This window comes from Oncorhynchus keta, chromosome 24 (genome assembly GCF_023373465.1).
Source record: "Oncorhynchus keta strain PuntledgeMale-10-30-2019 chromosome 24, Oket_V2, whole genome shotgun sequence".
NCBI lineage: Eukaryota > Metazoa > Chordata > Actinopteri > Salmoniformes > Salmonidae > Oncorhynchus > Oncorhynchus keta.
In genome coordinates, this window is record NC_068444.1 from 43,754,570 (window position 1) to 43,898,748 (window position 144,179).

At 42.6% G+C, this 144,179-nt stretch overlaps 4 protein-coding genes across 9 annotated transcripts; 1 reads left to right on the forward strand and 3 right to left on the reverse strand.

Annotated features, from left to right (window-relative positions):
• The first annotated feature begins 3,567 nt into the window (after positions 1-3,567).
• tbx6 (T-box transcription factor 6) lies at positions 3,568-8,567 on the forward strand. Its single transcript, XM_035800843.1, has 8 exons — positions 3,568-3,637; positions 4,310-4,523; positions 5,025-5,292; positions 5,543-5,686; positions 5,876-5,946; positions 6,043-6,092; positions 6,324-6,645; positions 7,232-8,567. Exons 1-8 carry the CDS (start codon positions 3,568-3,570, stop codon positions 8,565-8,567), a joined length of 2,475 nt encoding a protein of 824 aa, XP_035656736.1.
• A 17,623-nt stretch (positions 8,568-26,190) lies between these two features.
• Positions 26,191-51,308, reverse strand: prodh2 (proline dehydrogenase 2). Of its 5 annotated transcripts, none has more exons than XM_052478381.1 (11): positions 51,224-51,308; positions 44,972-45,416; positions 44,164-44,354; positions 41,681-41,807; positions 40,901-40,972; positions 38,096-38,176; positions 35,792-35,935; positions 32,273-32,439; positions 27,333-27,443; positions 27,094-27,182; positions 26,191-26,415 (listed from the first exon to the last, which is right to left on the reverse strand). In XM_052478381.1, exons 2-11 carry the CDS (start codon positions 45,200-45,202, stop codon positions 26,234-26,236), a joined length of 1,395 nt encoding a protein of 464 aa, XP_052334341.1. In that variant the 5' UTR covers positions 45,203-45,416; positions 51,224-51,308; the 3' UTR covers positions 26,191-26,233. The 5 variants fall into 5 exon arrangements, with proteins under 5 accessions (XP_052334341.1, XP_052334342.1, XP_052334343.1 ...); XM_052478382.1 differs by having other exon boundaries at positions 44,972-45,413; positions 51,224-51,284; XM_052478383.1 differs by lacking the exon at positions 40,901-40,972.
• A 1,750-nt stretch (positions 51,309-53,058) lies between these two features.
• eif3c (eukaryotic translation initiation factor 3, subunit C) lies at positions 53,059-89,965 on the reverse strand. 2 transcript variants are annotated; one of them, XM_035734865.2, is made up of 27 exons: positions 89,802-89,965; positions 85,781-85,901; positions 85,629-85,694; positions 81,737-81,926; positions 79,965-80,090; positions 75,075-75,135; positions 74,212-74,330; positions 73,837-73,964; positions 73,363-73,525; positions 72,872-72,963; positions 72,394-72,535; positions 69,149-69,277; positions 68,731-68,824; positions 68,243-68,430; positions 65,684-65,908; positions 64,656-64,847; positions 63,971-64,142; positions 60,473-60,632; positions 60,114-60,179; positions 59,212-59,299; positions 58,895-59,060; positions 57,469-57,513; positions 55,382-55,426; positions 55,133-55,180; positions 54,500-54,538; positions 53,957-53,995; positions 53,059-53,625 (listed from the first exon to the last, which is right to left on the reverse strand). In XM_035734865.2, the coding sequence occupies exons 2-27, from the start codon at positions 85,879-85,881 to the stop codon at positions 53,420-53,422; spliced, it is 3,090 nt and encodes a 1,029-aa protein (XP_035590758.1). In that variant the 5' UTR covers positions 85,882-85,901; positions 89,802-89,965; the 3' UTR covers positions 53,059-53,419. The 2 variants fall into 2 exon arrangements, with proteins under 2 accessions (XP_035590758.1, XP_035590759.1); XM_035734866.2 differs by lacking the exon at positions 55,382-55,426.
• Positions 89,966-104,432: 14,467 nt separating this feature from the next.
• Positions 104,433-112,261, reverse strand: LOC118357595 (fructose-bisphosphate aldolase A). The gene is made up of 7 exons (XM_035734867.2): positions 112,100-112,261; positions 109,149-109,265; positions 108,695-108,961; positions 108,292-108,452; positions 105,704-105,962; positions 105,207-105,406; positions 104,433-104,901 (listed from the first exon to the last, which is right to left on the reverse strand). Exons 2-7 carry the CDS (start codon positions 109,258-109,260, stop codon positions 104,809-104,811), a joined length of 1,092 nt encoding a protein of 363 aa, XP_035590760.1. The 5' UTR covers positions 109,261-109,265; positions 112,100-112,261; the 3' UTR covers positions 104,433-104,808.
• Between the last annotated feature and the right edge of the window lie 31,918 nt (positions 112,262-144,179).

Here is a 144,179-nt window from a genome sequence, read left to right on the forward strand (position 1 = left end):
AGCTCAGTGACTTTCAATGTGGCACCGTCATAGAATGCCACCTTTCCAACAAGTCAGTTTGTCAAATTTCTGTTCTGCTAGAGCTGCCACTGTCAACTGTAAGTGCTCTTATTGGGAAGTGGAAACGTCTACAATGTGGTAAGCCACACAAGCTTACATTACGGGACCACCGAGTGCTAAAGTGTGCATACGTGTAAAAATCGTCTGTCCTCGGTTGTAAACACTCACTACCAAGTTCCAAACTACCTCTGGAAGCCCAATAACTGTTCATCGGCTGTAGTATTGTTATGCTCGCCGCCATTGGACTCTGGAGCAGTGGAAATGCGTTCTCTGGAGTGAGGAATCACGCTTCCCCATCTGGCAGTCCAACGGATGAAACTGGCTTTGACGGATGCCAGGAGAACGCTACCTGCCCCAATGCATAGTGCCAACTGGTAAGATTGGTGGAGGAGGAAAAATGGTCTGGTGATGTTTTTCATGGTTTGTGCTAGGCCCCTTTGTTTCAGTGAGGGGAAATCTTAACATGACAGCATGCAATGACTTTCTAGACGATTCTGTGCTTCTAACTTTGTGGCAACAGTTTGGGGAACACCCTTTCCTGTTTCAGAATGACAATGCCCCCGTGCAGAAAGCCAGAGTAATGGTTTGTGGAGATAATTGAATCGCCCAACCTTACTAATGCTCTTGTGGCTGAATGGAAGCAAATCTACAAAGCAATGTTCTAAACAACTAGTGGAAAGCCTTCCCAGAAGAGTAGAGTCTGTTATAGCAGCAAAGGGGGGGGACCAACTCCATATTATTGCCCATGATTTTGGAATGAGACGTTTGACAAGCAGGTGTCCACATACTTTGGTCATGTAGTGTATATATACAGTGCCTTCTGAAAGTATTCAGACCCCTTGACTATTCCACATGTTGTTAGGTTACAGACTTTTTCCCCCAATCAAACTACACACAATACCCCATAATGACAGGTTTTTAGAACAAAAATATGACATTTACACAAGTATTCAGACCCTTTACTCAGTACTTTGTTGAAGCACCTTTGGCAGCAATTACAGCATTGAGTCTTCTTGGGTATGATGCTAAAAGCTTGGCACACCTGTATTTGGGGAGTTTCTCCCATTCAGAAAGTTGTACCAAAGCTACTCCTGCGTTTTCTTGGCTGTGTGCTTAGGGTAGTTGTCCTATTGGAAGGTGAACCTTCACCCCAGTCTGAGGTCCTGAAGGCTGTTGAGCAGGTTTTCATCAAGGATCTCTCTGTACTTTGCTCCATTCATCTTTGCCTTGATACTGACTAGTCTCCCAGTCCCTTCCCCTGAAAAACACATCCACAGCATGATGCTGCCACCACCATGCTTCACCATAGGGATGGTGCCAGGTTTCCTCCAGACGTGACGCTTGGCATTCAGGCCAAAGAGTTCAATCTTGGTTTCATCAGACCAGATAATCTTGTTTCTCATGGTCTGAGAGTCTTTAGATTCCTTTTGACAAACTCCAAGCAGGCTGTCACGTGCCTTTTATTGAGGGGTGGCTTCCATCTGACCACCCTACCATAAAGGTCTGATTGGTGGAGTGCTACAGAGATGGTTCTCCATCTGAAAGGTTCTCCCATCTCCACAGAGGAAGTCTAGAGCTCTGTCAGAGTGACCATCGTGTTCTTGGTCACCTCCCTGACCAAGGCACTTCTCCCCCGATTGCTCAGTTTGGCCGTGGCTTCCAGCTCTAGGAAGAGTCTTGGTGGTTCCAAACTTTTTCCATTTAAGAATGACGGAGGTCATGCTGTTCTTGGGGACTTTTAATGCTGCAGAAATGTTTTGGTACCCTTCCCCAGATCTGTGCCTTGACACAATCCTGTCTCGGAGCTCTACGGACAATTCATGGTTTGGTTTTTGCTCTGACACGCAGTCAACTATGTGACCTTATATAGACAGGTCTGTACCTTTCAGAGTCATTTCCAATCCATTGAATTTACCACAGGTTGACTCCAATCTAGTTGAAGAAACATCTCAAGGATGATCAATGGAAACAGGATGCACCTGAACTCAATTTCAAGTCTCAAAGCAAAGGGTCTGAATACTTATGTAAATAAGGTATTTCTGTTTTACTAAATTTGCAAAAATATCTGACTTTAATTCACTGACAGTGTCACTAGCAAAGCATCTCCACACCATCATACCTCCTCCTCCATGCTTCACGATGGGAACCACACGTGCAGAGATCATCCGTCTCACAAAGACACAGCGTTTGGAACCAAAAATCTCAAATTTGGACTCATCAGGACAGATTTCCACCGGTCTAATGTCCATTGCTCGTGTTTCTTGTCCCTAGAAAGTCTATTCTTATTGGTGTCCTTTAGTAGTGGTTTCTTTGCAATAATTAGACCATGAAGGCCTGATTCACACAGTCTCCTCTGAACAGTTGATGTTGATGTGTCTGTTACTTGAACTCTTTGAAGCATCTATTTGGGCTGCAATATCTGAGTCTGGTAACTCTAATGAACTTATGCTCTGCAGCAGAGGTAACTCTGGGTCTTCCTTTCCTGTGATGGTCCTCATGAGAGCCAGTTTCATCATAGAGCTTGATAGTTTTTGTGACTGCACATGAAGAAACCTTAAATGTTCTTTACATTTTCCGGATTGACTGACATTCATGTTGTTTCTCTTTACTTATTTCAGCTGTTCTTGTCATAATATGGACTTGGTCTTTTACCAAATAGGGCTATTTCTACTTTGTCACAACACAACTGATCGGCTCAAACGCATTAAGAAGGAAATCAATTCCACAAATTAACAAGGCACACCTGTCAATTGAAATGCATTCCAGGTGGCCTCATGAAGCTGGTTGAGAGAATGCCAAGAGTGTGCAAAGCTGTCATCAAGGCAAAGGGTGGCTTCTTGGAAGAATCTCAAATATAAATTATATTTTGATTTGTTGAACACTTTTTTTCTTACTACTTGTTGTTTCATAGTTTTGATGTCTTCACTATTATTCTACAATTAATTTTTTCTAAAAATAAAGAAAAACCCTTGAATGAGTAGGTGTCTAAACTTTTGACTGGTACTGTGTGTATATATTGTGTGTGTGTGTGTGTGTGTGTGTCTATAACTGCCCTTATTTCTTGATGTAAACACGCTTCTCTGTGCTGTTTTTGTGTTGGTCAGCTGTCTGTTTAGAGAATGAGAACAGAGAGGGGGCCTGCAGCCTGCAGGTTGGTCCTAGGGAGAGTTAAAAAGAAGGAAGTGTGAAAACCATTTGGCCCGACGTGTGAAGCCTCACTCACCTATATAACACATAGGCCCTGAGCGAGAGGGACACTTAAAGAAGAGAAAGAGAGAGGTACAAGACAGACAAGAGTGAAGGAGAAAAAAAGAACTAATACCATAGCTAAAAAGAAAACTCTGAGAATTACTACAAGGACAAGATCAAAACATCAAGGACAAATCGCACTGGAGAACAAACACACTGATTGGCAGTAAATGGACAGAGAGAAAGAGAGAAATAGAGTGAGTTACTGAGCAAGGGAGAGGAAAAGGAGAGAAAGAGAGGTATAGCGAGAACGAAGAGATGCTGAGTGTGGAGATGTACCCCAGTTTGGCCCTTGGGCACCAACGAGTGGGAGACTGCTACTATAGAGGCGAGTGTGTGCGTCTGTCTGTCTGTGTCAATGTGTATTTGAGAGAAAGCATCAGTGTGTGTTGTGCATGTCATGTGGTGCTTTACATACAATTCATGGTTAATCCTTTGAAATACTGTCATAATTACCCAGTCCAATTCAGATCATGGTTAAAGTTGACCTTGTCATAATGTGTCAATCGTTACCATTGTTTTATGATAAGATCTGATCAAATGTATTAGTATGAATGTCAGAGTGTTAATATTATGTGGTAATGCTTATCTCAATGCCAAAATGGTCATTGATCAACACCAAACTCAGGATTGGAATGACTTATTTACTTATTGTGGTGTCATTTGTTATGACTATGCCACCAATGCTACAAATTGAAATGGGGATACCCTGGCCCCTTATTAAAGGAACATTTCACCCAAAAATGATATTTTGGTATTTGTTTCATTAGTCCAATGTTGATATAGTCCCAAAATATTTTGCATGTCAGCAATCAAGTTTTCATGACATAAAACGTTCAAAATACAGAAATAGAGCCAATAAGATTTAGCATCATACCGGTGGCATTCCTGTTTTGGGTGGAAATTTCCTTTAATTTAGATGTTAGGTTGCACAGCACTCCCATGCTTACTTGAACCCTAACTGAAGCTAATTAATTATAATTATACGCCCCCCTACCAGATAGGGAACCTCCTGCCCACATGCCCCTCTACCCCTCCTCCTATGACATGGCTGCCGGGGCCATGCCCTCTCACCCTCTGGCCCCACCCCCCGCCCCCAGCGAGCCAACCTGTAAAGGCCAGCAGGACAGCGTCAAGATGGAGCTGGAGAACGGTTCACTGTGGAAACATTTCTGCTCCGTGGGCACAGAGATGATCATCACCAAGAAGGGCAGGTGAGTGCTGTCCATCTGTGACCCATGTTGCGATTTTATTTCAATAAAGTTTGATTTAAATGTATCTCCACTGCTAAAAGGTCAAAGATTAATTAAAGGAAATTCATTTACTGGGAAATGCCTTCTCAAAATGATTATATTTATCAATCTCTCTCTCTCTCCCACTTCTTATTTCTTGCTCTCTCTCTCACCCTTCTGTTTCTTTCTCTCTATCTCACTCCATTCCTTATATCTATTTCTTTCTTCCCCCTTTGTCTCCTTCTAATATCCTGCGCAACCTCTCTCTTTCTTTCCCTTTTCTTCTTTCTCTCTCCATCTTTTCTTGTCTTCTAATGTAATGTGTACATTTAATCAAATAATTCAGCCTAGCTGCCATTGATACTTTGTAATGCTTCCAAAATTGTGTAATAAATTTGTGTAATAAAACCTTTATCTTTCCCTCTTATTCTCCCCCACCTGATTTCTGTCTCCCTTCGTCCACTCTTTCCTCCCTCCTCCAAGGCGGATGTTCCCCCAGCTGAGGGTAAAGCTGTCAGGCCTGAACCCGGCGCTGCGCTACATCCTGCTGCTGGATATGGTGGCCATGGACACCTCTCGCTACCGCTTCCAGGGCGACACCTGGCAGGTTGTGGGTGGCGCTGAGACCCGCTTACCCGACCGGGTGTTTATCCACCCAGACTCGCCAGCCACGGGTGCCCACTGGCAGAGCAGGAGCATCTCCTTCCACCGCGCCAAGCTCACCAACAACACGCTGGACACACAGGGATATGTGAGTATAGTGGGAGAAAGAAAGTATGACAGTGAGTGTGTGTGTGTGTGTGGGGGGGGTTGATGTGTGTGTGTGTTGTGTTTGTGTGTGGGAGGGGTAGTTGATGTGTGTGTGTTGTGTGTGTGTTTTATAGGTGCTAATCTTGGCGTATCTATTTCTTAAAAACAAAAATGATCATGTCATACCCAGCTTTCTATAATGACAATAATAATGACTTTCTTCCTTCCTCGCTCTCTCTTCTTTCTCGTAGATCATCCTCCACTCCCTCCACCGTTACCAGCCACGGGTACACGTGATTGAGGCCAGGGATGTGCTGAGGTGGGGGGGAGGGCAACACTCCTTCATCTTCCCAGAGACCCAGTTCCTCACCGTCACTGCCTACCAGAACAATAAAGTAAGGGAAGGGAGGGTGAAGGGTGTGTGAGAGAGAGAGAGAGAGAGAATGAGTGACAGTATATATGCATAAAATATCAAATGGGTAAAAGATATTATAGTTTCTCAGAGAATGTTTTTATACACTTCTAATATACAATACTTTCAATTCTTCTCATTAATGGTTACTGACTGTGTGACTGATTGGCAGATCACTGAACTGAAGATCCAATCCAATCCCTTCGCTAAGGGCTTTAGAGAGGATGGCATGAATAGCAAAAGGTATAGCACACACAGACACACACACATGCACGCACATCCACACACACTAATATTTCACACATACACTCACCTATCTATATTTTAATTTTCTTCCAGACAGAGGGACGTGAGGCAAAAGCGGAAGCTAAATGAACCTCTAGATATTGGTGAGTTTAATAATATGACTCAAATTTCATTCAACTTGTTCATTCCTTTTCCATCCTACAATCATTAATTGCAATGATGATGCCTTTCTGACAATTTTATGTGTCCTCCTCTATGATTTGATTTATGCATATGCTTTGTTTATTGTTTTTAAAATGATCAACTAAAATCCTATTTTACTCTGTTTTTCTGTCCCCCTATTTTCTATCTACTTCCTCTATCCTCTCTCTCAGTGAGCTGTGACCCATGTGACTCCACTGAGCTCCTGTCTCAGTACTCCTCTTCCTCCTCCTCCTCCTCCTCCGACCTCCAGAGCCTGGCCCTGGCATCTCTTCCATCCCTTCCCCCTCTCCCTGAGTCTGTGTGTGGGTATGGCTCCAACGTAACACCTTTCCAGGAGAGCCCTGTTCCAGAGCAGCAGCAGGCTCTAGACCTGGTGGGCCAAACCTTCATTGCCTCCCAGATGACTGACATCACAGCTAACATCACCGCCGATATGACCAAGGGGCCACAAGATGCATCGGGCAACAAAGTCTCCGATGGAATGATGGACAGGTGAGTTTTGGGTTTATAGACATTTAAGTTCACAATGGGTGCATGTTGATTGTCTAAAGTAAGGATCTGCGGCCAAGGTTAGCTCTTTGGGGCGGCAGGTAGCCTCGTGGTTAGAGCGTTGGGCCAGTAACCAAAAGGTTGCTGGAACAAATCCCCGAGCTGACAAGGTGCAAATCTGTCATTCTGCTCCTGAAAAAGGCAGTTTAACCCACTGTTCCCCGGTAGGCCATCAATGTAAATAATAATTTATTCTAAACTGACTTGCCTAGGTTAAATAAAGGTTACATTTAAAAATATATATGCTTCATCTGCACTGATATGAAAATCCTGGCTATATAAAAGCAATGCGGAGATCGAGGATGCCTACCGGGACTTTGCTGGATTTCACCTGCAACCTCCTTTAATGTCAGTGAGTGCAGATGGAGACGAGGAGACAAAGACACTTTAGAGTATTGAGATGTACCCCATCCATATCTTTAAATAATTAACAAGTCATTGGTACAACACCTTTGGTCAGCTGTTATGTGTCAGTTACATTCACAGCAGGTTGCAATAATGAGATTTGTATTTTATTTTTACCTTGCAGGTCTGTTACTATGAGTCTTTCCACTTACAATGGGACATATCCAGCCACTCCTCTTGGTTCTTCCTCTTTTGACCCTGCTCCTCATCCTCAGTCTTCGTCCTCCTACCGCTCAGATCCCTCCATCTCCCAACCCTCCCCCACTTCTACTTTTAATTATCCATCCATGGCCACCACTGACTATCCCTCTATTCTCTCCTCTTCTCCTACCCTCCCTTCCTCCCCCACATCTCCCTCGCTTCAGCAAACTAGTTTCACCTACCCCACCGTGCCTATTTCCACTTCGTCCTCCCCCAAGCCTCTCCTGTCCTCCACCTCCTGTCAATCCATCCTTCCATCCATCCCACAGCAAGGCCTGCTCAGTCCTCATACACCCACAAATACCTCTTTTCCATCACTCCCTCCTCCCTCCTGTCAACCCATCCAGCAGAATGGGGTGACCACCCATTCCATGCTCACTCCCCCGAACCAGGCTCTACAAGCTGTCCCCATCTCCAACCAGACTCCCCCTCTGTTGGTCTTTAACCCCACAGCATACCCCTACCCAAACCTACCTCTCTCCAACGTCATCCAAACCACCCCTCCGTCTCTCTTCAACCTCTCAAGTCCCTCAACTTCTCAATCACACCCCGTTCCCTCTCTCCCTTACTCTCTTTCTTCCCATTCCGCACCTCTATCTTATCCCTTTCCCTCTCTCCCTTCATCCCTCTCTTCTTGCTCTTCAGTTCAAAATTGGACTCTTCCGAATGTTTCCTCCGGCTCCGTCCACTCCGCAGTGTCTATTCCCATCCCGACTCAGATCCAAGCTCCCTCTATTGGGTCGTCCTTTCTTCCTTCCTCCTTCACTCACCCCCCATCCTCCCTTCCCAATCCAGTTTACCAACCCTCTTCCTGTTCCACCATTCCCTCTGTGTCCGTCGCCTCTTTCCAGCCTTCTGCTACTTCTCACATCCCACCCTTCTCCCTGACCAACCACTCCCTCCCTCCAACGGCATGTCCCCAGAACCAGACCGCCACGCCCTCCTCCTACCCCCCGATAGCGCCCACCGAGATTGGCTCCTTCTCCCAGTTCAACTCTGGCGCACCCTATCTTCCAGAAATGGTACTTCACCATCCCTCACTCCTGCCTCCACTGGATCCCTCTCTTTCATCCTGTGTCTCCTCCTCCTCCACACCCCCTGCCCTCTATCCCCCCTTCTCTTCCTATCCTCTGCGCCTCTGTCAGGACCCCCGCTCGTCCTTCCCCATACCTCTCAGGCACATGTACAGGCAGCACCAGCATGGCCACACCCACGCTCAGGGGTCCTACCTGGATATGAGTGGGAGGGCTGTATTCTGAGGTAGAGGAGATAGAAGGTAATGGTCGAGTTCCAGCCCAACATGATGTGCAGGCGTTCCATTGCATCAACCAATGGTTGTGTGGCAAGTCATCGACTGTGCAGTTGGCCCGTCAGATTGCTATATCATATGATGTGGTTAGCTGATATGTTAAATACCTATCCATGCATTGTACAGTAAGATCTGGAATGCATCTGCGATGTTGTCAACAGGAAATCAACCTTTAAAGTCGGCTGCAACGTCGAATGCCCCCAGTGTTGTAATTTATGAAGATGACATGCATCAGATAATGGTGTGCTGTGTATGGAGAGAAAGAGAGTGAATCAACAGAGAAGAGCTACAGTGGTCAAAACAGTTCATTGGAAATGTGGCCTTTTGCTGAACTGTTTTGTGATAGCAAGTGTGTTCATTATAAATAAATACAAATGTATAGATTGTATAGCGCTTTTAAGGATCCTATGTGTAGTATTAGTTGAAGTTGTTGGAAAATAATTAGATTTCTTTTTTTACTTTCTCCGTGTGAAAGTTTGTTGACCTACTGTGCATCAAACTATGGTGACATTTTCAAGTTCCATGTTTTGTTTTGTTTTTTCTAACTAAAAAAATGTTGAATTGGACTTAAACTTGTAAATTGTTTTTTTAATCTGTTCTTTTTCAAATCCATTCCAGTATTAAAACAATGAAGTGTGTTCTTGACTTTGTTTTTGTGAATCGATTACAGTGAAATTATTAGTCATTTTGTATTTATTTAACCTTTATTTTCACAGGAAAGACATATTGAGACCTTGGTCTCTTTTACAAATGCACTCTGTATATACACCATAAATATACACATTATACCAAAACTATACAGTACCAGTCAAAAGTATGGACACGCCTACTCATTCAAGGGTTTTTTCTTTATTTGACTATTTTCTACGTTGTAGAATAATAGTGAAGACATCAAAACTATGAAATAACACATATGGAATCATGTTGTAACAAAACGTGTTGAAAAAAATCAAAATATATTTTTGAATTTAGATTCTTCAAAGTAGCCACCCATTCTCTCAACCAGCTTCACCTGGAATGCTTCAACAGTGAAGAAGCGACTCCGGGATGCTGGCCTTCTAGGCAGAGTTCCTCTGTCCAGTGTCTGTGTTCTTTTGCACATCTTAATCTTTCATTTTTATTGGCTAGTCTGAGATATGTATTTTTCTTTGCAACTCTGCCTAGAAGGATAGCATCCCGGAGTCGCCTCTTCACTGTTAACGTGGTGGATTGCAGGTACTATTTAATGAAGCTGCCAGTTGAGGACTTTTGAGGCGTCTGTTTCTCAAACTAGATGTTGTGTTAAATGCTCTACAACAAAGCTTTCTTAGTCTCCAACAAGCTTTCTTTACACTTAACCTTGTTCTGAACACCTCCAAAACAAAGGTCATGTGGTTTGGTAAGAAGAATGCCCCTCTCCTCACAGGTGTGATTACTACCTTTGAGGGTTTAGAGCTTGAGGTAGTCACCTCATACAAGTACTTGGGAGTATGGCTCCTCAGCTCCTACTTCTCTCAGCACATATCAAAGCTGCAGGCTAAAGTTAAATCTAGACTTGGTTTCCTCTATCCTAATCGCTCCTCTTTCACCCCAGCTGCCAAACTAACCCTGATTCAGATGACCATCCTACCCATGCTAGATTATGGAGACATCATTTATAGATCGGCAGGTAAGGGTGCTAAATGTTCTTTACCATTGGGCCATCAGATTTGCCACCAATGCTCCTTATAGGACACATCACTGCACTCTATACTCTTCTGTAAACTGGTTCTCTCTGTATATCTGTCGCAAGACCCACTGGTTGATGCTTACTTATAAAACCCTCTTAGGCCTCACTCCCCCTTATCTGAGATATCTACTGCAGCCATCATCCTCCACAAACAACACCTGTTCTGCCAGTCACGTTCTGTTAAAGGTCCCCAAAGCACACACATTCATGGGTCTCTCGTCTTTTCAGTTCGCTGCAGCTAGCGACTGGAACGAGCTGCAACAAACACTCAAACTGGACAATTGTATCTCAATCCCTTCATTTAAAGACTCAATCATGGACACGTACTGACAGTTGTGGCTGCTTTGCGTGATTAATTGTTGTCTCTACCTTCTTGCCCTTTGTGCTGTTGTCTGTGCCCAATAATGTTTGTACCATGTTTTGTGCTATAGCGATATTTGGGAGATTATTTCCTTTTCAAGTAACTGAAAGTGAGAGGTTGTAATCTGAATAAAGGGGAAAAGGCCTTTCTGGAACATAGGGTTAGACATTCTTAATAATTTGCTTGAGAACCAGTTCAGATTTAAGTATAACTTTTGTATGACTGAAGCCTTTAGTGAGAAGTCTAATGCTTTAATATTTAATCATTTCTGCCCTCCAAATTCATATTCATTATATAAATAGGCCCGTTTCATTTAGTCTGGCTTGTCGTTCCAAATAAAATGGAATCTTTTTTTCTTATCATTTAAAAAACAGTTAGCTAGGTGTAAGCAAGACCATAAGCAAATAGGTCATCTGGGATATGACTAAAGAGTTTGCCTTTCCATGGTAGCAAGATCTTATCTATTTTTGCTAACTTTCTATTAAAATGTATTATAGTGAGATCATTTATTTATTTCGGGATATGTATACCGAGTATATCACATCACCATCAGACCATTTTATTGGTAACTACATGGTAAATAAAATCTGTATTTTCTTTTGTAAACCAATACGTAATATAGTACATTTATCATAACTTGTTTGTAATCCACAGAGGTTCGAAAATTATCTAGATCATCTAAGATGTTGTGGAGGGATCCAAGAAAAATGAATCATCAGCGTACAATGACACCTTTGTTTTCAAGCCCTGTATTTCTAATCCCTTGGTATTATTGTTGGATCTGATTTTAATAGCTAACATTTCGATGGCCATAATTAATAGATATGCCGATAGTGGACAACCTTGTTTTTTAAATATTATTTAACCAAGCAAGTCAGTAAAGAACAAATTCTTATTTACAATGACGGCCTACCCCGGATGGTGCTGGGCCAATTGTGCGCCGCCCTATGGGACTCCCAACCAGATGTGATGCAGCCTGGATTCCAACCAGGTACTACAGTGGCATCTCTTGCACTGAGATGCAGTGTCTTAGACCACTGCGCCACTCGGGAGCCCGTTTTACTCCTTTTGACAGTTTCAAACTTTCTGATAAGTAGCCATTATTTACTATTTTACACCTAGGGTTACTACACATGATTTTAACCTATTTTATAAGAGATTCTCCAAAACTGAAATGTTCCAGGCATTTATATATAAACTAGAGTCGTACTTTAGCAAAAGCCATTTCAAAGTCCGCTATGAATAGCAGACCTGGTTTCGCAGATTTTTCATAGTGTTGTATTGTTTCCAGTACTTGCCTTACATTATCTCCAATGTGCCGTCCATGTAAAAACCCTGTCTGATTGGAATTAACAATGTCCGACAAAACCTTTCTAATTCTATGCGCTAAACATTTTGCTAGAATGTTTGCATCACAACACTGAAGTGTAATTTTTTAAATGGACTGGACCTTTACATTTCCCGCATATCCTGTCTCAGTCATAATTAACTCAGACCTTCTTGTTGAGTGTCTGAAAATCTACCATTTACACAGGAGTGGTTAAAACATGCTACTAATGGTCCTCTGAGAATATCAAAAAAGGTTTGGTATTCCATTCAGCCCTGGAGTTTTCCCTGACTTAAAATGCTTTAATTGCATCAAGAAGTTCCTCCTCTGTAATTTCACCTTCACATGAGTCTTTCTGTACAGATGTTAATTTGACATTATTAATAGATATAATTAGCTTCGCTTAGAGGAGATGGAGGACACTGAAACTAAAACATATACCTAAAGTACTTTGCTTCCTCTTTCAAAATATCACTTGGTGAATCAAGAGGTGACTGTCATTTTTAACAAGTTTCAGTCAATTCTATGTTGAAGATAAAACATTAATTTGGTGCATTTTTCCCCATATTCCATCCAGTTTGCTTTATTATTATAATATATTACACTTGATCACTGTTGAATAAGTTCCTCAATTTATTTTTGTTTTTCCTCTAACTTATTCTCCGTCTCTATGGTACCATTTTTATTTCCATCTATCTCTTCTGTTAGACCTATTTCCTTTGTTAGTATGGATTCGTTGACCTAAATTGCTTTTGTTTTAGAGATAAGTACTGAATAGCATGGCCTCTAAAGGCACATTTAAAAGTATCCCATAAGTGGATTTACTGTACCTATGTTATGTCGGAAACATTCAGTCATAAATTCCTCTGTCCTAGTTAAAAACAAGTTATCATCCAAAAGCCTTTGATTAAATTTCCAATATCCTCACCCACGTGGAAATTCAGGAAGAGTAATGTACATGCCAATTATCTGATGGTCCGACCGCATTCTGTCCCTATCAACACTTTTTTCACTGTTGGTGCCAATGAGAATGACTTATGAAAGAAGTCAAGACAACTAGCTTGATTGAGCTTCCGCCATCAAATCAAACTTTATTTGTCACATGTGCCAAATGCAACAAGTGTAGACCTTACCATGAAATGCTTACTTTACAAGCCCTTTGCCAACAGTGCAGTTCAAGAAAGAGTTAAGAAATATTTACCAAATAAACTCAAGTAAAAAACATTTTCTGGCCCATGGCATGTGAATGTTTATTCTTTTAAGCTTGGAAAAGTGACCTTTAAACCCAGACTTGGACCACACAACCACTCCACTGAATAGCAGGCTGGATATTGCTTTCCAATGCTTGCAGTTAGCCACTGATTCCTGTCCAATAAGCACCGATACGTTTTATCTGTAATTTCTCTTCATATCCTTCATATGAAGGCTTGAAAAGGATTTTCCAGTAGATTGTCAACATGATTCATGATGATGAATGCTTGTCTAGCTTGCTAGCCAAGATTTTGAAAGTATGATATTGACATGTTCAGTACAATCAAAGTGTCACGTTCTGACCATAGTTATTGTGTGTTTTCCTGGTTTTAGTGTTGGTCAGGACGTGAGCTGGGTGGGCATTCTATGTTGTGTGTCTAATTTGTCTATTTCTATGTTTTGCCTGATATGAGAATGGTTCTCAATCAGAGGCAGGTGTTAGTCATTGTATTTATGGTAGCCAGTTTTGTGTTGGGTTTTGTGGGTGGTTGTTTCCTGTCTTTACGTTTTCTGCACCAGTTAGGACTGTTTTGGTTTTGCCACGTTTATTGTTTTGTATTCTGTTCATGTTTAGTTTTTTTTAAATAAAAAACATGAACTCTAACCACGCTGCGTTTTGGTCCGCCTCTCCTTCGACGGAAGAATCCCGTTACACAAAGCTAGATATAACGTGATTGTAGATCATTTTATCTGTGGCCAATTACCATGAGCATTCTTGGATGGGTACTTCTAATGGAATTCTATGGTAGCACCCATGGGGCCTGAATTTTCGAGCTCTGCCCGTAGATTTTGCGGTGATGTCGTATCCCCATGAGTGAAAGAATACTGAGCAAATCACAGTGCAACTAGAGAACATGACCAACCTCTACGCTTCGCAGAAAGCACTGAGCTAGGCTGAAAATTGGTTCCAGGTTGCACCAGTGGCGACATGGCCTCATTAACTAATTATTTTTAATTTATTTTTTACATTGTTTGCAAACATGATTTATTTCATTGCACTTTTACTTAACCAGGTAGGCTAGTTGAGAACAAGTTCTCATTTACAACTGCAACCTGGCCAAGATAAAGCCAATCAGTTCGACACATACAACAACACAGAGTTACACATGGAATAAACAAACATACAGTCAATAATACAGTAGGAAAAAAAGTCTGTATACATTGTGTGCAAGTGAGGTAAGATAAGGGAGGTAAGGCAATAAATAGGCCATGTTGGTGAAGTAATTACAATATAGCAATTAAACACTGGAATGGTAGATGTGCAGAAGATGAATGTGCAAATAGAGATACTGGGGTGCAAAGGAGCAAGATAAATAAACAAATACAGTATGGGGATGAGGTAGGTAGATAGATGGGCTGTTTACAGATGGTCTATGTACAGGTGCAGTGATCTGTGAGCTGCTATGACAGCTGGTGCTTAAAGCTAGTGAGGGAGATGTCTCTCCAGCTTCAGTTGTTTTTGCAGTTCGTTCCAGTCATTGGCAGCAGAGAACTGGAAGGCGGCCAAATGAAGAATTGGCTTCAGAGGTAACCAGTGAGATATACCTGCTGGAGCGCGTGCTACGGGTGGGTGCTGCTATGGTGACCAATGAGCTGAGATAAGGTGGGGCTTTACCTAGCAAAGACTTGTAGATGACCTGGAGCCAGTGGGTTTGGCGATGAGTATGAAGCGAGGGCCAACCAACGAGAGTGTACAGGTCACAGTGGTGGGTAGTATATTGGGCTTTGGTGACAAAACGGATGGCACTGCGATAGACTGCATCCAATTTGTTGAGTAGAGTGTTGGAGGTTATTTTGTAAATGACATCGCCAAAGTCGAGGATCGGTAGGATGGTCAGTTTTAAGAGGTTATGTTTGGCAGCATGAATGAAGGATGCTTTGTTGCGAAATAGGAAGCCAATTCTAGATTTAATTTTGGATTGGAGATGTTTAATGTGAGTCTGGAAGGAGAGTTTACAGTCTAACCAGACACCTAGGTATTTGTAGTTGTCCACATATTCTAAGTCAGAACCATCCAGATTAGTGATGCTGGACAGGCGGGCAGGTGCGGGCAGCGATCGGTTGAAGAGCATGCATTTAGTTTTACTTGCATTTAAGAGCAGTTGGAGGCCACGGAAGGAGAGTTTTATGGCATTGAAGCTCATCTGGAGGTTAGTTAACACAGTGTATAACGAGGGGCCAGAAGTATACAGAATGGTGTCGTCTGCGTAGAGGTGGATCAGAGAATCACCAGCAGCAAGAGCGACATCATTGATGTATACAGAGAAGAGAGTCTGCCCGAGAATTGAACCCTGTAGCACCCCCATAGAGACTGCCGGAGGTCCGGACAACAGGCCCTCCGATTTGAAACATTGAACTCTATCAGAGAAGTAGTTGGTGAACCAGGCGAGGCAATCATTTGAGAAACCAAGGCTGTTGAGTCTGCCGATAAGAATGTGGTGATTGAGTCAAAAGCCTTGGCCAGGTCGATGAATACGGCTGCACAGTATTGTCTCTTATCGATGGTGGTTATGATATCGTTTAGGACCTTGAGCGTGGCTGAGGTGCACCCATGACCAGCTCTGAAACCAGATTGCATAGCAGAGAAGGTACGGTGGGATTCAAAATGTTCAGAAATCTGTTTGTTTGCGTCTCACCTACCTTAGAGAGGTTAATATCCCACCATACCAACATCCGGTGAAACTGCAGAGAGCTAACATTGTAAATACACCATTTGTCATAGTAAACATTCTTGTAAATACATGTATCTTACATCATTTAAAAGATGAAGGCCTTATTAATCCAGCCCCTGTGTCAGATTTCAAAAAGGATTTACTGCGAAAGTAAACCATGCAATTTTCTGAGGACAGCTCCCCGCAAGTATTACTAGCATTTTCCAACCAAGCATTAGCGTCACGAAAGTCAGAAATAAAAATAAAATAAATCGCTTACCTTTGAAGATCTTCCTCTGGTGGCAATGCCAAGTGTTCTAACTACACAGTGAATGTTTGTTTTGTTTGATAAAATCCATTTTTATAGCCTAACACTAAACATTTGTAAACTGCTTGCGTCGTGATTTCCGTCTCATTCAACTTTGCGTTCGTGGTAATTACACACACTAAACAAACGCTTATCCAGTCATGGTTGGTTTCATTGCAATCCTCTGGTTGTTACTAACACAACTATACTTGATGGTTCTTTTCCCGGAACGTATTGACCGGAACAAACCAATTTGAAGACACCAATCAATGACCTCATTATGCACCAATGGTAGGACCGGTCTATCGTTGATTGACTGTATTTTGGCCCAATGACCACTGATCATCTTGAAATTTAGCTTGGAAGATAGCCAATGAGCTGAGGTAAACGGCAATATGTAATGGTTATACGTTCGAAGACCATCCTTTGTCGTAAACTCTGGTGTAAAAGAGGTTAATTCGCTAGTGCAAATCCTACTTGACGGAGCCACAAGTGTTACGCATAGCAGTACATAGTCAAGAGCATTTTCAGCAAGTTTACAGTGCCTTGCGAAAGTATTCGGCCCCCTTGAACTTTGCGACCTTTTGCCACATTTCAGGCTTCAAACATAAAGATATAAAACTGTATTTTTTTGTGAAGAATCAACAACAAGTGGGACACAATCATGAAGTGGAATGACATTTATTGGATATTCCAAACTTTTTTGACAAATCAAAAACTGAAAAATTTGGGCGTGCAAAATTATTCAGCCCCTTTACTTTCAAGTGCAGCAAACTCGGCTGTTGACTGGGGTAGGGGTAGCCAGGTGGAAAGCATAGCCAGCCGTAGAAAAATGCTTATTGAAATTCTCAATTATAGTGAATTTATTGGTGGTGACAGTGTTTCCTAGCCTCAGTGCAGTGGGCATCTGGGAGGAGGTGCTCTTATTCTCCATGGACGTTACAGTGTCCCAGAACCTTTTGAGTTTGTGCTACAGGGTACAAATATCTGTTTGAAAAAGCTAACCTTAGCTTTCCTAGCTCCCTGTGTATATTGGTTCCTAAGTTCCCTGAAAAGTTGCATATCACGGCTTATAGGAGTAGTGGGTGGAGAAGTCAGGCGCAGAGAGCAGAGGTAGTTCAATCGTGATCTTTTAATCCAGAACAACAAGTAACGGTAACGCCAAACACTAAGGCGCATCACTTAAACCAGCCCAAAAGCAGGACCAAACAGTCCGGAGAAAATAGTCCATGAGAATACACACCACATGAACAGAAAAACAAGCCCGCACAAAAGCAGGCGGGCATACCTGGTTTAAATAGCCCAAATCAAAACCCAAACAAGAAACAAGTGTAACAAATCAGAAAAACTAACTGAAACAGAAAAGGGGATCGATGGCAGCTAGTAGACCGGCGACGACGACCGCCGAGTGCCGCCCGAACAGGAAGAGGAACCACCTTCGGCGGGATTCATGACAAGGGGGCTATTTGATGCTAATGCAGAACGCCACAGGATGTTTTTGTGCTGGTCAACGGCAGACAGGTCTGGAGAGAACCAAGGGCTATATCTGTTCCTGGTTCTACATTTGTTGAATGGGGCATGCTTATTTAAGATGATGAGGAAGGCACTTTTAAAGAATAACCAGGAATCCTCTACTGACGGGATGAGGTCAATATCCTTCCAGGAAATACCCAGGCCAGGTCGATTAAAAAGGCCTGCTCGCTGAAGTGTTTTAGGGAGCGTTTGACAGTGATGAGGGGTGGTCGTTTGACCGCAGACCCATTACATATGCAGGCAATGAGGCAGTGATTGCTGAGATCTTGGTTGAAAACAGCAGAGGTGTATTTGGAGGGCAAGTTGGTTAGGATGATAACTATGAGGGTGCCCGTGTTTACAGCTTTGGGGTTGTACCTGGTAGGTTCATTGTGAGATTGAGGGCATCAAGCTTAGATTGTAGGATGGCTGGGGTGTTTAGGTCACTTAGCAGGACGAACTCAGAAGATAGATGGGGGGCAATCAGTTCACATATGGAGTTCAAAGCACAGCTGGGGGCAGAGGGTGGTCTACAGCAAGCGGCAACGGTGAGAGACTTGTTTCTGGAAAGGTGGATTTTAAACCTCTCTGGGATATGTGGGACGGTAGCGTCCCACCTGGCCAAAAGCCAGTGAAAATGCAGAGTGCCAAATTCAAATAAATTACTATAAAAATCTAACTTTCATGAAATCACACATGCAAGATAACAAATTAAAGCTACACTTATTGTGAATCCAGCCAACATGTCAGATTTCAAAAAGGCTTTTTGGCGAAAGCAAACAATGCTATTATCTGAGGATTGCACCACAGTAAATAAAGAGAGAGAAGCATATTTCAACCCTGCAGGCGCGACACAAAAACGCAGAAATAGAAAATATAATTGATGCCTTACATTTGACAAGCTTCTTTTGTTGGCACTCCAATATCTCCCATAAACATCACAAATAGTCCTTTTGTTCGATTAATTCCGTCGATATATATCCAAAATGTCCATTTATTTGGCGCATTTGATCCAGAAAAAAACTGGTTCCAAATTGCGCAACGTGACTACAGAATATCTCAAAAGTTACCTGTAAACTTTCCTAAAACATTTCAAGCTACTTTTGTGATACAACCTTAGGTATTTTTTTACGTAAATAATCAATAAAATTGAAGATGGGATGATCTGTGTTCAATACAGGAGGAAAACAAACTGTAGCTAGCTTTCTGGTCACGCGCCTCTTTCTAACAGTACACTTCAAGTTACCCTCGTTCAAGATGGCCGTACTTCTTCATTACACAAAGGAAAAACCTCAACTAATTTCTAAAGACTGTTGACATCCAGTGGAAGCGATAGGAACTGCAAGAGGGTCGCTTAGAAATCTGCATTCCCAATGAAATATCTTTGAAAAGAGAGTGACCTCAAAAAGAAATCTGAATGGTTTGTCCTCGGGGTTTCGCCTGCTAAACAAGTTCTGTTATACTCATAGACATGATTCAAACAGTTTTAGAAACTTCAGAGTGTTTTCCATCCAAATACTAATAATATGCATATCTTATCTTCTGGGGATGAGTAGCAAGCAGTTGAATTTGGGCATGCATTTCATCCGGACGTGAAAATACTGCCCCCTGTCACCAAGAAGTTAAAAGTAGAAGCTCAAATTGTTTTTGTACAGACCTGCATAGTAATACAGAACTCTGCAGACTATCTCTGCAGTAGATTGCAACACCGCCCCCTTTGGCAGTTCTATCTTGTCAGAAAATGTTATAGTTAGGGATGGAAATTTCAGGGTTTTTGGTGGTCTTCCTAAGCCCGGATTCCGACACGGCTAGGGCATCAGGGTTGGCAGAGTGTGCTAAAGCAGTGAATAAAACAAACTTAAGGAGGAGGCTTCTAATGTTAACATGCATGAAACCAAGGCTTTTATGGTTATAGAAGTCAACAAATGAGAGCACCTGGGGAATAGGAGTGGAGCTAGGTGCTGCAGGACCTGGATTTATCTCTACCTCACCAGAGGAACGGAGGAGGAGTAGGATATGGGTACGGCTAAAAGCTATGAGAACTGGTTGTCTAGTACGCCCGGAACAGAGAGTAAAAGGATCAGGTTTCTGGGTGCGATAGAATAGATTCAAGGCATAATGTACAGACAAAGGTATGGTAAGATGGGGATACAGTGGAGGTAAACCTAGGCATTGAGTGATGATAAGAGAGATATTGTCTCTAGAAACATGATTTAAACCAGGTGATGTCATTGCATGTATGGGAGGTGGAACTAAAGGGTTGGATAAGGTATATTGAGCAGGGCTAGAGGTTCTACAGTGAAATAAGACAATAATCACTAACCAGAACAGCAATGGACAATGGCATATTAAGGAGAGGCATGCATAGCCGAGTGATCATAACGGTCCAGTGAGTAGTGAAGCTGGTTGGAGACACGGCAATTTCTACCAAGTAACCTTCCAATTGTTCTCCACTACTCCACCTGCCAAAGCCCCTCCCAAGTTGGATTGTCATCCCAGTGACCGGCAGACCACCCACGTTCCCCCGGATCCCTAGGCCCCCCGACAGGCCAGGACCCATCCTTCGAAAAGAGCACACAGTGCCACCCACAGAACAGAAGCAGATCAACCGATGCTCAACGGTTGTTACATTCCAGAGCCCAACTCAAGAAAGGACCTGATGTATGAATAGATATCGAGTTACAGCTGTTTGAGAGAAAGCATGCAAGATTGAGATTGAGGTGATGGAGATCAGATCCACCCGTTCCCCTGAAACACACTCACGCCTGTCCCCCGTTGTGATCATTTTGCCAAGCATCTCTGTGCAGTCAGACCTAATTATTTTGTGCCACCAGGGCCACAATAGTATGCCCACTCTCTTATTGTCCGAGTGTGACCCCCTCCCATGGGTTACTGCAGCTAGTGTTGCCAGTACTGCCACTGCCAGAATCCCCACCGGCTAGGTAAAAGTTCATCAAGGTTCTCATTAGCAGCTTTGAGAATTGCCTTGTATATTATTTATCTTTCTGTTTTGATATATATTCTCTTTTCTCTTTAGTGTATGGGTCATTCAGGTGGGTGTCTAGGGTATAGGGTTGTGGACCATTCCATTATGATAGGACAATAAATAAATAAATAAATTAGATGTATAATTCATTTTTTTATGTAGTTCCATCATGATAGAACAATACAGAAATAAATGAGATGTAGAATTCATATAAAATGTATATCCCTCATCTGCACAAAACTGAAAGCGCTCTCTCACAAGACCTGCTCACAGACACACATTCACTCACTTAACGCCACCCTTTACCAAACACGAAAAACACACACCATCACAATACACCTTTCATCACAATACATCCACACATACCCACATACTGTGCCTTCTGTTTACTGTGTGTTTATCCCCACCATGTTAAATGTGTTCCTTTGTGTTCCAATGACTTGTGTTGTTTTGTGTTCCAATGACTTATATTTGAAGATGTGTTGTTTTGTGTTCCAATGACTTATATTTGAAGATGTGTTGTTTTGTGTTCCAATGACTTATATTTGAAGATGTGTTGTTTTGTGTTCCAATGACTTATATTTGAAGATGTGTTGTTTTGTGTTCCAATGACTTATATTTGAAGATGTGTTGTTTTGTGTTCCAATGACTTATATTTGAAGATGTGTTGTTTTGTGTTCCAATGACTTATATTTGAAGATGTGTTGTTTTGCTAGTTATCCTTTCTTCTAATGCTGTCTAATCCGTTTATAAAGAACTACAAATGGAAAATTGAATACTAATTATTTTACAACATTCCTTATCTTGTTTGGTACAGCGTAGTTGTACTTTAGTTATTTAATAAATATTGCATTTCTATCATTTTTTTTGTATTATTACAATCCCTACCATGGCTAGTATAGGGTGTTCCCTTATTCGCCTTCTCTATGAAAACGTTGTAATTTTTAGAATAGCCATAGTAGTCTTTGTGTCTCAGAACATTTGGTTGTCAATATACAGTTCATCGACTACGAGAGCTACACGCTTCCTTTTCAATCTATTTTCCTTGAAGATTGGATACAGAACTCTGCTCCGTTCTGCATGCTCCCTCGGGAACTGATCATTCATGCTTATTTTCGTGCCAGTGAGTCTTTTACCAAGGCTTTTAACCTTTACTTTATACGTAAAGACAGCAAATTTGGCAACAATTCGACGTTCACATCTCTGTCCTCTGTCTGAAATTGTGTACACTTTTGAGTTGGATTTTATTGAAGCACTCACTATAAGAAAGAATACCTTCAATACGTTTTTGGGAACTTCTCCTTCTCAGGTACCTAAGTACTAGATGTTCTCTCATAGATCTAGTCTGTATGTCTAGTAAGGCTTCTCTCAGAAAGATGTTCTCCTTTTTAAGTTCAGCTCTTTCGTCACTCATTTCAGGGCTCGCCTTCAACTCCTTTATATACTTACTGGCTAAATAATCTATCCTGTGTGTGTGTTTATGTAATTCTGTGTGATTATTTAGTTAGTTAGTAAATAAAAATGTAAGCCAATTTGTGCAGATTTATAGGATATTACGATGTTCAGAATGAGTTATGAGGTAATAATGATTAATGAATGACTAAGATGATAATATGGTTAATTCGGGAAACGGTAAGTCATTATTAAAGAAACTTTTTCCGTGGTGCCCCAATTGTTAAATGATTAATTTAATCATCGTATTAATTAAACATAGTTAATTTATTTGATAAAATAATCGCCATCGCATTAATGGTAGCAATGTCACAACATTTCTCATGGTCTGAGAGTCCTTTAGGTGCCTTTTGGCAAACTCCAAGTGGGCTGTTATGTGCCTTTTACTTAGTGGCTTCTGTCTGGCCCCTCTATCATAAAGGCCTGATTGGTGGAGTCCTGCAGAGATGGTTGTCCATCTGGAAGGTTCTCCCATCTCCACAGGGGACCTCTGGAACTCTGTCAGAATGACGATCGGGTTCTTGGTCACCTCCTTGACCAAGGCCCTTCACCCCTGATTACTCAGTTTGGCCAGGCGGCCAGCTCTAGGAAGAGTCAAAACTTCTTCCATTTAAGAACGAGGGAGGCCACTGTGTTCTTGGGGACCTTCAATGCTGCGGAAATGTTTTGGAACTCTTCCCCATATCTGTGCCTCGACACAAAACTGTCTCGGAGCTCTATGGACAATTCCTTTGACCTCATGGCTTGGTTTTTGCTCTGGTTTGTGCCTTTCCAAATCATGTCCAATCAATTGAATTTTCCACAGGTGGACTCCAGTCAAGTTGTAGAAACATCTCAGCATCTCAGGATCTCTCTGTACTTTTCTCCATTCATCTTTCCCTCGCTCCTGACTAGTCTCCCAGTCCCTGCCGCTGAAAAAAATCCCCACAGCGTGATGCTGCCTCCACCATAGTTCACCGTAGGGATGGTATTGGCCAGGTGATGAGCGGTGCCTGGTTTCCTCCAGAGTTGATGGTTGACATTCTGGCCAAATAGTTCGATTTTGGTTTCATCAGACCAGAGAATCTTGTTTCTCATGGTCTGAGAATCCTTTAGGTGCATTTTGGCAAACTCCAAGTGGGCTGTCATGTGCTTTTTACTGAGGAGTGGCTTCTGTCTGGCCACTTTACCAATCAGGCCTGATTGGTGGAGTGCTTCAAAGATGGTTGTCCTTCTGGAAGGTTCTTCAATCTCCACAGAGGAACTCTGGAGCTTTGCCAGAGTGACCATCGGGTTCTTGGTCACCTCCCCAACCAAGGCCCTTCTCCCCGATTGCTCAGTTTGGTCGTAAGTCCAGCTCTAGGGAGAGTCTGGTGGTTACAAAGCTTCTTCCATTTAAGAATGATGGAGGCCACTGTGTTCTTGGGGACCTTCAATGCTGCAGAAATGTTTTGATACCCTTCCCTAGATCTGTGCCTCGACATAATCCTGTCTTGGAGCTCTACCGACTTGTTTTTTCCTTGCTGAGCAGCCTTTCAAGTTATGTCAATATTGGACTTGTTTTACTGTGTTTATAGATACTTTTGTACCCGTTTTCTCCAGAATCTTCACAAGGTCCTTTGCTGTTGTTCTGGGATTGATTTAACACCAAGGTACATTCATCTCTAGGAGACAAAACACATCTCCTCCCTGAGTGGTATGACGGCTGCGTAGTCACATGGTGTTTATACTTGCGTACTATTGTTTGTACAGATTAACGTGGTATTTTCAGGCGTTTGGAAATTGCTCCCAAGGATGAACCAGACTTGTGGAGGTCTACTATTTATTTTCGGAGGTCTTGGCTGATTTATTTTGATATTCCCATGATGTCAAGCAAAGATGCACTGAGTTTGAAGGTAGGTCTTGAAATACATCCACAGGTACACCTCCAATTGTCTCAAATGATGTCAATTAGCCTATCAGAAGCTTCTAAAGCCATGACATAATTTTTTGGAATTTCCCAAGCTGTTTAAAGGCACAGTCAACTTAGTGTATGTAAACTTCTGACCCACTGGAATTATAAGTGAAATAATCTGTCTTTAAACAATTGTTGAAAAACGGACTTGTGTCATGCACAAAGTAGATGTCCTAACCGACTTGCCAAAACTATAGTTTGTTAACAAGAAATATGTGGAGTGGTTGAAAAACGAGTTTTAATGACTCCAACCTAAGTGTATGTAAACTTCCTACATCAACTGTATGTAAATCTGATATTTAAGTTTTTATTTTTCATAAATTTGCAAAAATGTATATAAACCTGTTTTTACTTTGTAATTGTGGGGTATTGTGTGTAGATTGATGAGAGGAAAACGTTTTTAGGATGAGGCTGTACTTTTCGAATGCACTGTATAGGACCCACCCCCCATCCTGGGATATGGATGCCTGATGAAGACCTAAAGGTCAAACCATAGTAACATTAAAATCACCTGGGAGCATGAAGAATCCAGCCACGCAGCCATTTTGTTATTTTTATACACGCGTGAACAATCGTACTTATGCTGGAAATAGAATGCATGGAAGTGAATGAGAGAAAACAGTCGGGGTCACAAGCATCAATGGTGTCACAAGCCTATAGCACGTCACGTTAGGCAGCAAGTTTATTTTTTCTCGCATCTTCGCGGAGCAGTGCTCTAAATGATCTGTCAGAAATAGACTGTATATGCATTGTTACCTCTGGAATTGTAAAATCTATAGTTAAAAAGTGTCTATTTGGTGATGATAAATTAAACTGCAAGCCTACGTGATGTTGTGTAGGCTAATCTCAGAAACCCAGAACTAAAGTCTTGCATAACTGACTCAGATGGTTGATTAAGTTGTGGGGGGAGTTTAGAAAAGTGTTAGAAAAGACACTAGAGCGAGGAGCAGAAGCAGCGTGGTAGCTCCACCCCCATCTCTCTGCAAACTTCAGGCTATGGGCCAAATGTCCCCCTCCTCTTCAATCTGCACACAAGTGTTATGATAATGATAGTTTGTCGACACGTATGGTTTGTCTGGATTTGTGGCTAGATGGCATAGGCCTTCACACCTCTATCCAGTTGTCACGTCAGGGACTACAGTAGTTGAGAACTGTACCATTTTAGCGAAGCCTAACCCTTTTCCTAACCCTAACCTCATTCTCCTAACCTGCTTTGCGTTAGTTCTCCTGATCTGCCATGTAAACAAACCATCAGTATCACCACACTGGATACTGTTCCACAACTTCCTCATTAGTCGTCGCATCCCACAGTCAGATGCTATGGTACCATTTATGTTACGTACGTCTGTCCACGATAGAGTATGTATGGGCTGGTAGTGGTTATGAAAAACAGGGTAGAAATGCATGAACGCAACAACATTCTACATGTATCAACTGGATTGGGGTTTGGGAATTATGTATCACGTTGTCAATGTAAGTTGTTGACCTTGTCGTTGTTGTTGATTACAGCCAACTGCCAGTTCAAACAAAGTGCATGGTTGTATGGTTTGAATGAATCCAATCTGGTCTAGAGATTGATTGGGTCATAGCGAATGTGTATAGTTAAAACCTATATTGGGCTGCAGCTTGCAGGTTCTGGTTTATCTGACAAAATAAGCTACCTATTTGAAAACAATGCAACAGCCTACCTGTGTTGATTTCAATCATGTGTGTATAGACTAGGCAACGGCTGGAAATCTTGAGAAATGAGGTAAAGTCAATAAATTTTGGTGTTTTAAATTTTAAAAATTAAACAATTGAAACACTTTTGACATAATTTGCTTAATTAACCTTTATTGAGAAATCAGTAAAAAGTAGATGGCCTTTTTTAAATGATTGAATACGTGTTTCAGTTTACTTCCTGAATTGACTGTCTTTAATGCAAATTTAGCCCACACCATCCATGCTTCCCCGTCGTTCATCCATCTGTCATGCTTCCCTGTCATACCCCTAGCTTCCCGTTCCTACCCCTAGTCCATACCCCTAGCTTCCCTGTCATCCCTACCCCTACCCCTAGCTTCCCCGTCATCCCTACCCCTTCCCTGCTTCCCTGTCATCCCTACCCCTAGCTTCCCCGTCATCCCTACCCCTAGCTTCCCTGTCTGAGCCCCTGCCGCAGCCTCCTGTGGAGCTCCAGTCTCAGGAGGTCTCTCTCCTTGCGGATGCCCTGCAGCACGGTACGGTTCTCCTGGGCACGGCGCACCAGGTAGGGCAGGGTGTTGTCCACCGAGCCATACGGCACTGACTTGTACACCAAGTAACCCTGCTGGGCTAGGGGGAGGAGATAGGATCAAAAAGGGGGAGAGGTGGAGAAAAAGAGACAGCAAAGGACAGAGAAAGACAGAGAGAACGGACAAGGAGATAAAGAGAGGGGGTTGAGGGGACAGTGGGAGGACAGGAGAAAGAGAGAGACAGAGGCAGGAGAGAGGGACAGAGAAAGGACAAGGAAGTGAAGAGGGAGAGGTTAGAGAGGATGGGTGGGGGAGAGGAGACAGAGAGGAGAGGAAGAGGGAGAGGTTAGAGAGGATGGGTGGGGGAGAGGAGACAGAGAGGAGAGGAAGAGGGAGAGGTTAGAGAGGATGGGTGGGGGAGAGGAGACAGAGAGGAGAGGAAGAGGGAGAGGTTAGAGAGGATGGGTGGGGGAGAGGAGACAGAGAGGAGAGGAAGAGGGAGAGGTTAGAGAGGATGGGTGGGGGAGAGGAGACAGAGAGGAGTGGAAGAGGGAGAGGTTAGAGAGGATGGGTGGGGGAGAGGAGACAGAGAGGAGAGGAAAGGATAAAGAGAGGCAGAGAAACAAGGAAAGATGGATATGGGAAGAAAAAAGTAAATATTATGCACAACACTACCTTCATCTGTGTAGCTAAGCAAGGAAATGCAGAATAGGGACTTGAGTTTCCTTGACGATACACTTGAATACAAGTTGCATTTGAAGGGAGAAAGGAACCTTACCGAGAGTGAGAGACACATGGTCACACATCCCCAACAGTTGACCAAAACACACAGATCCACCATCTTTGTCCATTCCCAGCTCTCCCATCCTTAGGACAGATGTCACAATACCAATTCAATGTCATGTAATGCATGTGCTGCATTAGAGGCTTTACATAACTTTTACCTCTGGGGGTGCTCTTGAGCCAAAATGGACAGGAATATCTCTAAATTTGAGGTAAAACATTTGTGAATCTTACCGTTGAACTGCACGCCTGACGGACTCCTCGTTGTGCGTGGCGACGATGATCCGATAGCGCTGAGGGTCCCGGGAGATGAGCTCCAGCAGGATGTCCAACGAGCCGTTGTAACTGCAGGAGCACAGCAACATTATGGAGAGACACAATGGCATGTTGTGACATGGCATTATCATATCAATGATATTTCTCAATGAACACATCATAACAAAAACATTCATGGTTAAAAACATTCCCAAAAATCAATCTTTTTTTCGAGAAATGTTCACTCCTGTGTCATGGATTTCCAAAGAAAAAAATGTTATAAAATGGTGGAAACTCCCTCTAGTCCAGGCCAATCCAGTGCTTAATTCCTGCCGGAACAGGATCCGGCACCACTCAGATTTGACTTGGTTTGTTCCGGCACCAATTTGCCTTGATCCGGTAGCATGGTGGTGGCAGCGTCATGCTCTGTGTGTAAGGGCCGGCGCTGGAGATTCGAAGCAGGTACGGGGCGCTGACATTTAATACGGAACAGACAGGTAGCAAAACAGGAACAGTGCCAGCACACGGGTAAACAAGGACATATGACAACTAATGCTGCAGCCGGGAACAGAGCGGGGAACCGGACAGATGTAAGGGAAGGTAATGACACAGATGATTGAGTCCAGGTGAGTCCAATGAGCGCAGATGCTCGTGACTGGGAAAGGCAGGAATGCGTAATGCTGGGGAGCCTGCGCCAAGGAGGGAGAGCGGGAGCAGGCATGACAGTACCCCACCCTCTAGAGGCGCCACCCGGCGTCCCACCTGGGCGAGCCTGACGGCAGAGACACGGGAGCAGAGCAAGCCGGCTGGGCATAAACTGTAATTGCTGCCAAAAGTGCTTCAACAAAGTATTGAGTAAAGGGTCTGAATATTTATGGAAATGATGTAAATTGAAAACAACAAATAGTCCAGGCTTACACCAATCCAGTTCTTAATTTGAGACGGATACTGCCAGGAACAGGATCCAGCACCTCTCTGATCTGACTTTGTTTGTTCCGGCACCTATTTGATATGATCCGGAAGCTCTCGAGGATTTATTTATTGTGTCGCTTTTCGCACTGTAGACATTCTAATAAAATTCGAATCAAGATACCTCCTCGTTATTTCTCCCACCCCCCAGAAAGACCATTATGTAAAAGCTTCTGTGTCATCATCCCATCATCCTATCCTGCCACACTGATCTCAGACATGCTCTCTTATTTGTACATAGAGGTTATTGGGAGGGCCGGTGGGGTTAGTAACTGATCTTGACACAGGTCTTGGTAGTGGTGGTCAGCTAGTGAAGAGATTCCTACGTGATCACATTACGTAGCCTAGGCTAGTCATCTCCCTACTGAATTTGAATTGTAGGAAAGCCAAACCGAAAATGGATAAGACAAGGCAATCGAGTTTGATGACATTTTTCAAGTCCAGAAATTCAGAGAAAGATGTTGAATCGAACCCAGAGAACTGTCAGTGGCGATGCCTTAGCTTAGCCACTTTATGGCGATGCCTTAGCTTAGCCACCTAATGGCGATGCCTTAGCTAGCAGCGCTGCTAATCCCGGCAGTTCAGCATCACCACCGGCACCTCCACTAGCTCGTAGGCCTACTAGCGAGTCAGACTCAGTGGGCGAGGGAGGCGGAGAGTTGGGGGCAGTGCATCCACCGACAAAGTGCTCGGAGGAGGTGCAATTTGCAGTTCAAGAACAAGCAAACGTACAGTACCAGTCAAAAGTTTGGACACACCTACTCATTCAAGGGCTTTTCTGTATTTTTACTATTTTCTACTTTGTAGAAAAATAGTGATGAAATCAAAACTATGAAATAACACATATGGAATCATGTAGTAACCAAAAAAGTGTTAAACAAATCAAATATATTTCATATTTGAGATACTTCAAAGTAGCTACCCTTTGCCTTGATGACAGTTTTGCGCACACTCTTGGCATTCTCTCAACCAGCTTCATTCAGTAGTCATCTGGAAAGCATTTCAATTAACAGGTGTGCCTTGTTAAAAGTTCATTTGTGGTATTTCTTTCCTTCTTAATGCATTTGAGCCATTCAGTTTTGTTGTGACAAGGTAGGGGTGGTATACAGAAGATAGCCCTATTTGTTAAAAGACCAAGTCCATATTATGGAGAGAACATCTCAACATCAACTGTTCAGAGGAGACTACGTGAATCAGGCCTTCATGGTCGAATTGCTGCAAAGAAACCACTACTAAGGTACACCAATAATAAGAAGAGACTTGCTTGGGACAAGAAACACGAGCAACGGACATTAGACCGGTGGAAATCTGTCCAAATTTGAGATTTTTGGTATCAACCGCCATGTCTTTGTGAGACATAGAGTGGGGCAAAAAAAGTATTTAGTCAGCCACCAATTGTGCAAGTTCTCCCACTTAAAAAGATGAGGGAGGCCTGTAATTTTCATCATAGGTACACTTCAACTATGACGATCAAAATGAGAGTAAAAAATCCAGAAAATCACATTGTAGGATTTTTTAAGAATTTATTTGCAGATTATGGTGGAAAATAAGTATTTGGTCAATAACAAAAGTTTATCTCAATACTTTGTTATATAACCTTTGTTGGCAATGACAATGAGGTGAAACGTTTTCTGGAAGTCTTCACAAGGTTCTCACACACTGTCGCTGGTATTTTGGCCCATTCCTCCAAGCAGTGATGTTTTGGGGCTGTTGCTGGGCAACACGGACTTTCAGCACGTGTCCGTTTCACCACAATAGACAGTAGGCTACTTGGATGTGTTCTCTATCTGCTACGCTGCCATGTTGTGTTTGACACTTTTTTCCTCAAAGTGGTCCCGGAACCTCAGAGCCCTCCAGATACCCCCCACCCCTCTCGCGCTCACTATGTGGTCCCGGAACCTCAGAGCCCTCCAGATACCCCCCACCCCTCTCGCGCTCACTATGTGGTCCCGGAACCTCAGAGCCCTCCAGATACCCCCCACCCCTCTCGCGCTCACTATGTGTTCCCGGAACATCAGAGCCCTCCAGATACCCCCACCCCTCTCGCGCTCACTATGTGTTCCCGGAACCTCAGAGCCCTCCAGATACCCCCCACCCCTCTCGCGCTCACTATGTGGTCCCGGAACCTCAGAGCCCTCCAGATACCCCCACCCCTCTCGCGCTCACTATGTGGTCCCGGAACCTCAGAGCCCTCCAGATACCCCCCACCCCTCTCGCGCTCACTATGTGGTCCCGGAACCTCAGAGCCCTCCAGATACCCCCCACCCCTCTCGCGCTCACTATGTGGTCCCGGAACCTCAGAGCCCTCCAGATACCCCCCACCCCTCTCGCGCTCACTATGTGGTCCCGGAACCTCAGAGCCCTCCAGATACCCCCCACCCCTCTCGCGCTCACTATGTGTTCCCGGAACCTCAGAGCCCTCCAGATACCCCCCACCCCTCTCGCGCTCACTATGTGTTCCCGGAACCTCAGAGCCCTCCAGATACCCCCCACCCCTCTCGCGCTCACTATGTGGTCCCGGAACCTCAGAGCCCTCCAGATACCCCCCCCACCCCTCTCGCGCTCACTATGTGGTCCCGGAACCTCAGAGCCCTCCAGATACCCCCACCCCTCTCGCGCTCACTATGTGGTCCCGGAACCTCAGAGCCCTCCAGATACCCCCCACCCTCTCGCGCTCACTATGTGGTCCCGGAACCTCAGAGCCCTCCAGATACCCCCACCCCTCTCGCGCTCACTATGTGTTCCCGGAACCTCAGAGCCCTCCAGATACCCCCACCCCTCTCGCGCTCACTATGTGTTCCCGGAACCTCAGAGCCCTCCAGATACCCCCCCCCCTCTCGCTCACTATGTGGTCCCGGAACCTCAGAGCCCTCCAGATACCCCCCACCCCTCTCGCGCTCACTATGTGGTCCCGGAACCTCAGAGCCCTCCAGATACCCCCACCCCTCTCGCGCTCACTATGTGGTCCCGGAACCTCAGAGCCCTCCAGATACCCCCCACCCCTCTCGCGCTCACTATGTGGTCCCGGAACCTCAGAGCCCTCCAGATACCCCCACCCCTCTCGCGCTCACTATGTGGTCCCGGAACCTCAGAGCCCTCCAGATACCCCCACCCCTCTCGCGCTCACTATGTGGTCCCGGAACCTCAGAGCCCTCCAGATACCCCCCACCCCTCTCGCGCTCACTATGTGTCCCGGAACCTCAGAGCCCTCCAGATACCCCCACCCCTCTCGCGCTCACTATGTGGTCCCGGAACCTCAGAGCCCTCCAGATACCCCCCACCCCTCTCGCGCTCACTATGTGTTCCCGGAACCTCAGAGCCCTCCAGATACCCCCACCCCTCTCGCTCACTATGTGTTCCCGGAACCTCAGAGCCCTCCAGATACCCCCCACCCCTCTCGCGCTCACTATGTGTTCCCGGAACCTCAGAGCCCTCCAGATACCCCCACCCCTCTCGCGCTCACTATGTGGTCCCGGAACCTCAGAGCCCTCCAGATACCCCCACCCCTCTCGCGCTCACTATGTGGTCCCGGAACCTCAGAGCCCTCCAGATACCCCCCACCCCTCTCGCGCTCACTATGTGGTCCCGGAACCTCAGAGCCCTCCAGATACCCCCCACCCCACTCGCGCTCACTATGTGGTCCCGGAACCTCAGAGCCCTCCAGATACCCCCCACCCCTCTCGCGCTCACTATGTGGTCCCGGAACCTCAGAGCCCTCCAGATACCCCCCACCCCTCTCGCGCTCACTATGTGTTCCCGGGACCTCCCCATTTACAAATTAAGCACCGCACCGCACCAATGGTTTAATGCATGGGGAGGAGTGTACACAGGTGCAGACTTGAGGAGAAATAATTGATAATTTGGACATTGGTTATTTGAACGTCGGGAGCACCACTCCGTAATATAACATCTTTCGTCACCCCAAAAACCGACATGCACAAGAGAGTTACCTGTCATTGGTGTGCTCCCAGGATTCGTGAACAGGTTCTGAACACCCCTCACTATTGGCCAGTTTCCTTTCTTTGTCCATGTACGCCCCTCTCACAAGCTTCACGCCCAGACAGAAGGACTCGCTGATGGACAGGCGGACGTCCTCGAGCAGGAGAGACCGCGATTCCTGAAGGGAAAGGAAGATAGAGGGGGGAGAATCAGAGTAAAGTAATGAAGGGCGAAACAGAGAGAGAGAGACACAGAGAGAGAGAGGGGGGGAGAAAGAGAGAGGACAAATTTGCAGGTATTGTATTAACCACAAGCACAATTACATTTTATAGGAAAAACACATGGTGAAACGTGAGTAAAAGGTCATTAAAAGGTTGGAGTCATTAAAACTCGTTTTTAAACCACACCACAAATTTCTTGTTAACAAGCTATAGTTCTGGCAAGTTGGTTAGGACATCTACTTTGTGCATGACACAAGTCATTTTTCAACAATTGTTTACAGACAGATTATTTCACTTATAATTCACTGTATCACAATTGCAGTGGGTCAGAAGTTTACATACACTAAGTTGACTGTGCCTTTAAACAGCTTGGGAAATGAAAAATGTTGTCATGGCTTTACAAGCTTCTGATAATAATAATAATTAATAAGAATAATTGACATAATTTGATTCAATTGGAGGTGTACCTGTGGATGTATTTCAAGGCCTACCATCAAACTCAGTGCCTCTTTGCTTGACATCATGGGAAAATCTAAATAAATCAGCCAAGATCTCAGAAAATAAATGGTAGACCTCCACAAGTCTGGTTGATCCTTGGGAGCAATTTCCAAACGGCTGAAGGTACCACGTTCATCTGTACAAACATTAGTATGCAAGTATAAACACCATGGGTCCACGCAGCCGTCATACCACTCAGGAAGGAGACGTGTTCTGTCTCCTAGAGATGAACGTACTTTGGTGAAAAAAGTGCAAATCAATCCCAGAACAACAGCAAAGGACCTTATGAGGATGCTGGAGGAAACAGGTACAAAAATATCTATATACACAGTAAAACAAGTCCTATATCGACATAACCTGAAAGGCCGCTCAGCAAGGAAGAAGCCACTGCTCCAAAACCGCAATAAAAAAGCCAGACTACGGTTTGCAACTGCACATGGGGACAAAGATAGTACTTTTTGGAGAAATGCCCTCTGGTCTGATGGTACAAAAATAGAACTGTTTGGTCATAATGCCCATCGTTATGTTTGGAGGAAAAGGGGAGAGGCTTGCAAGCTGAAGAACACCATCCCAACTGTGAAGCACGGGAGTGGCAGCATCGTGTTGTGGGGTGCTTTGCTACAGGAGGGACTGGTGCACTTCACAAAATAGATGGCATCATGAGGATGGAAAATTATGTGGATATATTGAAGCAACATCTCAAGACATCAGTCAGGAAGTTCAAGCTTGGTCGCAAATGGCTTAAGGACAACAATGTCAAGGTATTGGAGTGGCCATCACAAAGCCCTGACCTCAATCCCATAGAACATTTGTGGGCAGAACTGAAAAAGAGTGTGCGAGCAAGGAGGCCTACAAATCTGACTCAGTTACACCAGCTCTGTCAGAAGGAATGGGCCAAACTTGTTGTGGGAAGCTTGTGGAAGGCTACCCGAAACGTTTGACCCAAGTTAAACAATTTAAAGGCAATGCTACCAAATACTAATTGAGTGTATGTAAACTTCTGACCCACTGGGAATGTGATGAAATAAATAAAAGCTGAAATAAATCATTCTCTCTACTAATTATTCTGACTTTTCACATTCTTAAAATAAAGTGGTGAGCATAACAGACCTAAAACAGGGAATTTTTCCTAGGACTACATGTCAGGAATTGTGAAAGACTGAGTTTAAAGTATTTGGCTAAGGTGTATGTAAACTTCAGACTTCAACTGTAAACAGAGCATTGGGAAAGTATTCAGACCCCTCGACTTTTCCATGTTTTGTTACGTTACAGTTTTATTCTAAAATTGTTTTGTTTTTAATCCTCATCAATCTACACGCAGTACACCATAATGAAGAAACAAAAGCGGTTTTAAGATAACCCCGCCCCCCCAAAAAAATCACATGTGGATAAGTATTCAGACACTTTACTCAGTACTTTGTTGAAGAACCTTTAGCAGTGATTACAGTCTCAAGTCTTTTTGGGTATGATGCTAAAAGCTTGGCACACCTGTATTTGGGGAGTTTCTCCCATTCTCTTCTGCAGATCCTCTCAAGCTCTGTCAGGTTGGAGGGGAGTGTCGCTGCACAGCTATTTTCAGGTCTCTCCAGAGATGTTCAATCGGGTTCAAGTCCGGGCTCTGGCTGGGCCCCTCAAGGACATTCAGAGACTTGTCCCAAAGCCACTACTGCGTTCTCTTGGCTGTGTGCTTTGGGCCCAGCCCCTGTTGGAATGTGAACCTTCGGCCCAGTCCGACCTCCTGAGCACTCTGGAGCAGGTTTTCATCAAGGATCTCTCTGTACTTTGCTCCATTCATCTTTCCCTCCACACTGACTAGTCTCCCAGTCCCTGCCGCTGAAATAAATCCCCACAGCGTGATGCTGCCACCACCATGGTTCACCGTAGGGATGGTATTGGCCAGGTGATGAGCGGTGCCTGGTTTCCTCCAGAGTTGATGCTTGACATTCAGGCCAAAGAGTTCAATCTTGGTTTCATCAGACCAGAGAATCTTGTTTCTCATGGTCTGAGAATCCTTTAGGTGCATTTTTGGCAAAGTCCAAGTGGGCTGTCATGTGCCTTTTACTGAGGAGTGGCTTCCGTCAATCCACTTTACCATAAAAGCCTGATTGGTGGAGTGCTTCAAAGATGGTTGTCCTTCTGGAAGGTTCTTCAATCTCCACAGAGGAACTCTGGAGCTTTGTCAGAGTGATCAGGTTCTTGGTCACCTCCCCAACCAAGGCCCTTCTCCCTGATCGCTCAGTTTGGTCGTACGGCCAGCTCTAGGGAGAGTCTGGTGGTTACAAAGCTTCTTCCATTTAAGAATGATGGAGGCCACTGTGTTCTTGGGGACCTTCAATGCTGCAGAAATGTTTTGGTACACTTCCCCAGATCTGTGCCTCGACATAATCCTGTCTTGCTGCTCTATGGACAATTCCTTTGACCTCATGACTTGGTTTTTGTTCTGACATGCACTGCCAACTGTTGGACCTTATATAGACAGGTGTGTGCCTTTCCAAATCATATCCAGTCAATTGAATTTACCACAGGTGGACTCCAATTAAGTTGTAGAAACATCTGTACTGTACTCAATTTTGAGTCTCAGAGCAAAGGGTCTGAATACTTATGTAAATAAGGTATTTATGTATTTTATTTTTAATACATTTGCAAAAATGTCAAAAAACCTGTTTGCTTTGTCATTACGGGGTATTATGTGTAGGTTCAAATTCTACTTCTTCCACTTCTTCCAATAAGGCTGTAATCGAACGAAATCTGGAAAATGTGAAGGGGTCTGAATCCTTTCCAAATGCACTGTAAGTCTGAAAACTAGACTACCTTAAGGTAACACTGGTAGGTGTTCCAGATCCAGGCGCCATCTTGGTTGAACTTCTTCATCATGGCCATGGTGACGAGTGAGAGGGCGGGGTTCATGTATGTATACTCTGCGTCGACCAGAACTCGCACTTTGTTGGCACTGGCCTGAGAATGAAACACATACAGCAATGGAACTTTGGTAACACTTCACCTAAAGTGATTCTTACGTCTATAATGTGTAGGCCAGGGCTCCCCAACCCTGTTCCTGGAGAGCTACCGTCCTGTAGGTTTTCAATCCAACCCCAGTTGTAATTAACCTGATTCAGTTGATCAACCAGCTAATTATTAGAATCAGGTATGCTAGATTAGGGTTGGCGTGAAAACCTACAGGACGGTAAACTCTCCAGGAACAGGGTTGGAGACCATGACCATGTAATTACAAAGCAGATAGTATGTTAGTACATGTGAATACAATGTTGTAACTACAGCTATTAATGAGTAGTTACATACATGTAACTGCCCAAATAAAGGAAACACCAACATAAAGTGTCTTAATAGGGTGTTGTGCCACCATTAGCCAGAGCAGCTGCGATGCACCTTGTATTAGATTCTACTAGTGTCTGGAACTCGATTGGAGGGATGCGACACCATTCTTCCATGAGAAATTCTTTCATTTGGTGTTTTGTTGATGGTGGTAAAAAAAATACAGTCTCAGACTCCGCTCCAGAATAAGTGTTCAATTTGGGTTGAGATCTGATAACTGAGACAACCATGGCATATGATTTACATTATTTTAATGCTTATCAAACCATTCAGTGACCCCTTGTACTCAAGTGTTTCCATTATTTTGGCAGTTACAGTTGAAATTGGAAGTTTACATACAGCTTAGCCAAATACATTCAATCTGTTTTTCACAAATCCCGACATTTAATCTAAGTAAACATTCCTTGTCTTAGGTCAGTTAGGATCACCACTTTATTTTAAGAATGTGAAATGTCAGAATAATAGTAGAGAGAATGATTTATTTCAGCTTTTATTTATTTCATCACATTCCCAGTGGGTCAGAAGTTTACATACACTCAATTAGTATTTGGTAGCATTGCCTTTAAATTGTTTAACTTGGGTCAAACATTTTGGGTAGCCTTCCACAAGCTTCCCACAACAAGTTGGGTGTTTGTAGGCCTCCTTGCTCGCACACGCTTTTTCAGTTCTGCCCACAAATTTTCTATGGAATTGAGGTCAGGGCTTTGTGATGGCCACTCCAATACCTTGACTTTGTTGTCCTTAAGCCATTTTGACACAACTTTATGCTTGGGGTCATTCTCCATTTGGAAGATCCATTTGGGACCCAGCTTTAACTTCCTGACTGATGTCTTGAGATGTTGCTTCAATATCTCCAAATAATTTTCCTCCCTCATGAAGCCATCTATTTTGTGCACCAGTCCCTCCTGCAGCAAAGCACCCCCACAACATGATGCTGCCACCCCGTGCTTCACGGTTGGGATGGTGTTATTCGGCTTGCAAGCATCTCCCTTTTTCCTCCAAACATGACAATGGTCACTATGGCTAAACAGTTCTATTTTTGTTTCATCAGACCAGAGGACATTTCTCCAAAAAGAATGATCTTTGTCCCCGTGTGCAGTTGCAAACCGTAGGTAGACTGGCTTTTTTATGTCGGTTTTGGAGCAGTGGCTTCTTCCTTGCTGAACGGCCTTTCAGGTTATGTCGATATAAGACTCGTTTTACTGTGGATATAGATACGTTTGTACCTGTTTCCTCCAGCATCTTCACAAGGTCCTTTGCTGTTGTTCTGGGATTGATTTGCACTTTTTGCACCAAAGTATGTTAATCTCTAAGAGACAGAACGTGTCTCCTTCCTGAGTGGTATGACGGCTGCGTGGTCCCATGGTGTTTATACTTGAGTACTATTGTTTGTACAGATTAACGTGGTATTTTCAGGCGTTTGGAAATTGCTCCCAAGGATGAACCAGACTTGTGGAGGTCTACAATTTTTTTCTGAGGTCTTGGCTGATTTCTTTTGATTTTCCCATGATGTCAAGCTAAGAGGCACTGAGTTTGAAGGTAGGTCTTGAAATACATCCACAGGTACACCTCCAATTGACTCAAATGATGTCAATTAGCCTATCAGAAGCTTGTAAAGCCATGACATCATTTTCTGGAATTTCCCAAGCTATTTAAAGGCACAGTCAACTTACTGTATGTAAACTTCTGACCCACTGGAATTGTGATACAGTGAATTAAAAGTGAAATAATCTGTCTGTAAATTGTAAATTTATGAAAATGCATATTTTTTTCTCTCCATACCTCTCCCACTTTGTTGAGCCTCTGAAGGCCGCACAGGAAATGTGTGTTCTCGCTCTCCTGTAAACCGGGGAAGCTGATTGGCTGTGAGAAACAGAACCAGACAGTGGATCAGTCATCACTCTAGACCAGGTATTCCCAAACTAGGGGGGGTGGGGTGCACAATGCAGTCGGGTGTACGCCAAATAAAAAGTGATACTATGTGATACACATAATAAAAAGAAAAATTTTAAAAATCTACTTTTTTTTCACATTTTCAAACTGTCCATTTAGTAAGGCCCGTGTCCATAGAGACACATAACAGCTCTACTGGTAGTACTGCTACTACCAGCAGTACCACACCTGCACCTGTCGACGACAGAAGTTGTTCTGCTTCCACAAGCACATCCAATGCTAGCATCAGTAATTCTACATTCGGTGTTAGTCCAGCTAGCATGGACACTGACAGTTGTGAATCTGATGCATCCGAAGAGCTACTGCCCCCTTACCCAGGAAAGCACCGAACAACAGACAGGGACGTTGGACCATCGAAGACGCAAATATGATGAGAACTACATTGATTGGGGTTCACTTGTATTGGGAGTAGTGCCTTTCCTCAACCACAGTGTGTTATATGTCCAAAAGTACTATCTTAGAACTCGATGAAACCTTCACTCTTAAGCAGACATTTAGAAACAAAACAGACCAATTTGAAAAATAAGCCACAGGAGTTTTTTGAGTGAGAATTAAGACAACGTTTGAGTAGTAAGACATGTATAAAAGCAACAGATACCATTGATAAGAAGGGGCTAGAAGCGTCTTATATGGTGAGTTACCAAGTGGCTAAGACAGGCAAGACCCATGCTATTGTGGAGGACTTCATTCTTCCTGCTGCCACATATATGGCTGGGATAATGCTGGGGAAAAAAGGCCCATAAAACTATACAGACAATGACTTCATCAAACAACACAGTTTCACCAGTGACATGGCAGGAGATGTTCTGAAACAATTACTGCGTCGTATACAAGCCAGTGAATTCTATGCGCTACAGCTGGATAAGTCAACAGACGAGGTGGGCCTGGCACAGCTCCTGGTACATGTCCGTTACATTCATGGGGGGTCAATTAAGGAAGACATCCTCTTCTGCAAACCACTGGAAACCAGGACAACAGGAGAGGATATTTTTAAAGCACTGGACAGTTTTGCAATGGACTTTGGTGGTCAAGATGTGTATCAACATACAGAAGTGCACTAGTTATCAAGGTGCAAAGCATTGACACGTTTTTTTTAAATTGTGAGACAAGCTCAAAGTTTTCTTTACTGACCATAATTTTCACTTGTCTAACCGTTTGCATGATGATGAGTTTCTCACATGACTGGCCTATCTGGGTGATGTTTTTTCTCGCCTGAATGATCTGAATCTAGGATTTACAGGGACTCTCCGCAACTATATTCAATGTGCGGGACAAAATTGAGGCTCTGATTAAGAAGTTGGAGCTCTTTTCTGTCTGCATTAACAAGGACAACACACAGGTCTTTCCATCTTTGTACGATTTTTTGTGTGCAAATTACCTCAAGTTTACGGACAATGTCAAATGGGATATAGCAAAGCACCTGAGTGAGATGGGTGCGCAATTACGCAGGTACTTTCCCGAAACGGATGACACAAACAACTGGATTCATTATCCCTTTCATGCCCTGCCTCCAGTCCACTGAACAAGAGAGCCTCATCGAAATTGCAACAAGCGGTTCTGTGAAAATCAGAAACCACTGCCAGATTTCTGGATTGGGCTGCGCTCAGAGTATCCTACCTTGAGAATCTGTGGTATGACTTAAAGATTGCTGTACACCAGCGGAACCCATCCATTTTGAAGGAGCTGGAGCAGTTTTGCCTTGAAGAATGGGCAAAAATCCCAGTGACTAGATGTGCCAAGCTGATAGAGACATACCCCAAGAGACTTCCAGCTGTAATTGCTGCAAAAGATGGCTCTACAAAGTATTGACTTTGGGGGGGGTGAATAGTTATAAACGCTCAAGTTTTCTGTTTTTGTGTCTTATTTCTTGTTTGTGTCACAAGAAAAGTGGTAGGCATGTTGTGTAAATCAAACGATACAAACCCCCCCAAAATTAATTTTAATTCCAGGTTGTAAGGCAACAAAATAGGAAAAATGCCAAGGGGGGTGAATACTTTCACAAACCACTGTACCTATATGAGGGTGGATTCTCTGCCCTCACTAGCATGAAAATTAAATACAGACACAAGACTGTGTGTGGAAAATGATTGAAGACTGAGACTCTCTCCAATACAACCCAACATTGCATAGTTATGTCGATCCTTTTAAGCACACCCTTCTCATTAACCTGTGGTGAGTTATTCACCATTTTCGATGAAGAAATTAGGTTTCATATGTAAGATGGTTAAATAAAGTGCAAAATTATCAATTATTATTATATTATTATTTGTGCTCTTGTCCTAGAAGAGCTCTTTGTCACTTCCCACTAGCCGGGTTGTGACAAAAACTCACAGTCATTCTTATGTTGAATAAATCAAATCAAATTTCAAATCAAATGTATTTATATATCCCTTTTTACATCAGCTGATATTTATTATTTAGTGCTGTACAGAAATACATGTAGCGTATAGTGTGTGTCGTAGGCTTACAATGATGAAAAAAACAACATTTGAGAGTGCGCTGACCCTGGTGCGAGAGGGGGTATGCAGCTGGAGGTTGAATGTTTGAAGGGGTACGGGACTATGAAAAGTTTGGGAACCACTGCTCTAGACTCATAGAGAGGCATCTGAACATCTCACAAAATGGCTCACCCACCTCTCCGTCCATGGCTCTGACTAGGAGGTCTAGGTCATACTGTTGTTCTGAGAGCAGGGTTGAAAGCTTCACCTAAGTACAAAGGGAAACGTGTCAACAGAGATCTGGGCCCGCATTTATCAAGTGCCTCAGAGTCGGATTGCTGATTCAGGATCGGTTTTGCCCTCTTAGATCATATTGAATTATATTATTATGGACAGGGAGGACCTGATCCTAGGTCCCTATATTGGATGATATTGTTAATAAATAATAGAGAGCTAGTTATACAGAAAAGCTAGACTGGTCCCAGACCTGTTTGTGCGCTTACAATTTCAGTCCTTGTCAAGGTAAACATTGTGTGTCACGACAACAAGAAGTTGGTATGATAGCACAAACAGACGGGCACTCAGGCTACACAGGAATGTAGTGTTTATTGCTTAAACAATATATTTCATAAGGGCAGGAAGACAGCAGGGTTGGGGTATATTCCATTTAAATTCAATTCTGGATGTAAACTGAAATTCCAATTCTCCTCAAGGATTTTCTATGATTAAAATGTGGGAAATGTGGAACTGTATTGAAATGGAATTGACCCCAACCCTGCAGGATAGTACAATTAAAATGATTTAGTCTTCAAAGGTCTAATTAATACCATGATTACACACAATGGAGAAAGATTGTTTCAATAGAAAGGCATTCACTTACAAAAAGATGGAAGAAATCAACTTAACAAACCAAAAAAGCATGAACTATGCTCCTCGCAGAGTAAAAGGGTTTTAGTCAAGTAAGTCATACACTTACACACAGCTCTGGACTGAGCAAGGCAGTGATCTTCAGCTGCATCATGGGATCTTTGCTCCATGCATTGCTATGGGACATGTCGACGCATTCCAACATGGACGCCAGGTTGTCGTTGTACCGTCGCTCCCTGTTGACAATTGATATTTGACCACATGCATTCAGACTGAAAGTTATTCCATATTTTTTAAAATTATTATTTGGATTTTGTTTTGCCCCTTTTCTCCCCAATTTCGTTATATCCAATTGGTAGTTACAGTCTTGTCTCAACACTGCAACTCCCACCACAAGGAATCGCTAGAGCACGATGGGACAAGGACATCCCGGCCAGCCAAAACCTCCCCTAATAAGGACGATGCCAATTGTGCGCCACCTCATGGGTCTCCCGGTTGTGGCCGGCTGCGACATAGCCCGGGATCGAACCCGGGTCTGTAGTGACGCCTCAAACACTGCGATGTATTGCCTTAGAGCGCTGCGCTACTCTGGAAGCCCTTCAATATTTCTGAATGAAAACAAACATTGAAAAAAGTGAAATAGATCTTTATCATCAATTTATGTAAAGTGCTGCATGAAACCCATGTAATTGCACTGCGTATGGTAGCCGAGCATTGCCAGCATAAAACCTTTTTCACACCACTGAGCCAAACTGAACTGAGCCTGGTTACATATCTTTCTTATTTTGTACATAATGTTGCTGCTACCGTCTCTTATGACCGAAAATAACTTCTGGACATCAGAACAGCGATAACTCACCACGAACTGGCAGACTTTTTTTTTCTTCATTTAACGAGTCTGAAGAGCCCAACTTGAACGACATACTACTTTCCCGGGAACAGGCCCAAATCCCCGTCATTTGTGTGAAGAGACAATGGAGAAAAAGAGGACGAAGGTCAAGCTGCCTTCTGAGAATTTGTGTGCGATCGAATAAACCTTCCGTTCTTCTAGCTAATGAAAATAAAATCGACAAGGAAGATTAAACTACCAACGGGACATTAACAACTGTAATATCTTATGTTTCATGGAGTCGTGGCTGAACGACGACATTATCAACATACAGCTGGCTGGTTATACACTGTATCGGCAGGATAGAACAGCAGCCTCTGTCTGGTAAGACAAGGGGTGGCGGACTGCATATATGTAAACAACAGCTGATGCACAATATCTAAAGAAGTCTTAAGGCTTTGCTCACCTGAGGTAGAGTATCTCTTCCTAGGTCGTCATTGTAAATAAAAAAATGTTCTTAACTGACTTGCCTAGTCAAATAAAGGTTAAATATTTTTTTTAAATAAATCTCATGATAAGCTGTAGACCACAGTGTATACCTAGAGAGTTTTCATCTGTATTTTTCGTAGCTGTTTACATAGCACCACAGACCGATGCTGGCACTAAAACCGCACTCAATGAGCTGTATTCCGCCAACTTTACTCCACACACAGAGACGCGTTAAAAGCTCCACCCTCCATTTGGCAAATCTGATCATAATTCTATCCTCCTGATTCCTGCTTACAAGAAGAAGAAAAAAAAAAGCAGGAAGCATCAGTGACTTGGTCTATAAAAAAGTGGTCAGATGAAAAAGATGCTAAGCTACAGGACTGTTTTTCTAGCACAGACTGGATTATGTTCCGGGATTCTTCCGATGGCATTGAGGAGTACACCACATCAGTCATTGGCTTCATCAATAAGTGCATCGATGATGTCGTCCCCACAGTGACCGTACGTACATACCCCAACATCTGCACTGAGCTAAAGAAAAGAGCTGCCGCTTTCAAGGAGCGGGACCCTAACCCGGAAGCTTATAAGTAATCCCACTATGCCCTCCGACGAACCATCAAACAGGCAAAGCATGAATACAGGACTAAGATTGAATCGTTCTACACCGGCTCCGACGCTCCTCAGATATGGCAGGGCTTGCAAACCAAAGGGAAGCACAGCCGCGAGCTGCCCAGTGACACGAGTCTACCAGATGAGCTAAACTACTTCTTTGCTCGCTTCGAGGCAAATAACACCGAAACATGGACGTGTACTGCGAGCATGCGCTGACCAACTGGCAACTGCCTTCACTCATATTTTATTTTCAACATCTCCCTGTCCGAGTCTGTAATACCAACATGGTTCAAGCAGACCACCATAGTCCCTGTTCCCAAGAACACTAAGGTAACCTGCCTAAATGACTACCGACCCATATCACTCACGTCTGTAACCATGAAGTGCTTTGAAAGGCAGGGCATGGCTCACATCAACACCATTATCCTAGAAACCATAGACCCACTCCAATTTGCAATAGACCCATTCCAATCTCCAATTTGCATTGCAAACTGCATTGTTGGTTAGGGGATTGTAAGTAAGAATTTCACCTGTTGTATTCTGCGCTTGTGACTAATACAATTTGATTTGATCCACAATAGTTAAACTAACTTCCAAGCCCAGAAGTACAGTTTAGCACGCTAGTGTGGAAAGGGGTTTAACCTAGAAATATGTTGTCTAACCCAGTGCTCTCTCCCAGGTCCTCTTCAATGGGCACAGCCAGCATGGGGCGGAGTCCCAGGGAGCTCATCTTCTCCATGGAATGGGTGATCTCGCCCTCGCTCTCCCCGGCCACAAACTGAGCATATACAGAGGGCCGCAGGAACAGGGCAAACCCCCTTTTCCCGAGCAGAGTCCGCGCTACAGACATGAGCTGAGAGTGGGAAGAAGAGACAGAGAAAGAAAGAAAGAAAGAAAGAAAGAAAGAAAGAAAGAAAGAAAGAAAGAAAGAAAGAAAGAAAGAAAGAAAAAAAGAAAAAAGAAAGAAAGAAAGAAAGAAAGAAAGAAAGAAAGGGATGATGAGTGAGTCAAAATTATAGGAAAGGGGAGAGCGAGTGAGTGAGTCAGGTACAAATAAAGATATAATTTTGGCTAGAGGTAAAGAGAGAGGGATATAAAAAATAAATACGGAGTATGAGAGGCAGAGAAAGAGTGGGCTCTGATTGACAGGGAGGGAAACCGAGACGGGCAAGCATACTTGACCTTTATACATTGACAGACACATTGAGTGCAACAGTGTAAGCATTTGACTGTCTGCACTCACTCGCTTACTGATTGAGTTCCAAATGGCACTCTATTCCCTATATAATGCACAACCTTTGACCTTGAGCCCTATGAGCAGGTGTCAAAAGTAGTGACACTCACTCATTCACTCACTTCACCACTCACTCATTGCCCTCAATTCCTCTCTCTCTGGTTCCCTGGTTTATACTGCTCATGTAGTGTATATCTCTTCTCCCCTCCCTCCCTCCCTCCCTCCCAGTATCTCACCTTCCCACAGTTGTTGACCAGCACTGGGACAGAGCAGAGTTGGAACACCCCTAATGCTCGGAGCAGTTCCCCAAAGCTCTTTACCCTGAAGGCGCTGGGGTCCTCAAAGTTCAACGCCACGGGGAGGGCGTCCGCTGCCACCCGCTCCACCGCCTTTGGGGCCGCAGTTCCCAACAGCCTCAGCGACAGGAAGTGATGCAATGATGGGCGAAGCAGTGGAGACCTCATCATCGCTGATGGAGGGCTTCTGGATGGACCCGACGTCTGTGTAGATGTGTGTATATGAACAATGTGCCTGTTAATATGTGTGTGTGTGTGTCTGTGGTGTGTTTACTTTCCTTGCTTGCGTAGTTGTGTAGACTCCCTTTGCCTTGACCGCTTGTTCAGCAGTCTGACAGGGTCACACATTCATAAACAAGTGAAGATACCCTCAGCTGAGAACCTGCTGAAAGAGAAGAATGAGGGGTAGAGAACATGTCAACACATACAGAGAAAGAGAAATACAGTACAAGTAAACATTGACCATCATTACTGTACAGCAATTCACCATTTTTATCCAAGAGGCTGATAATGAGTATCCCTCCATACACGCATTACATTTACTTTCCACTTGAATTAAAACTTTGACAATTGTACATTATTAGAAATCCATGCCTATTAAGTTAACTGTTAATTTCCCCAAATGCGAGTAAACTAAGCCACAAATATGAATTGCTCTGATAGAGATTAGTGGTGGGCACCAATATCGATAATGTTTGACATCGATATGAGCAAGGCATAACGAAGTTTTATGTAAAAAGCATAAATGAAGTCCAGTCTGGTGATACAGAAAATATTTGTCACCACAGATGGTTTGTTTACATAGCAGGTTAGGATGATTAACGTGGTAGGTTAGGTGAATGAACATGGCAGGTTAGGAGAATGAGGTTAAGGTAAGGAAAAGGGTTGCGGTTAAGGCGTCAGCATGCTTCAGTTCAGCTGGCGCCTGGCTGAACTCGGAAAGCCGAACCAAACCAAGCCCTTCGCTTGAGAAACGAGAAAAAAACGTCAATAGTACTGTTTTCCCATTTTGAGACACCGTAGCCAGTATACACTTCCGCACAACTAATCTAACATAACTCAAGAAATGAATTTTGACGTTTTTGCCGAGGCGATCTTACTAAGATGTTTGGTGCATTATTTTTCAATGAAAAATGTCCATGAAAATGAGTTCTCTCTCATTGAATGACAACAAAGCCTTGATTGAAGAATCTCTACTGTTGACCAATCACCGACAAAGGGGCGTAGACTTTCAGATTGCCTCCAGAAAAAAATGTTGAGCGCCTGAACAGTCGAAAATACCCTCACTGAAGTCCAAAACTAACAAAAATGTCACAAAATGTCGTCATAATATATGCACAAACTCTACTGAACTGTTTTGACTAGGAAGCATGAGGACACCTTTAGGATTAGCTACAATGCTACATTTGTCAACAGCTGTTGTCCTCAACACGATCACTAGATAGAGCGGTAGCCCTACTCCCTCTAGCCACAACGGTAGAAACGTAAACAAAGCATCTGTGGCGACAAAATCATCAGTATCATGACACCTTCATGCACAAAACTCTCTCCCAGACCTTCTCACAGGCTCTCAACTTATCATACTTAATTGCCTGCTGATAGGTCATCAAAGGATGTCTCTCTGTTTCTCTCCAAATATGAAGTTGAACCATTCTTTACATTCAGGTCAAGGGAAATATTGTATTCTTTCTATAAAAAAAAAAGATATCTACATATTTTTCAGGATGTTGTGAATCCCTGGAAAAAATCTGAATGAATTTAAACATAAAAGTTTTGAAAACATAGCTTGTCCAAAAAAAGTGATCTCCTGGCACAACTTACCCCGGATATGGGGTAAATTGAGTATGAGGACAGGGTAAGTTGAGCGCCTTGGGGTAAGTGAGTGTTGGTGCTAGTAGGTAAAAGTTTAATTAACGGAGTGGGGTGTGGTATATTGTATTTCTTAAATGTATGTCTACATTGAGATAGACAGGTAACTGCCAAAATAATGGAAACACCAACATAAAGTGTCTTTGGACCACCGGAGCAGCTTCAATGCGCCGTGGCATAGATTCATGTCTGGAACACTATTGGAGGGATGCGGCACCATTCTTCAGAGAGAAATTCCATCATTTGGTGTTTTGTTGATTGTGGTGGAAAACACTGTCAAATCAAATCGAATTGTATTTGTCACATGCACAGAATACAACAGAATACAACCTTACTGTGAAATGCTTACTTACAGGCCTTTAAAACTTCTTAAAGTATTGTTGGTTAAGAAAAAATACATGTTAAGATTTTTTTTTTAAATAAAAGTAACAATTAATTAAACAGCAGCAGTAAAATAACAAGCGAGGCTGTATACAGGGTGTTACGGTACAGAGTCAATGTGGAGGCTATATACAGGGTGTTACGGTACAGAGTCAATGTGGAGGCTATATACAGGGTGTTACGGTACAGAGTCAATGTGGAGGCTATATACAGGGTGTTACGGTACAGAGTCAATGTGGAGGCTATATACAGGGTGTTACGGTACAGAGTCAATGTGGAGGATATATACAGGGTGTTACGGTACAGAGTCAATGTGGAGGCTATATACAGGGTGTTACGGTACAGAGTCAATGTGGAGGATATATACAGGGTGTTACGGTACAGAGTCAATGTGGAGGCTATATACAGGGTGTTATGATACAGAGTCAATGTGGAGGATATATAATAATAATAATATAGAGCCATTTAGGAGGCTTTATACAGGGTGTTACTTACAGTCAATGTGGAGGATACATTCACGGGGGTGGTCCCGATACAGAGTCACTACCCTGGAGGCTATACAAGGCCATGCTCTACCAACTGAGCTCAAGAAGGACCACATATACAGGGTGTTACAATACAGAGTCAATGTGGAGGCTATATACAGGGTGTTACGGTACAGAGTCAATGTGGAGGATATATACAGGGTGTTACGATACAGAGTCAATGTGGAGGCTATATACAGGGTGTTACAACAGAGTCAATGTGGAGGCTATATACAGGGTGTTACGGTACAGAGTCAATGTGGAGGATATATACAGGGTGTTACGGGACAGAGTCAATGTGGAGGCTATATACAGGGTGTTACGGTACAGAGTCAATGTGGAGGATATATACAGGGTGTTACAATACAGAGTCAATGTGGAGGCTATATACAGGGTGTTACGATACAGAGTCAATGTGGAGGATATATACAGGGTGTTACAATACAGAGTCAATGTGGAGGCTATATACAGGGTGTTACGGTACAGAGTCAATGTGGAGGATATATACAGGGTGTTACGATACAGAGTCAATGTGGAGGCTATATACAGGGTGTTACGGGACAGAGTCAATGTGGAGGCTATATACAGGGTGTTACGGTACAGAGTCAATGTGGAGGATATATACAGGGTGTTATGATACAGAGTCAATGTGGAGGATATATACAGGGTGTTACAATACAGAGTCAATGTGGAGGCTATATACAGGGTGTTACGGTACAGAGTCAATGTGGAGGATATATACAGGGTGTTACGATACAGAGTCAATGTGGAGGCTATATACAGGGTGTTACGGGACAGAGTCAATGTGGAGGCTATATACAGGGTGTTACGGTACAGAGTCAATGTGGAGGATATATACAGGGTGTTACGATACAGAGTCAATGTGGAGGCTATATACAGGGTGTTACGGTACAGAGTCAATGTGGAGGCTATATACAGGGTGTTACGGGACAGAGTCAATGTGGAGGCTATATACAGGGTGTTACGATACAGAGTCAATGTGGAGGATATATACAGGGTGTTACGGTACAGAGTCAATGTGGAGGCTATATACAGGGTGTTACGGTACAGAGTCAATGTGGAGGATATATACAGGGAGTACCAGTACAGAGTCAATTGGTTAGGAGATCGTAAAACGGCAGCCATCTCCTCACGCCGCTCCAGAATCTTGCATAAATGTTGAATTGGGTTGAGATCTGGAGACTGAGACAGCCATTGCATATGGTTTACATGGTTTTCATGCCCATCAAACCATTCAGTGACTACTCGAGCCCTGTGGATGGGCGAATTGTCATCCGCTCCCATCAGGATAGAGATGATTTACCACAGGTTGAATGTGATCCCTCAGAATGACTGTGTATTTACTGACATTTACCTTGCCCACTAAGGGGTTGAGTGGACCTAAACCATGACAGGAAAATCCACCCCGTACCATAACAGAGCCGCCAGAACCCTCATTTACTCAAGTGTTGCCCTTATCTTGTCAGTTACTTGTAGATTTCTCTGTTCAATATTACTTACCCTTCCATTTCTTGACCAATTGTCTGGGGAAGGGACATTGTTTCGATGTGCCAATTCATAGGCAAGATCTCTGCGTTTGAGGCTACAAAGACCATTGAAACTGGTCTGCGAAATTCGTGATATGTTTAGCAAGCTCAGACTCCATGTCATCAGATAAGACCTGTGCTACTCTATCATAGCCTCTCTTTCACACAGGTACTTTTTCTTTACATTTTTTGTCAATGTACCTCTTCAGTGTCAGTCTGTTTTTTTCAACCCTTGCTTCTGCTCAAATGGGTTTCTTCTTCTCTCATTTCCTTGGCTGCTCTGTTAAGAACCTCGAGGGGGGCTCGACCCCTGCTTGCTTTACATTTGTATACATGGGGCATGATGAGGTCTGCTCTGTAACAATGCAATTTTGCATTCATATGTATGACACATTGAAAAATTACTATGCATATTATGCATAAAACTGACGATGTAATCAAAGCAAACATACCCCAAAGCAAACATTTTGACTAGATTAGCCCACATAGCTGCAAATATGCACTTTCATGCTAGGTTTAGGGCACACATGTCCAACTCATCCCATGGAGTGTCTGCAGGAACTCCCCTCAGACACTAGGCCCTGCATGGAACGAGTTTGACACCCCTGTTTTATGGCGTCATATTGTAGCTTATAGAGACCCCAATTGATGTATAAAATAATCTTCTACTTTGGTTTAGATGAAACCTATAACAAATGAGTTGGACTTTGTGAAATCTGTTTTTTTTGGACCTAGGTTGCTAACCACAGTTTTCTATGTGGTTTCTTACTTCACAGACTTCAAATGAAATGATTACCTCTTCCTAAATATTTGCGTATCGTTTCCGAGAAACAAGGTGTGGCTCAACTAACCCTTTGGATCAACTTACCCCACTATCCCCTACTCTGTATGCCTCCATTCTCTCCCTCCTTATACTGTCCTCCCCTCCAGCCCTCTGCTGTAAATTCCCATGAACACTATTTAAGTGATGCTGACTTACTAAGAAGTATTACTCAATGTATGACATGTTTGTGGTTTTTGTTGCACCATTTTGCTGATTCGGAGCAGTAAGATTGCACTTGAACATCAGGCGAGTAATAAGATAAAAACCTGATGTCCATATACTGTACATAGTAGTGTGTTGAACTGCAAAAAGACAATTTTATCGTTGTGGAGTAAACCACACGACACCATGTCCAGATGAAGGAGAAACTGTTTTCTAAATTGTTAACAGTGTAACCTGCACCGTTTCAGTAGGGGAGACCGGGGACAATTGTAACACATTTTGGAGTTTATTCAAATATTTATTCTAACACTGTTTGATGTAAAGAGTTGTACATTTCACAAAGGCAACTTACATTTATTTCACCTGCTAACTATTAATATATTTTAGACACATGTGCTAAATGTGGAATTTTTACATTTCTGTCTTAATCCAAAAAGTCTGGATGTTACAAATGACCCCAATAGCAGGGTTATTAGTGATGCTAAATGGGACATTTGCAACACTTGAACATAAAAAAAATATTAACATTAATTCAGCAATGTTATGATTTGAAACTTGTGGATGAAAACACACTAAATTGAAAAAATGTTTAAAAAAAACACTTTTAGGCATGTCACTCGGTAGAAAAATGCATATTTTGTATAACAGTAGAACTCAAACAAAATGTAAGAATTTGACATTTTTATGAGGTATTATCTTAGTTGCACTGCCACCGTTGATTTAAAGGGAAATTTGATATGCGAATGTCTATATACTATAAAATTGTATTTTTAATAAAACCAATATCAATATTGTATCAATAAAATGCAAATCGAAATAAATATATATTTTTATAGGTGCCCATCGCTAATTAAGACCAAAACAGAAAAAGCAAAGGAACCCTTACCATATGTCCAGAGTACACGGTCTGTCACCAGTCGATTGACACATTTCATCTAGAGGGAGGCTCTATGGGGGTGGACACAGACGTGTTGTACCATTTATTGGGTAACTAGCCAGTTAATGAGTGGCTAACTTGAGTAAACATCAGGTTCACCTCGGAGAGCACAAATAATTGGTGTCAAGTCCACGTTGGATCCAAATTGTAATTGTCAAGCCCTTTGAAATCAGTGTCAAGCCCACGTTGGATCCTAAGTATCGGCAATACCTTACAAATCAATGGTTGTAGAGGTACTGTCAAGCCCACGTTGCATCCTAAGTATCGGCAATACCTTACAAATCAATTGAAGTAGTAGTTCCATCTCAGACAGACAAGTGAAAGATTTCAGAGCTTTTAATGAATTAAAACAGCACTAGTTTCCCAGCTGAGGAGTAACCCCAATGAAATTGACATCCAAAAATGAACCCACGTGTTTCTACTCACTGGTTTTCTATGAAGATAAATGCTTTTCTCAAAGTGCATTGTTACTCCAGTTATTAACCACAACAGTAACTAAAAGTTGCAATCTGTGATTGCTACATACATTTTTGAAAATTGATCAAATTGACACTGTATAATTGACTCGACAACAACCAATATAAAAATCTTTGACCTCGATTAACTTAACAGGAAATCATTCAAAATCTCATAGGCCATTTGTGTAGCTATACCGCTTGTGGCAATATGCTGTTTTATTCATATTGTATAAGCCAGGTATTTTCTCCTCTCTGCTCATTTTGGACCAACTCAACTCTTTTCAACCTTTTGCCAAACCCCAACTTCTCCTCTGTCCCCCCTTTCCCAGACCAAGAGAATGGCAACCACCCAAAATAAATTAAAGATGGCGTTCCTGCCTGTCAACATTGCAGACCCCACCTAGAACTCACAATGCTTGGGTAGGTGTTTAACTTATCAGCTACCACTTCATAATGACACAGCAATTTGATGCCCGACTACAGTAGTCGGGAAGGAACTTGACCAATAGATCATAGAGGATGTTGGGAAAACCAGATGTTAGAATTACCCAGAAATGGCAGAGAGAAAGGGACAGGTGTTAAACAGATAGTAGTTTAGAGGAGTTGGAGGAAAAATACTTTGCCACAAAGTAGACCAAGCTAACTGTCCCAGAGGAAAATATTAACTCAACTGCCTTGAATAGTGGTGTGTGTTCAGTTCACCTCAAAGTTTGCTATGTTCCATGACAGTTCGTACTGAACGACATGTTTCCCCATAATGCACCACCATTCAACAGCCTTTGATGTGTTTGCACCGGTTCAGGAGTGAAAGTATATTTAATTTCCCGGTACAGAACATTTCTTACTTTGCGCGTGCACCAATTTTTTGGGGAGGGGGCCTAAACATAGAATTACACAGAAACTCCATTAATTGAATAGGATATCAGGACCTAATAGTAAAGATTTGTCATTTAACTTTTAAAATGGACTGGCATTAACATAACCAGTCGTGTTTTCATCTGATTGACAATCACTTCAAAAAGCCCCTGTAAGCTTGCTCACATTCATCCACTAAAATAACTCCTGCATCCATACTGTACATACACTAGATGCTGTAGTCATTACCATTACTTGACAATGTGTGTGTGTGTACATACACTAGATGCTGTAGTCGTTACTATTACTTGACAATGTTTGTGTGTGTGTATACATACACTAGATGCTGTAGTCGTTACCATTACTTGACAATGTGTGTGTGTACACATACACTAGATGCTGTAGTCATTACCATTACTTGACAATGTTTTTGATGTTACAATGGTCATAAAGAATCAGTCAAAGCGTGTATTCATTCAATAATGTTTATTTTGCAGGTTACAACTGAAAAAACATCACTTGACACATCTGCCCCGACTACACTGCCAAAAGAAAACCTGTCACACGGCAAATGCAGTAATCTTGTCAATACACAATTATTCAAAACTCAGTTAGTCGAAAAACCATTCACACTCGACAAAAAGAGTAGTCAATAATGATATTACACTACAAAGTATTCAAAGATACGGAAGCTGACAGTTTAAGCTGGGAAAGCTGATTAATGTGGTACAAAGGGAGAATAGTGTCGTAGAGGTGCAATGTCAAGTGAAGTAACCCAAGATGATGTTTGGAATGAAGACTGGCTGGCTCTGTTAAACCAGGTTCCTCTGGCTCAGTAGTCTCTCCTATCCTGGTTCTGGTAGCCCCCTTTGTAGCCCCCCCTGTAGCCTCCCTGGTAGCCCCCGCCTCCCTGGTAACCCCCACCTCCCTGGTAGCCCCCACCTCCCTGGTAGCCCCCACCTCCCTGGTAGCCCCCACCTCCCTGGTAGCCCCCCCTGTTCTGGCCCTGGTAGCCACCACCACCTCCTCTGTTTCCGTCTGTGGACCAGAGATGGACAAAAAAAAATTACAATTCAGAGATTAAATTAGGAAAATGTGAACAGAACAGTGACACTGAAATGACCAGACAAAAATGAGCTGACAAGACATATCACAATATATGTGGGCTAATGCTAACAAGTTGTGCGGAGAACAGAAGTGAAAGACTGCAAGATAGAATGGTGTGTGTGTGTGTGGGGGTTTAGAGTAGCCAAAAGGCTCAGGCATGGAGGGAGGATGAGAAGGGACTACAGGTCAGACTGGCTTTAACAAAAAGCTCAAGTAAAATTTGGACATTTCTAGGATAAAGGTGGCATAAATTCATAAGCACCTCGGTTGTAACCGCCCCTCTGTTGGTAACTGCCTCCATCTGAAACCAACCACAAATGTTAAACATGTGCGAGGCATGTCCAATATAACCTACAAATGACTTTTTATGCAGTGGTTAGTTGTTTTTATTTCCATGCAGGGTTAAGGAACTTTTTCTTCCTTCTCATAAAAATAAGTTCTTACTGGGTTCAAATACATGTTAACTCTGTTTCAGAGATTCAGCTCATGCAATCCAAATAAAATATTTTTTTTAGACCTACCTAAAGTTTTAGACCTACCTAAAAATAGCCAATGCATTGTTTTTTTTTTTACCATGGTATATAATTAAATGGAATTAGTACACTTAAAAATGGTTGATTTTGACATTTTTATTCTATAGGCATGAAATCCCATTGGTTCTAGACTACTGGTAATAGTGCCAAGGCTCGGGCATAGCGGAATGAGAGAAAAAGGGGAGAGCCGCTTACTGAATGAAGGTGGCTTTTAGAATAAACAGAAGAAAGTGATGAGAAAATAAAGGTGGTATAAAACGGTTGATAAGCACCTCGGTTGTAACCGCCCCTCTGTTGGTAACCGCCTCCATCTGAAACCAACCAGAAACTGTAAGCACGAGCGAATCCACAATTCAAATGTGGCCAATATCATTCACAACTTACTTGTGCACTTTTAGAACTACAGATATTTTCCTTTATAATGTCTATACATTTGTGTTCTTTAGGTGTTTGTCACTAGACCTTGCATGCGGGTTTAGGTAAAATATATATATATATATAATAATCTCATGGCGAGAAGCCGTTATTTGGTTCAATTACATGTTTCATAGATTTAGTGAGAGTAATCCAAAGCTGAAATGTATTAAACAAAAAAACAGTACAGTAATGAATACATTGTGTTAGAAATGTTAACTTATGGCACCCTAATGTTTCTGAAGAACTGCCTAAAGACAACCAATGCATATTATTGTGATGGTATACACGGAAATATTACACTTTAAAATGTAGACGTTAAAAAGATAGTTGTTGCCGCCACCTGGTGTCAAATCCTGATGGTCTGATCATTCATAGAGGGGACTGCAGCTCACTGATAGTGACTTTAAAAATAGCAGGAATCCCCCACCCCCTTTTTTAAAAAGACTTCCATTAGAAAATAATAGAGGTATAAATTGGGACATAAGCACCTCTGTTGTAACCTCCCTGCTTCGGTTGGTAGCCGCCTCTCTGACCATCTGAAAACACACAACAGTTTAGACACAGCTGTGACACGTCTTGGGCATACACACACAAAGGGGATAAAAAAAAACAACAACATTTGACTACATACATATACTATTTGTTTCTCACTCACATATACACTGAAATAAGACAAATACACAGTCGCTCTCATAATATTCCGACAATCATGCATTTCAATCAGTTATTTCAAACACCTCGGTTGTAACCGCCTTGCTTCTGTTGGTAACTGCCTCTCTGGTCTGAAACCGTACAGTGAAAACAGTTTAGAAAACACACAGCTGTGGCATGCAATGAGCGTGGGCGTAGACAAACAATAAAAAAATAATCATACAAAATATACAGTGCCTTAAGTATTCAGACCCCTTGACTTTTCCCAGAGTGTTACATTACAGCCTTATTTTAATTATTTTATTTTAATCTACACACAATATCATAATGACAATGCAGAAACTGAAATATATTTAGATAAGTATTCAGAACCTTTACTCCGTACTTTGCTGAAGCACCTATGGCAATGATTACAGCCTTGAGTCTTGGTTATGACGCGACAAGCTTGGCACACCTGTATTTGGGGAGTTTCTCCCATTCTTTTCTGCAGATCATCAAGCTCTTTCAGGCACAGCTATTTTCAGGTCTCTCCAGAGATGGTCGATCGGGTTCAAGCCCAGGCTCAGTCCACTCAAGGACATAGACTTGTCCCGAAGCCACTCCTGCGTTGTCTTGGCAGTGTGCTTCACCCCAGTCTGAGGCACTGAACAAGTTTCCATCAAGGATCTCCCAGTCCCTGCCGTTGCCACAGCATGATACTGCCACCACCATGCTTCACCGTAGGGACGGGGCCAAGTATCCTCTAGACGTGACGCTTGGCATTCTGGCCAAAGAGTTCAATCTTGGTTTCATCAGAAACAGAGAATTTTGTTTCTCATGGTCTGAGAGACTTTAGGTGCATTTTGGCAAACTCCAAGTGGGCTGTCATGTGCCTTTTACTGAGGAGTGGCTTCTGTCTGGCTACTCTACCATAAAGGCCCGATTGGTGGAGTGCTGCAGAGATGGGTGTCCTTCTGGAAGGTTCTCCTATCGCCACAGGAGAACTCTGGAGCTCTGTCAGTGACCAACGCGTTCTTGGCCACCTCCCTGACCAAGGCCCTTCTCCCCTGATTGCTCAGTTTGGCTGGGCAGTCGGGCAGCCAGCTCTAGGAAGAGTCTGGGTGGTTCCAAAAGTCTTCCTTTAAGAATGGAGGCCACTGTGTTCTTCAATGCTGCAGAAATGTTTTAGTACCCTTTTCCAGATCTGTGCCGTGACACAATCCTGTCTTGGAGTTCTGTGGGACCTTAGACAGGTGTGTGCCTTTCCAAATTTGTATTGTTATTTATTGAACCTAGATTTAACTGTTCCATTAAGAACAAATTCTTATTTACAATGACGGCCTACTCCGGCCAAACCTGGACTACGCTGGGCCAATTGTGCGCCTCCCTATGGGACCTCCAATCACAGCCGGATGTGATACAGCCTGGATCATGTCCAATCTATTGAATTTACCACCAGATGGACTCCAATCAAGATGTAAAAACATCAAGGATGATCAATGGAAACAGGATACTGAACTTCGCGGCTCATAGCAAAGGGTCTGAATACTTATAGAAATATGGTATTTGTTTATTATTTGAACATATGCAAACATAAAAAAATAAATAAAAAAAAACTGTTGTTCGCTTGGTCATTATGGAGTTCTAGTGTGTAAATTGACGAGGGGAGACAAATATTGAATCAACTTTAGAATAAGGCCTGTAATGTAACAAAATGTGGAAAAGGGGAAGGGGTCTAAATACTTTCTGAATGCACTGTAGGTATATTTTACTGTTCACACAAAACATGCCTCCAGGCGCACATGCACACCAATGTCTTTCACACTATCGTGCCAGCCATACTTGTATTGTACTAGCTTAATATTTTATTTTCACATTCTCTCCAGCACCGTTCCAGGATTTAGAGTGGATGTGTAACCAGGCCATCGCAATACAGCTTGGCCGTGCCCAGTACTGTGAAATAGGCGACACACTCAAACATCTTAACATATTCAATAAATCATGCATTATAATTAACTTCCAATATGGGGGGGGAAGAGAGATCATTTAAACATTCAGGACAGCGGCTTCTTGCGATGCATCTACTGTAAGAAACGTGCAGGTTGGCTAAGGATAATATTGTGGTCAGTGGTACGGAAACACACTCCCTAAGGGTCTACGGCAGACGCCCTGTTTGTTCAAGATTGGCACTTACCTCTGTTGTAACCACCCTGCTTCTGCTGGTAGCCACCTTTCTGATCTGTAACAGACACACACATACAGGACCCAACAAATCACTTACAGCCACAGTGTTACTTGAGGTATCTGTGACCGTGTAAGAGTCGCCAGTATCTGTGACCGTGTAAGAGTCGCCAGTATCTGTGACCGTGTAAGAGTCGCCAGTCTGCCGGTATCTGTGACCGTGTAACAATCACCAGTCTGCCGGTATCTGTGACCGTGTAACAATCACCAGTCTGCCGGTATCTGTGACCGTGTAACAATCACCAGTCTGCCGGTATCTGTGACCGTGTAACAATCACCAGTCTGCCGGTATCTGTGACCACCAGTGTAACAATCACCAGTCTGCCGGTATCTGTGACCGTGTAACAATCACCAGTCTGCCGGTATCTGTGACCGTGTAACAATCACCAGTCTGCCGGTATCTGTGACCGTGTAACAATCACCAGTCTGCCGGTATCTGTGACCGTGTAACAATCACCAGTCTGCCGGTATCTGTGACCGTGTAACAATCACCAGTCTGCCGGTATCTGTGACCGTGTAACAATCACCAGTCTGCCGGTATCTGTGACCGTGTAACAATCACCAGTCTGCCGGTATCTGTGACCGTGTAACAATCACCAGTCTGCCGGTATCTGTGACCGTGTAACAATCACCAGTCTGCCGGTATCTGTGACCGTGTAACAATCACCAGTCTGCCGGTATCTGTGACCGTGTAACAATCACCAGTCTGCCGGTATCTGTGACCGTGTAACAATCACCAGTCTGCCGGTATCTCTGTGACCGTGTAACAATCACCAGTCTGCCGGTATCTGTGACCGTGTAACAATCACCAGTCTGCCGGTATCTGTGACCGTGTAACAATCACCAGTCTGCCGGTATCTGTGACCGTGTAACAATCACCAGTCTGCCGGTATCTGTGACCGTGTAACAATCACCAGTCTGCCGGTATCTGTGACCGTGTAACAATCACCAGTCTGCCGGTATCTGTGACCGTGTAACAATCACCAGTCTGCCAGTATCTGTGAGCCAACTACGAAATAGTGGATGTGTGCTTGACTAACACATACAATTTTGTAACATGTATTTGTTCTCCATTTGTCCTACCCTTTTCCCCCCTTAACACAGTGGTATCAACAGACGAAGTGGAGTGCTACCATCCAAGCTTGAGAGGAAACTACTACAACTACGGGGGCGGGTTGGAGATGCCCAAGTCCTCTGATTGGCCAAGTCCTCTGATTGGCTTCAACTTCAGATGGTTGAGTCAATAACAACGTGATAAAATATCACGTTGAGGTAGTTTCTCATACCAGTGTACACGTTGGCCTCAAATGTGTGGATGATTTGCAAAATGTGTGCAGTTTGGTAGGTCTGCATGTATTCTATGGTGCAGCCTCACTAACCTCTGTTGAAGTAGCCACCATAGACTCCCTGCTTGAGGTCAAAGATGCGCTCATTGTTCTCGACCAGGCCGCCCAGCTTCTCAGCCAGCTGCAGGGCCATGTTTTGCAGGGAGGTGGGCTCTGTGCGATGCATCACCACAGTCTGGGTGGGCTGGTCCAGGGACGCCTGTGTGAGGGGAGACATGATACACACAGGAGAAAGCCATTCAGACAGACATGTTACACCTTCATACATCATATCATCTAGCTTCATTAAATCTGTGGGGCTGTACGATCTACACACAGCCCTTTGAGACCATTGATGCTGCGGGTTTTACCATGAGCTCCTCATTGATGATCATCTTGCTGATGATGCTGTGAACTGTGGGCAGCTCCAGCTCAAACATTTCATTCAGTGTCTCCATACTGAGAAACAAAGAGGGGGAGGGAAGAAATGTCTGAATTTTATTTATCCCTTCTTTAACCAGGTAAGACATGAAGCACAGTAGATGTAGCCTGGTCCCATTTTGTGCTGTATAACCAATGGTAGCCTTGGAATCCCAGACTACTCACAGTGTGAAAGCCTGGGGAAGTAACCTAAGCATGACTACTCCGAAGGAGATTGTTAAACGGAGATGTCAACCATTGTCCTATTGTGGTTATGTACCCACAAAACATTGTGATGGACAATGCTAAATCGACCCTGTTGCTGCCCCCACTGAAATTAAAATAGTTTTATACAAAAACGCTTCTAAAAACGACAGTTGGGCTATAGCACGAAATCGAATGCAACTAGACAAATCATGAGGAAAGGATGTTGAAAGTCTGGGGAGAGGCTAAGTGAAGGCAATAGAAAGACCTTCTCTGATACTCCTTTCTGGTAGAGGGGCAGAACAGGTGTGTGTGGTGCGCACATGGAACAGTGACTGATGAGGAACGGGCCGTTTTACCTTAGTGAGCTAGATTACAGCCCTAAATCACTGTCTGTGAAACGTGAAGTTGGCCTGACTTAATAGTCAAGTGAAAGAGATGGGATTTTGGAAGGTTGGCTACATTGTAAACACTACGTCTATAGTAATCTCCATGGTCATTGCTGTCGGCAATACAACAAACAGTTGGGGACCAGGCTACAGTAATTAAGAATCTCCACTAAAATGTGGGGTTAGGGTTAGACTAGACTAGGGTTAGACTAGGTGTAATCCGTACCTGGGAAACCACCTCTGACCGTTTGAAAAGTTACCTGATGGAGTCATAAACGCTGCTGTAGGTGAACAGGTACGTCCTCAGAGACTCCTCCTGGATCTTCCTGCAACCGCAAACCACCAGGAAACGTTACAGGAATGTTACCTCTGAAGGACGGGCTGCCGAAACGTTCGTTCAGTCATGAAATAACCAGTTACTGTGAGTAATAGTGTAAAACTTATTTTGTCTAAAGAGAGCTACTAAAAAGGTAGTGTTTAATTAGCCATTTGAAGATCTTGATTGAATTAATTCTATTAAACCATTCCAGGCCGCAATTGGTTGATACTGACCTCTGATCAAACAAGGGAGAGTTGAACAAGAGGGGTGTTGATGCAAACCGTATTTCAGAAAACTCACCGGACGAGCATCTCTCGTACACACTGGGTCTCAGGAAACAGATCCCACACCTTGCTGTTCATCTTCTCGTTGATGATGAACGAGTGGCAGGTGCGCCAGTCACCCATCTTCATGGACTTGCTGGCCGCCACCACGTGCTCGCGCATGCTCTCTGGGGGTCCTGGAGGATGCACGGAAAGGGACGGATTTGTTTAGTGTCTGTGTCCATTGATGTGTCTGTACAGCTAATACAGACAAGTACCAGTACAATCTTAGACCTTTAAGTTAACACAGCCCGTTTTTATCTCAATATCAAATAATTTCTGGTTAACCATTAAATACCTCACTGAGGATTCTGTTTCTATTACAATGGTCAAAAAAGATGGAGAACAAAAGCTTAGAAAAATAGCAATTTCTCAAGCAAGAATTGTCAGAGAGAGAGTGGTCTGAGTGGGGAGGGGAAAACCAAAAACTAGTTATTGGCAGAGAGGTTTTAGAACGCTTTCTTATTGGTGTATTAAGTCATTTAATTCCTGGGCATGTCAATGCAGTAAAACATAGAACCAGGACTACATGGAACTCTATTCCACATCAAGTAACTGAAGCAAGCAGTAAAATTCGATTTTTAAAACGCCTTATAGAACAGCGGGGACTGAAACAACAAACATTGGCACAGACACATGCATACACACACACACACACTATACATACACATGGACTTAGTACTGTAGATATGTGATATTGGTGGAGTAGGGGCCTTAGGGCACACAGCATGTTGTGAAATCTGTGAATGTATTGTTATGCTTTAATAGTTAGAATAATATAAGTGAACATAGCGGAATAAAATACAACATGTATTTTTCCCAGTCCGGAGCGAGTGTGCATATGAAGTGCCCATGTTGAGCGTAAAAGTGATCATTTGAGGATCTATACGTCAGATTGAGTTATTTAGCTAAATTAGCTATGAAATGTGCAAATAAAGGTTATGCTCACACGTCATCCGTAGGTACACCAGATTCAGCTGCCCCGCGTGCCAGTTGGGCAAAATGTTCAGATTCTTAACCACTTCATGCATCTGAAGATAAACTCTGCCTTACTGGCGGACCCGGAGAGCAAATCAAGTGCACTATAGGCCTACCACTGGCCAATCGGATGGCTCAGATTACCGGGTCTGCAGTAACATAGCAGGCGTAAAAGAAAGCTATAGCAAAGTTGATACTGCGAGATTCCAAAACCATGACTAGACACTAAACAAATACAAAGATCTGTTGTTTATGAGTTCATGTTTAAGTTCTTACTCAGCACTGTCAACACTTTTATAAGCAAAAAAAATGCCCGTTCCTTCTTCGCACTACAGCCAGCACTGACTGAATGTGAAGGAAGTAGGACAGTATCGATAGGCGTGCGTTATTATTAGTGGCTTGGTCATTATAATATTGCAGAATATTTCACTTTTTGGGTTTCTTAGGAGTAACATGAACTTGTGCATGAGGCAGAAATAATGCAACTCTGGTTTCACCATCAGCTGAAAGACGGTGTCCCTCTTGTCAGTGTCAGCGGAGAAAAGGGAGAGCGGAGGGACGTTGAGGCGGATCTTCAATGCAGGCACCACTCGGGAGGCCCTCCCGGCCTGCATTTTAACTCAGAAAGTTATCTTGGGTTAAAAAGAATGTTGGCGGCCACTGGGCTAGACCAATTATGTACCAAATACATCAGTCTGCAGTGCGTAATATGCGGTAGGTTATCTGTGTGTTGCATAACGGCACAATCTTTTTAATTTGTTTTTTGGGGTGGGGTGGGGGGGGGCTTTGGCTCATACAGGCCAATGCATAAGCTCTGATATGCATATGGGTGTTCTACATTCAACCTTTAAATGCTTTGATTGATTCAATCCCTTAAAAGCGCTGTCCATTTCACCGTGTTAGGCTTTGAAACATCCACAATGACCATGTTATCCACTCAGTTTCAACCGGTCGAACTTTCCTTCAAAATTGGTTATCACAGCGAGGTGAAAAAAATGTAGCCTGACGGTGAGTTTTAAAAGCATCAAAACGTTTTGGTAAGTGTTTGATGTGACTTTCCATTGCATTTACATTGATGTCAGTGTGGTTAACTTCTTATGGCTGGGGGCAGTATTCAGTAGCTTGGATGAATAAGTTGCCCAAACTAAAACGGCCTGCTCCTCAGTCTCAGTTGCTAATATATGCATCTTATTATTAGCATTGGATAGAATACTCTGACGTTTCCAAAACTGTCAAAATGTTGTCTGTGAGTATAACAGAAGTGATACTGCAGGCAAAACCCTGAGGAAAATCAAACCAGGAAGTGGCTTCTATTTGGAAAACTCCATCAACCAGATTCCTTTCCCTATCTCTTCCTCAAGGTGTCAGCCTTTAGACATAGATTCAGGCTTTTATTTTGAAAAATGATTGAGAAAGATAACATCTCGTCATTGGCCGGGTGTCAGCAGCGTTTTGCTTGGCGCAACAGAGTTTGGGCAGCCATTGCCTTTCCCTCTCCCGACTGAAAAAGACAGTTGCGGTTAATATATTAGCGATTATATATTTTTAAAACAACCTGAGGATTGATTATAAAAAACGTTTGACATGTTTGCAAACATTACGGAAACTATTTGGAATTTGTCTGCGTTGTCGTGATCGCTCTTTCCTGTGGATTTCTGAACATAACACACCAAACAGGTATTTTGGATATAAAAATAATCTTTATGAAACTAAAGGAACATTTGTGTAACTGGGAGTCTCGTGAATGAAAAGATCAAAGGTAAACGATTAATTTGATTGCTTTTCTGATTTGTGACCAAGCAACTTGATGCTTAATGTTTTGTAGAGCGATCGATAAACTTAAACGATTGGATTGCTTTCGCTGTAAAGCATATTTTCAAAATCTGACACAACAGGTGGATTAACAAAAGGGTAAGCTGTGTTTTGCTATATTGCACTTGTGATTTCATGAATATAAATATTTTTAGTCATATTATTTGAATGTGGCGCTATGCAATTCAGCGGTTGTTGATGGCAATCATCCCGTTAACGGGATGGCAGTCATAAGAAGTTAAAGGGACAATAGAGCACCGAGTACCAGGTCGTTACCGAGTTGGGGACTACCTATGTCCAGAGTGCATAGGAGGAGATCACCGTGACTCAACGGTCATGTGAAATTTAACTGCGTTCATGAATGCCTGTGGCGGTAATACGGTCATCACAACATCTCAAAAAATCTCAGGATTACTGGATATTTGAGGCCAATCAGAATAAAACAGCCTTTTTTGCCCATCTTAAGTCCTGTGTCTCTTTGAGGCATGAATTTCTTGTCCCCACCAAACCTTTGGTCCTAAACTCGGCGGTGTTCATTACGGCACGCAACGGAAAATGTTCTAAAACCAAGATGAGTGTCTTTTTGGAAAGGTCCAGGTAGTCCCTGTCCATTTCAGTCTGTTTTCTTCCATTTGGTGCCTAATGAACACAACCCTGCTTCGTCACCACAGTCTACTGTACGTACCGAGAAGGGGCTGCCTCTCGCCCACCCTCAGCTGGTGGTGGAACTGCTTGCTGATCATCCTGCGGCGGGCATCAAACTCATGGGCTGCCATGTAGGGGATCTCCAGCAGCATGGCAGACACCAGGTACACGCACTCCAGCAGCTCCAGGTTGATGTGCATGTGGAAGGGCACCTGGAACAAGATGGACAACAACGTCACGTTGTAAACCAACCCCAGTCAGTGTAGTGTATCAGTTTAATACAGTAAAATAGTCAAAACAGGCTCCAGTATATCATCCTAAAAACCTTTATTCAATCTTTCCAGACAAAGGCTTTACAGCTGGGAACCTACGCGGTCGGGTTTTACCTAACCCACATGCTTAGCCTAGCCTACCTGTCTGTTTAGCCGAGAGTGGTACGAGACGACTGGTAGACCAATCGTTTCCTGCTCGGCTGGGTTTATCCTGCCTAGCATACCTGCGTTGTCTTTTGCTTGACTTGGTTTAGCGTAGCCTACCTGTCAACTGTTCTGCTGGGTTTAGCCTAGCCTACCGCTCATCTCTTCTGTTCTGCATTTGACTAGCCTAGGCTACCTGTAGTGTATTTACAATCCTCTACCGTTCTGCTTGCCGGCTTCAACCTATCCTAGCCTTAGTCTACCCGTGGTTTCTTCAGCTGAGTTAAGCTTAGCCTAGCCGTAGCTTACCTGTCGCCTCTTCTCGATCTTCTCCTGTTCTGCATTTCTCTCCTGCATGTTCCTCATGAGCAGGCCCTGGCCCAGCAGTTCCTTGGCGCGGCCACTCGACTGGATGTCCAGCAGGGCATTGTGGGCGTCCTTGATCATGCCCTGGCGGAAGGCACAGATCCCCAGCTGCACCATGGTCCTGTTGTACAGGATCTGGAGGGGGAGACATGGTCACACACAGAGGTCTATCAGTCTGTGTGGGTGGGTGTACACAGTTTATGTGCAGGGCCCCAGAGTGCAATAATTTAGTCGACTTTTGAGACCGACTTGGTTGTGCAAGTTCAATGTTTTCTTGGTCACATTGGTACGAGCTGCAAATTCTAGTCGATCACTTTACAAGACTTTGTTTTTGGGGAGGATAAAAGCTTGATTTGGTCAAGCAGGCGTATCCTGATCCCTGCAATTAAAGTGTCTGCCCTGCCCCTGTTTCGCTGGCAGGAGCGACTCACTCCCTCCCCAGGAGAACTTCGAGTAGACGGAGAAAGAAAATGTGTTCCGATTGCGCAACATTTCAAAATTCAATCGCGAGAAAGAACGGTTTTGAAAGCAACTGTTGTCTCAGCTTTATGTAGGTATTACATGTGTTTGTTTATTTTCAACTATAGTGTTTTAGCACCGTTTTTAGAACAAATAAACTGGTATGGATCTTTGAGATTCGGATCGGGCAAAGCGCGTATCGACCATTTCTGATGATTGAACAGGCCTATATAGATATCATTGGGTCGTACATGGCAAAGTTTAGGACATTAAATGTACTGTTAGTTGTAATTAATCTAACAAGCAGTTTATTATATTTAGTGATCTAGATAATAAGTTGAATTTCCACTTCCTTAGATGGTGAATAAGCGTTTTGTAGCACATTCCAATGATAAAAACGTACATATTTTTGACATACTAAGATCCAAAAATATTTAAGTAAATTAATTGTGTGAACAGCTTGACAATCCTGGGTGCCGGTGTCGTGTGCCCCCACACTCACGTGTTCATACCTGTACGGGTGGGTCGGCGTGCTGAATATTATCCTGCAGGTGGCTCATGAGCATCAGGTCACGGGCTTGGTACCAACGCGAGTGTAGCGCGTGGTGGTAAATGTGGCACAGGATGGCACACGTGCGGATGCGGTCCGTGCGGTCCTTGGCGTAGATGAACTTGCACAGGCGGTCCATGATGAAGGCGCTGTCCTCACCCTCGCTCTCCTCCGCATCCTGCTCAGACTAGGGAGGAGAAAGGTGGAGAGGGATAGAGTGATAACTCAATGGGAGGTGAGTACAAGGTTGGGTAAGGACATTAGCTCACGGATAATAATTATTTTATAATAAATATATAATATAATAATAATAATAATATATGCCATTTAGCTGACGCTTTTATCCAAAGCGACTTACAGTCATGTGTGCATACATTCTACGTATGGGTGGTCCCGGGAATCGAACCCACTACCCTGGCGTTACAAGCGCCATGCTCTACCAACTGAGCCACAGAAGGACCACAAGTGTATACAACACTTCGTAGTCATGAAAAGCATTCCATTGACTATTTAGTGGGCCCTCCGAGGTCAGCCGATTAATTATGGCCAATTTCAATTTCACACCAAAATAGGTAATCTGCCTTTTTGGACGCCAATTACATTGCAATCCACGAGGAGACTGTGGCAGGCTGACCACCTGTTACGCGAGTGCAGCATCAAAAATGATTTGTGGCTGCAAGGTAAGCTGCTAGCTAGCAGTAAACTTATAAAAAAACTTTCACATGATCACTAGTTAACCTAGTAATATCATCAACCATGTGTAGTTAACGAGTCTGACGCGTACGATATACTGCTTTTTCAGGAACAGGCCCAGATCCCCGTGATTTGAGTGAAGGAAAAGGGGCCGGAGCGCAGGCTGCCTTCTGAGAATTCGTAGGTGACCGAAAAACCCCCACTTCCTTCCATTCTGCTAGCAAATGTGCAATCTCTGGACAACAATTTTTACGAGTTATGGCGAAGATTAAACTACCATTAAAAACAAACATCTTATGCTTCACGGAGTCGTGGCTGAACGACGACAATATCAACATACTGGCTGGTTATACGATGCACCGGCAGGATAGAACAACGGCGTCTGGTAAGACAAGGGGCGCCAGTCTATGTATTTTTGTAAATAACAGCTGGTGCACGATATCTAAGGAAGTCTCAAGCTGTTCCTCACGATAAAATGTAGACCACACTACCTCCCTAGAGAGTTTTGTATTTTTCACATCTGTTTACATACCACCGCAGTCAGAGGCTGGCACTAAGACAGCATTGAATTAGCTGCATTCAGCCATAAGCAAACAGGAAAAAGCTCAGAGGCGGCGTAGCCTAGTAGCCTGGGACTTTAATGCAGGAAAAGTTTGACCAAATTTCTAATCAGGGTAGTGCGTACGGCCCAGTACATCACTGGGGCCAAGCTCCCTGCAATCCAGCATGTGACTAATAACATTTTATTTGACATCGCACTACATTCAATGTAACATCAATATTTACACTTAGGGTTGCCTCCCGTTCTATAAAATACATAACGGTGCCATATTTCAATGAAATAAATGTTTTGTTTTAGAAATGATAGGTCAATATTATGGTCAAATCTGGAAACTAAAAGCCTCGTATTTGTGTGTTTATATTATAATTAAGTCTATGATTTGATAGAGCAGTCAGAGCAGTGGTAGACTGCAAGCAGGCTTGTAAGCATTCATTCAAACAGCACTTTACTGCATTTGCGAACAGCTTTTAGCAATGCTTGAAGCACAGCGCTGTTTATGACTTCAGGCCTATCAACTCCCAAGATTAGGCTGGCAATACTAAAGTGCCTATAAGAACATCCAATAGACAAAGGTATATGAAATACAAATGGTATAGAGAAATAGTCAACGCGTCATAACTCCGATAATAACTACAACCTAAAACTTCTTACCTGGGACTATTGAAGACTCACGTTAAAAGCAACCACCAACATGTTCTCAAGTTCTGAGCAAGGAACTTAAACGTTAGCTTTTTTTACATGGCACATATGGAACTTTTACATTCTTCTCCAACACTTGGTTTTTGCATTATTTTAACCAAATTGAACATGTTTCATTATTTATTTGAGATTAAATTGATTTTATTTCTGTATTATATTAAGTTCAAGTGTTGTAATTCAGTATGTTTAACAGACAAATTGTCATTATTACAAATGTATATACAAATATATTTAAAAAGAAATCGGACGATTATTCGGTATCAGCTTTTTTTTTTTTTTGGTCCTCCAATCGTAATTATAATTGAAAAATCATATTTGGTCGACCTCTAACCCCAAAAGATACGTTCTGAACAAATTCCTAGTGAGTATCTCCTATCCTGAAATTTCAAACGAGAAAGAGATGAGGAAGTAATTTTAAACAATTGAGATGCAGCTTTAGGGTCCATAGAAATAGAATTACTAAAACAGACATTACCATTAGAGTTCTAGGATGTGTGGACCGGCTGCCATATTTAATGTACTCCTGACATTCTATGTCTATGTTGGGGTCTCTGTCCATTCCCTTACCTTGGTCTCTCCCTGGAGGCCCAGTGCGCGGCGGTGAGCCTTGTAGTCAAACTTATAGTAGGTGTGCATGATGCGGCGTAGGTAGACACGGCACACCTCCTCCGTGCTGCCCTTGGTCTCCAGGTAGCCCAGCAGACGGTCGATGATGCCGCACACACGCCCCTCGTCCTTCAGGTTGTCCACATACTCTGGGGGAGATTGAGTGAGTGATTGAATGATCATGATTGCGAGTGAGTGTGAAATATCAGCTCAAACTGCAGTGGTAAGGAAACTTATGGGTATGGGGGTTTATAGGTTTAAAAAAAAAGTGATCCTAATAATTTGTGGTGTACAGGTTTCCATAGGAATTGTATTGCCGTCTACTCTATCAATAATTTTACTTCATACGTGTCAATAGTGATTGAGTATCAATTTAGTTCGTCTTTGACAAACGCACAAGTGACCTCTATAATGTGAAAAGGGGAATGTGGATCCAAAATGGGCCTCACCTTGAGAGTGGGGGTCAGTGTTCTGCATGATCTTGGTGAATTCCTCATCCATCCTCTCCACCAAGGTCAGAATGCAGCCGCGCACCCTGAATGGCTGAGGAAGATTGTACAACTAAAGTCAGTTTCTATCTACTTCAAAACTGTAGCCTATCACGTGGAGTGTATTGTCATTCTTGCCATGCCTGCCTATCCTTGCCAAAAGTAATTAAAAGCTTGTTATACTTGAAAGGTTTATCTAATGTACATACTGCTTGTTCTTGATTGTGTACATATTTATTTATGTTAAAATTATATTAGAGTTTTATTTTCCTGTGAGGGAACTTCTTGTTTGGATTAGTTCAAATAAATGTAACCAACCAATCAATAATTCTCTAAGAAATGTAATCAACCAATCATTCACTAAGAGTTTGAGAATTACCTGAGAGTCGGTTATGGCCAGGTTCTCGCTGTCCTCTGCGATGTTCTCGCCGATAAATATGTTGTTGTTGTTAAAGAGGATGTCCAGCAGCTCGTCAATGCAGTCCAGACACGTCTTCCACATGTCAGCCTGGGAGAGGGGTTGTGCGGGAACAGGTAAAGGGGACGAGGAGAATATTAGTGGGAATTGGGTCAGGGACAAATACAGGAGAATTTGGGCTGTACACAGGAGTTTATGGCTGTCAGCACCATTTTGCCAGGACAAATTCCTTGTAAACGTAAATGTAATTAGTGAATACAGTGGCTTGCAAAAGTATTCACCCCCCCCCTGGCATTTTTCCTATTTTGTTGCATTTACAACCTGGAATTAAAATGGATTTTTGGGGGGTTTGTGTCATTTGCTTTACATAACATGTCTACTACTTTGAAGATGCAAAATATTTTTGTGAGAAACAAACAAGAAACAAGACAAAACTCTAGCGTGCATAACTATTCACCCGCCAAAGTAAATACGTTCTAGAGCCACATTCACAGCAATTACAGCTGCAAGTCTCTTAAGGTGTCTATAAACTTGGCACTGGGATTTTGCCCATTCTTCAAGGCAAAACTGCTCCAGCTCCTTCAAGTTGGATGGGTTCCGCTGACGTAAAGCAATCCAAGTCATACCACAGATTCTCAATTGGATTGAAGTCTAAGCTTTGACTAGGCCATTCCAAGACATTTAAATCTTTCCCCCTTAAACCACTTGAGTGTTGCTTTAGCAGTATGCTTAACCTCTTGAAGCTATGGGGGCGCTATTTCATTATTGGATTAAAAAACGTGCCCGTTTTTGTCACGAAAAGATGCTCGACTATGCATATAATTGCCAGCGTTGGAAAGAAAACACTGACGTTTTCAAAACTGCAAAGATATCATCTGTGAGTGCCCCAGACCTGATCTTACAGGCGAAACCAAGATGAAACTTCAAACAGGAAATTAGCAGGATTTTTGACGCTCTGTTCTACTAACGTCTCCTTATATGGCTGTGAATATGCTGTGAACGAGCTTATGCGCTCTGCCGTTCGTCCAAAATGTCTGCAGCATTGTGACGCATTTGTAGGCATATCATTGGAAGATTGGCCATAAGAGGCTACATTTGCCAGGGGGCCGTCCTGTGTCCTTTGTCTAAGTCGGTGCGTAATTCCCAGTGGCAATCCTTGTACCATGCGATACAGAAGGAGACTCATACTTCCAGGAACGATACATCATTGAAGATGTGAAAAACACCTTGAGGATTGGTTCTAAACAACGTTTGCCATGTTTCAGTCGATATTATGGAGTTAATTTGGAAAAAAGTTTGGCGTTTGGATAACTGAATTTTAGTTTTTTTTTGATATCCAAATGTGCCAAACTGACCGATTTCTCCTGCAAAAAAAATCTTTCAGGAAAAACTTAACATTTGCTAACTAACTGAGAGTCTCCTCATAGAAAACATCCGAAGTTCTTCAAAGGTAAAGGATTTATTGAATGTTTTTGCTGGTTTTTGTGAAAATGTTGCCTGCTAAAGCTAACGCTAAATGCTAACGCTAAATGCTAACGCTAAATGCGAACGCTAAATGCGAACGCTAAATGCTAACGCTAAATGCTAACGCTAAATGCTAACGCTAAATGCTAGTTTGCTATGGTAGAGAAGCATATTTTTGAAAATCTGAGATGACAGTGTTGTTAACAAAAGGCTAAGCTTGAGAGCTAGCATTTTAATTTCATTTCATTTGCGATTTATGAATAGTTAACGTTGCGTTATGGTATTGAGCTTGAGGCTATGATTACGCTACTGGATCCGGCATGGCTCGACGCAAGAAGTTAAGGTCATTGTCCTGCTGGAAGGTAAACCTCTGTCCCAGTCTCAAAAAGACACAGGTTTGCCCCTCAATAATTTCTTGTATTTAACGCCATCCATCATTCCTTCAATTCTGACCAGTTTCCCAGTCGATGGAAAAACTTCCCCACAGAATGACACTGCCACCACCATGCTTCACTATGGGGATGGTGTTCTCGGGGTGATAAGGTGTTGAGTTTACGCCAGACATAGCGTTTCCTTGATGGCCAAAAAGCTCAATATTAGTCTCTCCTGAGCAGAGCACCTGCATCCATATGTTTGGGGAGTCTTCCACATGCCTTTTGACAAAAAACAAAAATGTTTGCTTATTTTTTTCTGGCCACTCTTCCGTAAAGCCCAGCTCTGTTTAGTTTACGACTTAGTGGTCCTATGGACAGATAGCTGCAAAGCTCCACAGAGGAGATTAGAGTAACTTCAGGGTCATCTTTGGTCTCTTTGTTGCCTCTGATTAATGCCACCCTTGCCTGGTCCGTGACTTGTGGTGGGCTGCCCTCTCTTGGCAGGTTTGTTGTGGTGCAATATTCTTTCCATTTTTTAATAATGGATTTAAATGGTGCTCCGTGGGATATTCAAAGTTTCTGATACTTAAAAAAACTCAACTCTGATCTGTACTTCTCCACAACTTCGTCCCTGACCTGTTTGGAGAGCTCCTTGATATTCATAGTGCCGCCCCCTAGTGGTGTTGCAGACTCAGGGGCCTTACAGAACAGGTGTGTATATATACTGAGATCATGTGACACTTAGATTGCACACAGGTGGACTTTAACTAATTGTGACTGAAGTTAATTGGTTGCACCAGATCTTATTTAGGAGCTTCATAGTAAAGGGGGTGAATACGGAAAAGTGATGGTTGCATTTAAAAAGTTATTTGTTTCACTTCACCAATTCGGACAATTTTGTGTATGTCCATTACATGAAATCGAAGTAAAAATCCATTTCAATCACAGGTTGAAATGCAACAAAATAGGAAAAATGCCAAGGAGGTGAATACTTTCGCAAGGCACTATAAATTGCGATTCTGAGAAGACATTTCTAAAAATGGGCAAAGTACAACTTGAACTTGTCCAATAAGTTCAAGTTGTACCCTTTTAACCCCCAACTACTATTGGGGATAGAATAGCCATTATTGCAGGATTCTCAGTTTTTTTTCCCCTCTTCAAATGAGCAATCCTTTCATAAGGTGGCAGAATTAAGGTCACTCAGGCTCAACCCCATAAGAAAACGGAAAGTCTTTGTCCGTTAGCATAGCCACACATCCATGGAGGCAGATGGGTGGTACTAAAAACAGGAAGGTTTTAGCACTTGGCAATTAGTCATTTAACAATTAAGGATTTCACAAATGATCATGTAACAGCAGTGCATCTGACCTTCATGAAGGCGGCCAGGTTGGGGTTGTAGTCGTACAGTGAGGCGATGATGTTAAACTTGATCTTGACCAGGATGCCCTCACCCAGGTTGTTCTCGTTGGAGATGTTGGCCAGAGCGTGGAGAAGTTCAATCTGGGCAGCTCTGAACAGAGCAGAAGTGGTGGTAGACAGAAACAGGGGGTGTAAGAACAGCGTTAGGTTAGTTTTGGGTCTTTTCGGGCGTTGGTGTCATATCGGCTTGGGCTTTAACTTATTTTTTTTTTGTCTGGTCTCAAACGAAACCCAAAACCCTACGGGGTGTCCCCTTGTAGACAAAGTGCTATATCAGTGAAAGGCTAAAACGTTGTCTAGACAGGAAGAACCAATACCATATTGTTGCCATCAGCCTGGATTTCAGATCAAACAAAGGGCCAACGAGAAGTGACTAGGGGCTAATTTTGGGACAGAGCATATGTAAATGAGGTCAAATGATTAGTACCTGTCTGTTCCCTTCTTTCCACGGGCCTGCAGAATCTCATTGAGTTTCTTTACCACAACTGTTGTGTTGATCTCTGTTCCCTTGGCAAACATCTGAAGATTCCCCTGTCGGGAGAAGCAATTAGCACACATCCTCTGGCAGATTTGGGTCTGTATGAAAGAGTCTCAGAGGAATGCTAATCTAGGATCAGGTTCATTACAATCTATAGATTTGATCCTAGATTAGCAGCACTTCTACTCAGAAGCGTTATGTCTCTGGGCCCAAGTCTATGGGACCATTGGGTCTTGTTCATTTGGGCATGCAACAGAAAATGCATTACAACATTTTGCAATGGAAAATGAAAATTAACGTTTCTTGTTGGTAAAGTCCAAGTGGTTGCTCTCCGTTTCAATCAGTTCTCTTACATTTAGTGCCTAATGAATACAAACCATATATACAGATAAGTGTAGTGAGGATACTCTGTATTGTCATGCCACGACTTGATCACCCACCTTGACAAGGGGCACTCCTCCCTTCACCTTCTCCCATTCGCCTTCACCCTCCTCTTGGGCCTCTTCCTCGGCCTCTTCCTCCAGCCGCTCCTTCCGCCTGTGTCTCTTCTTCCTATCCTCCTTTTTCTTCTCGCTGGTGTGTCGCTCTGCCTCACTACCAGGCCTGGCGAGACAGAATGGGGTGTTGTAAATACATTAGTCAGACAGTGTCTAAAACTTGTCAGAGAAGAGTCCAAGAGTCTCTAGAGCAGCGGTAGGCAACTAGAATATGGCCCGCATACCATCTGTTGCTGACCCCTACTCTAGAGCATAGTTTTACATAGAGAGCTACTGAATGAAAGAAAGAGGCAGGATGTTTAGAAGTAGAGCAATGTTCAGTTACACAGGCAGTGATGGGACAGAATGATTGTGGATTGAGTCTAATGTGTGAGGTACAAAGGATGTTGTAGTAGAAAGAACAGGAAAGGGACCGACTTCTTCAGGAAGATTTGGGCCATGGAGGCATTCTTGCTCTCTTCGTCTTCACTACCAGTGCCGCTTTCCGCGGTGTCCGAGTCCCAGTCTTCGTCATCCTCATCACTGCTGCTGGAAGCCTCCTTGTCCTGTTGAAGACAATGTACACAGTCATTACACACATACAAGTTAGATTAAAGTGATGGTGGACAATAAAGATGGACTGTCAGCGGGAGAGGGCTTGGTAGGGAGAATGATAGTGCTTTATGATTAGGCAGCCCCTCAGCCAAAACAGAGAAATGTCACTCATTTAAAAAAATTAAAAAAAATTCAAGAGAGTGTGCTTGCCAATAACTGCACACTGCAATAGAGCCACTGCGGCCATCATCCTCTTACCGCCGCTGTCTTCAGGAACTTGCTGGCGTCCGGCAGAGGCGCTGCCACCTCGGCAGCCGGTTTCTTCTTCAGGAAGCTCTTGGCAACCCCCGGCACTTCGTCGCTATCTGACGACGACCCTACAGACACCAAGGTGATTAGAGAGACACCGGCAGTTAAAACAGAATCCATGTATCAATGGTGCACTGCGATTGGAAAGTCAAATCATACCACTCTAAAAGGGGCCCAATGCCTCTCTGCTTGTCACTCAGCATTAAGGAAATGATTGGGGGTAAAGTAGTTCAGTTCGGAAGCGTTTGTGTATATATTATGACAACATTTTGTGACGTTTGTTTTGGATATCGGTAAGGGTTTAAGTCGGTAGCCCAAGTTCACGCCCCTTCGTCAGTGATTGGTCAACAGTAGGGAGTCTTCAGTAATGGCGTTGTCATTGAATGAGAGACTACTCATTTTAATGCACATTGATTTCATTGAGAAATACTGCAACAAACATCTGTTGGATGTAAAATTGGGCGACTAAGATCTCCTCAGAAAAAATGTCAATTAAACTTCCCTAAAATGGACAAAGTACTATGGCAGCTTTTTTCTTGTCTCTCAAGAGAAAGTCTTAAGGGAGTCTTAAGGGAGCACACTTATTCAGTTCGCCTAGCCGAACAGAAGCATGTCGACGTCTTAGGGCCTTGCAACAGATTTGTGTCCTGTCCAGGGGGTGTACTAGTACATCAAGCTGCCTCATTATACCGAAACAGGAGGCAGTCCCATGTCGGTCAGTTCTGGCTTTAACAAAAGCAGACTAGAGTCTTCCATCACTGGTATTTAGTGTAGGCTCGAGGTGTAATGAAAAGGTGTGGTAAGAAACTCACCTGAGTCGACATCATACTTCTCCTCCTCCTCCTCCTCCTCATCCGCTGACGCCATTGGGTTCTGAATGAGAGGGAGAAAAGTAAGATTTCCTACTAATGGCCCGTTGACATAATGGCACTAAGCGGCCTCATCCTGAATCTGAGTATCTTGAGAAAGGTTCATTATTAAGTTGAAATCACAAGGGCGGTGTTGGATTGAATTTATGCGTGCAGGAAATACTTCAGACTGCGGAATGTATGCCAGCATAATTGTCATGAAAAGCCATTAAACTACAGTGCATTAAAGGAAAGTATTCAGGACTTTTCCCACATTTTGTTACATTATGGCTTTATTCTAAAATGAATTAAATTGTTTCCTCATCTACTCACAATACCCCATAATGACAAAGCGATAACAGTTTAGGAATGTTTTCAAATGCATTAATTTTTGTTTTAAATACCTCAATTACATAAGTATTCAGACCCTTTGCTACGATTCTTGTTTCCATTGAGCATCCAACAACTTGGAGTCCAGAAGAATAGCAATCTCCGCACCCCTCCACCAATCAGACCTTTATGGTAGAGTAGCCAGACAGAAGTCAATCCTCAGTAAAAAGGCAAATGACAGCCCACTTAAGAGTTTGCCAAAAGGCACCTAAAGATTCTCAGACCATGAGAAACAAGAGATTCTCTGGTCTGATGAAACCAAGATTGAACTCTTTGGCCTGAATGCCAAGCCTGGAGAAAAGCAGGCACCATCCCTAAGGTGAAGCATGGTGGTGGAAGCATCATGCTGTGATGTTTTTCAATGGTAGGGACTGGGAGACAAGGCACCCCCTGATATATTGTGGAAAAAGATAGTTACTTGTCTAACAGAATACAGAGGGTGTTCTTCAATGGAAGCCTCTCAAACATAATCCAGGTAGAATCAACAATTATCCAGGGCAGCTGTCTAGGCCCATTACTTTAAAAAAATCTTTACTAATGACATGCCACTGGCGTTCAGTAAAGCCAGAGTGTCTATGTACGCAGATGACTCAACACTATAGATGTCAGCTACCACAGCGACTGAAATGACTGCAACACTCAGAGCTGCAGTTCATTTCAGAGTGGGTGGCAAGGAATAAGTTAGTCCTAAATATTTCTAAAACTAAAAGCATTGTATTTGGGACAAATCATTCACAAAACCCTAAAACATCAACTCAATCTTGTAATAAACAACGTACATTGAGCAAGTTGCGGTGACTAAACTGCTGGAAGTAACCCTAGATTGTAAACGTTCATGGTCAAAACATATTGATACAACAGTATCTAGGATGGGGAGAAGTATGTCCATAATATGGCGCTGCTCTACCTTCTAGACAGCACTATCAACAAGGCAGGTTCTACAGGCCCTAGTTTCTACCTTAACATAAGAAGCCTCCTCCCTAAGTTTGCTTTATTCACTGATTTTGCACACACCGCCAACCCTGATGTCCTTGCCGTGTCTGAATCCTGACTTAGGAAGGCCACCCAATATTCTGAAATGTCCATCCCCAATTACAACATTTTCAGTCAAGACAGAACTGCTAAAGGAGGCAGAATTGCAATCTACTGCAGAGATAGACCTGGAAAGTATGACAACTCTGCAGGCTATGCCCACAGTTTGAGCATCTACTTTTAAAAAGCCATCTCTCCAGAAATAAGTCCCTCACTATTGCTGCTTGTTATAGAGCTCCCAGCTGTCCCTTGGACACCATATGTGAATTTATTGCCCCCCCATCTATCAGAGTACGTACTGCTAGGTGACCTCAATTGGGATATGCTTAACAGCCCGGCCGTCCAACAATCTAAGATAGATGCCCTCAATCTCACAAATTATCAAAGCACCAGATACAACCCCAAATCCATAAACATAGGCACCATCCTGACCAACTTGCCCTCTAAATGTTTTCAACCAGGATCTCAGTGATCACTGCCTGCGTCCGTTATGAGTTTGCGGTCAAACGACCACCCCTCATCATTGTCAAACGCTCCCTAAAACACTTCTGCGAGCAGGCCTTTCTAATCAACCTGGCCCGGGTATCCTGGAAGGATATTGACCTCATCCCGCCTGTAGAGGATGCCTGGTTATTCTTTAAAAGTGCTTTCCTCACCATGTAAAATAAGCATGCACCTTCCTTTTTTTGAAGAAGAGATACAGCCCTTGGTTCACTCAAGACTTGAATGCCCTTGACCAGCACAAAAACACCCTCTGGCTACCAAATCCCCAGCCAACATCTCTGCACCCCCCGCAGCAACTGGCCCAAGCCCCCCCCGCATCTCCTTCACCCAAATCCAGACAGCTGATGTTCTGAAAGAGCTGCAAAATCTGGATCCCTACAAATCAGCTGGGCTAGACAATATGGACTCACATGAAGCATCTCCAATCTAATGTTACATCTAGAATTGGCTTCCTATTTTACAACAAAGCCTCCTTACCAAACTTACCCCGTAAAACTGACTAGCCTACCGATCCTAGACTTCGGCGACGTCGTTTACAAACTAGCCTCCAACACTCTACTCAGCAAATTGGATGCAGTCTATCACAGTGCCATCCGTTTTATCACCAAAGCCCCAAATACTACCCACCTCTGCGACCTGTATGGTCTCGTTGGCTGGTTCTCGCTACATATTCGTCATCAAACCCACCGTCGCTTATGTCAGCTTAATGGTCACCATAGCAACACCCACCCATAGCACGCGCTCCAGCATGTATATCTCACTCGTCACCCCCAAAGCCAATTCCTCCTTTGGTCTCCTTTCCTTCCAGTTCCCTGCTGCCAATAACTGGAACGAATTGCAAAAATCAGTTGGAGACGTATCTCCCGCACTAACTTTAAGCATCAGCTGTCAGAGCAGCTTACCGATTGCCTCAGCTGTATACAGCCCATCTGTAAATAGCCCATCCATCCAACCACCTACCTACCTACATCACCATATTTGTTTTTCTGCTCATTTGCACACCAGTATTTCTACTTGCACATCTGCACATCTATCACTCCAGTGTAAATTGCTAAATGGTAATTACTTTGCCACTATTGGCCTATTTATTGACTTCATTTGCACACTGTATACAGACTTTTCTGTTGTGTTATTGACTGTACGTTTGTTTATCCCATGTGTAACTGTTGTCGTGCTTTATCTTGGCCACGTCACAGTTTTAAATGAGAACTTGTTCTCAACTGGCCTACCTGGTTAAATAAAGGTAAAGAAAATAACAGCAGCTAATGGGGATCCATAATGAAGGTCTGAGGCAAAGATGAACGGAGCAAAGTACAGAGAGATCCTCGATGAAAACCTGCTCCAGAGCACTCAGGACCTCAGACTGGGGCGTAGGTTCACCTAACATGACAATCACCGTCTGCACACAGCCAAGACAACGCAGGAGTGGCTTCGGGACAAGTCTCTGAAAGTCCTTGAGTGGGCCTGGCAGAGCCCAGACTTGAACCCAATCGAACATCTCTGGAAAGACCTGAAAATAGCTGTGCAGCAACGCTCTCCATCCAACCTGACAGCGCTTGATGGGATCTGCAGAAAGGAATGGGAGAAACGCCCCAAATACATGTGTGCTAAGCTTGTAGCGTCATACCCAAGAAGACTCCAGGCTGTAAACGCTGCCTAAAGTGATTAAACTAAGTAGAGCAAAGCATCTGAATACTTATGTAAATGTGATATTTCTGTTTATTTTTAATGCATTTGCAAAAATATTGAAAAACCTGTTTCTGCTTTTCATTATGGGGTATTGCGTGTAGATTTAAGTCAATTTTAGAACACTGCTGTAACATAACAAAATGTGGAAAAACACTTTCCAAATGCACTGTGTATTCTCTTGAATTCCTCCATTTTCCCAGTCGTAGTCTAGACTACATGCCCATGATCGAAGGTGGGCTGCTGCATTGATTTCAAATAGGTCGCCGTCAGATCAACAGCCTACAGCCCAACGTCTGTTTAACCATGCGAAGTACAGACTATCACAACAATTCTTCGATTTACCTTCCTACAACCGATCCACTTAATCGCTAAACGACATTTGATTCATTTGAACCACCAACCATGCATTTTGTTTGAACTCTAATCAGCTGTAAGCAACAACGATGAAAACAATTCAGAAAAACTGAATTCCGAAACACAATATTATTATTATTATTATTATATACAATCCAGTTTATAAATGTACTAGAATGTTGTTGCATTCATGACAAGACATTATCGCTTTTCATTCATTTGAAACATTTAAAAAACTGATATTATGGGGTATTGTGTACAGGCCAGTGACAAAACCTCAATTTAATCTTTATGGAACAAAAGGAACAATTGCTGTTTAACTGGGAGTCTCGTGAGTGAAAACATCCGAAGATCAAAGGTAAACGGGTCATTTGATTGCTTTTCTGATTTGTGACCAAGCTTCCTGCTGCTAGCTGGACACAATGCTATCGATAAACTTACAAACTCTTGTCTTGCTTTGGCTGTAAAGCATAATTTCAAAATCTGAGATGACAGGGTGATTAACAAAAGGCTAAGCTGTGTTTCACTATATTTCACTTGTGATTACATGAATAGGAATATTTTCTAGTAATATTTTTTGACTGTTGCGCTATGCTAATTAGTGTAGTTGATGAGAATTCTCCCGGATCCGGGATGGGTAGTTCAAAGATTATTAATACAATTTCACTTCAGGCTGTAACACATTATGGAAGAAATCAAGGTGTGAATACTTTCTAAAGGCACTGAATGTTAAAAAAAAAGGTGCCATAATGAATATCTAGATTCGTCAATGGAGATCATATGTGCGTTCCTTATTGGTAAGTGTTATATGCACGTTTGTTATTTTATTTTTTAAAAACAGCATCTTAAGAATCTACCATTATGTGTTGTAGTGAAAAGCCTCACCTCCTTATAGCTGGTGATTTCCGTCTCGTAATCCCGGTTGTACTTGCGGATCTTCTGCCGCAGGGTGCTGAGGGCTTTGGCGTTGTTCTTGTTCATCTTCTTCTTGCCTTCTTTGTCCTCCCAAAGCTGTAGGGAAACATGAAACATGTCTTTAGGGATAGTGTTAAGAGTGTGTCTTCATAAATCACAGCGTTCCGGTCATTACTTCATGTTTTTTTCTATCGATAACGTCTGTGTATATTTTTTCATTTTCATAGTTTGGAAAACCTCACATCAATAGATCAAGACCTTGGGACAACAAGGTTCTCTGAAATATTTGTAAAATGTGTTAGTAACATAATTGATCTTTAGATGGTTTTTCATACAAATACAACATTTGAAATTGGCAACATAAGGGTCAATGTGCAAACCAATTACAAGCCAGAACAAATACAGATCACATTTAGTTTGTTCCTACGAGCACTACACAATGGATTCAAATAATCAAATCTTGAGGAGTTGGTTGTTTGAGTCAGCTGTGCAGTGCTAGAGCAAAAACCATAATGCGCATCCATGGTGGGGCCCCATGAACAAGTTTGGGAAACCGTGATCGAGGCAATAATGGCTGGCAAGCAACAACAACAAAAAAGTAAATGGTGTTGTCATGATGTTAACACATTTACTAATGTATTTGACGATGTGTTCTGACTATCTAATGAAACAAAAATAGAACTGTTTGGCCATAATGACCATCGTTATGTTTGGAGGAAAAAGGGGGAGGCTTTCAAGCTGAAGAACACCATCCCAACCGTGAAGCACGGGGGTGGCAGCATCATGTTGTGGGGTTGCTTTGCTGCAGGAGGGACTGGTGCACTTCACAAAATAGATTGCAACATGATGGAAAATGATGTGGATATATTAAAGCAACATCTTAAGACATCAGTCAGGAAGTTACAGCTTGGTCGCAAATGGGTCTTCCAAATGGACAGTGACCCCAAGCATACTTCCAAAGTTGTGTCAAAATGGCTTAAGTACAACAAAGTCAAGGTATTGGAGTGGCCATCACAAAGCCCTGACCTCAATCCTATAGAAAATGTTTGGGCAGAACTGAAAAAGCATGTGCGAGCAAGGAGGCCAACAAACCTGACTCAGTTACACTGGCTCTGTCAGGAGGAATGGGCCAAAATTCACCCAACTTATTGTGGGAAGCTTGTGGAAGGCTACCCAAAACGGTTGACCCAAGTTAAACAATTTAAAGGCAATGCTACCAAATACTAATTGAGTGTATGTAAACTTCTGACACACTGGGAATGTAATGAAAGAAATATAAGCTGAAATAAATCTACTATTTCTCTGACATTACACATTCTTAAAATAAGTGGTGATCCTAACTGAACTAAGAGAGGGAATTTTTACAAGGATTAAATGTCAGGAATTGTGAAAAACTGAGTTTAAATGTATTTAGTTAAGGTGTATGTAAACTTCCAACTGTTTGCTTGACAATCACTGGCTGACAATTGTATAACCTGCACAGCCCTAGTTGCACCCCCCTAAAAAAAACTGATTGACAACATGTCTCAGGATTTTGATACTCTGCACTTTAGGTACCTTTAAGGCGAGACCCTTAATGGGTTATGAAAGAAAAATCCACTACAAAACAATTCTGAGACCTGAAAACTGATGTTAATATCTCAGAAATATGCTTTGCGCTAGAACCTTACAGTCCCAAGATGTCACAGGCTGACATTCGAGCAGTTTGACATGCAGAGAAAGTGTGAACTGTGGAGGTTTACCTGATTCAAATAGTCCTCCAGGTCAGCCAGAAGACGGATGTAGAAAGGGGGCACCCCTTCCTTGTCCACTATAGTCTTGCTTTTGAGGAACGCTCGACATAGCTGCTCAAACTCCTCCAGACACTTGGACATGTCTCGGATCTTCATGGCATTGCGGATCGTCTTGATCAGGTTTGTCAGCTCCTCAAACCTGGGATATAAGAATTGGTTAGATGGCATAGTCCAGGGCAGGCATACTAACAACAGATACTGTCTGAGGGAGTCCAGTCAAGGGGCACTAGTCAGGTCTCAGATACAGTACCAGTCAAAAGTTAGGACACACCTATTCATTCAAGGTTTTTTACAGACAGACAGCAAAACAAATGAGTGGGATTAAGCCCAAACCAGATGAGATAGCTGCACAATGCTGTGGTAGCCATGCTAATTAAGTGTGCCTTGAATTCTAAATAAATCAAGTTCTTGAAATATTCCGCATTGACTGACTTTGTCATAAAGTAATGACGGACTGCCGTTTCTCTTTGCTTATTTGAGCTGTTCTTTACATAGCCCTATTTGGTAAAAGACCCAAGTCCAGATTATCTTCTGTATACCACCCCTACCTTGTCACAACACAACTGATTGGCACAAACACATTAAGGAAAGAAATGACACAAATGAACTTAAGGCACACCAGTTACTTGAAATGCATTCCAGGTGACTACACCTAAGCTGGTTGAGAGGCAAAGGGTGGGCTACCCTACTTTTAAGTTTCTCAAGTATAAAACATTTGGGTTTGTTGAACAATTTTTTTCGTTACATGATTCCATGCGAGTTCTCATTATTCTACAATGTAGAAAATTGTAAAAATAAAGAGAAACCCTGAAATGAGTAGGTGTCCAACCTTTTGACTGGTACTGTATGTTTATGCTGTACAGCCAACTCCTAAGGGTGGTAGCCTGGTCCCAGATCAGTTATGCCCAGGTTGCATATTTTGGGGAATATTCAGAGGTAGAAACTTTCCGTGGGAATTAACGGGAATATGCTAATGAATATTAATACCATTTAAATGTTGATGTTTTTTTGCATTGGATATATTTACCATATCACACGAGACAAACATTTGACCTTATAAGTAGACAATTGCAAATGATTAAATCCTTCCATCAGAAAACAATAATAATTTAGTTACGAATTGAACTGGAATTAAATTGGTTGACTCTTCACATGGGATGATTTCATAGAACAACAAGAGAATATTGAATGATCCCCAATGATCCATCGCATGTCTCAAAAACATTTAACATGCATCTGTAAAATGATCGTCTAGAAACTAAAGCTTTGGTCGTCTTCCTCTCAGGTTTCCATGTCTTCTCCCTGGACCTCCTCAATGTCCACCTCTTGAACATCAGACTCTGAGGCCCCATCTTCACTGTCACTTTCCAACCTTGAGGATAACTCGTTGTCAGGCTCATAAAGCCTCACATTTGCCCAGACAGCCACCAATTTTCAACCCTTGGACCAGTTGCGCTCTGAGGTGGCTGATGTTGGTGGAATTTGGAGGATGATGGATATATTGTCACGACTGCCAAATTGCATCTCCATCCCAATACCTTGCTTGGAAGTCTACTTTGCCAGACTGCCAAGAACCTTGCCCTCATCGAGGTCAGGGTGGCAAGTCACAGTAGGGATTGCACCATAGGCCTTGTTGATCTCTGCACCAGACAGGATGCTCTTGCCAGCGTACTTGGGGTCCAACATGTACACTGTGGCGTGTATGGGCTTCAGGCAGAAGTCTTCTCCCTTTTTGATGCATTTCAGAACTGCAGTTTCCTCTGCTTGGAGCAACAGTGAAGTGGGCAGTATGGAGTTCTTCTCTTACATCTGCAAGCAGAGTCTGAACATCAGACAGGATGGCATTTCTCCCTCAATCCGTGCAAAGGCTACTGCTATGGGTTTCAGGAGTTTCAGACTGCTTACCACTCGCCCAAAATACATCATCCAGGAGGATCCTCTTGATGGGGCTGTCCATATCAGCAGACTGTGATATTGCCATTTCTTGGAGACTCCTGCCCCGCCAGGAGATTGTCAAACATGATGATAACACCACCCCAATGGGTGTTGCTGGGTAGCTTCAATGTGGTGTTCTTATTCTTCTCACTTTGCTTGGTAGATTACTTGTATGACTTTATGACCTTTCACATACCTAACCATTTCATTGTCTCTCTTGCAGAGGGTATACATTGTTTTCAGTTCCATGATGTCCTTGAGGAGCAGATTCAATGCATGAGCAGCACAGCCAATGGGTGTGCTATGAGGGTAGGACTCCACTTTAGACCGAGCAGTCTTCATGTTCGCAGCATTGCCTGTCACCAGTACAAATACTTTCTGTGGTCCAAGGTAATTGAGGACTGTCTTCAGCTCATCTGCAATGTAGAGACCGGTGTGTGTTGTCCCTTGTCTCTGTGCTCTTGCAGAATACAGGTTGAGGGGTGGAGATGTAGTTAATTATTCCTTGCCCACGAACATTTGACCAACCATCAGAGATGATTGCAAGAGTCTGCTTTTTCTATGATTTGCTTGACCTTCACTCGAACTCTGTTGAACTCCACATCCAGCAAATGATTAGATAAAGCATGTCTGGTTGGAGGAGTGTATGCTGGGCGAAGAACATTCAGAAATATTTTCCAATACACATAGCCTGTGAGCATCAGAGGTGAACCAGTTGCATACACAGCTCGAGCAAGACGTTCATTATCATTTCTCTGACCACGTTCCTCCACTGAGTAAAAACAACATCTGATTCCAGTAGGACCGTGAGCTGTTGCTATCGATAAGGTGTCGTCTTCATCATTTTCACCTCAAATAGCAGAGACCTGTCAGAAGTTGCTTGTTGTGAGCGCTGAGAGAACTTTATGCACTTGGCCAGATGATTCTGCATCTTTGTTGCATTCTTCACATATGATTTGGCACAGTATTTGCAAATGTACAAAGCTTTTCCTTCTACATTAGCTGCAGTGAAATGTCTCCACACATCAGTGCGCACCCGTGGTATTTTCTTTTAAAGAGTAGAAAAAATTAATTTGCAAAAACTAAGTAGCAGAAATTGTTACGTTAGAATGACTTAAACACTGCTGTGGGCTACTATTTACTAGTTAACAACAAATCATGTGTCATAAAATATTTTCACCCCACCCAGTATTGTAATTGAAACTTACCAGAAAGCATGTGGTCCTTGGCTCAAACAGTAATAGTGTGGGCTCAACAGCATCTCATTAGTGTGCAAGATCTTGAGAATCAGCTGTACATGTGATGGCAGATTACACTGCACATCCCCATATTGTTAGCATCTCCACTTACACATCTGCACATTTATCACTCCAGTGTTAATGCTAAATTGTAATTATTTCACCTCTATGGCCTATTTATTGCCTTACCTCCCAAATCTTACTACATCTGCACACACTGTACATAGATTCTTCCTACTGTGTTATTGATTGTACGTTCGCACTGCTTCGCTTCATCTTGGCCAGGTTGCAGTTGTAAATGAGAACTTGTTCTCAACTGGCCTACCTGGTTTTTTTAAAAAAATTCAAGAGTGCACTGTGCATGTAGAGGGTTGCAGTTCCATTGAATTGCCTTGTGTATCCCACAAAAAAAGGTTCACTGTTATACGCTAACTTTTATGAATTTAAGCAAAATTCCCCAAATTCCCAGGCTTAACTTCCCATGGAAAATTTCCAAGGTTTCTGACCCTTTGCAACCCTAGTTATGCCTATGCTGTATTACCAACTCCTATGATGGTTGATAGCCAAAGGGCATAATAACTACCATAGGAGCTGACTGTACAGCACAACAAGATCAGGGACAAGGCTTAGATGGTTCTTTGGATCATGAAGTAGAGTAAATGCCTGACCTCTTGTCCTTGGCACTGCGCACCACTCTCTTGGTGTCCTCCTCATCGTCACTAAGTAGCAATGACCTGCAGGGACCAAATGTGGAAAAGTGAGAGAGCTGTAGAAACAACAGTTAGTGTGACTGAGGTTGACGAGAGAAAGTAGTACTGACTGCTTGGTGAAAGTAGCTCCAGGTGCTTTAGGGGTGATCTCGTCAGCCGACGAGGAGGATTCGGACTCGCTGTCGGACCCGGTGGCAAAGAAACGTGACATTGCTGAAGGCTGCCGTCAATCTGTGGAAGTGGAATAATGGTATTTTACAATGTGGTTCAAACATCTAGTGTGAAGGAGCAACATGAAATTACAGATAACATTTTTGTACTATTCTAGAACCCACTTTCCTGACCACATACTGTATTTATCTGTAGAAATTCCACGTCAGATGTAGGCCTACATGCAACTGGAAAGCTAACACGTACCAGTTGATCTAGAAAAACAAGTGAAAATCCCCCACATCATTATTGAAATGATGCAGCTGGCTAGCTAGATGTTAAAGTTTGTCTCATGGCACAAGACTAATAGCTAAATTTCTAGCTAACACTTGCCCTGTGAACAACAGCTAGTTAATGTAAGCTAGCTCACTAGGAAGCAAGCTATGTCTGATTGATGTACAAGTCATAACCAAAAATATGGAATATCCTCCCTGGCAAAATTGCTGATATGCCAATCTTATCATGGTCAGAGCAGCTAGTCAGCTATCTGACAAAGTTGTATAAATGGCTGACAAGCTTGCATGCTAACAGTAATTTTAGCTTCCGGTAAGCAGAAAAGCATATGGTAGGGCACTACCAGAGCCATATATTTAGAGGTAGGCCAACTTTTACAATTTTGTTCTAATTCTAAACATTCAGTTACATAGTATTTGTTTAAATATTACCATGTAATGTAATTACATGGCTCATTTAGAATGTTAGTCACTTAAATGCACCATAATGCTCAGTCTAGACACTGTTGTATAGTATTAAAATATATATATATATTCCCCATGTAATTGACAGTTGGCATCTGCAGAGTCCCCAACAACCGGATGTTCCATTTCCCCCGAAAACCAGAATAAGAGCCCGTGACGCGCGACTTCTGGACGTAAACAAAGGCGGCACTCCATATTAAAACACCTCCTCCACATTTACTGGATTGGTTGAACAGTGCAGAAGATAACCTCTCAACATCGCATTTTTGTCAAGACCAGTATGTAGGGGGATCTAGTTTCAGGTGTTTTTTTACACCTGCTACGTTAGGTTAATGGGGAGCTAACATGGCTGCCACACAATGTTGTAGTGTCATGTAAATGCAGAAACCCAATTGACAACTCTAAATACATAGCTACAGATTGTCATACAGATCAAGACAGCAGAGTGTCATCATGACATTGTGCACTTTGGAGTGGACCCACCCAGCTCAATGAATGAGAGAAGACCAATGATGAGGCGAAGTGAGAGGTTTTAATCCGCCCAAAACAGTAAGCCCACAGAGAATGGAGGTTAATGAGTGTCGAATTTGGTCAACAAGAAATTGAACTGCTAATTTGTTGAGAGGCTTATTTGATTGAATAGAAGTTTAATAGTGGTTAGGTTGTTACTGATAGAAGTTGAAGCTCATGGCATTTCGGCCACTTTGAAAAATGTAACTTTACATAGGAATAATGCTGGTCAGAGATTAGTGTTGCACAGTATACCAAAACGTCAGTACTTTTCAGATACAAGAACACAAAAAATGGTTTGGTAATACATTTGTATCTTCTTTCGGTACTTCTGTCAAACATGTCAGATGTCATATTCAAATTAAGAGGCTTGAATCTGTCCAGTAATTTGTCTGAATCTTCCTTTAGGGGGCTGTAGCTAGTCAGGCTACTTGTGCATGCAGCTGAGAGTGCGAGCTACGAGTCTCAGATATAGTTTTGCATAAGGAAAATGTAAGTATTCTTTTGATATTTAATGTGGTGTTTTATTTTTTTGAAGAAATGTAATATACAGTGAACAAAAATATAAACGCAACATGTAAAGTGTTAGTCCCATGTTTCATGAGCTGAAATAAAAGATCCAGAAATGGTCCATTGTCACAAAGACCAGATTTCTCTAAAAATCTGCTCAAATTTCTTTACATTCCTGTTAGTCAGCATTTCTCCTTTGCCAAGATAATCCATCAAGAACCTGATTAAACGGCATGATCATTACACAGGTGCACCTTGCGCTGGGGACAATGTACAGTCACTTGTATTTTGTAATAACGCCACAGATGTCTCAAGTCGAGGGTGCGTGCAATCGGCATGTTGACTGCAGGAATGTCAACCAGAGCTTTTGCCAGAGAATTAAATGTTAATTTCTCTACCATACGCCGTCTCAAACTTAATTTGAGTGAATTTGGCAGTACGTCCAACCAGTCTCACAATCGCAGACAATGTGTATGGCTTCGTGTGGTTTGCTGATGTCAACGTTGTGAACAAGAGTGCCCCATGGTGGCTTTAAGGTTATGGTACGGGCAGGCATAAGCTACGGACAACAAACACGATCACATTTTATTAATGGCAATTTGGATGCATAGAGATACCGTGATAAGATCATGAGGGGCATTTTAGTGCCATTCAAACGCCACCATTACCTCATATTAATGCACGGCCCCATGTCACAAGAATCTGTACACAATTCCTGGAAATTGAAAATATCCCATTTCTTCCATGGCCCGCATACTCACCAGACATGCCACCCATTGAGCATATTTGGGGATGCTCTGGATTGGCATGTACGACAGCGTGGTCAAGTTCCAGCCAATATCCAGCAACTTCGCACAGCCATTGAAGAGTGGCACATCTCATAGGCCACAAACAACAGAATCAACTCTATGCAAAGGAGATGTGTCGCACTGCTTAAGGCAAATGCTGGTCACACTAGATTGTGACTGGTTTTCTGGTCCACGCCCCTACCCTTTTTAAGATATCTGTGACCAACATATGCACGTCTGTATTCCCAGTCATGTAAAATCCATAGATTAGGGCCAATTAAAATGTATGTCAATTGACCGATTTCTTTCTATTAATCGTAACTAAGTAAAATCTCAAATCACTGCGTTGATATATGTTCAGTATAGAATTTGTTTTATTTGTTCTACCAGTTATCAACATGTTCAAAGTTGTTTTATTAAACCAAGTGGTTATTCTGCATCTTTAGCAAATAGGCATATTTCTTTGCCATGGTATAATTTTGTATTGAGTAGCGTTTTGGTATCGAAGTCAAACATGTGGCATTGTGACAACACTAAGAGAGAGAGGACTCAATGACATAACCCATTCTAGAATGGAGACAGCAATTGGGGGCATCCACCATTTTAAAAGTAGTCAACTGGTTGGGGATTCCTTTGAGTCCGGATCAAAACAGCCAATGAAGAAAATTCACTACTTTTAAATGGAGATGGCCTTAATCACACGTATCTGCCCTCTCATTGACTAGAATGGTCCCACCTAAACTCGCCTCCTCCCGTATGCCTTCCATCTTTGAGGACATGCATTTCCATTGTTAAAGCCATCACTCGAATATCTTGTCAATAGACAATCTTTGGATTCGATTTGAAATAGACAATATGGCGGCGTACGCATTGCTAGATTAATCCATGGGGAAAAACATTCGTTTTAATAACGGAGCATTTTCTAAATTCCAACGTACCATCTGCAACTGGATATTTTAGAATAAATGTTTGGCCGAATCGAGAACTAAGATAGTAGAAAAATAGTAGAAAAATACTGAAAAAACAAATAGTTTTGGATCGGCAAACTCCCAGTAGAAATGGATACCAAATATTTGGTTAAAAATCACATTATCGGGTGTAAGAATCTGTAGCTGGCAATAAATACATGGCTCTGGGCACGATCATCCATTATTGGCAGAGTAAGTCTGCCTATTAATTAATTCAGAAACTAGTTAGCAAGTAAACTAACCATTGGTTTCACATATTCGTCGCACTGTGAAACGGTAAAGGGTATACCTAACAAACAAGATCGCTTCCTTTTCAAGGCAACGACGACGACCCGCTAGCTAGTGTGCTGCTGACGCACTACTACTAGGCCCAGACATGCCTAGACAAAACGTTACCAGCAAATGTAAATTAAACACAGCTCAAACTAATCATTACAAGGGACTCACCTATGTCCAGGAAAAACCTTCTGTTGTGTGTCTGACCAGTTGGGAATGATTTCTACTCCACCTTTGCAATTTTACGGGTACAGCACTCGAGTGCAAAGCCTCTGTCAGGCACTGGCTTCAGGAAAGGGGTATAACGTGGTTCCAGGGACGTGACGTCACTTCCCCTTCTTCTTCAGGGGGGTTTATCGGCGGTTGGCATCCAACGTTATGGTGCATTACCGCCACCAACTGTACTGGAGTGTGGGCCAGAGACAGAGCGAAATTAAATGATAACAAAATATTTGAGACTATATCTGATCACGTTCTAATCAATAAACGAATTTACTGTTTCCCCTTCTCCCTCATACTGGATCTCAACCTAAAAATAAACGTTAAAACATTATTTATTTTTTAATGACCGGAAATGAGAAATTAATGGGTGAGACTACAATTAGTGTAGCTTAACTTGCAACAGTATGGCCATCATCTCAGCCTTATATACAGCCAGATGATCTGTAATACGTTTCCTGACTCTCACCTCACATTCCTGCACTTCAAATACTGACCCAGTGCGTCCTGTCCTTGCATCTTTAAAACCATCTGTGTAAAAGGCCATAACATCCTGATGCACAGTATCCAGACGTCTCTTCAACCAATCAGATGGATCAACAGCCTCCCTATCTTTCTTTAGTCTCTCCAACACTTCTAGATCATATCAAATGTTATTGGTCACATAGACATGGTTAGCAGATGTTATTGCGAGTGTAGCGAAGTGGCCAATGATTTCAAGTCTGTGTATAGACAGCAGAGTTAGTGATGGCTGTTTAACAGTCTGATGGCCTTGAGATAGAAGCTGTTTTTCGGTCCCAGATTTGATGCACCTGCACTGACCTCGCCTTCTGGATGGTAATGAGGTGAACAGGCTGCTCGGGTGGTTGTTGTCCTTGATGATCTTTTTGGCCTTCCTGTGACATCGAGTGCTGTAGGTGTACTGGAGGGCAGGCAGTTTGCCCCCGGTGATGCGTTGTGCAGCCCTCACTACCCTCTGGAGAGCCTTACTGTTGAGGGCGGAGCAGTTGCCGTACCAGGCGGTGATACACATTTAACAAACCAAACATTCAAATACCGTTATAAGGTAAAGTAAAAACCCAAACCGGTCCGTGCAACAACACCAGTATATCGTAAAGTACGAATGAATTCATTCACATGGCAGAATACAATTTAACTCTGAATTGCATGATAAAATAAATAATACTACAAAACAAACATACATTCAAGATAAATTTAAGGAACTATTGTTGTGGATGTTGTTATGAGTTGCTGTTCAATAATTGAGTAATGTAGGGGATGGATGATCTTTGAGCTTGTTCAGTTCTTGCTCTGACAGGTCTGAGTTCTTGTGAGTGTTTTTCTTCCAGAGGTTGTGATGATGGGTTGTGGTAGGAAGTTCCTGTTGTCAGACTGGAGGCAGAGTGCTGGGCTCTTCTCTCAATCAATGGACAGAGGTTGGGGGTTGAGTGTGCTGATGTGTAGCTGCTGTATCATGGTCCCATGGATATTCCAGCAGGCTCACTTCTGTATCCACTCCAATTGTCCAGTCATGGTTGAGGTGAGATAGTGTCATTCGGGAGCGCTGTCTTCTAGTACAGGCCCGAAGTTGGTAGTGTAGATGGTGACGAGGCCGGTGTTTGGGAATGGAATCCACAAGCCTGGCAGTGCATTGGCAATGGGCATGTTCTTTCCACTGAGCCACAGAGAACCACAAAAAGTTTCTGGTTAGCATTTTCAACCTGCCGGTCCACTTCAGGTCATCCTGGAGAGCAGCAGTTTAACATCAGATGTTGCTTGCAGAGTGTGTCCATTTGGGTACAGGGGTCCCAAAGGGGTCGGGTTGTTTGTAGAGCAAACGATGCAGGACTATGCACTTGTTTGGGTTGAGCTGCATGGAACGCTCATCCACCTAGGAGCACATCATTTCGAGACTGTGTCTCGAAGTCTGGAGAGCCGCCCCACCCTAATACACCTGTAATGTTCATGTCATCACTGTATTTCCACCTGAACTTCTGAGGTGCAGTGTCGATGAGGGACAGGAAGACAAGGGGTCCAAGAAGTGTGACTTGAGCCACTCTAATCAAATCAAATGTTATTTGTCACATGTGCTGAATAGGTGTAGACAGGTGTAGACAGAGAAATGCTTATTTACAAGCCCTTACACAACAATGCAGTTTTAAGAAAAATAAGTATGATGTGTCTAAAATAGAGAGTACCACTGACTGGTGTGCAGGGATGGTAGTGGTCCCAAAAGCCAATGGGGACATAAGGGTCTGTGTGGACATGACTAACTTGAATGAGGCACACTGCAGAGAGAGGCACATCTTACCATCAGTGGAGCAGTCACTGGCTCAGATGGATGGCTCACAAGTCTTCACAAAGCTGGATGCTCGCTCAGGTTTCTGGCAGATACCGCTGTCATCAGAGAGTAGGGCACTCACAACGTTTATAACACCGCTTGGCCGTTACTGTTTTAATGTTTTGCCATTTGGAATCGCTTCCGGTCCTGAGCATTTACAAAGACGCATGTCCCAGCTGTTGGATTGGCTGAGTGGCGTCATAGTCCACGCGGACGATGTGCTCGTGTGCGGAAGGGACAGAGCAGAACATGATGTAAGGCTCACAGCAGTTCTGACCCGACTCCAGAAGACTGGCCTGACACTGGCACAATGAAAAATGCACTTTTGCACAGTCAGAGGTCTTGTTCTTGGGACACAAAACAGGGCAGCTGGAATAGAGCCGGACACGGAGAAGATCAGCGCCATCACAGACATGCCCAGACCCCAGAATGTGGCTGAAGTCAGGACCTTCTTAGGCATGGCCACGTATGCAGGAAGTTCCTCCCACAGTTTTCAGATACAGCCAAACCCCTGAGACTTACTAGCCAAAGAGAATGACTGGTCACGGGGTCACATGCAACAGGTGGCGTTTGACAAAATCAAAGGAAATCTGGCCTCAGAGTGTGATGGCCCAGTACTGTCCCCACGCAAAGACAAAGGTATCAGCAGATGCATCATCCTTTGGGCTAGGGGCGGTCTTCACACAGATGCATCATCCTTTGGGCTAGGGGCGGTCTTCACACAGATGCATCATCCTTTGGGTTAGGGCGGCCTTCACACAGATGCATCATCCTTTGGGTTAGGGCGGCCTTCACACAGATGCATCATCCTTTGGGTTAGGGGCGGTCTTCACACAGATGCATCATCCTTTGGGTTAGGGGCGGTCTTCACACAGATGCATCATCCTTTGGGTTAGGGCGGTCTTCACACAGATGCATCATCCTTTGGGTTAGGGCGGTCTTCACACAGATGCATCATCCTTTGGGTTAGGGCGGTCTTCACACAGATGCATCATCCTTTGGGTTAGGGCGGTCTTCACACAGATGCATCATCCTTTGGGTTAGGGGCGGTCTTCACACAGATGCATCATCCTTTGGGTTAGGGCGGTCTTCACACAGATGCATCATCCTTTGGGTTAGGGCGGTCTTCACACAGATGCATCATCCTTTGGCTAGGGGCGGTCTTCACACAGATGCATCATCCTTTGGGTTAGGGCGGTCTTCACACAGATGCATCATCCTTTGGGCTAGGGGCGGTCTTCACACAGATGCATCATCCTTTGGGCTAGGGGCGGTCTTCACACAGATGCATCATCCTTTGGGCTAGGGGCGGTCTTCACACAGATGCAGGACAACATAGAGTGGCGTCCAATAGCATACATCTCCCGAAGCTTATCCGACACAGAGCAAAGGTATGCACAAGTGGAGAAGGAGGCGTTGGCTATCACATGGGCAGGTGAAAGGCTCAGCCAATACATTATTGGCCTGCAGTTTACAGCAGAGACTGACCACAAACCACTGTTGGCTCTGTTAGGGACAAAAATCACTGGACGACTTGCCTTTCAGAGTTCTGCGCTTCCGCCTCAGATGAGTGACGTTCACCTACAAGATGGTGTATGTGGGAAGGCAGTGATCACAGAAGATGCACCCCCCAGGGCCCCAATTAAACATCCAGTATCAGAAGAGGAGCAATGTCTAGAGGGGGAGGTACAGGTGTCCATTAATGCAGCAAGAGACAGTCTACCTGCATCTCAGACCAAACTGCAGCAGATTGCAGAGGAGCAACAGCGAGACCACATCTGCCAACAGATGGTGCAGCAGTGCAAAAAGGGATGGCCCAGGCAGGAGGAACTGCCTCAGCTGCTGAAGCCCTATTGGGTGCACCAAACTGACTTCCACTGTAATGGAGACCTTTTCCTGAATGGACAACCAATAGTTATTCCAGAGACTCTACAACCCGAAATGCTAGACCGAGTGTAGACTGAGGGCTTAACAGTCGGTGTGGTGGCTTGGTCTAAGTACTCAGGTTGCCAAGCTGGTGGCCCAGTGTGAGGTGTGTACAACATGTCAATCTAGAAGAAAAAGAAACGCACACCTATTAAGACGAGGTGCTGGCTAGCGGAGTAGAAAACTTGAAAATAAAAGAGAGCTGCACACTCTAGGAGCTCAGATGCAAAAATGTAATTACCAACGTTTCGACAGCCAAGCTGTCTTCATCAGGGTGTAATCACAAACACTACGGGATGACTCGTTTATATAGTGTCAAAAGACACAGGTGTCTGCAATCATGGCCAAGAGTGGCCTAATATCATTGGTTAATTCTCAAATATTAAAACGGCATACAAAGAACAGCATACAAACAACAAAACAAATGTATAGCATATGATCAGAAATTAATTTGACTACAAAAGCTTACAAACAATTACAATGGTAAAGTCACAATAATCACAAGAATGGCTTCAGATCAAAGTCTACGTTGAGACCGAAGGGAGCAAGGGTCTTTAAGTTAAAGATCCAGGCAGCCTCTCGTTTTAACAATAAATTATCAAGGTCACCCCCTCTCCTAGGGAGAATGACTTGTTCGATGCCAATATAACGCAGAGACGAAATCGAGTGGCCTGCCTCCAAGAAGTGGGCCGCAACTGGATAAGTCAAGTTTTTGCACCTAATGGTGCTACAATGGTCTGAGATACGTACTTTTAATTGGCGCTTTGTTTTACCTACATAATTTTTACCACAAGGACAAGTTATAAGATAAATAACTGCCTTAGTGAAGCACGTGATAACATCTTTGATTGGGATCTTTTTCCCTGTTTGGGGGTGTTTGAAGGATCTACATTTATAAGTGCCATTGCATTGAGCACAGCCATTACACTTGTAGTTTCCATCCAGTAGGGGAGAAAATAGACGTTGTTCAGGAATATCTTGGGGTGGTAAATCAGAGTGTACCAAGGGAACGTCCGAAAACACATTACCGAGACTATCATCGGATTTTAGAATGTGCCAATGTTTGTGAACAATTCCCTTAATTTGTTCAGAACACTTTGAATAGCGGGTAGTTAGAACACAAGAATGCGTCTTTTTGCGAGACTGACCTTGAAAAAGGTCAAGTCTCGTTTTCTTTTGAATTTTCTCAATGGCAATATTAATCTGATCATTTTTGTAGCCCCTCTCCTTGAACTTTCTTTGCGTCTCAGCGATATTTCTGTCGAAATCTGATAGTTTTTTGCAAATTCTTTTGATTCGACAGAATTGCTGTAGGGCAAACTATTTTTCAAGGGAAGCGGGTGACAACTATCTGTTTTGCATCACCCCTCAATAGAACAAAAATATCATCAATATACCGTTTCCAAATAATGATGTTAGGCAAGAAAACATTTGAGAGGATTGAAAATAAACTGTGTCTCCATGTAACCCACATACAAATTAGCATAGTTAGGAGCCATGGGGGATCCCATAGCAGTACCCTTCGTCTGAATAAAGAAATCATTTAGAAACATGAGTAGTTATGTGTGAGTACTATTTCAGACAATGTTATAATGCAGCACTGGAAGGTAGTTCATTAAGGTCACGTTGCAGAAGAAAATGTTCCATAGATTCAATTACCGCCCTCGTGTGGAATATTAGTGTATAACGACTCACCATCAAAAGTAACTAACAACGTATTCTCTGGGAGAGGATCAAGAGATTCAATAATAGAGATTATACTGCTGGTGTCCTTTACAAAGGAGGGGAGCTGTTCTGAGACCATACTGCTGCTGGTGTCCTTTAGGAGGGGAACTGTTCTGAGACCATACTGCTGGTGTCCTTTACAAAGGAGGGGAGCTGTTCTGTGATCATACTGCTGGTGTCCTTTAGGAGGGGAACTGTTCTGAGACCATACTGCTGGTGTCCTTTACAAAGGAGGGGAGCTGTTCTGTGATCATACTGCTGGTGTCCTTTAGGAGGGGAACTGTTCTGAGACCATACTGCTGGTGTCCTTGACAAAGGAGGGGAGCTGTTCTGAAAGTGGTCTAATAAAGTCAACAAAAGTAGATTGAGTGGCCATTACTGCATCAATGCCCGCTACAATAGGGCGCCCCGGAGGTTTTGTAACATTCTTGTGTAATTTCAGCAAAGTATAAAAAGTGGCAATTTTAGGGTGTTGAATAGCCAAAAAGTCATGTTCTTTTTTGGTTATCTGACCAGAACTTAAATACCCATATAGGACAGTAAAGATAGTATTCTGAAATTGGGTAGAGCGTTGGTCTAGTAACCGGAAGGTTGCAAGTTCAAACCCCCGAGCTGATAAGGTACAAATCTGTCGTTCTGCCCCTGAACATGCAGTTAACCCACTGTTCCTAGGCCGTCATTGAAAATAAGAATTTGTTCTTATCTGACTTGCCTAGTTAAATAAAGGTAAAATTTAAAATTAAAAGGTGAAAGGTGTTGTCAAGCAGTTGTCTATGACAATCATTTACATAAACTGTCCTATCCATGAGTACAACCGACCCACCCTTATCAGCAGGACGAATAAGGACTGACGTATCGGATTGTACAACCGACCCGCCCTTATCAGCAGGACGAATAAGGACTGACGTATCGGATTGTAAATCAAGCAAAGCTTGTTTTTCACTCTCAGGTAAATTATGGAAAGATTTGGACTCCTGTTCGTTCTTAAGGAGATGACCAACATCTTTTTCCACAAGTCTGCAATATGTCTCGATAGAGTGATTGCGATTGGCTGGAGGTATAAAATAACTCTTGCTTCTAAAAGGAGTCGGAGTATGTGCAGGAGAGCAACCTACTGGTTCAATAGAAGTGTCAGAATTACGGGAGCTAAAGTATTCCCTTAAATGGATGTTTCTAAAAAAACTTAAAACATGTCTACCTTAACATCAAATTGTTGCACGGGGTTGTAGGCACAAAAGATAACCCTTTATTAAGCAAAGAGACATGGGCAGGGCTCAAGACACTCAGTTCTGTGGGTTCTGGGACCATGTGAACGGTCTCCTCTGCCTCTGATAGTGTACAACATGTCAACCTTGTCATCCGGAGCCAATGAAGTCAGCGGAGCAGCCAAAACGGCCATGGCAAAAGGTAGGGGCAGAAATGTTCTATTGGAAAAATGACACTTATCTGCTAGTGGTAGATTACGACTCAAGATACATTGAAATAGCAAAGACACCCATAACCACATCAGCTGGTGTTATCAATGGATTAAAGTAAAATATTTTCCAGGCAAAGGGTTGCTGAGGTCCTGGTTACAGATAACGCTCCCCAGTTCTCTGCAAGCTCCTTTTGCCGGAGAATATGACTTCACACGTGACCAGTAGCCCCTACCATGCACAGAGTAATGGTGAGGCATAGAGAGCTGTGAAAACAGTCAAGGGACTGCTGAAAAAGAACAAGGATCCCTACAGGGCTCTGTTAGCTTACAGAGTTACACCACTGCATCATGGGCCGTCACCTACCGAGCTCCTGATGGGCAGGAGGCTGCGTTCCCCATTGCCTGTCTCGCCGGCTCAGCTTAAACCCCGATGGCCTAACAGGAAGGCCTTCGCTGAGAGGGACAAGCGGCTGAAACAAACACAAACTGGAGACTTCAAATCGGAGACACCGTGCTACGGAGAGGCCAGAGCTGACCGAATGTCAACTTGTGTGGATTACAAACTCAAAGACATCAGCAATAGTGCTGAGGAAAGAGGATGCCCCACGCTTCTATGTGGTGGACACAAACTCAGAAGAGGTACGAAGGAACAGAACCCACCTCAGAGCTCCTCCAGATCTGAGGAGTGCGTCCTTATTTTAGATAATTCTACAGTTTTTAGATTTCAAACGCTGTCTATATGAACCGCTTGCACGAGCCTGGTAGTGACATGGGTCGACCTCAAAAGGACTCAACCCTGTGGTTTTGTTATGCGTTGCCCGTATACTACATAAGACCGTGGGCAATGCATCTGGCCATGCTATCCCTTCTTGATGCTTCTTTGAAAGTCTCTCTTTCAAAACTAGATTTGTGCGTTCTACCTGCCCACTCGATCGAGGATGGTAAGGGCGGTGTAGTTGCCAGTCTATGTTCAGAAGACGAGCTACTTCCTGACACACTTTAGTCAGGATCCCCATCTGGGAATGATTTCTCGAATTAGAATTTTAACTCTTGTGTTGTGCGGTTCCTTTTTTAGTAGGGTTCAACGCACCGTGAGAAACGATCAACAACGAGATCATTCAGTAGAGCTCCTGGTCCATTCTTCACAGGAGCTCCCAGTGATATCATGAATCCTCTGTTTTTCCATATTTTCCACAATCATGGTTAACACAGAAAGCATACCTTGAGTCTGTGCAGATATCAGCTGTTTTTCCCCTTCAGCCTGTTTGCATGCTTCTGTCAAAGCCAACCATTCTGCCACCTGTGCTGATGCCCCTGCAGTTAACGTGCCTGTCACTATCACATTGTCCATTGTAGTAACTGCCCAGCCTGCCTTTCTCACACTCCCTTCCACCATGCTTGAACCGTCTGTGTATAAGATAAACTCAGGGTTTTCCAACAGATTACTTTTAGTAAACCCATCAGAAAGCTGAAGCAAAACCAAATCTCAACAGTTGTGTTCAAGTAATGTGGTATCTGGAGGAAGCATCAGAGTATCTGGATTACATAGTTGACCACTTGATCTAACGAGCAACTGTGACCTGTGCAGCTTGATTCATTGTCAAAATATATGAACAGCATGTGGATCCTAGAGATTCATGGATAGAGGGGCTAAGCCTCTTTTAGGGGGGTCTGGGCATACTCCCCCAGGATTTGTTTTAAAGTCCTCAAAATGTATTTTATTCATGTATTTTGTAGAGTAGCAACGGGTGTAAAATCAATCAAAGTAAGGTTATTTTTGGTCAAGGTTAGCTAAAAATATACCTGTCTCATAGTTTGTGTTAGACACTGATCTAATATGACTTACAGTTGAAGTCACTTAGGTTGGAGTCACAGATAGTGCAGATAAGACTTCTTCTGTGACTTTTAGAAAATGAAAAACCGGCTTACTGTTTTCCACATCAGCTGAGGGGCTGAAACAATAGACCGGTCAGGATCGTGTTGGCCATTTTTTATTTCGTAAAGAAAACAGGCAGAAATAAAATGCTTATTAAAAACATCAAATTTCAGTTCAGTCACTGATCCCGATGTAATTTGCTTCGGCAGGGAAGTCAAGGAGTTTCCTGGTTTAAGTGAGTTAACAGTTTTCCAGAATTTAGAGGGATCACCAGCAGACTTCATAGCATCAAGAAAATACCTAGATTTTTACCATTTTAAATACCATTTATTTCTCAATTGCCTGAAAAGCAGCCAATCAGCTGTTTAACCAGTTTTCCTCGCCAAGGCCCATGCTTGATTCTTTTGCAGAAAAAGGATTTTCAAATCACAGGAGAACCAAGGATTAGTTCAATTATCATAGAAAGTTGTTTGGGGCTAGTTGTAGGGCTGTTTCGTTGTAAATTGTTTAGATGGCAGGGGTCCACTTGCTTCCGGACAAAGTTGCCGCGGTGACAAGCAATGGGCAAGTGGCTTCGTTCTCCACATTTTTTGGCGGACTCAAGAAAAGAGTCGATCAGCTGTTCATCTTCAATCTGATGAAGAATAGACACTCTCGCCTCCAATTCAGCAATGTTCTGGGTCATTTGTTGTAAATTGACACATCCAGGGGTGAGTTTGGTCATTATTCTGAGTCGTTAGCTAGCAACGCTAACTAGCTTTAGTGTGGGGGTAGGCCCAAATCGAGCTCATACGCTAGCCAGCGTAGTCCAATACAATTCTCTTTGCAGATAGTCTAACTCCACTCATATAGTCTGTTTGTAATCATAAAAGTGACCATGTAGGAAGCTTCTGCGAGTCAAATACAACTTTCAATGGTGTGACAGACATAATTGAGTAACCTCTGTAGATCTGTGGGGCATACTTAACGACCAGCTCAGAATATGAGCCAAAAGGTATTAATATAGAGCAGTCTTTTCGGTGGCCCAGAACTTAAGAATTCCAACATTGGATGTTTTGGTAGTTGGGTTTCCCAAGGGACTCCATAGCCAGCATAGCTGAGCTAAGTTGTAAATATAGAGAAAAAAAAAGTAGTGAACTGGTAATGTGTATGTATCTTTCAAATCACAGCATGTTATCAAACCATTCCATGATACCAGTAAGGGTACAGATTCCACAGTTGTACCATTGGGGGGGGATGCAAAAGACCACCCTCCAGATCACACACATTATTGTAAAATATTAGATTATGCCATTTTGAGTCCCAGTTACATTGGTTTCACATTTTGCACCTAATAGAATTGATGTGACTAATAGGACCAAAGCCTAGTTTACATTGTTTAACAGATATTTCAGTGAAGACCACCTCTTCCAGGGCAATATGAGACAACATATTTCTCTATACTCAGCTAGGGCGCAGAAGAATAATGTCTAAACCAATTTAGGATTTGGTGAAATGCTTGTCTGGGAATACAGTTTATAGTCCTCCTACGTCTTTCCCTCTTTGTAAATGTGCTATTTTTACCCGGGATCGTTTACCTTGCCATATACAGTGGGGCAAAAAAGTATTTAGTCAGCCACCAATTGTGCATGTTCCCCAACGTAAAAAGATGAGGCCTGTAATTTTCATCATAGGTACACTTCAACTATGACAGACAAAATGAGAAAAAGAAATCCAGAAAAATCACATTGTAGGATTTTTAATGAATTTATTTGCAAATTGTGGTGGAAAATAAAGTATTTGGTCAATAACAAAAGTTTCTCAATACTTTGTTATATACCCTTTGTTGGCAATGACAAGAGGTCAAAGGTTTTCCCTCACACCCATACATCCAGCAACGTCATTGTTGGAAGTTGTCAACACCAACTCACAAAGCTCACAAAACTGGTACAACAACCTGACTAATCACCTCCCCCAGAAAACTACCATGAGACACCCACTTTCTCATCAGGGCATCCTCTTGGAGAAAATAGCCATGGGCGACATCTCCCAACTGTTCCACAGGCACAATTTGGTCACGGAACTCTTCTGTGGGGTCATCCCGTTGCGCATTGATTAGATCTGAGCGGGTTACAGATAACGGGATAACAGGGAAAACAGTGAAGGACTTTTGTGGTATTCTCGTTAGTCGGCGCAGTGACCAGGTCACCACGACTCAGAACGCGTCACTTCACCAGGAGAACACCTCAGGGGAAACACTGCAAGCTCATCAGGAATACCTATAAAAGACGGGATAGTGGAAACCAAACACGACAGGCCATACACGCTCACCAGCCAAGTTATTCCCAAGGATAACGTCGATACCCTCAATAGGCAATGAAGGACGCACCCACACAACAACCTCGCCTTTCACCAGTACACAATCCAACATCAGTTTATGCAATGGAACCGACAGTGTTCAAACCTATTCCCCTCATTAGAACCTCAGGATCTTCACTGGCACTAGGTCCTTACTTCCTAACAGACACAAAACCCTCTGTAATGAAAGGTAAATAGTTTGGGTCAATATGGACTTTCACATGATCCTGGGCATGAGACAATGTGCCAGGAGTGAACTGATGTGGAACAGGCGCAGTCAACGCCGTAAGCTTAGATTTAACTTAAACACACGTACTGAATTTACCCCTAGCCCGGAGAACTGGACAGTAGTTTTTCCAATGACCTGAACCTTGACAGTAGTGACTATTAACCAAAGTCAGCTTTACCACAGGAGTCAGGCTCAACCCAAGTTGAATAGAACTCTGCCTGTGAACCAAAGTAACTCGGTGATCGAGGCCCAAATCTCTCCGAATGCCCCCACTCATTCCGAGTATGGGGCTCTGCAAAGACACTTTTTGTCAAAACATTCTCGTCCGCCAAAACCGCAGCTTCAGCAACAGTCTTTACTTTTCGTTTGTTAATAATGTACATGGCTATACAATCAGGAATTGTGTCCTTAAATTGCTCTAACATAATCAGATCAGAGGCCTTGGAAATTCATGACTGCAGAGGCGGAACCAGCGATTTAAACAATTCTCACGCAAACTCAACATGAGTCTGTTTATCATCCTTTTTAAAGTTCGAAATCGTTGGCGTTAAGCCTCAGGAACCAATTCATAAATCTGTAACAGCCATTTAACCTTATCATAGCTGCCACTGTCGTGTACACTAAGAGCTGAATATGCTTCCTGCGCTTTATCAGTCAACACACACTGCAACATTAAAGTGCAGTCAGAATCAGGCCAATTCCTAGCGTCACCAACACACTCAAACAATGAAAAGAAAGAGTCAGAGTCCTTTTCATTAAATTTAGGCAACAACCGTAAGTTCCCAACAATATCAAATGTGTCCAGGCCACAACTAAAAGAGTGACCCCTAGGTACATCTGGGTTACTTTCCCAGAGCAAACTCTCCTGAGAGCTTTCCTTCCCTAACCAGCTCTAGCCACCCGTGTTGCTGCTTGATTTTTAGCAAGCTCCAAATTCTGTTTAAATGCCAATTATTTCTCATATTTTATACAGTCATGCTCTAGCCGGTTACACCCGTAGCCCAGGTGTGTCCCATTTCGCTGACGACCGTCCCGGCTCCGCCCACCGACATCCTATTAAGGAAAACGAGAGCAAAGAGAGAGAATTTGGCAGAGTGGGAGGGTCATCACATCTGTTTGCAACAATAGTACTTAACATGATTTAAGAATGCCTACCTCATCTCTATACCCCACTTTTTAGACCAAACTATACTAAATATAATCAAGTCACCAAATACTTGATTAAAACACACTATTTTGCAAAGAAGGTCTACAGTAGCCTCAATAGCACTCTGTAGGGTGGCATTATGGTGTAACCGGAGGACAGCTAGCTTCTGTCCTCCTCTGGGTACATTAACTTCGATACAAAACCTAGGAGGCTCATGGTTCTCACCCCCTTCCATAGACTTACATAGTAATTATGACAACTATCAGAGCTCTTGCAGCATGAACTGACATGTTGTCCACCCAATCAAAGGATCAGAGAATGAATCTAGTACTGAATGCATGAGCTACAGCTAGATAGCACTGCAGTGTATAAAATGTGGTGAGTAGTTGACTTCAAAGAGAGAGAAAGGCAATAGTTGAACAGTTTCTTCCAAAATGGAGAAGCAAGAGAAATAGAGAGAATCTGGAAAACAGATTATTTTTAATGGAATATTTACATAGGCGTACAGAGGCCCATTATCAGCAACCATCACTCCTGTGTTCCAATGGCACGTTGTGTTAGCTAATCCAAGTTTATAATTTTAAATGGCTTATTTATCATTAGAAAACCCTTTTGCAATTATGTTAGCACAGCTGAAAACTGTTGTTCTGATTAAAGAAGCAATACAACTGGCCTTCTTTGGACTATTTGAGTATCTGGAGCATCAGCATTTGTGGGTTCGATTACAGGCTCAAAATGGCCAGAAACAAAGACCTTTCTTCTGAAACTCGTCAGTCTATTCTTGTTCTGAGAAATGAAGGCTATTCCATGTGATAAATTGCCAAGAAACTGAAGATTTCTTTGAACGCTGTGTACTACTCCCTTCACAGAACAGCACAAACTGGCTCTAACCAGAATAGAAAGAGGAGTGGGAGGCCCTGGTGCACAACTGAGCAAGAGGACAACTAAATTAGTGTCTAGTTTTAGAAACAAGTCCTCAACTGGCAGCTTAATTAAATAGTACCCGCAAAACACCAGTCTCAACGTCAACAGTGAAGAGGCGACTCCGGGATGCTGGCCTTCTAGGCAGAGTTCCTCTGTCCAGTGTCTGTGTTTTTTTGCCCATCTTAATCTTTTATTTTTATTGGCCAGTCGGAGATATGGCTTTTTCTTTACAACTCTGCCAAGGTTCCATTCACGTGGTCCTCTGCCACTGACCTGTCTTGGTTCATCCTGACCTTCCCGTCAGTTTGTGGTGTAGGCCGATGCTTTAGATGCCGGAGTGGCCATTTCTGCCTACCCTGACCCTTAGCCTGCCTTCCGTCCTGTACCTTTGCCCCACCTATCTGGATTACTGACCCCTGCCTGCCTTGACCTCTCTTTTGCCTGCTCCTGCTGGATTAATAAACTGTCGTTAATTCGATGCTGTCTGCATCTGTGTTTTACCTGAAGCATAATACTTGTTTCTATGATAATATTTATCGACATCCAACAGTACATTCCAAATAAATAGGAAGTGATCATTGAGTCGAGCAGGATGTTCAATGATGTAAGGTCAGTTTTTTCAGAGTTACAATGAAATGCAATAAGGAAGGAAGCAAAGTAACACATTGTTGGGTAAAATACTTTATTCCAAGGCTCCAGTACAAACATTACATTAGTTAGGTGTTACAGACTAAGGAATAATGTTGCATGTTGGGTAAAAACATGATGATGGAAATCATTTCACCTTAAGGGAATGGAGGCAGAACTTGAATTGTTTTGAATCTTCTCTCTGAAGCAAGAGCCCAAAGAAAGGTTGGCGTTGAATTTTTTCCGTATCGATGTATCAAACAAGTGGTGTCGCAGAGGGTCGAGTAGAGACGGCTTTTAGGAGGTACCAGAAATAACATGGCACAGGTGGTACCAGTAACAACATGGCACATGGTGGGGGAGGGGGTTGTAGGGAGGGTTAGGAGAGGGATGCTGATGAGTGTCCATGCTTAATAAGCATGGTTGGCCACGAACAGTGAATCTCCAGCAGCGGCGCTGTCTCCGGAAGAAACATACTTGCCTTGGCAGGCCAGGCTGTTGGCCTGTGGAATGAAAGAAGCACAACATCAACTTGTTTTCAGCTGATATTTTCGAAGTGTGGAATATACTGTACATTGTGACTTCCTATACATCCATACTATAAACATTCCACTGGGCACACACTGGTTGAATCAACGTTGTTTCCATGTCATTTCAATGAAATGACGTTGAATCAACGTAAAATAGATGTTGATTTGACGTCTGTGCCCAGTGGGATGTGGCCTCTATACAGCTATAAATAATCACATGTAAAATATAAGCAAAATATATGAAAATAAATGGAAAAAATATATTTGTTTGTTCGTACCAGTGCTCTCTTGATGAACTCCTCCTGGGCAGCCTTGCCGTTCCCGGGCTTGCCAGCCCATGCCTTAAGGGCGGATGCCTGGAGGGCACGGCCATAGGAGAAAGTAATGGCCCATGGCCTGTGCAGGGGGCACTGGTTCATGATATTCAGGTTGATGGAGGCTTCCTCCTCAGACTGGCCACCGGACAGGAAGGTGATGCCTGTGGGTGAAGCAGGTAAGGAGAGGGGTTGTTTAAAAAAAATATTGAAAAAAGATACAATCAACAAATTGTTGTGTCTACATTTGTATGTGAAATATTTAATAACATGCTGTATATAATAATGTAACTGAACACTGTATATGAAAGTGCCATAGTCATAGAGGGCGAGTTTTTGTGTTTGTGAAAATGTGTGATAACATTGCGTGTGAGTGGGTGAAGCTGGAAGTTTAGAAATGTATAAGTGTATCGTTCTGTACTGTATATTGGGCTGTATTCAGTGTGTTGTCGGCCGCTCACCAGGGACTGCTGGGGGCACGGTACGGCGCAGGGCGGTAATGGTGGCCATGGCGATGTCCTGGTGGGTGTACTTGTGTGAGCAGGAATGTCCAGCAGTGACCATGTTGGGCTTCAGGAGGGTACCCTCCAGGTAGACGTGGTGGTCGGACAGAGCCTTGTACATTGCGGCCAGGACCTTCTCAGTCACGTACTGGGTGCGCTTCAGGTCATGGTCACCGTCGGGGAGGATCTCGGGCTCAACAATGGGGACAATGCCGTGCTAGCAGAGGGCAGAGTTAATGACTACTATAAAAGACACTTTTAGCCAACAGAGCATGTCATTGATCATGACAGTTAACAGTCAGAACAGTGGGACCTTAGTGGTGGCTCTTCTATCTTTCCTCTCTATCCCTCTACAGCTATATATTCAATAAAAACAAACAGAGAAACTGTGTTTTAAGATTGTGATTTTCCAATGTGTGATTTGTAATATGTGTGTGTTGTTTTACTAGGATTATGGGACCTACAACAATGAGCAGTCCTGGCTAAACCGATGTCTCTGTCTCTATGGTTGTGAAGAGATCAGAAATTACTGTTATTTACTTGTCTGATATTTAACTGACATACAGTATCAGTCAAAAGTTTTAGAACACCTACTCATTCAAGGGTTTTTCTTTACTTTGACTATTTTCTACATTGTAGAATAATAGTGAAGACATCAAAACTATGAAATAACACATAGTAGTAGTAGTAACCAAAAAAAGTGTTGAACAAATAAAAAAAGTGTTAAACAAAATATATTTTCGTTTTTAGATTCTTCAAAGTAGCCAGCCTTTGCCTTGATGACAGCTTTGAACACTCTTGGCATTCTCTCAACCAGCTTTACTTGGAATGCTTTTCCAAAGGCCTTGAAGGAGTTCCCACATATGCTGAACACTTTTTGGCTGCTTTTCCTTCACTCTGCAGTCCAACTCATCCCAAACCATCTCAATTGGGTTGAGGTCGAGTGAAGGCCAGGTCATCTGATGCAGCACTCCATCACTCTCCTTCTTGGTCAAATAGCCCTTACACAGCCTGGAGGTGTGTTTGGTCCTTGTCCTGTTGAAAAACGAATTATAGTCCCACCAAACGCAAACCAGATGGAATGGCGTATCGCTGCAGAAAGGGTGCCTTGAATTCTAAATAAATCACTGACAGTGTCAACAGTAAAGCACCTCCTCCTCCATGCTTCGCGGTGGGAACTACGTATGCGGAGATCATCCGTTCCCCTACTCTGCGTCTCACAAAGACACAGCGGTTAGAATCAAACATTTCTAATTTGGACTCGTCAGACCAATGGACAGATTTCCACCGGTCTAATGTCCATTTCTCGTGTTTCTTGGCCCAAGCAAATCTCTTCTTATTATTGGTGTCCTTTAGTAGTGGTTTCTTTGCAGCAATCCGACAATGAATGCTTGATTCACGCAGTCTCCTCTGAACAGTTGATGTTGAGGTGTGTCTGTTATATGAACTCTGTGAAGAATTTATTTGGGCTGCATTTTCTGAGGCTGGTAACTCTAATGAACTTATCCTCTGCAGCAGAGGTAACTCTGGGTCTTCCTTTCCTGTGGTGGTCCTCACGACAGCCAGTTTCATCATAGCCCTTGGTGGTTTTTGCGACTGCACTTGATGAAACTTTCAAAGTTCTTGAAACGATCCATTTTAATTGACCTTCCTGTCCTAAAGTAATGATGGACTGTCATTTCTCTTTGCTTATTTGAGCTGTTTTTGCGATAATAAGGACTTTGTATTTTACCAAATAGGGCTATCTTCTGAATACCATCCCTATCTTGTCACAACAAACTGATTGGCTCAAATGCATTAAGAAAATACATTTCCCAAATTCACTTTTATCAAGGCACATCTGTTAATTGAAATGCATTCCAGGTGACTACCCCATGAAGCTGGTTGAGAGAATGCCAAGTGTGTGCAAAGCTGTCATCAAGGCAAAGGGTAGCTACTTTGAAGAATCTCAAATATATAATATATTTTGATTTGTTTAACACTTTTTTTGGTTGCTATATGATTCCATATGTGTTATTTCATAGTTTTGATGTCTTCACTATTATTTTATAATGTAGAACCCTGGAATGAGTAGGTGTGTCCAAACATTTGACTCTATTCATTTATCTCAATATCTCACTGATAGCACTACACACTGAGCCACCAAGTAAGGCCAGGCACATACCAGAAAATCTGCTGTACCTTACTCATGACAAAACATACTGTAGTGTTCATATCTTTAAAATAACTAAAAAGAGTTGCTTGGTTCTGGTACTAACTTTATACACTTTTAATAACACTTAGGTATGTATTTATAATATTTGTAATAATTTATGAAGAATTTATAAGCATTTAATACATTTATAATGGCTTATTTCATGAAAGTTAATATAGTGCAACCCACATGTATACAGAGAGTCAATGATTCGAAGGTAACTTATGGCCCATAGGGGGAATTGAATACACAAACTTGCAATTGTTGACACTGGGCTTTTTAACTACTAAAGCCAATGATTTAACAAGACCACTGAGGGCTCGAGAGAGGATATTTTCTATGTGATTCTTACCATCTGGCAAATGCTGGCATAACGGGCCAGGACATTGCAATTCTCCATGATAGCAAGGCGAGAGGGGGTGGTGGAGGTGATTTTCAGCACACAACGCCACTTGGCAAAGTCGCAACCGTCCTTCTTATACTGGGCGCAACGCTCATACAGGCCATCCAAACCTGAAGGAGAAAAGGATGGAGGCAGGGACATAAAAAAGAGATGAGTATGGGAGGGTATTTTGTAAAAGTTTTGTATTGTATGTGTGTATTGTTGGAAGGTTGGAATACTATTCAGGCATTTTGTGACTCGATAAACAAATGGGATTGATTGTATGTCGCATTGATTGCGTGTATGTTGTTGTTGTACTGTATGTATTTAGATGAATTGTGAATCCCACAGATGTTCTATTCTTCCTCTTTACCCTGGGTGGTGGTCTCTCCGTTGGTTCCGGCGAGGGGGACGACACCTTTGTCAACCTTGATGCCTACCAGCCAGCCTCTGGACTTGACGTGCTGAGGGAAGGTCTTGCCGGCATCGGTTTTCTGGTACAGGGTCTCGTGGAAGAAGATGACACCACCAATGCAAGGACCGGCGCGCTCGTCAGCGGTGAAGAGCAGCTGACGGTACAGTCTCCTGTTCTCCTCTGTGTTCTCAGTGTTGATGCTCTGGAAGCGCTTGGCAACGCTGCCTGTTGGGTGGAAAGTGAGAGAGGGAGTGAGGATTAGATTCGCAGAATGAAATAGAGCAAACATGATCTTATATACATTTTTCAACACGGAAGTTGCTCTGATTATGAGTATGTCTCTGCATGTGTGACTTTTCATTCTATAGTGTGCCTGTGTGGGCAACCAAGATTTTTGCCACGCTTTGCATACCGGTAGACTCATCAGCGGCGAGGATTCCCTTGCCCTTGGCGACGATCTTGTGAGCAATGTCACTAAGCTCCTTCTTCTGGTCAGGAGTGAGGAAAGGGAATGCGTGAGGCATCTTGACTAAGGGAAGGGAAAAGGCAGGAGACACTGGTTAACATGACATGTTCTGAGGAGAGAAAGAGGGCTTGAGATACACAGAAGTGCATACAGACAGATAAGTAGCATATATTTGGTTGTCCCCTCCCCACCCCCCACCTCGCGGTCATGGACAACGTAGATGTCCTAACTGACTTGCCAAAACTATAAGAAATTTGTGGAGTGGTTGAAAAACGAGTTTTAATGACTCCAACCTAAGTGTATGTAAACTTCCGACTTCAACTGTATTTACAGATTGGCTGTGTATAGGTACAGTGATCGGTGAGCTGCTCTGACAACAGATGCTTAAATTTAGAGAGGGAGATACAGGACTCCAGCTTCAGAGATTTTTGCAATTCGTTCCAGCCATTGGCAGCAGAGAACTGGAAGGAAAGGTGGACAAAGCATGTGTTGGCTTTGGGGAGGACCAGTGAAATATACCTGCTGGAGCATGTGCTACGGGTGGGTATTGCTATGGCGACCAGTGAGCTGAGATAAGGTGGGGCTTTACCTAGCAAGGACTTATAGATGACCCGGAGCCAGTGGGTTTAGCGACAGATTTGTAGTGAGGGCCAGCCAACGAGAGTATACAGGTCGTAGTGGTGGGTAGTATATGGGGCTTTGGTGACAAAACAAATGGCACTGTGATAGACTGCATCCAGTTTACTGAGTAGAGTGTAGGGGACTATTTTGTAAATTACATCACCAAAGTCAAGGATTGGTAGGAGAGTCAGTTTTACGTGGGTATGTTTTGCTCCATGAGTGAAGGAGGCTTTGTTGAGAAATAGGAAGCCAATTCTAGATTTAATTTTGGATTGGAGATGCTTAAATTGAGTCTGGAAGGAGAGTTTACAGTCTAACCAGACAAGTAGGTACTTGTGGTTGTCCACATATTCTAGGTCAGAACCGTCCAGAGTAGTGATGCTAGTCGGGAGCGAGGGTGCGGGCAGCAATCGGTTGAAGACCATGCATTTAGATTTACTAGCATTTAATGCATTTAATTATGGTGTTGAAGCTCGTTTGGAGGTTTGTTAGCACAGTGTCCAAAAAAGGGCCAGATGTATACAGAATGGTGTTGTCTGCGTAGAGGTGGATCAGAGATTCTCCAGCAGCAAGAGCGACATCATTGATATATACAGAGAAAAGAGTCGGCCCGAGAATTGAACCCGGTGCATAGAGACTGCCAGGGGTCCAGACAACAGGCCCTCCGATTTGACACACTGAACTCTATCTGAGAAGTAGTTGGTGAACCAGGCGAGGCAATCATTTGAGAAGCCAAAGCTGTTGAGTCTGCCGATAAGAATGCAATGATTGACAGAGTCAAAAGCCTTGGCCAGGTCGATGAAGACGCTGCACAGTACTGTCTTTTATCGATGGCGGTTATGATATCGTTTAGGACCTTGAGCGTGGCTGAGGTGCACACATGACCAGCTCGGAAACCAGATTGCATAGTGGAGAAGGTACGGTGGGATTCGAAATGGTCGGTGATCTGTTTATTAACCTGGCTTTCGAAGACCTTAAAAAGGCAGGGCAGGATGGATATAGGTCTATAACAGTTTGGGTCGAGAGTGTCTCCCCCTTTTGAAGAGGGGGATGACCGCGGCAGCTTTCCAATCATTGGGGATCTCAGACGATACAAAAGAGAGGTTGAATAGGCTGGTAATAGGGGTTGCAACAATTTCGGCGGATCATTTTAGAAAGAGAGGGTCCAGATTGTCTAGCCCAGCTGATTTGTAGGGATCCAGATTGTGCGTTTCTTTCAGAACATCAGCTGTCTGGATTTGGGTGAAGGAGAAGCGGGAGGGGGGGGGGGGCAAGATGCTGCAGGGGGTGCTGAGATGTTGGCCGGGGTTGGGGTAGCCAGGTGGAAAGCGTAGCCAGCCGTAGAAAAATGATTATTGAAATGATCGATTATCATAGATTTATCGGTGGTGACAGTGTTTCCTATCCTCAGTGCAGTGGGCAGCTGGGAGGAGGTGCTCTTATTCTCCATGGACTTTACAGTGTCCCAAAGCTTTTTGGAATTAGTTCTACAGGAAGCAAGTTTCTGTTTGAAAAAGCTAGCCTTAGCTTTCCTAACTGCCTGAGTATATTGGTTCCTGACTTCCCTGAGAAGTTGCATATTGCGGGGCATATGAATGACCTTTTTGATTTTCTAGTCTCTCTTAACCCTGACCTTTCCTTTGGGTGCTCCCTTCCCTTCCCCTCCACAATACCCCTCCTTTATCCAAACAAATATAAACGTTGAAACATATGTAGGTGTAAAAAGTACTGTGTGTGCAGGCCCCTCCAGATGCTAACTCAGTGTGGAGGTTTCAGAACTAAGACCAATAAACTTTGATTTGATTTGACAGCGCTATATAGAGAATTCGTTCTGTGCAGTATTTGTAGTACACTACAGTTATTAAGTACAGTATAGGCTAAGTTAAAGCATTTAACAGCGTGAGCAAAAGCTATGGTCTAAGGAGGCGAGCGTAAAGCAATGAAGCAATGATACCAAATGCAGCAAAGCAACATTATGGTATGCTAACTTGAGTGAGCATTTAAGAGATCAATCTTGTGTGAATGTTTTGAGCATAGAGATGTGTCTAATGCATAATCATTTTGTTAGCAATTGATGCATCATTGATTGTATAATAACGACAATGCTGCTGAAAATCCTACTCGAGCATTGGCTCTTGCAGTCTCATAGAAGTTCCTCTTTCAATTAGATATCACACTCATACTGCACGAGCAATATATTAAAGTATAAAGTACAATCAGCCAGAGCCTCAATAACATTTGATTTGACTTATTAAGATATGATTTGATTCCTTTACCTTGGAGGGTTGTAGGAGAGCCGGGAGAAGAGAGGAGAGAAGATCCAACTAAAGTTTGCGACAACCTCCTCGCCTGCCTGAGCCACTATTTATCCTCCCAGTGTGACCTCTCATATGTCAGCTGCCTGGCTAAAATAAGAACAGCACGCAACCAGAGAAGGGCGATGACTTACAAAAAACGTAGTAACGCAGCTAAGCGTCCCATGTTATCGCGGAAAGGGCAAAGAGTGAGAGAAGGAAGGGGAGAACAGATAAGAGTTGGTGCACATAGTAATAGAAAATAATATGATATATGCCATTTAGTAGACACTTTTATCCAAAGCAACTTACAGTAGTGCATGCACACATTTCAATATGGTTCATCCCAGTGGGAATCAAACCCATGATCATTAAGTTGCAAGAGCCATGCTCATTAAATTGCAAGAACCGTGCTCTACCAACTAGCCACACAGGACCATATAGGAGTAAAAAAGAGGGGAATAGGAAGCAAAATCTATGGAAGAGAGGCGGAAAGAGCTGAGATGCTCTCTAACACTTTGGTAACACAGTTAAATATTTATTACTTGTTATAAGTATGTATGAGCCTCTATGTCTTATTATAAAGCTTAATATTATATATCTGTCTATGTAAGAAATGTTCAACTGAGATGATTATAAAACATTATAAAGGGCTCATACATGCTTATGACATGTTAAAACTACATCGTAATACATTATACCTGTTGACTTTGAATCGGGATTGATTCTACTTTGGTACTGCCTATTCAAATTAGATTCCTTTTGATGGGTTATGACTTTTACCCTGTAAAAAACAAACACTTTTCAGCATGATATCATTGATAAGCATCAATCTGGTATAATTTTGCAAAAAGATAAGCCTCAAGGAACATGACGCTTATGCAAATACTTTGAATTAAATGGGAGGGAGATTAGCCCCACAATATTGACCCCTAGAGACATGATGCCTAAGTTAATACATTGCATTTGTCACCCTGATGTGTTTCTCCTGTCTTTGTGCTTGTCTCCACCCCCCTCCAGGTGTCCATCTTCCCCATTATCTCCTGTGTATTTATACCTGTGTTCTCTGTTGGTCCGTTGCCAGTTCATTTTGTTTGTTCGTCAACCAGCATTTTGTGTCTCAGCATTTTGTGTCTCAGCTGCTTTTTCTAGTCTCTCTTTTCTTGCCCTCCCGCTTTTGACCCTTGCCTGTCCTTACTCTGAGCCCACCTGCCTGACCACTCTGCCTGTCCCTGACCCTGCCTACCGACCTGTAATATAATAATAATAATATATGCCATTTAGCAGACGCTTTTATCCAAAGCGACTTACAGTCATGTGTGCATACATTCTACGTATGGGTGGTCCCGGGAATCGAACCCACTACCCTGGCGTTACAAGCGCCATGCTCTACCAACTGTGCTACAGAAGGACCAACCTGTACCTTCGCCCCACCTCTGGTTTACTGACCCCTGCCTGCCTTGACCTGTCTATTGCCTGCCCCTGTTGGAATATTAAACTATTGTTAATGCGACGTTGTCTGCATCTGGGCCTTACCTTCATTCCTGAAAGCATTCAATGAGATTGACACATAGATATGCTTCAAGTAGTGTACACATAGGTCTATTGCATTCATCTGCATCGGTTTTCTCTCTCAATTCAATTCGATTCAAAGGGTCTATATTGGCATGGGAAACATATGTTTACATTGCCAAAGCAAGTAAAATAGATAATACATGAACAGTAAAGACATTTCAAATGTCATGGTATGTCTATCTATATACAGTGTTGTAACAATGTGCAAATAGTTCAACTACAAAAGGGGAAATAAATAAATATGGGTTGTATTTACAATGATGCTTGTTCTTCTCTGGTTGCCCTTTTCTTGCGGCAATAGGCCACAAATCTTGCTGCTATGATTGTACAATGTGGTATTTCACCCAATCGATAAAATTTGATTTGTTTTCTAATTCTTTGTGGGTCTGTGTAATCTGATGGAAATATGCATCTCTAATTTGGACATACATTTGGCAGGTTAGGAAGTGCAGCTCAGTTTCCACCTTGCTTTGTGGGCAGTGTGCACATAGCCTGTCTTACATGAGCACCATGTCTGCCTACGGCGGCCTTTCTCAATAGCAAGGCCATGCTCACTGAGTCTGCACATGGTCAAAGCTTTCCATAATTTTGGGTCACAGTGGTCAGAGAGAGAGAGACAACTATGTTTCTCTCTCTCAATTCAATTCAATGGGCTTTATTGGCATGATAAATATACTGTATGTTAACATTGCCAAAGGAAGTGAAATAAACAATCACAAATTAACAGTTAACTTTAAACACGTAAAAGTTTCAAATGACAAAGATGTCTGAAATGTTAAATTATTAATTATGTACAAAAACAAACACAAAAACAAGTGTATTGGTCTGTAGCCTATAAATGAAGATAAAATTGCTCACAGACAAATTCAACTACTAGCACATTTCACGAGGGCCCGCTCAGCAAGCTAACGTGTGTGCAAGAGCATATGCTGTCTGTATAAAAAGTAGAAGTACAAATGGAAAGGGAAATTAAATAAACAGATACATATATGTCTTGGTTTAATTTACTTTGGTGTTTGTTTTCTTATCACAAAAGGTCACACATTTTGCTGCGATAATTGCACACTGTGGTATTTTGCACACAGGTTGTGAGGATTGGCAACAGTACCTCTTCCACACTGACTCTTAAGACAGTGCCCCCCAGGGGTGTGTCCTCAGTCCTCTGATGTACTCCCTGTTCACCCACGACTGCGTGATTTAGCACGACACAAACTCCATCGTCAAGTTTTCTGACGGCACCACGGTTGTAGGCCTGATAACCAACAACGACAAGTCAGCCTATAGGGAGGAGGTAAGTGAACTGTCATTGTGGTGTCATGACAACAACCTCATGATAACAACCTTGACTTCAGGAAGCAGAGGAGGGAACATGACCGATCCACATCAACGGGACTACAGTAGAGAAAGTTTCAAGTTTTAAATTCCTCCGCGTCCACATCACAGAGGATTTGTCATGGACCAACAACATCACCACTCTTGTCAAGACTATGTTCACTGAGTCTGTACATTGTACATCTTTTACTCAGTTTTCTATCAGTCACTGTGGTCAGATAGTCTGCCATTTGTATTCTCTGTTTACGGCCAAATAGCATTTAAGTTTAGATTTTGTAATGTTTTCCCAAGTGCTGTCGTGAGGCTTTGTTGGTTTGGCAGTGGTTTGTGAAGTAGATAAAAATCACAGTGATGATGTAGTAAACACAAAATATACTTTTTCATTTAAAAATAAAAATCTAAATTCAATGTGTTTTTATTGCATTTTCAGCTCTACCAATACTTTTGTCACAAAAACGTTTGCGTTAAATAGCAAATGTGTCACGGACGTAGGAATAACTGGACCAAGGCGCAGCGTGCGTAGAGTTACACGTATTTAATTAAATGAAACTCACGGAAAACAATAAAGCGCAAAACGAAACGTGAAGCTATGCAGTGCTCACAAACAACAATACATGAACAAGATCCCACAAACAACAGGTGGGAAAAGGCTGCCTAAAGTCGATCCCCAATCAGAGACAATGATAGACAGCTGCCTCTGATTGGGAACCATACCAGACCAACATAGAAACGAAAAACTAGAATGCCCACCCTAATCACACACTGACCTAACCAAATAGAGAAATAAAAGGAGCTCTAAGGTGAGGGCGTGACAAAATGTGTCTACTCTGGTCTTGGCATGTGCGCTCTAGTCAACAGCTTTCAGATACAGTGCGGGTAGGCTGGTCTACATGATGAGATTATTATGGATAAGAGCGAGTATATTTTATTTGTCAAATGGCAGTCAACCATCGATCATGATGTCACCAGAATCAGACCCTCGATATGTATTGGAAAGGAACATCAAGATCACCTTGCACTTTCACCACCCTGTGAAGTTCATCATAAGTTTTTTTTTACACGTGTAGCCTAATAAACTGCAAGGTTTCCCAATTCGTAGTGGGAGGACCACACACCACATCATCGAATGACTAAGTTCACTTCAATAGAATGGTTATTTTATCAATATTTGCGCATAAAGGCATTTCCACTGCCATTTCTGAAATAATTAATTTTACAGACACAAAAAGATCCCACCTTGTCTAGCGTATTTATTTTTAGCGATATTTGGAAAGATCACCAGCAAATGTTCTATTTCCATCAGGCCTGTCATTAGATTTTTATCCTACATGTACTCAGGGTTGGGTAGGTTACTTTCTAAATGTAATCCTTTACAGTTACTAGTTACCTGTCCAGAATTGTAATCAGTTATGTAACTTTTGGATTATCCAAACTCAGTAACGTAATCTGATTACATTCAGTTACTTTTAGATTACTTTAGAGGCTTTAGAAGAAGAGAAAAATGTATGTTACCAATTGAACGACATCTATTGCTCAATGTTAAAGTTTACAAAGCTGGCCATATGGACGTTACATTTTACTTTATGGATTAGCTATGTTGGCTTCTTCTAGCACATCACTTTCTATATATATACTATATATGATTAAATTATATATTTACATTAAAAACCGAAGTCTATCAGAATTGTATTACTTCCAATAAATGTTATTTTCCATATATTGGAAATATGGAAGTATAGATTAGCCAAATTGTTTTACCTGAGCATGACCCCAAAACGAAGGATTTATTAGCCAGCCCTACTCTGTTGTTTATGATTTTGTTGTCATGGAGGACTGATTGGGCTCATTGAGTCGAGTTAAAAAATAAATCCTGCGCTCATGGAATGACATGCTTTGAGCACTACTTAAAAGTGCTATTTACATGTGAAAAATTAATTCCATATGCTGCATTTGCTATAGGCCTATTGTTTACCTATTTGTTGGTGACACTTTGATATCTTGGTAATATGCAGCTGTTTAAAGGGCAAATCCACAAATGTTTTTTTTTTTAAGTGGGCACCCCGCCTCTGTTTTGGTAAAAAGCTGAGGGACGGGCCTGGAGAAATGTAACCAATCTCAGATTAATAGACAGGGCTATGGATGCAAGGATTGACCATCCATGATATCAACATTATTGTTTTAACCATGTTATGAGGCTATGCAGTGTTTGTTTACATTTACAATGTTCACAAACATTGGAGAAAAACAAGGTTACATTTTGGTTTCTCATGGGGCATTTCGAAGTTATATTTTTCAAGAATCAGTGTTTTTTTCACTGGCTGTTCACTGGTTTCAAAAACAATGATTGGTAGGCAGCTTAAACTTCTTGAATTCAACCATTATTGGGTTCAAATACACATTTAGATTTGTGAACAGTCATCCACAACAACCACAAGCCGTAAGGCACAAATACTGTAGCTAAATGAGAGAGCAGCAGTGTGATTCACATCAATACGCGGTGTAGATATCAATAATAAATGATATCCGTATCACCGTAGACGACACCTCTGCTGTCATCCTTACCTCCAAGCGTTTATTCAAGTTGGATAATCTTTGGATGCCGAGACAGCAGTCGCACCATTGGAAGACATAGCTTGGACTGTAGCCTATAAAAGCCTATTCCTGCTCTTTTCCCGCCATCCATCAAACACATTTGGTGTGTCATCATAGTGGTCTCTGACTTGTGGTCAGACTCGCTCAGATGGAACAAACTGAAACTTGTGCCTTTTTTTCAATGCTGATTTGAATGTCATTGAGTTAACAGAGAAGTGTCAAAGATAGTTTTTTCACAAACATCCATTCCGAATTTAAAAGTAATCCTCAAAATAATCATATAGTTTTCCAAAAGTATCGGTAGTCCAAGCTATGTCTTCCAATGGTGCGACTGCTGTCGGCATCCAAAGATTATCCAACTTGAATAAACGCTATCGGATTACAGTTACCGTTTTTTGTAATCCGTTACTCCCCAACACTGCATGTACTTTACTCTCATAAAAAGGTTGGATGGAAACCTAGTTAAAGATGGTGAAATCTAATTTAATTTGGGTTCTTTTAGAATCAATTCCAATGTGTCATCAATATCTTTGGTCTCTTGTTTTGTGCCTACTGATTGGATTGCAAATAGTTTTTTTTTCAAGTTTTCATCCATTTAACTCCATTTTGGATTGCCAATTCTTCTGGTTTTTGTTTGTTGGTTGACTTCCAATGGTCGAAGAAAGAATTTGAATTTATGGACTCCCAAGTACAGTTGTTTTCGGGTATGTTCACTATTTTTTTTTTTATCTTGATGTTCTTATAATGTTTAAGTGTCTCAATATTCAAAGGGTAAAACTTGTTGCTTAGATATTTATGTTTTTGATTTGAAAATGTCCTTAATTCTGTCATCAGAAGTTTGCATTCTTTGTCAAACCAGCAAACCTTTTTTAATTGACTTCAATTGGGATTTTGTTGCCGTTCTTTTAAATATATAATTAATATTTTCAACAGTTAAATGTACTCGTTCAATGCTGTGAGGGTATGATTTTCCCCAAAAAGTGTCCAATAGTACTTTAATTTAATCTCTTTGATTGTTTTTTTTGGAATTAATCTGTGCTGTTTTGGGCCCATCTGTATGATTTAGGGATGTTGTACAGCTTACTGACTGGGTTTTGTATATTTTACAATGTAAGTCTTTGTCCTTCACGACTGGTCTACCGACGTAAACCGGCAGAGGGGGTTTTCAAACAGGCTTCTCCGTCGCAACGTCCCCTGAATGCCCATCTACTAGCCTGCTAGCCGCGGCCCACTAGCTGTCTAGAGCATATCGGACTGTTAGCTGTAGAGGTCCATCAGCCAATTTTCTTGGGCTACAATACCTATTTTGCCAATTGGCCTGGACCCTTTTACTACATCATTGATGTATACAGAGAAAAGAGTTCAATTCTCGGGCCGACTCTTTTCTCTGTATACATCAATGATGTAGGTCTTGCTGCTGGTGATTCTCTGATTCACCTCTAAGCAGACGACACCATTCTGTAAACTTCTGGCCCTTCTTTGGACACTAACCTCCAGATGAGCTTCAATTCCATACAACACTCCTTCCCTGGCCTCCAATTGCTCTTAAATTCAAGTAAAACCAAATGAATGCTCTTCAACTGATCGCTGCCCGCACCTGCCCGCCTGTCCAGCATCACTACTCTGAACGGTTCTGACTTAGAATATGTGGACAACTACAAATACCTAGTTGTCTGGTTAGACTGTAAACTCTCCTTCCAGACTCATATTAAGCATCTCCAATCCAAAATAAAATCTTGAATCGGCTTCCTATTTTGCAACAAAGCCTCCTTCACTCATGCTGAACATATCCACGTAAAACGGACTATCCTACCGATCCTTGACTTCGGCGATGTCATTTACAAAATAGCCTCCAACACTCTACTCAGCAAATTGGATGAAGTCTATCACAGTGCCACCCGATTTGTCACCAAAGCCCCATTTACTACCCACCACTGCGACCTGTATGCTCTCGTTGGCTGACCCTCGCTTCATATTTGTCACCAAATCCACTGGCTCCAGGTCATCTATAAGTCTTTACTAGGTAAAGCCCCGCCTTATCTCAGCTCACTGGTCACCATAGCAGCACCCACTCGTAACACACATTCCAGCAGGTATATTTTACTGGTCACCCCCAAAGCCAATTCCTCCTTATCGGAGTAAGAACTCAGCAGGCACTGTGAATGCTTAAACCAAGTTTATTCTTTCCAAAGGATAGAACAGCTGAATCGACAAAAGACATTCACACAAACACTAATATTTAACCATTTATCCTAGGCTGAGTCTCTTCCTACTCATCTGAACAGCCATTGCATCTTTGTTGGTAGACAGAACCTTAGTGATATCTGTTGTTCCTCACTTCATCTGACCTGACCTCTGCCCCAAAGTGCTCCCTCCTCCCCAACTCAAGACTGTCATGTGTCTTTTCTCTTCCCATAGGATCCCTGGTGGCTACCAATAACATATCAATTACCCTCTCTCCCTCAGTGAAAGGAATAGGTCCATTTCATGAACCATCAATACTCATATTATTAGGTGTGCTTTCTGAATGCAAAGCACAACTCTAGATTTCTTACATGCTCATTCTTCTACTTTTCATTTTTCTTCCTCTTCTTCTTCATAGATTTGAGAACTTAAACCGTTTAAGCTATTAACACAAAACTAGCTTCCAAATGCCTAACTCGGATTGCTTGAGTTTTTTTTTCTGTTGATAGCATTTCCACTTTTTGAACTATAACAATATTTAAATGAGCTCCCTGAATGGTGAAACAAATACATATAATAACTTATCTTAGACCAGATCTTAGATCTCCTCCTACACCGTTTAAGCTATCAACACCAAACCAACGTTGATATTTTCAGACTGTCCCAAATTACATTCATTACACGATTTAATGGGAGTAAATTCCTTTGAGGAGCTTGATTTGCTATTGCCTCAGCACTACCTTGTAATGTTTGGATAGGATCCAGGCACCCAAATGATTAAGGTGCATCTCATCTTCCTTATAGAGCATCCTCTGCTTCCAACAGGAGTCAAAGTTGTCTATAAAAGTTACAACCAAGGCGAACAGTCACGTAGCCAGTTGTGAAGTGCAAAGAGCCTGCAAAAACGTTCACTACCTTGACCCAGCGAGGGCGCAAGGCCACATGGACTACAACAGCATCAATCTCCATGTGCTAATGTAGAATGGTAATATCCTAATATCCTGTACTCGAACCCCAGGGTAGCACAGGGTTTTCGCTCCAGAAACTGAGACGTTTCTTACCATAGAGCTGCCTAAGACAACAGCCGGCTAGATGGAAGAGGAAATCAGCCCATTACTACACCTTGCATGATTCAAGAGACCCATCGGGGACTTGCGAGAGGTGTAATCTCGCACAGCCGCAACCTCTTGGCACCCGGTTCTAGCTTCCCATAACCAATAAAGCCACATTCACCGGAGAAGGAGTCAGAACAGGGGACGAAGGTGCAGGTACTTCAGACAAAAAAAACATTTCACACAAGCACTGATATTTAACCCTTTCTCCGAGGCCGAGTCTCCTCCTCTGCAACTGAACAGCCAACGCATCTCTGTTCTTTGTCATAAAGTTAATTGACAAAAATCACTATTTAGCTAATTATCTGACTAGCTAACATTAGCCAGCTAGCTATCTGGTGTTATGACTTGAGTATGGCATTGTAATTCGTGTTGTTTAATGTTTTAGGGACTCTTGAGAAAACCAGCAAACCAGGCTGTCGTCTTGGGAAATAGTGGATGCGTTTACTGCAAATTGAATGTACAATTGTGTAAGCTTGCCTTACCGTACAATGCAGTTGAAGTAACATAGCTAGCTCACTATTTACTTGCTTATTGTGTAGTGGAGGATAAAAATAACTGACATTTCATCTGAGTAAAAATCACTGTTTTCGGTCAGTTAGGATCACCACTTTATTTTAAGAATGTGAAACGTCAGAATAATAGTTGAGAGAGTTATTTATTTACTTTCATCTCATTCCCAGTGGGTCAGAAGTTTACATACACTAAATTAGTATTTGGTAGCATTGCCTTTAAATTGTTTAACTTGGGTCAAACGTTTCGGGTAGCCTTCCACAAGCTTGCCACAATAAGTTGGGTGAATTCTGGCACATTCTTCCTGACAGAGCTGCAGTAACTGGCTCAGGATTGTTGGCCTCCTTGCTCGCACACGCTTTTTCAGTTCTCCCCACAAATTTTAAATAGAATTGAGGTCAGGCCTTTGTGATGGCCACTCCAATACCTTGACTTTGTAGTACTTAAGCCATTTTGACACAACTTTGGAAGTATGCTTGGGGTCATTGTTCATTTGCAAGATCCGTTAGCGACCAAGCTTTAACTTCCTGACTGATGTCTTAAGATGTTGCTTTAATATATCCACATCATTTTCCCTCCCTCATGATGCCATCTATTTTGTGAAGTGCACCAGTCCCTCCTGCAGCAAAGTACCCCCACAACCTAATGCTGCCACCCCCGTGCTTCACGTTTGGGATAGTGTTCTTCGGCTTGCAAGCCTCCCCTCCAAAACATAACGATGGTCATTATGGCCAAACAGTTCTATTTTTGTTTCATTAGACAATAATACATTTCTCCAAAAAGTACGATCTTTGTCCCCATGTGCAGTTGCAAATCGCAGTCTGGGTTTTTTATGGCAGTTTTGGAGCAGTGGCTTCTTCCTTGCTGAGCGGCCTTTCAGGTTATGTCGATGTAGGACTCGTTTTACTGTGGATATAGATACTTTTGTACCTGTTTCATCCAGCATCATCACAGGGTCCTTTGCTGCTGTTCTGGTATTGATTTGTACTTTTTGCACCAAAGTACGATCATCTCTAGGAGACAGAACGCATCTCCTTTCTGAGCGGTATGACGGCTGCGTGGTCCCATGGTGTTTATACTATTGTTTGTACAGATGAACGTGGTACCTTCAGGCATTTGGAAATTGCTCTCAAGAACGAACCAGACTTGTGGAGGTCTACAACTTTTTCTGAGGTCTTGGCTGATTTCTTTAGATTTTCCCATGATGTCAAGAAAAGAGGCACTGCGTTTGAAGTTAGGCCTTGAAATACATCCACAGGTACACCTCCAAATGACTCAAATGGTGTCAATTAGCCTATCAGAAGCTTCTAAAGCCATGACATAATTTTCTGGAATTTTACAAGCTGTTTAAAGGCACAGTCAGTTTACTGTATGTAAACTGTATGTAAAGTGAAATAATCTGTCTGTAAACAATTGTTGGAAAAATTACTTTTGTCATGGACAAAGTAGATGTCCTAACTGACTTGCCAAAACTATAGTTTGTTAATTAACAAGAAATTTGTGGAGTGGTTGAAAAACGAGTTTTAATGACTCCAACCTAAGTGCATGTAAACTACCGACTTCAACTATATTTAGTTTGCTTGAGGATTTAGACTGAGAAACTTTTCACAGACTGGACAAACAAAAAAATGGTTGCATAGCAACCAGATACCAAAAGTGTTCTGTGGAGAGAAAATACTGTAAGAGAAAGATTTCCAATATTTGCATAATCGTTGTGATTGGAGGATAGCTGTAAGGGTTGCCGAATCAGGATCAAGTCCTCTGTTCTCATAGAGCTCATTAATGATATGATGGCAAAAATGCCAGTCTCTTTGGCACATGACATGAAGTACAGGGAGTGGAATGTTAGCTGAAGAGACTGGTACCCAGGCTACAATGTATTGAATTTTGTGTCAAATCTATTGACATGTGTTTTTGCATTGAATGCAATGTATTGACTTCTATGCGTCAATGTCCAGTCTGTGAAGATGGGAGAGAGAGGTGGAGCTTGGAGAGAGGAGGGGGAGATAGAGAAGGAGATAAAAGAGGAAGAAGGCAGTTAACCACCAACAACTGCTCCCCGGGTGCCGATGATGTGGACGCCCCCATCACACCTTTCTGATTCAGAGGGGTTGGGTTAAATGAGGAAGACACACTTCTGTTGAATGCATTCAGTTGTGCAAATTACTTGGTATCCCATTTCCCTGGAATGTCAGGAGGTTCTGTCGTGGTCCACAGACGTCCTGTTTGCTGGGTATTCACATAAGCATCATGTTCCTTGAAACTGCTCTTTTTGATAAAACGTACCAGATTGATGCTTATCTGCTGACACCCGTCTGTCCGTTTTCCTCCATCTGAAATGCTGAATTAACTGCTCAAATCTCACAGTCAGTCTGCTTTATTTTACATGCTAATAATAACTTTCATGAATAATAATAAAAATAAAAAAAACATGTAAACTCAGCAAAAAAGAAACATTCCTTTTTCAGGACCCGGTCATCGAAAGATATTTTGATTTTTACGAATTAACTTCACAGATCTTCATTGTGAAGGGTTTAAACACTGTTTCCATGCTTGTTCAATGAACAATATACAATTAATGAACATCCACCTGTGGAACGGTCGTTAAGACACTAACAGCTTACAGATGGAAGGAAATTAAGGTCACAGTTATGAAAACTTAGAGGCCTTTCTACTGACTCTGAAAAACACCACAAGAAAGATGCCCAGGGTCCCTGCTCATCTGTGTGAACGTGCCTTATGCATGCTGCAAGTAGGCATGAGGACTGCAGATGTGGCCAGGGCAATACATTGCAATGTCCGTACTGTGAGACAACTAAGACAGCGCTACAGGGAGACAGGATGGACAGCTGATCGCCCTCGCAGTGGCAGACCACATGTAACAACACCTGCACAGGATCGGTACATCCGAACATCCCTCCTGCGGGACAGGTACAGGATGGCAACAACAACTGCCCGAGTTACACCAGGAACGCGCAATCCCTCCAGTACTCAGACTGTCCGCAATACGCTGAGAAAGACTGATGGCTTGTAGGCCTGTTGTAAGGCAGGTCCTCACCAGACATCATCGGCAACAACGCCGCCTATGGGCACAAACCCACCATCGCTGGACCAGACAGGACTGGCAAAAAGTGCTCTTCACTGACAAGTCACGGTTTTGTCTCACCAGGGGTGATGGTCGGATTCGCGTGTATTGTCGAAGGAATGAGCGTTACACCGAGGCCTGTACTCTGGAGCGGGATTGATTTGGAGGTGGAGGGTCTGTCATGGTCTGTCACAGCATCAACGGACTGAGCTTGTTGTCTTTGCAGGCAATCTAAACGCTGTGCGTTACAGGCAAGACTTCCTCCTCCCTCATGTGGTACCCTTCCTGCAGGCTCATCCTGACATGACCCAGAATGACAATGCCACCAACCATACTGCTCGTTCTGTGCATGATTTCCTGCAAAACAGGAATGTCAGTGTTCTGCAATGGCCAGCGAAGATCCCGGATCTCAATACCATTGAGCACGTCTGGGACCTGTTGGATCGGAGGATGAGGGCTAGGGACATTCCCCCCAGAAATGTCCAGGAACTTGCAGGTGCCTTGGTGGAAGAGTGGGGTAACATCTCACAGCGAGAACTGGCAATTCTGGTGCAGTCCATGAGGAGGAGATGCACTGCAGTACTTAATGCAGCTGGTGGCGTCACCAGATACTGACTGTTACTTTTGATGTTGACCCCCCCTTTATTCAGGGACATATTATTCAAATTATTTTAGTCACATGTCTGTGGAACTTGTTCAATTTATGTGACAGTTGTTGAATTTTGTTATGGTCATAAAATATTTACACATGTTAATTTTTCTGAAAATAAACACAGTTGACAGTGAGAGGACATTTCTTTTTTTGCTTCGTTTATAAACTATTATTAAGTATTTCATTATTTGTAAACATTTATCAGCATTACAATTCATAAGCATTTATAATTAAAACGCATTTAAACATTTTATAATTCATTAAATTCATTAAATATTTTATAAAGTGTAACCAGCTAAGTTATTTAATATAAAGTGTAACCAGCTAAGTTAATTTAATATAAAGTGTAACCAGCTAAGTTCATTTAATATAAAGTGTAACCAGCTAAGTTCATTTAATATAAAGTGTAACCAGCTAAGTAAATTTAATATAAAGTGTAAACCAGCTGTGAGTTCATAAAGTTCCACCAGTGTGAAGGTTCTGAAAGAGCAATCCAGAAAGTTAACCTCGGGGCACACAAGCATGTGACAACATGGCTAACCTGCTCTTAGAAATCCAAACCAGATATGGCAACACTGTGTGATGATCCTTGACCTTTTCTTCACCGTTCTATGGCCTTTGCTTGGCAGGACGGGGTCAGGTGGGTGGCGTGTCAAAGTTTGAGCATATCTATGCAAACATTGGTCTTACCTTGAGTCTGTTTCACTTTCTGACCCTATCTATCTTTGTTAGTTTGTGAGGTTTTTTTACCGGTTTTGTTTTGCTATCTAATCTATTTTAGAAAATCTAAAAGAGATCACTGTGAGAGTTAAAGTGGGCTGCAGCTGCCAAATGCCAAATGTTGGCTAAATGCTGGGGCAAGTAATAATGTGATATCAGACAGCTCATGTCACACATCTTTGGGTTGTTAAATGATGCACGTTGTGTCTGAAATACCATTCTAATATCACTCTCAGTTTTATCATGGAAACCTGGGGTCGTTTGCTGAGGTGTCACCAGCAATGACACACAGCCGACGTGTAGGAGACTGAGACACTGCAATAGAATGTTGACTCTCCAGAGGGTGGTGCAGTCTGCACAACGCATTACCGGGGCCAAACTACCTGCCCTCCAGGAAACCTACAGCACCCGATGTTACAGGAAGTCCAAAAAGATCATCAAGGACAACAACCACCCGATGTGCTGTTCACTCAACTACCATCCAGGAAGGTCTTAAGACACCAGCCACCCTAGTTATAGACTGTTCTCTCTGCTACCGCACGGCAAGCAGTACTGGAGCGCCAAGTCTAGGTCCAAAAAGATTCTTAACAGCTTCTACCCCCAAGCCATAAGACTCCTGAACAGCTAATCAAATGGCTACTCAGACTATTTGCATTGTCCCCCCCCAACCCTCTTTTACGCTTCTGCTACTCTCTGTTTATTATCTATGCATAGTCACTTTAACTCTACCTCCATGTACATATTACCTCAACTAACCTGTGCCCCCTCATATTGACTCTGTACCGGTACCCCCTGTATATAGCCCCACTACTGATATTTTACTGCTGCTGTTAAGTTTTTTTTTAACTTAGTTTTTTCCTTTTATATTTTTACTTAATACTTCTTTTTTTTAAACTGCATTGTAGGTTAAGGGCTTGTAAGTAAGCATTTCACTGTAAGCACATGTGACAAATACAATTTGATGTTGTTTGTTGACATCATTCAATGCATTCTGGTTGTCACGTAAACATCTGTCAGACCAAAGACGTTAAAACAAAACGAGGTGAAGAGATGTTTTACTCAATTTAATTAGATTGTAACTATCATTACTCAGGGTTGCCAGCTCAGGCCAGTCTTTCCAGGGGTTATTTTTTCAAATTTAGCTTATAAACTTTCCCCTGTGTTTGCACCCCCCCCATTTATTGATAAATCCCTAATTTTAGTAATTTGCACCATATTTCTCCATGATACCTTCCCCCATTTCTACCCCCCCCCCCTACAAATTAAATATCCCCCCTCCAAAAACTAAAATGGTCTCAACTAAATCTGGCAACCCTGTTTATCTTTCGCGCTACGGTAAGGCTAGGCAATAGGCTTGTATTTGGGAATATTTTTCGGGCAATGGGCGCAGCCATCTTTGATTTTGTTTATTTGCATCTAGTGAATGGCATTCTGGAATTAGGGAGATTTTGCTTGTCAAACATAAACAAACATGGCTGCCATCATAAAGAATTTAGCTGCTGTAAACTATGCTGACACCCATTTATTTTTTAAACAATATTACAAGTGTAGCTGTTAGGTCGCTACCTTATGTTTTGTTTCTTGTCAGCGCAACCTGTTATTTGGACTGGTTTATGTAATGAGTTTGGCTGTGGATGTGTTCCATGTGATGCTTGATTCATGATGTCCGCATGTATCTTTTACAATAAAAGGTGAAATTGAGGATTAAGATTGTTTAGATGCTTTTCAGACAGCAATACTGTTTAGAAGCGTTTGTTGAATCACACGTTCTGTTGCTACTATTCCAATCACATATTTGCGATGGTACACTGCAGGGACCACTCTACAATGATAACACATATGTGACTCGTATCAGGAAACTAGGCGTATGTCGCACGTCACTACTTCACAGGAGAACCATTTGAATGTAAACTTTTTTCATTTAATCAAAATGCTTTTTTTGGGCTGAAATACCTTCTGGAACATATGAAATGTCATGTGGCTTAATAACAAACTTGTATGCCATCTGTAAACACTAGTAAGCATGTTAAAATGCAAGCCTAGTTGGTTTAACCACAGAAAAAGCCAACAACCTTCCCGCTAGCCATGATTGGCTGAAATAATGAGTGGGCTGGACATGCTGAGAGATGAGTTCGGATTGGTCTGCAATGTAGCAAGATTCTGGCTAATAGAGCTGGTTAGTATGTGTAGGCAATAATATATAATGCAGTGTTTTAAAAATATATTATGTAGTAGAACTGCATAAGTGTTACTCTCCCCTTTCTGGAGGACCGAGTTTTGAAATCAGTGGAATTAGAGTATGATTTTTATGTAACCCTTTATTTAACTAGGCAAGTCATGATAGCTAAGGAGATTGAGAAGAAACACTTCAAACTAAGGTCAACCATGGAATCAGTGACAGAGAGTGAGAAGCGTCCATCCATTTATACAGGTAAGATTGTCTAGCTAGCTACATTTTCATATGTTTCACATTTCTAATTTTACATTTACATTTACATTTAAGTCATTTAGCAGACGCTCTTATCCAGAGCGACTTACAAATTGGTGCATTCACCTTATGACATCCAGTGGAACAGCCACTTTACAATAGTGCATCTAAATCTTTTAAGGGGAGGGGGGGGTGAGAAGGATTACTTTATCCTATCCTAGGTATTCCTTAAAGAGGTGGGGTTTCAGGTGTCTCCGGAAGGTGGTGATTGACTCCGCTGTACTGGCGTCGTGAGGGAGTTTGTTCCACCATTGGGGGGCCAGAGCAGCGAACAGTTTTGACTGGGCTGAGCGGGAACTGTACTTCCTCAGTGGTAGGGAGGCGAGCAGGCCAGAGGTGGATGAACGCAGTGCCCTTGTTTGGGTGTAGGGCCTGATCAGAGCCTGGAGGTACTGAGGTGCCGTTCCCCTTACAGCTCCGTAGGCAAGCACCATGGTCTTGTAGCGGAAAGCGAGTTTCAACTGGAAGCCAGTGGAGAGAGCGGAGGAGCGGGGTGACGTGAGAGAACTTGGGAAGGTTGAACACCAGACGGGCTGTGGCGTTCTGGATGAGTTGTAGGGGTTTAATGGCATAGGCAGGGAGCCCAGCCAACAGCGAGTTGCAGTAATCCAGACGGGAGATGACAAGTGCCTGGATTAGGACCTGCGCCGCTTCCTGTGTGAGGCAGGGTCGTACTCTGCGGATGTTGTAGAGCATGAACCTACAGGAACGGGCCACCGCCTTGATGTTAGTTGAGAATGACAGGGTGTTGTCCAGGATCACGCCAAGGTTCTTAGCGCTCTGGGAGGAGGACACAATGGAGTTGTCAACCGTGATGGCGAGATCATGGAACGGGCAGTCCTTCCCCGGGAGGAAGAGCAGCTCCGTCTTGCCGAGGTTCAGTTTGAGGTGGTGATCCGTCATCCACACTGATATGTCTGCCAGACATGCAGAGATGCGATTCGCCACCTGGTCATCAGAAGGGGAAAGGAGAAGATTAATTGTGTGTCGTCTGCATAGCAATGATAGGAGAGACCATGTGAGGTTATGACAGAGCCAAGTGACTTGGTGTATAGCGAGAATAGGAGAGGGCCTAGAACAGAGCCCTGGGGGACACCAGTGGTGAGAGCGCGTGGTGAGGAGACAGATTCTCGCCACGCCACCTGGTAGGAGCGACCTGTCAGGTAGGACGCAATCCAAGCGTGGGCCGCGCCGGAGATGCCCAACTCGGAGAGGGTGGAGAGGAGGATCTGATGGTTCACAGTATCGAAGGCAGCCGATAGGTCTAGAAGGATGAGAGCAGAGGAGAGAGAGTTAGCTTTAGCAGTGCGGAGCGCCTCCGTGATACAGAGAAGAGCAGTCTCAGTTGAATGACTAGTCTTGAAACCTGACTGATTTGGATCAAGAAGGTCATTCTGAGAGAGATAGCGGGAGAGCTGGCCAAGGACGGCACGTTCAAGAGTTTTGGAGAGAAAAGAAAGAAGGGATACTGGTCTGTAGTTGTTGACATCGGAGGGATCGAGTGTAGGTTTTTTTCAGAAGGGGTGCAACTCTCGCTCTCTTGAAGACGGAAGGGACGTAGCCAGCGGTCAGGGATGAGTTGATGAGCGAGGTGAGGTAAGGGAGAAGGTCTCCGGAAATGGTCTGGAGAAGAGAGGAGGGGATAGGGTCAAGCGGGCAGGTTGTTGGGCGGCCGGCCGTCACAAGACGCAAGATTTCATCTGGAGAGAGAGGGGAGAAAGAGGTCAGAGCACAGGGTAGGGCAGTGTGAGCAGAACCAGCGGTGTCGTTTGACTTAGCAAAAGAGGATCGGATGTCGTCAACCTTCTTTTCAAAATGGTTGACGAAGTCATCTGCAGAGAGGGAGGGGGGGAGGGGATTCAGGAGGGAGGAGAAGGTGGCAAAGAGCTTCCTAGGGTTAGAGGCAGATGCTTGGAATTTAGAGTGGTAGAAAGTGGCTTTAGCAGCAGAGACAGAGGAGGAAAATGTAGAGAGGAGGGAGTGAAAGGATGCCAGGTCCGCAGGGGCGAGTTTTCCTCCATTTCCGCTCGGCTGCCCGGAGCCCTGTTCTGTGAGCTCGCAATGAGTCGTCGAGCCACGGAGCGGGAGGGGAGGACCGAGCCGGCCTGGAGGATAGGGGACATAGAGTCAAAGGATGCAGAAAGGGAGGAGAGGAGGGTTGAGGAGGCAGAATCAGGAGATAGGTTGGAGAAGGTTTGAGCAGAGGGAAGAGATGATAGGATGGAAGAGGAGAGAGTAGCGGGGGAGAGAGAGCGAAGGTTGGGACGGCGCGATACCATCCGAGTAGGGGCAGTGTGGGAAGTGTTGGATGAGAGCGAGAGGGAAAAGGATACAAGGTAGTGGTCGGAGACTTGGAGGGGAGTTGCAATGAGGTTAGTGGAAGAACAGCATCTAGTAAAGATGAGGTTGAGCGTATTGCCTGCCTTGTGAGTAGGGGGAAGGTGAGAGGGTGAGGTCAAAAGAGGAGAGGAGTGGAAAGAAGGAGGCAGAGAGGAATGAGTCAAAGGTAGACGTGGGGAGGTTAAAGTCGCCCAGAACTGTGAGAGGTGAGCCGTCCTCAGGAAAGGAGCTTATCAAGGCATCAAGCTCATTGATGAACTCTCCGAGGGGACCTGGAGGGCGATAAATGATAAGGATGTTAAGCTTGAAAGGGCTGGTAACTGTGACAGCATGAAATTCAAAGGAGGCGATAGACAGATGGGTAAGGGAGAAAGAGAATGACCACTTGGGAGAGATGAGGATCCCGGTGCCACCACCCCGCTGACCAGAAGCTCTCGGGGTGTGCGGGAACACGTGAGCGGACGAAGAGAGAGCAGTAGGAGTAGCAGTGTTATCTGTGGTGATCCATGTTTCCGTCAGTGCCAAGAAGTCGAGGGACTGGAGGGAGGCATAGGCTGAGATGAACTCTGCCTTGTTGGCCGCAGATCGGCAGTTCCAGAGGCTACCGGAGACCTGGAACTCCACGTGGGTCGTGCGCGCTGGGACCACCAGATTAGGGTGGCCGCGGCCACGCGGTGTGGAACGTTTGTATGGTCTGTGCAGAGAGGAGAGAACAGGGATAGACAGACACATAGTTGACAGGCTACAGAAGAGGCTACGCTAATGCAAGGAGATTGGAATGACAAGTGGACTACACGTCTCGAATGTTCAGAAAGTTAAGCTTACGTAGCAAGAATCTTATTGACTAAAATGATTAAAATGATACAGTACTGCTGAAGTAGGCTAGCTGGCAGTGGCTGCGTTGTTGACACTACACTAATCAAGTTGTTCCGTTGAGTGTAATAGTTTCTACAGTGCTGCTATTCGGGGGCTAGCTGGCTAGCTAGCAGTGTTGATTACGTTACGTTGCGTTAAAGAACGACAATAGCTGGCTAGCTAACCTAGAAAATCGCTCTAGACTACACAATTATCTTTGATACACAGACGGCTATGTAGCTAGCTATGTAGCTAGCTACGATCAAACAAATCAAACCGTTGTGCTGTAATGAAATGAAATGAAAAATGTGATACTACCTGTGGAGCGAAGCGGAATGCGACCGGGTTGTTGAGTGCGGAAGTTCTATTCAGTAGATGTTGGCTAGCTGTTGGCTAGCTAGCAGTGTCTCCTACGTTAAGGACGACAAATAGCTGGCTAGCTAACCTCAGTAAATTAAGATAATCACTCTAAGACTACACGCTCTAAACTACACAATTATCTTGGATACGAAGACAGCAAAGACAACTATGTAGCTAGCTAACACTACACTAATCAAGTCTTTCAGTTGAGTGTAATAGTTTCTACAGTGCTGCTATTCGGTAGACGGTGGACGTTTGCTAGCTGGCTAGCTGCTGGGCAGATAGCAGTGTAGACTACGTTAGGACGACAAAATACGAAGTTGCAATAGAAGTGCTGACTGTTTCACTTTGTTGTCCTCTTTCTTTTCCTTTTTCTTCTGTCCTTCTTTTGTCCTTATTTTGTCTTCCTTTCTTCTGTTAACTAGATATTTTTTGTTATTCTTTGTAAGCTAGCTAGCTTCTTCCAGGAGAGTCCCTAGCAACTGCTTAGCAACAAGTAAACAATTCTGCTAGCAATTCAGCTAGCTAAGATAACTGTACAATTTTATGAAATATAGTTACTTTTCAAAATCCTGTCTTTATTTGGTTTGTTCCTTGTTTTGTCTTCTATTGAGTCTTGCAGTTTTCTCTTGATTTTTTTCGATGTACTTCACTCTAAAAAACCTTTTAAATCTCAATATATACAGTAGCTCATTTTTCAGCAGCTGCTCAATTTAGAACTCCGGAACACTTTAATTTTGTCAGAAAGTTGTTTTAATTTAAAGTTAAAGTGTACTGTTATCTAGCTAGCTAACATTAGCTGGCTGGCTCACTAGCTAACGTTACGTGTATGATCTGTGTAGTAATATTATTCGTATCTCAGAGCCATTTGCTTTGCTAGTTATAGCCTACTGTTAGCTAGCTAACATTGAACCTGGTTGGTTCGCTACCTGCATATTCATGCAGGGTAGTAACGTCATGAGTTGGGATTATGGTCCATTGTTTAGCTAGCTAGCTAGCTAGTTACATGTCGAAACAAAAGACTCCACTATGCAAGTAACCATTTCAATAGAATGCTAATGATGTCACTGCGAAAACGTTGATTGCCGTAGCTGGTAAATTCACTCTGGCTATCTACTCCGATTTCAGACCACTCTCGTCTGATTGTGGCAGAGCGCAGAATAAATTACGAATTGCTGAATGCTCAACACCCGTTGAATATGGCCAGTGTCAGTAAACATTGGCAAATAAACGCAAATGTATTTAAATGAGAGTGTGCATAAGCATGTGCAAGGGCCGCGGCTTTTGTGGAGTGATGGTTAACAATGCTTCAAGGGTGGCTGTTATCTGCATGTGCAGAGGTTCCCTGGTTCGAGCCCAGGTAGGGGTGAGGAGAGGGAAAGAAACAAAACTATTACAAGGGCACAATTTTAATCAGGAGAATCTCCTCTTTGTAATTATGTAAGTCTGGGCAGCGAGTTCATTTGTCATCGATCGCTAGACCAGAAATAGTCCAAAGTTTTTATTTTTTCCCTACTTTTTCATGACGCAGACATAAGCACAGTTGACACCATCGAGGTGCTAATGTTTACTTTCTACACTAGTTGTTTTTTTCCAGTTTTGTCCGACGAACAGTTTGTAGTGGTAAAATAAAAAGGGATACATTTTTTATGGAATTCTAAGCATCACTCCAGTCAAAACAGGGTCTGCGAACATTCGATAACATTCATTTTCTATGGGCTCGCACTAGTGTTCCAGTTTAGGCAAAGTTCTTAAGCCGTTTTTCAGCCTTGGGTGAATTTTGACTCGTTCTATTGTCCAGCCTATAGATAGCCAGAGCGAATTTACAAAAGCACCCGAATGTCCATTGAGAAAGCACAACGACTATACCATTTAGCTAAGCTAAAAATGACGAGAATGTACAAGTCAATAAACGTTGGGTCGTTAGATAGCTAGCTACCTAACGTTAACTAAGTAAAGGTCGTTCAGCTATTAGCCCTCCTCCCCAACTTGCAACAAATTGCTGTTCCCATCTCTTTCCTTTCCCTCTTCCACGCATCATCATTCTGCTCCTGAGTGGCTCGCTTGTGGGCATGCTGGCAGGATATGACAGCATCTTCGGTTGTGTGTCAAGAATTCTACATGCAGTAGCACGTTTTCATGAAGGTGTGGTTACTCACAGGCAAATTGTTATATGCTATGGAGGTACATTTGTGTCTTTTTGTCTCGAGCAAAACCTTTTTTATTTTCAATTCAAAATAATTGAAAGCAACTTTCAGAACAGCGGACATGATGACATCTCAGGAAATCAGCACTGGGCTGTAATTGACGTATCCTGAAAATGACATTTGCTGCTTTAGATTGAACAGTCATCTCAGTTATTGTTTTCCTACAATAAAAATAAGCTGTTTTCTTTACTTCCAGAGAGCGAGCTGACCAGAGGTAATTAAACTGTTCTGTGTTCTTTATCTCCATCTCTGCATGTCCTGTTGTACATGGAACCTGTCTCACATGCATTCCTTAAAAAACCCTTAAACTTCTCTAGGATAGGGACCAGCATTCGGAATTTTGGAAGAAAAGCGTGCCCAAATTAAACTGCCTGCTACTCATCCCTAGAAGATAACATATGCATATTATTATATATTATATATTATTATATATATGCATATTATTAGTAGATTTGGATAGAAAACACTCTGAAGGTTCAAAAACTGTTTGAATCATGTCTGTGAGTATAACAGAATTTATGTAGCAGGTCACTCTCTTTTCAATGGGTTTCATTGGGAATCCAGATTTCGAAGGGACCTTCTTGCAGTTCCTATCGCTTCCACTGGATGTCACCAGTCTTTAGAAATTGGTTGGGTTTTTTCCTTTGTGTAATGAAGAAGTAACACTGTTCAGGCTAGAGTGAAGAGTACTCTTTGTTAGAGGCGTGTGACCTGAAAGCTAGCTACAAAGCTAGCTTTCCTATAATTTCTCCTTATTGTAGGCTACTACCACTTTTAGTCTTAATCTTTATGACACTACTCACTGTTTAGCACATGACCTCACATGTGAATCCTTAAAGAGATGAGGGGCTGGTGGAACTGGTTTAATAGGGTGTGAACAATGCTGAATGGATGTAGACAAAGGAGAGCTCTCCAGTAGGTACCGAAACATTCAAAGGCCCTTTTCTCAAAAGTATGTTTACAAATTTATCAACTTTCGAAGCAGAATTACTTTCCAATTGTTCCTCGAAAATACAGTGTATGTTATACCATTTTGTAGCTCTGAGTCTACTTTTTACCAATGTAAAAATAAAACAATTCTCTGCTTCTCAAATATGCGAGCAAATTTAAAATCGTGATTACTGATCTGCAGAGGTGGGATCAAGTCATTGTTTTACAAGTCCCAAGTCAAGACAGGCAAGTCCGAGTCAAGTCTCAAGTCAAGACCGACAAGACTCAAGTCAAGTCTCAAGTCCTAAAATTTGAGTTTCGAGTCCAATACAAGTCATAATGTGCTCTTCACCAAATGTAATACCATTTCATATTTTTAACAAGAGTAATAGTTAGTATATTACATTTCCGCAAATCATGAATGCTTTAAAAAATATATATATTTATTACTTTCCAAATAAACTTGCGCCTCCGTCTTTATATCCGAAAATAATAATTTTGGGTATCATCTTTCCAAGGGCTCCATCTGAATTCACCCGCCGACGTTCCTCTGCACTGCCACACGCAACTTTTTCTCAGCTGGCACAATTTGATTGGCTGCTGTCCGATTCAAACTGTTATCTGTTAAATGAAGAGTTGATGCGCTGCACTTTTTTTTATTAGCATCATCTTTTATATCTGGGCTTGGGGAGGGTATAAAGTCAGGTGGAGGTAAAAGACTCAAGTCCAAGTTAAGTTAAGAGTCATTGGTGTTGAAGCCACTACTTTCCAAACAACTGCCGTTTTGACCACTAACATTTTAGAGAGAAAAGTTCTAAGGTATGAAATCTTCCCCTGCTACTCTGCTATTCAAATACGAAGTCCAATTTCAAATCAGGCCCACCAATCTGTGACTAGAGCCGTTTTCATAACCTATTGCCTGTCTTTCAATCCTCTGTAAATCATATCAGACGCAAGTAAAGTTCTTACTTTTCAAACACAATAGTTCGTTTTGACCACTAAAACAAACAGCTAGACAAAAATACATTTCTAATATATGAAATCTTCCTCTGCTTCTCTGCTTGTAAAATGCTGAAACGATTACCATTCTTGAGGGAGAGCAATTTAAGCAACTGTCTTCTGAAAACAGCTCTCTGTGTCAATATTGAGATTCAAAAAAGAAATCGTTGCTTGGATACTCGCTGACAATGCGCCAAAACGGTGAGGAGAAAGAAGAGGGACACCCCCTACCACGTTTAAGCCAGAAACGCCATTCCAACTTCTAGAATTCCGGAACGGTCTCGATCGAGTTGCTTGTATACAACTTTTTGATAACTGTTGTACTTTTTGTTATTCAGTTTCTTGTCCTCTTTCTCCTCCATCCTCTTTCATGGGATTTCTCAAAAAACTAAAGCGCCCCATTGTGACACCATCAAATCAAACTTTTGTCACATGCGCCGAATATAACAAGTGTTGACTTTACCGTGAAATGCTTACTTACAAGCCCTTAACCTACAGTGCAGTACAAGAAGAAGGAAATATTTACCAAGTAGACTAAAATAAAAAGTAATAATAAAAAGTAACACAATAAGAATAACAATAACGAGGCTATATACAGGAGGCACCGGTACCGAGTCAGTGTGCGGGGGTACAGGCTAGTTGAAGTAATCTGTACATGTAGGTTGGGGGGAAGTGACTATGCATAGGGAACAAACAACCAGCAGCAGTGTACAAAAGGGGGAGGTCAATGTAAATTGAAAATCAATGTACGGTGCGATTTTATGAATTGTTCAGCAGCCTTATGGCTTGGGGGTATAAGCTGTTGAGGAGCCTTTTGTTCCTAGACTTGGCGATCCCGTACCGCTTGCCGTGCAGTAGCAGAGAAAACAGTCTATAACTTGGGTGACTGGAGTCTCTGATAATTTGATGGCCTTTCCTCTGACGCAGCCTATTATATAGCTCCTGGATGACAGGAAGCTTGACCCCAGTGACATACTGGGCCATTTTCACTACCCTCTATAGCGCTTTACGCTCAGATGCCAAGTAGTTGCCATACCAGGCGGTGATCCAACCCATCAGGAGGCTGTCGTTGGTGCAGCTGTGATTATTTAGTTAGTTAGTAAATAAATGATTAAGCCAATTGGTGTATGGATGATTTATAGTCAAGGGTGGGTTCATGCAATTTATGACGTTTGGAATGAGACTGACATGAGTTAAATAATAATTAATTAAAAGAAGACTAATTGATTAGATATTAAAATATCTGAAGTTATATCCAGAAAATCATAACTTTGTAATCTGAAGATTTTCTGTGGTGATCAGACTTCCCAGTTAATTACATTTACATGATTAGTTTAATCACGTAATAATAATTACAGAGAATTTATTTGATAAAATAAAATAAAATAAGTCTTCACTTTTAATGATGCCAAAGACACGACAGTACGTATAGTGCACTTATTGATGAAGACTGATGACTGATGTGATATACTCCTCAATGCCATTGTATGAATCCTGGAACATATTCCAGTCTGTGCTAACAAAACAGTCCTCTAGCGTAGCATCCGCGTCTTCTGACCACTTCCATATTGAGCAAGCCACTGGTACTTCCTGCTTTAGTTTTTGCTTGTAAACAGGAATCAGGAGGATATAATTATGGATAGAGTTATTATCATCATTTGCAACTGACATTCTCTGTAAGTGAATGCAATTTTTGACGCAAATCAGCAAATAAGTCCACTATGCAACCACGTAGACAAAACATTAAAGGCTTACCAGCTTAGTCTACTTCTCTGCTACTCAACTCGGTGCTCTCTTCTAACAACAGCTGATTTCAAAATGGAACCATTGCTAGGTGACTCGCTGACACTGATGGCCAAAATAATGAGGAGAGAAGAGTCACTACAACCACATAACTTTTGACGCCAAACGCACAACTTCTGACCATATCTAGTTCCCACAACCACACATACCGCAACCGCTCAACTTCTGACAGCAATACACAACTTCCGAACACAACCACACAATTCAACCACATAACTTCTGACCGCAACCACCCAACTGTGTGTGTGTAGAATGGGAGCCATGTCGCACAATCTATTATGGAAACCCCCTATTAGGAAGAGAGTATGGTTGTCATAAGTATAGGATGATCTGGGAGAATCAATTCTTCCTCAGCAGTCTACTGTATATCATGACTACACAAGTTTATTGAAATAATATCATGAATGAGCGGCATTAGGTTAAAATGAATGAGAAAACGATTGGATAAATGCAATACACTTTCTGGGAAATGATTTGTTTACAAACAAATCGAACAGTATAACAATCTTGGCAGAGTCAACATCAATGATGTAATGGAAATGACAAAAATAATCCAAACTAACTTTAAACTCCATCCTATCCGATGGTGTAGTGTAAGAGTAACATAAAGTAGGATATTTTATCCAGGCTGGTATGCAGAATACTAATGAATCATTAAGTGATCTTTCAAGACGGCTGCACTACACCCCTGATCCTATCCCATCTCCATCATCTGGAAGAGGAAAAAGAAGAGGAGAAAGGTAAGCGATTATTCAAAGTATATTCACAATATTCAGAGACCTAAACAAAATAAATAGTTGCAAAGATTGGTCCATTAACAACCAAGTCAAAGTAATATTTGCTGTTGAAGTCTTACTCTTCTCTTGGGGCACCCGGCAGGCCCTCAACCACGACTTCTCCCCTTTTGTGCAGGGTAACAGGGAACGGCAGCTCCTCAAACTGTCAAACCCTGATCTGTTTCACCTGTCTTTGTGACTGTCTCCACCTACCTCCAGGTGTCACATTTCCCCCATTAGTCCCTGGGTATTTATTCCGGGGTTACCTATTTGTCTGTTGCCAGTTCGTTTTGTCAAGTCAACCAGAGTGGTTTTTCTGATCTCTCTTTTATGAGTCCTCCCAGTTTTTACCCTTGCCTGCCTTGACTCTGAACATGCCTGCCCGACCATACTGTCTGCCCTGACCTCGAGCCTACCTGCCACTCTGTACCTCCTGGTCTCTGACCTTGTTTATGATCTTTTGCCTGTTCACGACCATTCTCTTGCCTGCCCCTTGGATTATAATAAATGTCAGAGACTCAAACCATCTGCCTCCCATGTCTACATTTGAGTCTCGCCCTGTGCCCTTATAGTACGAACTGGCCATGGAAGACAGAACAGACTTGGACCAGCTCCGCCACGCTGTCTCCCTGCAGTGAGCCAACATTGGGAGGCATGAGGAGCTACTGCTGGACCGGACGGAACGCTACGACCAAGGGTTCAAGGCTATTATAGAGCAAATCGGGAAGTTAAATACCAAAGAATGCGCTATCGTCTACGCGCTTGGAAACACTACAGCCAAAATGGGAGCCACCTAGAAATGACCATTTCTGGCTCATTTTTCCAAAAATCAGCATAACTCTTTCTAAAGACTGTTGACATCCAGTGGAAGCCCTAGGAACTACAATCTGGGAGGAATTCGCCTTATAATAAAAGTAACAGCCATTGAAAAGTGGTAGGCTGAAATATTTTTTTGGGGGGGGATGGTTTGTCCTCTGGGTTTTGCCTACCATATCAGTTCTATTTTACTCCCAGAAAATTGTAACAGTTTTAGAAACTGTAGTGTTTTCTATCAATTATATGCATATCTTAGCTTCTGGGCCTTTTCATCCAGATGTGAAAATACTGCCCCCTACACAAGAGTACTGCAGTGCATCTTCTCCTCATGGACTGCACCAGATTTGCCAGTTCTTGCTGTGAGATGTTACCCCAATCTTCCACCAAGGCACCTGCAAGTTCCCGGACATTTCTGGGGGGAATGGCCCTAGTCCTCATCCCCCGATCCAACAGGTCCCAGATGTGCTCAATGAGATTGAGATCCAGGCTCTTTGAACTACAGGAAACGTATGATCTCTGTAATTGCAAACAAAGGTTTCTGTACCAAATATTAAGTTCTGCTTTTCTGATGTATCAAGTACTTATGTCATGCAATAAAATGCAAATTAATTACTTAAAAATCATACAATGTGATTTTCTGGTTTTTTGCTTTAGATTCCATCTCTCACAGTTGAAGTGTATGATAAAAATGACAGACTTCTACATGCTTAGTAAGTAGGAAAACCTGCAAAATAGGCAGTGTATCAAATACTTGTTCTTCCCACTGTATATATAGTTGAAGTCGGAAGATTATATACACAGAGATTGGAGTCATTAAAACTATTTTTTCAACCACTCCACAAAATTCTTGTTAACAAGCTATAGTTTTGGCAAGTTGGTTAGGACATCTACTTTGTGCATGACACAAGTAATTTTTCCAACAATTGTTACAGACACATTATTTCACTTATTCACTGTATCACAATTCCAGTGGGTCAGAAGTTTACATGCATCAAGTTGACAGTGTCTTTAAACAGCTTGGAACATTTCAGAAAATTATTTCATGGCTTTAGAAGCTTCTGATAGGCTAATTGACATTATTTGAGTCCATTGGAGGTGTACCTGTGGATGTATATCAAGGCCTACCTTCAAACTCATTGCCTCTTTGCTTGACATCATGTGAACATCAAAAGAAATCAGCCAAGACCTCAGAAAAACAATTGTTGACCTCCGGGTCTGGTTCATCTTTGGGAGCAATTTCCAAATGCCTGAAGGTACCAGGTTCATCTGTACAAACAATAGTACGCAAGTATTAACACCATGGGACCACGCAGCCTCCATACCGCTCAGGAAGGAGATGTGTTCTCACTCCTAGAGATGAACGTACTTTGGTGCGAAAAGTGCATATCAATCCCAGAACAACAGCAAAGGACTTTGTGAATATGCTGGAGGAAACAGGTACAAAGGTATCTATATCCACAGTAAAACGAGTCCTATATCGACATAACCTGAAAGGCCGCTCTGCAAGGAAGAAGCCACTGCTCCAAAACTGCCATAAAAAAGCCAGACCACGGTTTGCAACTGCACGTGGGGACAAAGATTGTATTTTTTGGGGAAATGTCCTCTGGTCTGATGAAACAAAAATAGAACTGTTTGGCCATAATCTCTACTATTGTTCTGACATTTTCACATTCTGAAAATAAAGTGGTGATCCTAACTGACCTAAAACAGCACATTTTTACTAGGATTAAATGCTGAATAGAGTTTTAATGTATTTGGCTCATGTGTATGTAAACTTCCGCCTTCAACTGTATATATATATATAAACCAAAGTCATGCTATTTGTCCATAAAACCTATTTTGTGTGTTTCCACAGAGTAAGCGTTGTAGTTCCCACTGAACTTTTCCTAGCAGTGACACAGCAGCAACTACCATCCTGGCCAAGGAGAGTGCAGTCTTTAGATCAAACCCTTTGGCTCCCTCATGTCTCTCCACATATTGATTACAAGATCATCCTCCTGACCTACAAATCTCTTCACCACCATCCCCCTCCTTAGCTCTCTGACCTTTTTTCTTGGCTACTAACTCCCACACTCACTCCGTTCTGCCACAGCAGGCCACCTTGTCGCTCCTAGGTCCACACTAGAGAGCTTTGGTGACTGGGCCTTCTCCAGCGTTGCTCTATATATTTTTGTACTTTTTTTGTGAGCGTAATGAATTTGATCCAGTGTGTTGGATCTAAGGACTGCAAACACCCCTGCTCACTCACTCATACACTGACACATCACTCTTCTCCCTTTAAGCTTGACCACCTTCACCTTGTTCAAGTTTTGGTTTCTTTGTGTGGTTGGTTTGTATTTGTTTACAATTGTAAAGCAGCTTTGGGTCCTTGAAAAATGCTATTTTAAGTACCATATATAATATTTATTATAATCTCTGCTTTAGACTGGTGTTTGTCTTAGAGGATGCTGACAACCTAGGTCTCTGAAGAATCACTACCTTAAGCATTACCCTCTTAACATTTTCCAAAAGCGACAACCACTAACAACAATGTCATCTGTTCTGTTGACTGAAGATATGATGACATCCTGGCCTTAAGATGACTTATTCCTTTTCAGCTCTTCTGACAATTTCATGTTGAATGTGGTAATTCTTTGGACTGGTGGCATCAATGTCCTCCTTTCGCCGACAGGGGGGACATCTTTTCTCTGTCATGATGATGGTGCTGACCTGTAAGCGAGAGGGAGATATTAAAGAGTCTCATCAATATTAGAAATCAACAAGTGTCCCGTAACAATTGTCTTTCAAGTTTTTCTTGTTTACCTACCTTTAATGAGCAATACATTTGTCATTAAATTACCTCATTCTTTATCTCATTGTATAATAGTACATTGTTGAACAGAAGTGTCATATTCCAGCATATACTCTTGGAAAACACTTGCATTTTCAAATCAGAACATTTGAATAGATATTGCATTTGATATTACTGCGATGAGATCTATTATCAATATGTCACCATAGTTGATACATACTCACCAACAGTAACAATGTCCTTTCCTCCACCAGCAGTGGAGGTAGATCACCCGTGTTGAGCTGAGCAGGGTGCTGCTTGCCTTCTAAAGTACTTTGGTAATGCCCCTGAGGTTCTAGGGATATTGCAACATGATTTATGTTAGCTAGCCACATTGTCATGCACATCAGGCCTACTACATTGTTTTATTCATGTCTTTGTGTATATGGCGGCATCTAGTGGACTTAAGTGCATAGCAGGCAAGTGCAACAACAATTAGTACCTAATGGAGAAATCAATATTTGCATTATGCAAGCAGTACCTTTTCTGTCTTTTATCATCAACTTAAACTACACAGTAGTAAAAAAGGACTCAAGTATCTTTACTTTTACTTAAGTATCAAAAGTAAAAGTATAAATGATTTCACATTCCTTATATTAAGCAAACCAGACCGCACGGTTTACTTGTTCATTTTTTAACGAATAGCCAGGGGCACACTTCAAAACTCAGACATAATTTACAAAGTGTTTGTTTAGTGAGTCTACCAGATCAGAGGCACTGGGGATGACCAGGAAGGTTATATTGATAAGTGAGTGAATTGGACCATTTTCCTGTCCTGCTAAGTACTTTTTGGTCTCAAAATATATGGAGTAAAATGGGCATTATTTTATTTAGGAATGTAGTGGAGTAAAATATACATAGTAAAGTGTAGATACCCCCCAAAAAACAACTTAAGTAGTACATTAAAGTAATTGACTTAAGTTCTATACACCACTGCGTAAATGCCAGTCAGTGTTCATCTTGCTGCATTCAAATTGAATGAAGAGGATCATAATAATGAAAATATGGGTAATACAATTACAATAATATCATGTTTACTATATATATATAGATATAAATACAAATCTAGAGGCACATTTTCTATGGTGTTACATATGGAAAAAGTATGGCATACAGGCCAATGCTTATACTGTATGTTCGTAAAGGCAGCCCACAGAAAATGTTTTGAGACTGCAATTAAGCAGAAGGCAGGGGCAGGCAACACTGCAACAATGACTGAAAATGTTTGTCTGTAATAAGGTTTTTTAACAAAAGTTCTAAATGATCTTTACCATTTAACATGCAATCACTTCCCTTTCTTTAGTGGTGATATGGTAGAAATTGCCTCAAGTCATATTTTATGTTAATCACCAATGGTGGAAAACTGACAAAGGATATTTCGTGAGAAAAATACACAAAATCGTGTCTGCTATTATTGAAAAAGATCCCTCATGGTTGAAATTCTCCTAATTATACCGCCATTCTGTCCTTTAGTAGTTTTATGGTTGAAATTGCCTCAAGTCATATGTTAACAAGTGGTTGAAAACTTTTGGAAATTATGTTTTGCTGTTAAAACTCGTCAAATTGATGTCCTCAAATATTGAAAAAGATCTCCAAGGTTGAAATTCTCCAAATGACATTTCCTTTCAGTCTCGTTGTAAGTCTCTCCAAGATGGCGTAGCAGTCAGACGCCTTTGTCCTTCTTCTTGTTGTGTCCCATGTGTATATATCTTTTTATATCTTTTTCTTCGCATATCTTTTAAAAATCTTTTTCTAAACCTCAACTTCAAAATACTCTCCTGCAACCCGCCTCACCTTCTGTTGTGGATCTGTTTTTTTCTAAAGTATTTTTATTTACCTCGGAACCAGAATCCCCCATCAGAAGCTAGCCAGCTAACTAGCTACTAGCTAGTA

Bases quoted from the DNA above. Each gene is read 5' to 3' on its own strand.
- eif3c (XM_035734865.2), bottom strand. From the start codon at position 85,881: ATGTCACGTTTCTTTGCCACCGGGTCCGACAGCGAGTCCGAATCCTCC. The intron at 68,431-68,730 runs GTGAGGCCCATT...AATCTCCCCCAG, and splicing joins CACTGACCCCCACTCTCAAG to AGTATGTGGACAACCTGAAG. The intron at 53,996-54,499 runs GTGCTTATCAAC...GGTTGGTTTCAG, and splicing joins GAGGGGCGGTTACAACCGAG to ATGGAGGCAGTTACCAACAG.
- prodh2 (XM_052478381.1), bottom strand. From the start codon at position 45,202: ATGATGAGGTCTCCACTGCTTCGCCCATCATTGCATCACTTCCTGTCG. The intron at 40,973-41,680 runs GTAAGTGTATGA...CTTTGTACTTAG, and splicing joins TGCTCAGTCCAGAGCTGTGT to GTGAAGCTTTCAACCCTGCT. The intron at 38,177-40,900 runs GTGGGTGAGCCA...TGTTTCTCACAG, and splicing joins TCAGAGCCATGGACGGAGAG to CCAATCAGCTTCCCCGGTTT.
- tbx6 (XM_035800843.1), top strand. From the start codon at position 3,568: ATGCTGAGTGTGGAGATGTACCCCAGTTTGGCCCTTGGGCACCAACGA. The intron at 4,524-5,024 runs GTGAGTGCTGTC...CCCTCCTCCAAG, and splicing joins ATCATCACCAAGAAGGGCAG to GCGGATGTTCCCCCAGCTGA. The intron at 5,947-6,042 runs GTATAGCACACA...ATTTTCTTCCAG, and splicing joins GATGGCATGAATAGCAAAAG to ACAGAGGGACGTGAGGCAAA.
- LOC118357595 (XM_035734867.2), bottom strand. From the start codon at position 109,260: ATGCCTCACGCATTCCCTTTCCTCACTCCTGACCAGAAGAAGGAGCTT. The intron at 108,453-108,694 runs GTAAAGAGGAAG...TTTCTCCTTCAG, and splicing joins CGGAGAGACCACCACCCAGG to GTTTGGATGGCCTGTATGAG. The intron at 105,963-108,291 runs GTAAGAATCACA...GCCCTCTGCTAG, and splicing joins ATGCCAGCATTTGCCAGATG to CACGGCATTGTCCCCATTGT.